Source organism: Apiospora kogelbergensis (genome assembly GCF_038363985.1).
Source record: "Apiospora kogelbergensis strain CBS 113332 chromosome Unknown utg000003l_segment0_segment0, whole genome shotgun sequence".
In the NCBI taxonomy this organism is placed as follows: domain Eukaryota; kingdom Fungi; phylum Ascomycota; class Sordariomycetes; order Amphisphaeriales; family Apiosporaceae; genus Apiospora; species Apiospora kogelbergensis.
In genome coordinates this window covers 95,656-198,445 of record NW_027117420.1, presented here as the reverse complement: position 1 = coordinate 198,445, position 102,790 = coordinate 95,656, and the positions used below count along the sequence as shown (strand labels likewise).

Below are 102,790 nucleotides of genomic sequence, written 5' to 3'. Positions count from 1 at the left end.
GCATATTGGCTCGGCGCAGGCTCGTCCTTTCAGACCTGGAAAAATTTCCTTGACGGTAGGATTCCGGACTATAGCGCGAGTACATACTTTTTTCTATCCTTCCTTTTGCAAGCACAGATTAACTACTGTACGGGAGGATGCATACAGCGACAAGCCATTTTTCTTGGCTAGTAAACAAGTGCTTCATAGTCAATATACTTGGGCTGCTGCTGTCACGTGGCACGCACTTGCAGAGAGAGAACGCTCTGTTCATTCATCATTCATCGGGAGAAAACGGGCGAATAAGCTTAGCGGACTCGAGCACGACAAGGGTCAGCTGGAATTGGCCAGCAGTTTTTTTCTTGCAGCTAAGAGGAGAGAGAAAAAACGGGCCTGTTTTAGCCTGGCAGCGCCCAGCGCGCCCAGCGTCCAGCGCCCCGGGCTTTGCAGCAGCTCCAGGTGCCAGGCGGTGGTGGTGCAGTCCCAATTGACGTTGCGCTGGCTCTGCTCTCGCTCGCTCTGGGGGAAAAAGTAGCAGCAGCCACAGCCAGCAAGCAGGTGATAGAGCCAAATTGAAATTGAAGCTACTCGCAACCTCTTATCCAAATCCAGCTACGAGATATCCCTCCTTCACCACACCATCCCTCCATCAAAAGTCGCCTGCTCTCCGCAACTGGTGATTTCTGCATCTTTGTCCTGGTAGACACACCGCCAGCTTCTCCTCTCCTTTCCTCCCTCCCCATATCAACAAAAAAGATGCAGGCTATCTCGAGACAGATTCGAGGGCCCGGCGCGGCTCTCCTGCGCCAGGCCGCTCGCCGCACATACAGCTCCGGCTCCTCGCCCTACTCCAAGACCATTGACAACCTGCGCATCGGCGGCGATACCAAGGTCCTCTTCCAGGGTTTCACCGGAAAGCAGGGAACGTACGTGCTTTATTCTGCCTTGCTACTTCTTCGCCCCTCAATCTCGACCTCAACCTCAATCGTCTCGGCATTGCGTAAAGCTAACTTGAAGTCTCTTTTCTCTGCAGCTTCCACGCCCAGCAGGCTATCGAATACGGTAATTTCTAGCTTCTTCCCGTCCCGATTGGTTACCCGATACGCAAGAACGAGAGAGATATACAGACGTCTAATACGATTTCGCGCAATCACACAGGTACCAAGGTTGTTGGAGGCACAAACCCCAAGAAGGCCGGCTCCGAGCATCTCGGTCTCCCCGTCTTCGGCAATGTTGGTGAGGCCGTCAAGCAGACTGGCGCAAACGCCACCGCCATCTTCGTCCCGTAAGCGTACCCCAGGACCCGAGGAAGAAGAAGAGAAGAAGGGACAAGGCAGAGAAAAGGACAAATGACGATGGAACATAAGTTCAACAAGCTGACATTCTGGTGGTACAGCCCCCGCTGGCCGCTGCCGGCATCGAGGAGGCCATTGCTGCCGAGATTCCCCTCGTTGTGTGTATCACTGAGGGTATTCCCCAGCACGGTATGTCGTTGACTTTGCTTCAGAACGTTCCCGGCTTGGGGGAACGGTTAGACCGCGGCGGACTTGCTAACGTAGATATATAGACATGGTCCGGATAACGAGCATGCTCAAGTCGCAGTCCAAGACCCGCCTCGTCGGCCCCAACTGCCCCGGCATCATCGCCCCCGGCCTGTGCAAGATCGGCATCATGCCCGGCTTCATCCACAAGCGCGGCCGCATCGGTATCGTCTCGCGCTCCGGTACCCTGACCTACGAGGCCGTCAACCAGACTACTCAGGAGGGTCTGGGCCAGTCCCTCGTTGTCGGCATTGGTGGTGACCCCTTCAGCGGCACCAACTTCATCGACTGCCTCAACGTCTTCCTCAAGGACGAGGAGACTGACGGCATCATCATGATCGGCGAGATCGGCGGTTCCGCCGAGGAGGACGCCGCCGACTTCCTCAAGGCCAACAACACCAGCGGTGCCGACGGCAAGGGCAAGCCCGTCGTCTCCTTCATCGCCGGTATCTCGGCTCCCCCGGACGCCGCATGGGCCACGCCGGTGCCATCGTCAGCGGTGGCAAGGGCGGTGCCGACAGCAAGATCAAGGCCCTGGAGGCTGCCGGTGTTGTTGTCGAGCGCAGCCCCGCTGGTCTCGGCCGCGCCATGCGCGGCGAGTTCGTCCGTCGCGACTTGCTGTAAATTTGGTTAATGACTTAGGGGCAAACTCACTCTTCGTATATTGAATACCCTAATGTTTGACAACTACTGAAACCCTGTACGTTTTTTGGTATGGCAGAGAAGAGGACATTGGTTTCGGGTAGAGAAGCCTCTGGGGGTAACAAGGCGCGGTGAGGGAGAAGAAGCAGCAGTAGCAGCACCATGAGGTGGGAGCACTGCTCTCTCTAAACATGTTTCTATCAAAGTGTGAACTCTATCATAGACGAAAGGAGAAGAAAAGCCACGGTGGCTTTGCCATGTACCCTTATCTTGTTGTATTTTGACTGTCTGTCCCCATTTTCGCAGAGCCCAAACCCTTTTCAAGCTTCGTGCGGGAGAGCTGGATTGATACGTTCTCTAACACCTGAGGCTTTTTCACCCAGTGGGAAGGACCCTAATACTAACCGCTGGGGTCGTCATCAATAATCTGATGGCCAACTTGGACCAGCACAACTTCAAGCTTGGGGGTGCCGGTTATTAGTCGACAACTTCAGTATCACCTATATTGTGCGATGGAGTTCAGCATAGACATTGAGCCCATGGCTACAGGCAAGTATCCGATGTCCTCGTCGGTCGTCATACTCGCTTGCCCTCTTGAAGTTTCTCAATAATGATGTCGTAGGACTCTATAGATGCGAGAGTAATCAACTCACTAAGGGATACATACTCAATCGTTCCCTTGAGCGACCAATACGTGCTCGACGTTTTCTAAGGGGCATTGCATTACATACATGTTCTGTGAGACCTAAACACGCGAAAGAAAAAAAAGGTCATGTTCCTGCGCGCCACCTCAGCCCCTACACCTTATAATCGCCGCATTCTTCGCGACCCTCGGAATACACCTAACTGGTTGAGCCTGATGCGGCGTTACAGTTATATTGGGTCGCGACCTATAGACGCTCTCGACACCAAGACTACACTACACGTACGAAGTAGCTTAGACCACCGTCAAGGATATTGCCTTTGCGACTGAGATACAGGACCAGGCCACTGTCGCCCACTTGCTTACTGTTGGCATCTCGTCTCCGTATGTGCTCTATCTGGGTTGGGTCGTTGCTGGCCGGAACTCCATGAGCGCCGGCATTGGCTCTGCTGGTACTTATTGTGTCCGTTGGTACTGTGGCCTGACTCGATTCTTTGCAGAATACCACCGCCGGGGCCAACAGGCGTGCTCCGCGCTGAATCACGGGCCTCGTTCGGCCGCACATGTCTAAGGACTTCCCACTTCATTGGCCCCAAGGCCCAGCCCTTTCCCATGTGGCAGAACCTGATGCGGAGCATCCAACTGTCAAAGACACCGCCAGACCTACTGACAGTACTATGATCGTTACCACTCGGAGGGGGTCTAGCTATGGTAAACCGAGTACGAACAAGTCACCAACCCGGCCATCGCATAGTAATCCCACCCAGCTCGCTGTTACTCGGTAGAAACGGTCGTGCTGGCGTTGAGTGTCCTGCGCCTGCTGAAGTCAAGTATGTCTACTGCCCCTTGGCTGCCAATGTCAGCGGTGAGCCAAGCCACAAGACCGAAACGGCTTCCTATCTGAGCATGTATCGACGATCCGGGGGAATTCTGGAGCTATGTCGCACCTAAGTGTCCTTCTACGCCTAGATCGCGTCTCACCGCGCCCTGGGTTGTTACGATGACCACTTCGTGTTGTAGCAGAGTACAGATCGACGTCAGCCTATTCCAGGAAGGCCAGGCGATGCCTAAATGCTACTACGTCCTTGGCGGCGACGATGAGGATTATAACCACTACAAGGAGAAGATGCCTTGTTGGTGGCGGCGGCAGCGACGTTGGCGAAGACCTCAGCCGCCGGCACTCGCCTCTGCCGTAACAGCAACACAATCTTAAGAAACCGGCAATGGACTCGGCCAGCATTTATCTCGCGGAAGAGCCGCAACAGATGAAAATGTTGATGAGGTGAAGGAGACAGATAAAGATTTATTCGATTTATCTTTTCATATTAATGCATTAGACTAACTGAAAATATATCGCAAAGCACCTTGGACCCTTAATGAAAATAGATGAGAGCTCCATAAGACAGCTGAAATTGCGATCCACGAAATGGGTGACGCTTCATTACTGGACTTTGACGATGCACCTTAGGAAGCCCATAATTGGATGATGTACTGAAGTTTCAAGTTAGCGAGTTTGTTCATACTCATATGCTAGCAACAACGATGATAGTAGAGATTTGCCAAAGTTCAGGGTGTCTTGTATCCGCAGCGTATGCTAGGCAGTCGAACATTTGATAATTAAAGATTGTGTTCATCAGGAAAGGCGTTTGTATGGGCTGGAGCCGTGTTTGGGGGCCGTGGGAAAAGGAAGAACGGTCGCTTACCATTAGTGTTGGAGTCACTAGCTACTGCAAGCAGTAGCTGGTGACTATCTACCGGAGCCTCAAACTCCCAGCGCGACACGCACATGGCGAGGTCACCACCTGGGAAAGGGATAAAGAAGGAGATTAAAAGAGGAATTGGAAAGCATCATGAGAGTCAAGCAAGAAATTATTTTAGAGCAGCTCCGTCCCCCACATGAGCTCAAGCCACAGTACGATAAGATAAGAAAGGTTCGGGTAGCCAAATGGAGCCGGACTGTGGCTGGCAAGTATTATCTAAGCCACCGACGACAACAACATATCCATGCTCTGAGAGGTCACGGATCATGGCCCAAAATCATTGATGAAGCCGCACACTCTAAAGTATCAGCCGAAGAACAACAATACTCATCCAGCTGGTTTGGCCTACCATGCAAAACTCGACAACAGGAAAAGAGCATTCAGGTGGAAGAAGCCTTGTTCAGCCTACGTAAGAGTGAGCATAGCGCGCCATGTGTGACTTTGCTCATGATGCCTATGCCACCCGCAGGTATTGAATCATGCCTTCCAATTCTTCCAACTGCGTCCTTGAAGCCTACAGCATCATCTAAGTGCTTTGTCGAGATTCACGGTGTTGCTTTGCTGTTAGACTAGCTATAAGTGTCACTGGAGCCTTCAAACTTCGCCCTTCTGCTCTTTATAAGTTTTATTGCACAAGTCACAGCGAACTTCACTCTGTGTGTATCCTCGCTGTTCGGGCTGCAAAACTCGACATAGGAGGCACTTGTGTATATAAGTAAATGTTGATTTATATACAGAGTACGTGGGACTTAAAGTTGACAATCATATATTCTTTATGCTAATTCTATGCTAATCAACGAGGTCCCTCTAAGGATTTGGGGTTGCTCCCGATCTGTAAGGCGTGAGGCACTTTCGACATCGGTTGGAGTTGAAAAGATAACAGACCTGCATCAATGTGAGCTGCGGCAGTGAGTGATATCCTGAAGTCAAAATGTACACTGACTTGTGAATATCACGCCACACTACCTGGCCAGCCACTCTTCCGTTAAGGTGGGGTTGGATTTAGTGCATGTGGTGGAAAATCAAATTACGCTGTGTTTTAACGAGCAGGCGATGCCCGGCCATCTGTTTGATTTTAGGTCGCCTTTCCCGTCATGCCGTCTGGTCAAAAGGGGTTTGTTGACGGCGGCGCGTCGTTTCTGAGTTTCACCATCTGCAACGTAGTTGCCGCACATTTTGGCATTTGCAAAACATCATTCCCGAGCCTCTTGACTCATTCGCCGAGATAACAGCTCGGACGCGCGGTTCACCAGAGAGGGACGTAGCTCAAATGGTAGGGGTAGAGGCTGGGTAGTCCAGGCTATGCACTCCAGGCGTTCGTATCTAGGTCCTGTGTTGGGCATCAAAAGCCCGGGAAACCCATGGCAGTGTAGGACACGGGCCCAAACGCCATTGAAACGACCAGCCGCCTTCCGATTGCATGGGAAAAGATGATATGGACCAACGCAAGAATCGAATACTATGAATGGACTTAAGGGACTCCTGCGTGTCGAAAGTGCCTGCAACCGTGGTACTCAGTGTTACTCACAACTTACAGCTGAGATTCCAAACTGGTGGTGTGCTAGTTTACCGGAGATAAGACCCGGCAGTCCGCGGCATGTAAATTGTAACCCGTGCCACAAGCCTTCTTTTAACTGCTGTTCTGGAAGGAGAGAGCATGCGGTTGCAAGGGACGCAAAGTTGACCGCTTTTCGGGAGATGAAGGAATTGAATTGAATCATGCTCTGGTTCTTGGGCCTTCCATTTCCCCATCATCGGATAAATAAATCATTTGCAGTAGTCCCAAAGGCGGGTGCGGCCGGATATAGCAGCTTGGTGGTTGGCAGCGAGGCAGGTCAGGCATATCATTCGCGTGGTTTTGCACGGATCTAAGACACGCAGGATTCTGTCAGGCATCAGATCAGGGTGAGACATCTTTGCGAGGTTATGGTATGGACAGCTTGGGGGAATTGCCGGGTACGTGATGGCTTTGCACCCTGCATGTACTTGCATGCAATACATATCTGGATATAGTAGACACGAAGAAGCTGGGCGATGAATCACAAGTTGCGGTCAGGTTCGCGGCGACGGTGATTCGTTGTAAGAATCCTCCAAAATATTAAATATTGGAGCTAGAAAAAGAGATCGAGAGATGCAATGTGCTTCCTAGACGGGTGACGGGCTTTGCGGCAAGGTATGCGCGCGAATACCAGATTAGAGGATGGAGTTGTTCCTCTGTGGATGGAGGACGAGTGGTGGGGCGACACAGCCCAACCCAGTCGGGATTTGATGGTGGTGAGGCCTGTCCAGAAGCCAAAAGCCAGAGGCCTGTCCAGAAGAACGGGAGGCGGGATCGAGACATGACATTACACATCGGAAATCGCTCAGTGGCTGCGCTCCCAAGACTTCCCCCTGACCTGACAGCAGGTCAAGGATTGTTGCATTCGGCCAGATCAAATCAGTCACGGATCCTCCGTCACCCTGCTGGTCCTAGAGGCTAGAGGGTGGCCCAGTACGTACTCCCTACAGAAAGAAGGCCAAAGTACCCCCGGGTACTGCCCCGGGGCCTCTCCGGATGTACCGTGGCATTCCCTCCCCGCCATCGCCATCAGTTGGAAACGGAGGGAGGAAAGAAGAAAAGACCATTGAAGCGAAAGGCCTTCCCTTCTGGCAAATAGAATCAGAAAGCCGCACGTCGTCGAATCCGTAGCGGCGACGGTAGCAACCGAACGCATTATTGACCTAGTCTCCAGTCCAAGTCAGAAGTGTACTTGCAAGTTGGATGTTTCCAAGTTGGAGTTCCAACGTCATCACATGCCCCAGATATTTTTCCCGATTTTCCACCTCTTTTTTTCTCCCCACTATCGAGAAAGCGGCAAGGTCGAGTTTGGGTTTTGGTGTTTTCTGGCACATTTTCCACAATTAAATGCAACTCGCGCTTCAGCCCACCATCGAGAAAAAAACCACTAAAACCAAAGCCAACTAGGACCAGGGCGACGACGACACCAGAGTCCTTTTTATTCTTAAATCCCTCTCCTCTTCTTCCCTTTCCCCCTCCCCCTTTCCCACTCACACTCCTCGTTTCCCATCACCTCGGTATCCAACAAATCCCTCTCATCGGACAAGCGATTGTCACCTCTCGTCTCGCCTCGTCTCGTTTATGCAAGTCATCCAACGCCGCTAGAAACAAATCGACACTTCGTCCACCCGTACCTGCGGACTCCCCTCCGACTGCCTTTGGTCTACACAAAGGCAACTCCGCGACTACGGCTTCCTCGGCCGTCAACTTCGTCTCAGATCAAGATTTCAGCCTGCGAAAGACCTTCCACATCATCAACTCCCGCCCACCTCCTCCGCCTGCTGAAGTTTCTTGAGCAAGCAAACCTGCCGTTTTCGTTCGATCCTCGTCCGAACCCGAACCCCGATTTCCACCCCAACCGCCAGCTGCCGCATAGGACGAGTTCTGCGGTTCTTCCTCTTGTAGAGGAAGAGTCGAGGAGGCCTCGTCAGATCGCTTCGGGATCAGAAAGCTACCGTTTTCGACCCCCTTAACATCCAGAGATACCCTGTGGTTCTCCCTTCTATATACAACACTGTCTTGTGTGTCTCTGTGTATCTCGTAACAAGAGATATACATATACCCGAGATAGTCAACCAACCACTAGAGTGACCTCTGAAGTCCACACCCGAACTCAGAAACGACTCCTCTCCCGCCCGTCAACATCATCCTGAAATCAAGGGATATGGTTATGGCAACAGCTACCATTGAGCAATTTGCACCGGTTACGTTTTCAAACAATAACCATACTTTGACTCATGTCAAGAAAGACTTCTTCCTTGACAATCATCAGAATGGCGCTGTTCTAGGCAAACACCTGATCGGCGATGCTCTTCGCCGTCGCGTCGAGAGCATCGACCACGAATCATGCGAGCCCGGAGACGAGGACACCTTCTTTGTGGGCGATCTTGGCGAGGTCTATCGCCAGCACATGCGATGGAAGAAGAACCTTCCTCGCGTCAAGCCTTTCTACGCTGTCAAATGCAACCCCGATCCCCAGGTTCTCCAGCTTCTCGCTGCACTGGGAACTGGATTTGACTGCGCTTCCAAGGCCGAAATTGAGCAAGTCTTGAACATGGGCGTTGATGCTGAGCGCGTCATCTACGCACAGCCCTGTAAGACTAACTCCTACGTACGATACGTCGCCAGCAAGGGCGTCAAGCAGATGACCTTCGACAACGCCGATGAGTTGCGCAAGATTGCCAAGCTTTACCCCGAAGCCGAGCTCTTCCTCCGCATCCTGACCGACGACTCGTCCAGTCTGTGCCGCCTGAGCCTCAAGTTCGGCGCTTCCCTGGACGACACCGACAATCTCCTGTCGCTTGCCAAGGATCTCGGCCTCAATGTTGTGGGCGTGAGCTTCCATGTCGGATCAGGCGCATCTGACCCTCTGTGCTTTCTCAAGGCTGTCCAGGATGCCGACACCGTCTTCAAGCAAGCCTACGCTCATGGCTTCGACCTGAAGACACTGGATGTTGGCGGTGGCTTCAGTGGCGATAGCTTTGAAGCTATGGCTACTGTCCTTAGAGGAGCTCTCGACGAGTACTTTCCTCCCTCGATCAACATCATCGCAGAGCCCGGCCGCTACTACGTTTCCTCGGCCTTCACCATTGCCTGCAACGTCATTGCTCGTCGCACCATGCACGACCCCGCCACTGGCGAATCCAGCTACATGGCTTACGTGAACGATGGACTGTATGGCAACTTCAGCAGCATCATGTTCGACCATCAGCAGCCAGTTGCCAAGATTCTGCGCGCAGGCCAGACGTTCTTGTTTGACTCTCCCACGGCCGACGGCCTCCCCACCGGAATCGGCGGTGGCATCGAGTATTCCATCTGGGGCCCTACGTGCGACGGTATCGATCGTATCACCGAGAGCATCCGCTTCGATCATGAGCTCGACGTCGGTGACTGGTTCTACTTTGAGGACATGGGCGCTTACACCAAGTGCTCTGCCACCAAGTTCAATGGCTTCTCGGATGCCCACGATGTCGTCTATGTTTGCAGCGAGCCCGGCGCTCGTGCCGTTCTTGGCTTGTAATCCGTGTACCTGCCTAATTAATGCAGGCAGTGGTTCTTGTCTCTGGGCATGCTTTCGCATTATGGTTTAGAGCTGCAATGGCCGTTGTCGTTGTCCCGTAAGGATTAGATATCGGCTATCGGTCTTGCACGATATAGAAACATTTTCTTCCGTCATTTATTCATATATATACACCAAAACAAACACCAGACAGCACATAATAGACATTAGTCTGGACAAGTTTTATTTTACTTACCACGGTGGGATGCGCCCCCTTTTTGATTAATCGTCTATTGGCTATTCACCCCAACCTAGAGTATCTGCCCTGCACATACTGACCCGGTAATCAGCTATCCGTGCTCCTCAAATCTCCCACCTCTTACACTCATTTGGCAGGCGTTGATGGCCACATTCATAGTACTGCCTGCAAGCTTAGAGACTAAGTGGTCCATTACACTTGAGTTGAGAAACTAGCTGATCGTCAAAAAGGTTGGCTTCAAAAGAGCTGATATGTTCCCAGAATGATATTAGCTTGGTTATCATACATTGCCCCTCATGCATCTTGCAAGCCTTGATGTGTCCGAAGAGCCACAACACGACAATGAATCGCTAACAACCTCCCACAACCAGACCGCTTCCCCCCTTTTCACAGACCAGTGTCCGCCGCCATCCAAGAACGCCAAAATGTCAAGATGATCATGTACTGGAGCTTCTCGTACACGGTGCCGGTGGGGATGGACATGTAGCCGTATGGCCCGCCCTGTGCGAACTGGGCGCGGCTGTTGGGGTCGGCAGCCGGCCGATTGGCATTGGGGCCCGTTGTATCATACTTCAGGGAGCCGAGGATGGGCCCGTTCATCTTGATGCGGTACGCCGGGGGGCCTCTGTCAGAGTACCGGGCTGCTGCTGCTCATTTTGATCCACCTCCATCTCTTCTCCCATTTCCTTCAACTTCTGCTCGTAATCTCGCCAGATCGCGTCCTCCGCCTCTCTCAGCGATTGCTCCAGATGCGGCGCCAGCCGAATATCCACATGCGGCGGAGCGTTCAAGGCGCGTTGTCTGTAACTCTCCTCGTCGTCGTCGTTGACGTCGTCGACCAGGTAATGGCCCTGTTTCAGGAAGCCTTCCCACTCGCTAACGTTCTCCTGACGGGCCTTGATGCGCTCGCAGGCCTCGCGCTTTGCGGGTTCGCTTCTGAGCAGATTGTCGATGGCGTACTCATCCGTGGCGATCCAGGCCATCTCGTTCTCGATCCAATCCTCGAGGCGGCGGTCGTAGACCATATCGAACTCGTTATCCTCGACGGTGGCGCCAGTCATGGCCATGAGCGCGAGCTGGAGACTGCGCAGGTACCGCATGCGCCACGCCGAGATGCACCATTGCTTGAGATGGGCCGGGTCGTTTTCGGCCTCGTCGTGGGCGGCCTTGAGCGTCCGCTCCTCCTTGACTAGGTCATGTTGGAGCTGGGCCAGGTGCATCGCCATGACGGGGTCGGTGGCGAGTGTCGGCTCCTCGCTCACCTCGTCGTACTGGAGGTCCTGCAGGTAGCGGAAGGGGGCGTCGTACTGGTTTGCGGACGCGGCTAGCTCCGGTTGGTATTGCGTTTTGAAGGGCTCCGGGATGCGCACCGTGGGCGTCACGAACAAGGTCCCTTTGGGCATAGGCGGCTCAAGATCGCAGTCAACACGCAGGTGCATGACGTCGTTGATCGCGTCATCGAGCGTGTAAACTGTATCGTCATAACATTCATCGATTTCATCAACACCATCATCTTCTTCTTCACTCTCTCCTTCTGTGTATACTGTACTGTCTGCGTCTGCTTCCGTTTTTGGTCTCTTCGCCGCGGGTGTACTGGCAGTAACGCCACCGAAAAGTATACGCTGGTCGTGCGGTGCGCTTCTCTTGCTGCTGCTGCTGCTGTTGTTGTTGTTGACTTCAGACACGACCTTTTCGTTTACCGCGCCCTGCTCCGGCCCCCGTCGACTCAGGCATTCGCGCGCATCTCCATCGCAGCCGAGGCTGTCCATAAGCCACCGAGCTCCGTCATTACCGGCGCCCGCCCAGAACGCTTCGGTCCAGGGTGGCTGTGTCAGGTAGGACGGGACGTCGGCTCTGTCGCCCTGCAGGTCCTCCCATTCGACCTCCATCTCGTCCGGGTTCAGGAGCAGGGCGTCGAAGGCGTCGCGTAGGATGTTCTGCGAGTTCTCGACGAGCTTGCGGTTCTCCAGGTCTGTGGATCTCTCCTCTTGTGGTCTGTGGCTGGCCCCGGCCCCCCAGGACACGAACTCTTGCCAGAGCTCTTCGAAGTCCCGGTGGCTCTGCAGGTCGCCGCCCTGCCACAGGGACTCCTTGACCGGCAAGCAATCGTTGATGAACTCTTGCATCCACTGGAAATGCGGCGCGAGTCTGGACGCGTACATCTCCAGGCCCGACGCATTCTGAAGCCAGCGGAAGTCGCGCATGAGTGTACGCAGGTGGGCGGTGTTCTCCTCATTTCTGGGGTCAAACGCCCCTTCGGCATCAGCGGCGGCGAAGAAGGGGCCCCGGAGCATTCGATTCAGGTCGTAGATGATATTGGTCTCGATCTGGCGTAGCGCATTCCGGTGGCGCCGAGGTGCTCCGGCGTCGCTCTCGGCGCGGGCAGCGTGAACGTCCTCGAGCAGGGCCACGACGCGCCCGTATAGGCAGTTGACCAGGAAATCGAGGTGACTGCGCCCTGCAGCTTCAGCCTCGGTCTGGTGGTTGGAAATCTGCTGGCGCTGAGTTTGCCACCGCTGGTCCAGGTCATCTGTAGTCCATGTTGGCCGCTCCGGGTGGTGTTCCGATCGTTTTCCTGCCATGACTTTGGCTTATTTCAACTATTGAGTTTCCTTATGCTCTTCCCTCTTCGTAAGTGGCAATGACATATGCTCAGGACAGGGAAACGTAGAAACATAGAACCTGGAAATGTGGGATGCAGCCACGTCCTGTATAGGATTACTCTTCTGGGAATCTTCATGTCAGTCTTCTCCCTCTTGATACAAAGAGTATTTAAATGGCTGTTTTCGGGCTTCATTGTGGAACGTCCATTTAATAATGGTTCTTTGATCCATCATGGCTGAATCTCTGGCGTGTTCAGTCTTTTAACAAAGACATCTGCATTGAGTAGCTTGCTTACCGCTTGGGGAAAAGGGAGGGAGGTTTCTGGACTGTTCGCTATTATCCCGCGTGTCAACATTATCTAGAGAGCTACACTGTCTAAGACGACATCACTCTTGGCGAGAGACAGGAGATGCAAATTCTTTCGTGAGTTGTGTCAAAAGTGGACAGATTCTAGATGCTAGATACTCCTATGTCCTGAATCGAGTGAGACATGCCTTACCATCAAGCTAAACGAGCCCTGGGTAACTTCATAGTGGCCTACATGTCCATGTTTTCAATATCTAAGTTTATGTTGCCTTGCAGGATCATCACTAAGCGAGAATCAGGAATAACTCTTATATTCAGTAAGCCATACACTCTTCAAAAATGAACAACATCTAAGAAACTTATGTGACTGTCTTGTTTCTCCGGTAATTAGACTGTCCTCGTCCATCAAGATCCATCCCCGCACACACGTCCTCCCTCCTCAAATATTATTCAACTGCGCCTGCAGAACCCGCCAGAAGGTGAGGATGATGATGTACTGCAGCTGCTCGTAGGTGCTGTCCTGGGGCAGTTGCTGGTACTCAGGGGGGCCGCCGGCGTTGAAGACGGTGAACTCGGGCTTCTCCACTCGTCGCCTCTTCCTGCTCGAGAATGTGCTCCCGCGCATGCGCCCGTCGTACCGGAAGGGGTCCAGCACCCGGGCGGGAGGGTCCGTGGTATCCTCGCCGTCGACGACAGGCTGGCTTGCCCCCTCCCTGTTCTCGTTCTCGTCCTGGGCGGCGGTCTGGACTGGTTCCTCTTCCTCTCCCTCAGCGTCTTCCTCTCCCTCAGCGTCTTCCTCTCCCTCTGTGTCTTCCTCTACCTCTGCGTCTTCCTCTCCAGACGTGTCCTCCATTTCAGCGTCGGCGCCTTGGCCCTGCCCATTCTTCTCAGCGATGGCCTGGCGGAGCGCTGCGATCTGCGCCTCCCAGTCGGCTATATTGTTGTTGCGGCCTCGGTTCTCGTTTTGCCACAGGCCACGGCTTGGGGAGTTGGGCTTGGAGCGGTCCAGCGAGTAGCTGGTCCCGTCGATCCAGACCTGTTCGTGGAGGATCCAGTCCTCCAAGCGGTCGATGCGGGCCTGCAGGAGATCATCGTTGGGTCGCGCGGCCTGGATCAGGCGGATCTGCACAGAGCGGGCGTAGCGGAGGACGAAAGCGGTGCACTTGAGCTTCTTAAGCTTGGTGTAGCTTTGCTTAGCCGGAAGGCGCTCGGTGCGGATGGTCTGGCGGCAGTCTTCGATGGTGGTGTCCAGCTCGTCCAAGTACTGGTTAATCCTCTCAGGCTCCTCGGGAACGCCGTCACTTGCCACCTGGGCCCATTGGTAGTCCTCTAGCCAAAAGATCAGCGTGTCGCGGTACTTCGCGAGGATGTCGGGCGGGAGGGGCCAGACCGGGGTCACTCCGTCATCCAGGCGAGCGAGCCTCCTGCCTTGAGTCATGATGCGGATGTTTTCAATGTCTCTGTCCGCGTCGGCCGTGGTGTAGTTGTAGTAAGCACCACCATTGTCCTGGGCTGCATCACCGACACTATCAACTTCATCAGCGGTACTTTCCGCCCTCTCGATGACGTACTCAATTTCTGACTCTTCGCTGTCCACAGCCTGCCGTTTGGCATCGTTGTTTTCTTGGGTCGGTTCGGGATCTGCGGACGCGACTAGATCCCTCTTTACTCCAGAGTAGCTGCGATCGCCATCAAGGGGGAACTGGCTATCAGCCGTATCAACCACGGCACCGAGATAAGCCTGCATAGCAATAGCTCCAGGCCGCGTTTCCGTGCCTGACGCAAATAAGGGGTCGCTTATAGGACGGTCCACCACGGTTGGGCGTGTCTCCTCGTTGATCAGGGTCTCGAGGGGTATGTTGATGGGGTTCAGGTCTATGAGTAAGGATCGAGCGGCCTGGAGAGCCAGGTTAACCGAGCTGCGGACAAGGCTCCGACCATCCTGCCTGTCCTGCGGCAGCGGGCGCTCGCCAAGCCTGAGGAAGTCGGCGTAGGTGCGGTCAAAGTCAGGGTTCCCGATGAGCCTCCTGTTCCTCCATGCCGCCTCGTTCAACGGCCAGTTATTCTGGCAGAAGGTACTCATCAGCCTGAGGTGGTCCACGAAGGCGTTGTTCCCGCGCCACCGAATCCAGGGAGCCCTGCTGTATTCGTCCAACTGCCTCACCAGGGCCGGCATCCACTGTCGCTTCTCTGATTGGGTGTTGGTTCTGTCGCGAAACAAAACTTCCGGCGTCACGTTCATAGCCTCGACCAGGCTGTCAAACAGTTCATTCGCCCTCTCATTACCCCTTCCATCCCCGTTATCTGTGCTTTCATAGAACTGGAAGATGTCGCGTATGAGTTGCGCCGACTTGGGGTATATGTCGGTGATGATGTAACGCGTGAGGCTGAAGGCCTCATTCAGCGCCCTGCTCGGCGCTTGCATCGTTTCATTTTTGTAATTAACGATTTGGTCCTCAATTGCTCGGTCGGGTGGTGAGTTCACTACACCTCCCATTTCAGCGTCGAAGTCTGCCATTGTGTTGAAAGGCCGAGATGGTTTTCTCAACTAGTGGTGGCCTGTGTGTGTAGTTCTTGAACGCTGCAAGTTATGAAGAGAGAGACGAGTTTGGAACTTGATAAGTGAGAATCCCAGGGTTGTTGATGCTGGGAAATTGAGTCAAAATGAACAATGGCTGACCTGACCAAACTGCGCCGGCCAGTCCATTGTCCAATATTGACGGTTGCGTTGAACGTCCTTTCTTTGTACAAATCTTCATGTCAAAACACAACATGACGGATTCGGGATACGGTTCCGGTCCCTCGAATGACTTCCTTGTTGACCGTAGACCCCGTAGAGATTCCAGTAACCTCCTTTGATAGATTTCGCCCCTATCCATGGTGCTTCACGGGGCAGCAAACACAAGTATTCTAATCCTCTTAATTCCTTCACTCTAATTGTCACCCTTCTTCAATTATTGTGCACAATATACTGGCTGGTTTGCTGTAGATCGTTAACCCCTTTTTGATTACCTTACGATGTCGGGCTCCGAAGAAATCCCAGACATCCGGCTGAACCCTCTATGTACTGCGAGGTATCTCGGCGAAAATAAAGGATATGGAGTGGTTGCCACCCGGGATATTCAAGAAGGAGCTGTCATCCTCAGAGATATAGCAGCCGTGGTGGTTGATAACGAAGACACATTGGCTATGTCGGCGCAGCGAGACATCAATCGTCAGTATACGGAGATGAGTGAAGGAGACAAAGCCAGGTTCGACAGTCTGCACTTCTTCATGTCCCCCCAGAACCGAGTCTGGTTGGACGAGCAGGCCCTCCTTAAGCCCACCGAAGCGTTGCGTGCCGAATTTGTCACCAACTTCGAGCATGCACTCACGTTTGCGACCAACTGTTTTGACGTGGGTACAAGCGTAACGCAAGCCTGCCTCTTCTTCAATGCGTCGCGCTTCAACCACGCCTGCCTGCCCTCGGCCGAGTACAACGTCTTCCAGGGCCCGCCCGTAGGGAACCGGCCGGCGCCAGTCCGGTGGGAGGCGTATGCGCGGCGGGACATCAAAGAAGGCGAAGAGATCACTATCGCGTACAACTACCGCCAGTATGAGCGGGAACGCCGGCAGAGGGACCTGCTGGCTGTCTGGGGTTTCCCCTGCGACTGCGAGGTCTGCGACCTGGAGGGCGACGACCAGGGAGCCAAATCCCGCGAGTTCGACGCAAACCTGCAAAACCTCTACTCGGATGAGGCTTTTTGGGGACGAACGCTTTGGGTGAGCCGGAACTGGGACAGGGAACAGCTAGACAACCATATCGAAAGACTCGAGGAGCGAGCAGGTCTTTCCCGCGCGGTTGGAAATCAAGAAATACTGTTCAAGACGTGAGTTCAGTTTGGTTTGTTTCGATTTGACTTGTCATACATTTACTGTTTCCTATTGTGGATGAGACGAACGGCCCAAAAGTAGACCCAAAGGAAAGAGGCTAACGAACAACTCGACCCTGTGTTTGGGGTTGATTATGATTAATGAACAGACTCGAGATGCTATCCAAGTTCTGCGCTGCCTCGTGGTTCAACACCAATGAGGACGCATACCTCGTCAAGTGGACGGAGTACACAAACGAGGCAAGATATGGTATGGCTCATCGGGGGATGGACCCGAGCGACATTGGTGGCGACTGGGACAGGATGGCGGCCGAGGATCTGGTAAGGGGTGAGCCAAACGCGGACCAGGTCTGGACCGAATCCGAATCCGGAGAACCCGAGTCCGATAGAGAAAGCGACGAGTGGGTGGTCGATTGATTGCATTGGATAGCTGTTTAAGATGTCTACCTTGGGTGGTGGGTGGTGGGTAGTGTTTGTAATTTATTGAACTCGGTTTTATCTAGATATTGAATACTAACTTCGAGATGGTGGACGTTCAACTAGAACAGGCTGCGTGAAGAGAGATGGGGGGATATGACGGCTTGTTACAAATCAGCCTAGATAATAATATTTCAGATTAATTGCGCTTATTATGTTTTCAACTTGCAAATTACTTCTATCCCAGACCAACGAAATTCTTTGCTGTACAGTTGCCACGCACTGACTTCCTTTCACACCGCGGAGACGAAGTTCAGCGGCGACCAAAAATATCCATGTTCTTGATCATGTCCGTAAATGAACCTTGTTTCCCAATACACTTCTTGTTCCAAAGCGCCTTACACCTGGCCGATTCTCGTATGTTGTTTGTGGTACCAACGATTTTCTTGGCAACGTCGAACTGCGGTTGTCCAGACGTGCCGCTGACATGAGGACTGCCCTTGTCGTTGTTGGTGTCGTGTTGAATCTTTTCCTCGCCGCCCCAGTTCTGCTTGTCGACCTCGCTGGTCTGGCCAAACTTCTTGTCGGGCTGGAAGTGGCGGAAGAGCTCGGGGTTGACCGAGATGCAATTCAGCGACCCGGAGCGGCAGCCGTGGAACAGCTTGGTGTCAAAAGCCTGCTCCTGGCCCTGGGACACGTACTCGAGGACTTTGCGGATTCCCTGCTTGTTGACGGCGTAGGCGTAGGAGCAGATGGCGCCCTGGGAGCGGTAGACGGCGCGCTGGCCCTCGGGGAAGTGATCGCCGACGTAGCCGGCGGCGAATCCTTCGTACTGGGAGTGGCGTATGACGGTGGGGTCCGAGAAGAAGGTGAAGGTCTCGTTGTCGCGCGGGATGTCCCCGCAGTGGCCGAGCCACAGGACGTCCCAGAGACTGGAATAGGGGTTGCCCTCCTCGAAGGAGGCCTTGGTATGCTTGCGCACTGTCTCAGCAGCGCGGCTCAATTGGTCCTTGATATTGACATCCCAATCGACGTCGTCTTCGACAATCAGGGCCGAGTTGAAGTTGCCCTGGATGACGTACTTGAGCAAGTCGATGTGGGCAAGCCAAGCGGTGGCGCTACCGACGCCGGGCTTTTGGACACCCTCAGGCCCCAAAGCGGCAAAGGCTTCGACCATCTCCTTGGACCATGACGGCTGTGGTGGGATGGTGACTTGGACACCGGTCAGAGCCCCAGCGGCTTGCAAGCCCTGGACTCGCCAAGTTTGACCTCCCTTGGACAAGGCAAGGATGACATCAAACTACGCAATCATGGTGTGAGCAACGAAGTTCACGAAGGGAAGCGGAAAGACAACGTACCCCTAATGTTGAGTTCCTAGGACCCAAGCCCGGGTTGTGGACTTGAGCGGCATTGCCAGTCTGCGATGGTGTTGCTGCTGCTCCAGGTGGCGTGACGGCCGCGGTAGTGTTTGGCGGGTTTGCGGCCGTGTTTGGCGGATGGCCGATGGCACTTGAAATTACATGGGGAAGCTTTGCTTGGTCGGCGGCCAGATGCCAGAAGGAGAAAAGGGAGTAGGAGGCCACCAGAGCAACGAGGAGAAAAGCAAGTCGCACAATCAGCGGCCTCGCAAGACCAGCGCCGCACCGCATGGCTTCTGTCAAAGATACATAGGTATAGTAATAGGTGGTCGGCAAGGGCAAGGCACGGGCAAGACAAGGAGGAAGAGGAATGTCGAGTGCCATGCCATGTTGGCGGTGCAGGCAGCGAGAGATCCATTGAAAAGTCCAAATTAGACGGTAGTAAGCAGTAATTACGGGCCTGGTCGCTAGTGCGCTTGGCCGACGCTGAACTATCGTGAGCGCTAACCTGATGCGAGGGCGGGCTTCTGGGCGGACAGGGTCTAGTTGGTGGCTGGCCCGCGGGCTGGAAGCTTCTGAACGGCATTGCATCCACTATTCAGGAGCAGCAGCAGGCAGGCAGCAAGCATCATTTGCTTCTTCTCCCCGGGCACTCGGTTTCAATTGATTACTCATCCTTTGGGATCGCGTCCGCCTATTGAAAACACACTGCACGAAAGACAGGACCATCAATCGTTGCAGCTGTCGGCTCTCCAGATCAAGAGCAAAGCTCTTGAGCTGCCGCGGCCTTCAATCGAGATAATACGTAATATACTGCATAAGGAGCTCTAATGAAAGAGAGAAAAAGAAGGCATGGATTCCAGCTATTCTAGCTATGGCTGCACAGCAGCTGAAAAGAGGCTTTGTACCCATCAGATGCACGTGACTCTGTGACACTATAGTCGCCGCACTGGCCCTGCTACACTATGTATTATATCAAGCCCGACTGCGTATGCAAGGGAAACGTTTCTCATTGGTGACGAGATTACCCCCACGCCGGAACCAAATGATTGTGTAACCAACGGAAAAAATATTACTGGCTAGGCTCAACATCATTGCTTATACACATATTATTTTCGCCTTTTGTAGCAACCCTGCGCAGCTGCCAGATCGTGCTCGCCGGCGGGTCCATTGCAGACCCCGAGGCCGACCCGGAGCTCCTCGTCGCCCTCCGTGTCCAAGTCCCGTCATGAGCCTGTTCCGGTATTGCAGCACCATGCGCCAACCGGAGAGCGGATGCAAAAGCCCCAGGAAGGCAAAAAGACAAAAACATACAACACCGAGGATTCCCAGGTCGTCACCGACCCTAGTACTAATTCGGCTCTCTGCTGCTTATATATGGGAGAGCGGACGGGATCCCTAGTATTCAGCAGGATGTGGTCGTATGTGACAGTTCAGTCGTTTTTGAGAGAATATATTAGACAAAACAGCGGCAGAGTATCTCGTGCCTTCGCAACTACTCAGACAGACATTCCCACTTTACATAAGGATACAGTGGGTCTCAGCTGAGACTACCAGGCAGCAGTTCGAGACTAAGTACTCTTCTAGGCTTGTCTAGTGGTATATATAATATTCTGATCCTCTACAAGAGGCCACCATATGTGTGGCTCGATCGGCTCCTCCATAGGGTATCGCTGGATTCGACTCGAAAGGAAAAGTGCGATAGCCACTCGGTACTCAACTATCACCCCCCTATTTATACACACTTGCCATGGCGACAGTTCCAGAGTCACTGTCTGGGTGCGATGCTTGCCAAGGCATCTGGAATGTACTCGCAAATCCTACCTTCCCCGGTACAGTCAACCTCGGGCCGCGTACAGACGCGTTTTCGACTTCCTGCGCAGCCCACCGCCCCCTCGTGGATTATTTCGCTGCCACCCTTCGCTCAAATAACCTGTGGAAATCTCCGAACGCATACGACATAGGTGTCCAAAATAGGAAAGCCAGATCCCGATATGGCCCATGTATCATGGAGTTCAACCCCAACGGAGGGATGCTGGTGCCACTACGGCTCGTCCACCCAGAAGATAGGCCGGACCATCCCGGCACGACGCGAGCCCTAGACCCCGCATGGGTCAACTTGGATCTGCTCAAGCGATGGAAGGACGACTGCTTGTCCTCGCATGGCGCGAGGTGCGAGAGCCCTACACAGATCCTGCTCGTGCGGCCGGCCTGGCTCATCGATGTGGAGAGACAGTGTCTGGTGCCCGGCTCGGCCGCGGACACCCCCTATCTGGCGTTGAGCTACCTCTACGACGGATACGTGCGGACCCGAATGAATGTATTAACTCCCGGCGTGGACCCCATTGTCGTATATGGGACAAAGGTAGCGCCTCATGTCGACTCCAAGACGCTGTTGGCGCTTCAGCAGGATGGCGCGCTGGAGCGACCAGAATACCTAAAATACGTAGCGCCTATCGTCAAGCACAGCATGGGCGTGACTTTGGCCATGGGTGAGCGCTACTTGTGGGTCGACTCGCTGTGTATCCCCCACAGCGACCCGGCCGGCGCCAGGGAGCAACTCATGCAAATGGCCATGATCTACGGGAACGCGGTCGTGACCATCGTTGCGGTAGATGATGACGCGCAGAAGGGACTGCCTGGCCTCAAAGGCATCTCAGAGGCGCGCGAACTCAAGCAGGAACTCATTCCATTTGGGGAGGAGAGGCTCGTCGTGGATAAATCGGACGTCTTTAACTTCCCTTCGCCCCGATTACGCTCGTCTCCTGATGTTGATCGTTACTACCACCGGGGATGGACCTATCAGGAGTGGCTCGTGTCACCTCGAAAAATATACTTCCAGACAGACGGGCTGCACTGGGAGTGCTCCTGCTGCCTGTACCACGAGAATAAGGTGCGCTCAACCGCGCCGGAACGCCATGAGTATGCCCGCCCCAACATGTCCAGCCTGCTTGCCGGGTTCCCCGACCTGGCCGAGCTGGGCCGCGTCATCTTCGTTTACAACAACAGGCAGTTCCGGTTCGAGGAGGACGCCTTGCCCGCCGTCTCTGGACTATTGACGGTGCTGAGCCACACCTTCACCGGCGGCTTCCTCTACGGCCTACCCGAGATGCTCTTCGAGCGCGGCTTGGGGTGGAAGCCGTGGACCTCGCGTGAGAACCTCCGGCGTCGCACCCCGTCTGGGCGCGGCGACGGCGAACAAGGCCCGTCGCCGTGGGAATCTATGTCTGCCCTCCCGTCCTGGTCGTGGGTTGGCTGGGAGGGCCCGATCACCATGGGCGACGGCGAGGCGGCCCGCATCGACAGCCGACACTTCAAGATCGAGGAGACGTTGCCCATCACGAAGTGGTACACCGCTCGCTTCCCCGACAGCGACGCTACCCAGCGACGCGAGATTTGCTCTACGTGGTTTCGGGACCGAGAGAGCCGCAAGGACTTCAGCCGGCCCCTGCCGCCCGGCTGGACGCGCCACGCGCTTCCGGAAAGCCCTTGGACCGAGCAGCAGCGCAAGGACCTCCTCCACCTGCTCCCGCCGCCCGAGTCTGACGCCGAAGGCTCCCGGAGCGACGATTTGAAGTTTCTGTACCCGGACGGGTGCGGCGAGTACATCTTTCGCCACGAAGCCATGCCCGAGGCGGATCCGGACGGATATCGCCCCGACCAGGGATGGTACTACCCATTCCCCGTACCCGAGGCCAGCCCGGCGGCCGCGCTGGTGGAGGCCATGCCGGAGCAGACCCCGTACCTCTTCTGCGACACTACCCGGGCCTGGCTACGGGGCTTCAGAACAAATAACAATAACGAGGTCGCACTTCATCGCAACGGGCTAGGGGCTAAGGTGGGCAAGCTCTACCTTCACAATCGGTCGTACCTCGGCGCGTTCCCGACTGGTCCCGTCGAGGTGGAGGACGGCGTCAATGCAGAGGATGCAGGCTTGCGGGTGGAGTTGGTGGCCATCTACAAGTCCCGGGTGTACAAACGGCCTTGGGCTGGGAACCGCATATCCTTTACTCTGCCGGTCAGGCGGTCGGAACGGTATACTGTGTTGTGGGTAGAGTGGAAAGAAGGGGTTGCGTATCGCCTCGCAAGCGGGTACGTGGAAGCAGAGGCATGGGATACGATAGAGCCTGAGAAGGTGCCTTTAGTTCTCGGGTGAGTCAGCAGCAGGGTGGGTGACTGGCCCCCGCGGGAAGTAAGTATAGTGATTTTAGCCGATGGGGTACATATAACACCGCTGAAAAATTAATTAGCGCGTACCTGCATGTGTAGTGTTACTTCTTGCCCACTCAAGGATTCAAGATCGTCCCAGCAAGTCGCCCATTAGGATGTTGGATCACCCCGCGGGTGCTGTTTTGTGCGAGGACTTTCACTCAGGAGAGGTAGATGACCTCCAGGATGGATAGGTGCATGCAGGGAAGGGAAGCTCGTCTGTCGAGACCAGCGAAGAGTCGATAGATGTGGCGAAAAGGACAATGGTGTGGAACGAGACGGTGAAGCTGATTGAATTGGGAGATGGAGAGACTGTTCTGAGCAATTGGAAATGCGCAGCAGAGTAAACTTCGTGAGCCCCTGACCTGTTTGGACCGGTTTTATAACTTCTGGTAGTACAACGTATCTCAGTTTCTTCGTTACATGAGTTTCTTAGCATCTTCTCTGTAGCCTTGTGCCCCCTTCAGATTCAAGTTTGGCCTTTGCAGGAAATCAATGAAGGGGAACTGCTATGTAGCATCGGCGGTAGTCAGCTGCAACACCGCCTCCGATACAATGTCCCGACTGCTTCTGCCTAGCTGAGCGGTGTAGGTCCCTCCCTCAACCTTCCATTTCTGGGCCACGGTATCCCAGATGCTCACGTCCCGCCGCTGTAGTTCGAAGGTGACGGTCTGGGTTTCCCCCGTGTCCAGGAAGACCTTCTTGAAGCCCCGTAACTGCTTCAACGGGCTCTTGGCACTCTCGGGGAAGACGAGGTAGAGCTGGGCTACTTCGGCGCCCGCCACAGGGCCGCTGTTGGTGACGGTGGTAGTCAAGGTTATGATCTCGTCAAAGAGACCGGCAGGGCCACCGTCGACGCGGTCACCGCTTGCGTATGATGCCATTGGGGCATCTTCGTTCGCTATCTTGGCCACGGAAAGATTGCCGTACGTGAATTCTGTGTACGCTGGTTGACGGAGACATGTCGTTAGCAAGAACTTCCCCAACAGATATGGAGCACCTACATAGTCCATAACCAAATTCGTATCGTGGCTTGATACCCATCTGGTCAAAGTGGCGGTAGTCAGTGTACAGGCCTTCGGTATAGTCACAGTCGCAGCACCCGCAGATCTCGCCATTGTAGTCCTCGAGCGTCTTGGCGACGGTGTAGACGAGCTTTCCCGACGGGTTGACGTCGCCGAAGATGACGTCCATAATGGCGTTGCCGCTTTCTTGCCCGAGAGCGCCGGCATTTAGAACGGCCTATGAAACAAAAGGTATATGCGTTAGCTGACTGACGTCTCTTAAAAACTGATGGCCTTTACGTTAGGATTGGGAAGATTACTGTTACGTTCGGATGCTCGATCCAAGCGTCGACAAGTCTGATGCCGGCATTATTGATGACCATAATGGTATTGGCGCAATACCGCGCCACGTCTTTGACCAGCTGGTCGCCCGTTGCGTCGGCCAAGGTGCGCCTGTCAGCGCCTTCTTTGGAAAAGGCGTTGAGGAAGACCATGCAGTACTGCGACCCAGAGGCGTAGCCCGAGACGGATGGGGGAGGACCACCGCCGATCCAAATTCCGCCCGTGGAGGGTAGCACAGTGTAGTTGTCGGCGACGATGTGGCGAACTTCGAACCCCGTCCCTGCCGCGGCCCGGGCGTTGAGGGCGGCCAAGGGGTCCACGAGATAGGGCACCGGCGTAGCGGCGCTGCCGCCGCCCGACGCGAGGTGGCCATCATAAACTTCACCCTGGTAGTCGTAAACATTGGGTACCATGGCGGGGCCGGTAGTTCCCGGGCCGGCGTCGGCGCCGAAGACACTGACAGACGTTACGTTTTTCAGGGGCAGCACGCGTCCCGTGTTCTTCAAAAGGACGATGGACTGCCCCCCGCGGCGCGGATCAAGGGGCCGCTCTCGGCCTCGCGTACGTTGAGGTCAGCAACCGAGGCGACGTCGGGGTATTCATTTTGAGGTGCATTGTAGTTAAGCTGCGTAGCCACGATGCGGATGGCGTGCTCCCTCATGATCTCCTCGGTAATCGTGCCGTTTTCCATCAGGGCCAAGATGGCGGCCTGGCTCAGGCCGGAGTTCCAGTCCAAGCCATGTAGTAGAGACGCCGTGCTGTTGAGAACTGCCGTGGCGTCGGGGACAACGAGCCCTTCACACGTTGATCAGTTAGCCGTTAGGGTAGATGAATTTCAGGTAAGACTCGAATATCCTGCACTTGCCTCGGAACCCCACCTCTTTCTTGAGCACCCGGTTCAGTGTATAGTCGTTCTCGCAACCGAGAGTGCCATTTATTCGGTTCATGACACACATGACCGAGCCCAGACCATTGACGATACCATCGACCCAGGGCCACAAGTACAGCTCGTGCAAAGTACGGTCATCCATGTTGCTTGAGCTTCTGCCAGAGCTTTTCTGTGCGGCTGTTGATACGAGTTAGCGCAACTAGGTCTTCTCTATTTTCGCTTTCCAACCAGGTGTGACCGTACATCCGAACTCATTAGTGCGGTTTGTCTCCTGTTCGTTGCCTGAAGCACGATTATTAGATTTAGGTGTTTCATACTTCACGAGTAACCTCCAAACAAGATATGTGCATACCAATAAGATGTTTGCCACAGGCGATGACGCCCTGACTCTGGATGCCTTTGACAGCATCCCCAAATCTAAGCAACATTGGTGAGTACGGCCTGCTAGCAGTGCTTCCTGGGTGTAGAGAAATATTACAATTTGCCGCCTAGGTATGGATCGGAGCCCTGGGGAAGAAGTTAGTATGAACCGCGTACCAGGAAGATTATGGACTGCAATTGCTGGACTTACGAAGGACTCAAAGTTCCGACCACCCAGTGGGCTTCTTCCCATGGGCCCGGTAACAGGCCCCAGCTGCATGCTGTAACCCTTGCTTCGAAACTCGCGAGCCATAGCCGCATACTGTTTCCCGATCAGGTCGTTATCCCAGGAAGCGGCCAGAGTCTGGGCAGCGACCCAGCCTGAGACGCCACGGCCTCCATTCACACCCATGGGACCTATTGGGGTCAGCTAAGGTTACAAGTCTGCAGGTTATGGGTGATTCCGCGTACCGTCTTTAGCCGTAAAGGGGACATGGCCGGGCGCAATGCCATTATATACTGAGATATTGGCGATTTCGTCGCGCGTCCAAGTCCTGGCCAACTCTCCCGCTGCTGCATACGCCTTGGCCCAGTCATGATATGGCTGTTGGCCAAAGATGTGGGCGGGAAGTACTAGCAGCACGCAATATAAGATAGCACAGCGGAACTCCATGACCTCGTTTATATAGAAACGGCGGCCTTATCGCAAGCAATAGTAATGTTAGAGAAGGGAAGGTAGTAGAACTTATGACTCCCCGGTGCAGAGGACCCATAGCCTACCCAAAGAAGCACTCGGGAAGTGCCATGGTGGCTTATTATACATAAATTTTGGCAGTACCTAAAATGGTCTTCGCCTGATGTAGGAGGCAGGGTCACATAGATCTTTGCGGAGAAATCTGCAATTCGGCAGATTCTGCACGCGTGTACTGCAATTCTAGCTCAGAGGGCTGGTGCTCGTGAATTAATCTGCCGAAAGATGCGGAGAATGTTCGGCGTATGATGCATTACTACACTGGCTAGTGTTTACATCATGGACTCCAAGAAATCGAGAGAATGTTGGAGAGCTGATTGTCGACGAGGTGCGCTATAGCGAAATCGTGCATAGCCTGATGGAATGGATGCACATGCTTGGCCGCCACTTGCCGACAGTAGTGAGATCACGCGAGAAAGACAAGCTTATTCCCCAGAAACATGGGGTAAAGTGGACCTCGGCTGCCGTCATATGGCACGAGCAGGGGCATGGGAGTCGACACTTTTCGTCATACATCAGAGGCTCTTGCTGGTCGACTATCAAGTGCCCCTTTTCTGGAGACGTTGGTCACCTATCCTAGGTACCTGGTCCAGCATTTCGTTCCATATGCTGTGCGGACTGGACCCAGTCGGACCAATTCATGTTCAGATCCAGGTCCATCCCGGTATCCCCGAGACACCCCTCCGAATTGCCAAATACGTCAGTTTGGGGGTCTATGTCTGCCCATAGCCACGAAGGGCTGAAAGCTTGGGGGTCGTAGCCTTGAGTCGGGTTCATGCTGAAGCCCGAAGAGACCTGCCCGACGGGAACAGATGAAGGAGCAATCACGAATGCCGCGCTACCGTTCGGGTCGGATATGACTTGGCCGTCAGCTGTACCCGCGTTTGGCCCAATGTAGCTCTGTGCCGTAGCATCGCCGTTGTTCACACATCGTGTATCATACCCCATACTCGAGAGTGCACCTGGTGAAGTCAAGTTTCCCGTGAATCCTCCTGGGTCGTCGTTATGAAAGTCCGCGTGGGGACTGGCCTTTTGGTGGTCCGCGTCGGCTGCAGCCAGAGTCCGGTGCCAAAGTCCACGATAAGCCTCCGCAGCATTGACGCCAGGTGGACAAGACCCCGTACTAGCCGGTACCGCCAGACTCCTGATATCTTCCTCTTCGAGACTTTTAGAGGCCGCCATGTCTGTCTGTAGTCGTTCCAACTCGGCTATGCGATGTCTCTGGGCTCTCGTAAGCAGCTTTTTCAAAGGCATGCTAATCTCCTTGTTCTTGTCCATCTTGAATGCATTGAGCGGAATGAGCCATTTGCTATGAAGAGCCACCCAGGCCCTCTCGACCAGGGGTGACCACGGACGTCGTGTGATTTCCATCAGCATGTACACGATGGAATGCCAGTGGGTGTATGTCTGGAATATCCAGCGATAGGGGATGAACGCCGTATTTTCGTTCATCGAATGGTTGTACTCGGCCACCTCGATCGCCGCTACAAATAACGTGGTTCGAATGTCGTCGGAGAAGTAGTCGGGAATTGATGACGAGGAGGAGAATAGCACTGGCACGAAGGTGAGGAGTTTCATCTTCGCCATGACAAGCCGAGTGACGGCAATACCCAGCTCACTCCTGACTTCCCCCACTTGGGAGACATGCTGAAAACAAAGTTGGTTTACCTTTTCATACATCTCGTTCAAGATTCGGCTGAGGTGATCTATGTCTGGTAGGCCGTGCTTAAATTCAAGACCCATCATCTTCCGCGCCGTGTTGGTGTACTCGATCGAGACATACAAATACGTGGTATCAGTGATGCCGATACGGGCCTTTGGCAGCTCTTTCATCTCCGGTAGGATGTCGGTGTCGTTGATGTTCAGGGGTATATTTGTATCACAGCTGTCGTTTGCGATGGTGAGGTCTGTCCCCTGATCCTCTGAAGATCGCAAATCGAGCATGTAGAGCGCCCACCAAACTCTTCGTCGTACTTCGACCTCAAAGGGGCTCAGACTCGGAAAGTGGGATCCGTCTCGGTGCAGCCCGATGGACTGGGCCATCCTGATAACAATTCCAACCATCATCCAGACGTATCGAGGGCTATCGTGGCGGCGGGCGAGGCAAAGGAACGCCGTGAACGCTTGGACTAGGGTCAAATTTGGAGAGTTAAGGAAATCCGCCCTGGCAACAGCAGTCTCAAAGCCCATCCGAAACCTGTGATTTAGATCAGATTTGGACGCGCCAAAGTTCGCTTTGACCTATAGTAATATTGGTTGTCAGTAGTTGTTTAGTGAGATGTGTAGGTACTGGATAAATCGCAACCAGATCTGCTTACATCATCTTCCTCCATGGACGTGACTGCAGCATAGTATATGGCAAAGAGCAATGCTTCGTTGGATGGCGTCAGACTTATAGCACCCTTCGAACGCATTTCCCTAGCCAATTTCAAAGCGGAAGGCATATGGACGATTTGTGACATGAAGTTGACATTTTCAGCAAACACATCAAGCAGGTAAGAGACCTGTGACGCTAGAGGGTGGAGGTCTGCAGTAACATCAGAGGAAATGTTTTTGTTGTGGCCGAAAATGAAAGCGTTGCGGTCTGAAGGCGTTTTTTGGAGCTCGTCGGTCGGCTGACTATTCTCTGGGGACATGTCTTCGTCCTCCGAGCTTTCTGAGTCCTCGCCCGGGAGATGGGTAGTGTCCATCCGCAACGCAGTGAGCTGCAAGGGTCTGTTAGCACCAGACAAAAACCAATTCCAGAGACAGGAGCAGTAAAGGGGGGCCAAGTGACCTCATCATTGATCTTGGACCAGAAGTCGCTGCTGATGTAACGACTTCGGCCGGCGTCCTGTATGACAAGTTGTCCGGACCGTTTGTTTGCAGCGGATCCCGGTTGCGCAGGAGGCGAGTCGCCCCAATCGCCCCTTTCCCTCCGCGTTGAGCTTGCAGTGGAGTTGGCGGAGGGAGAGCCCGAGGTGGCCGGAACAGCGGCCTGTGCTTGCTCCAGTTGACTGCTCAAATCTTTGACCAGACCTTCTAGCTTCTGAAGCCGATCCATAACCTGGACGGCGGCAGCACCGCTTTCGTGGGCAGGAGGGGGTTGGGACGATGGCTGAGCAGCCGGATTAGAGGCAGCGAGATTGGCGCGGTCCAGACGGCGGGCCCACCTCGGCGGTCGGTCGGCCGAGGGGAGAACGCAGGGGATATTGGCACGGCGACAGTTGGAGCATGGCGAGAGCTTGTCGCACCGGACTTTGCGAGAACGACAGACGACGCAGCTGCGTGGCTTGGCGGCCGAGCGCGGTGCGTCGCTCGCGCTTTTCTCGGACCCGGCCGCGGCCGACGAAGGGGCGGATGGCGGTTGAGACATCTGCAGAGAGACGGACGGCCCGGACCAGCTGTAAGGCTATGTATGATGCACGGCACATCAGGTTCATGCACGTCTGTTTCATCCAAGCAGGCGTATGCCGGGAAATGGTAGGTAAGCTGCGCTGTCTTGGGGCTTTCTTGTCATCACCATGGCGTAGTAAGCATGATGCCAATCTAGTCAGACCCGAAAAGAAGTCGAGCGCCACAGAGCCCCAGCCGAGATGTGGCTGGTGACGGAACCGAGTCCAGCCCGAAAAAGGACGCGAGAAATGAGCGAAGCTCCAAGGCACCGACTTATTAGAGTCTCTTATGGACCAACATGCTGGCGCTCAAGAGGCGCATATATACCAGGGAGATCACTGTACTCGAGTAGAATATAGAAAATCCATCATCAACACATTCTCTGAACCCCCCAACTTCACCACTACCCAACAACATGAGCAGCGGAACAAAGACGATTGCCTTCTTCGGCGCCAGCGGTGGAACCGGCCTGTCGGCGCTGAGGCACAGCGTAAAAGCGGGACACCAGTGTATCGCCCTCTGCCGCTACCCGGCCAAGCTCACCTCCATCTTCCCGCCATCGACCACCCCGAACCTGCGCGTGGTCGAGGGCAACGCCAAGAACCCCTCCGACGTCGCCAAGTGCCTGCTGAAAGCCGGTGGCGGGTCGTCGCTCGTGGACGAGATTCTCTTCACCATCGGCGGCAAGCCGATCCTGCACAAGATGACTCTTGATGACCCCGCGGTGTGCCGCACCGCCATGGCCTGCGTCTTGCAGACCGTTGCGGACCTGCGCGCCACCAGCGGCGCCACCGGACGTCCACACATCATCGCCTGCAGCACCACCGGTCTCTCCAAGTACGGGCGCGACTACCCCATCGCCCTGTACCCCATCTACGGCTGGATGTTGAAGGTGGCGCACGCCGACAAGGAGGTCATGGAGGATTCGCTACGGAACAGCGGCGAGACTTACACGGTCGTGCGACCCAGCCTGCTAACCAACGGCGAGACGGACAAGCCCATCCGCGTCGGCGTCGAGGACTTTCAGGAGGGGCGCCTGTCCGAGGCGGTCGGGTACACCATCTCGCGGGAAGATACAGGGAAATGGATCGCGCAGCGTCTTCTGTTGCAGAAAGACGCGAACTACCTCAACAAGGCTGTCATGATTACCTACTGATGTTGATTATCTTTTGGTCGGGAATGTGGGAGTGCTGGGCGTTTTGGTTTTCGGTTATGTCAGGATTGGATGGAGGTGACCCCTATCGTGTTTGTTTGGCTCTACAGACTGTATTTTCGTCGAAATTCGATTGTGTTTCTACCTATCCTATGCTGGACTTCGAGCCATACATGCATACTTGGGCTGGGCCGCATGACAGACTCAGCCACGCAACTAAGCTTGGCGAGCCAATCGGAAATTGGGAAGATGAAGCGTTTGGTGTAACCGCGCGGGTATCACAGACCAACAACCCATTCTTCGACCGGTCGGGCCCGTCACATCCTCGACGACCGGATGCTCTTTTGATGTCGAAAGTCGCAACGCTTCTATAAAAAGCTCGGGCCGTACTCACAAGTATCTATCGCTTTTCGGTATCGTCACAAGGAGGGTGGACGAATGGCTTGTAGAATCTGTAGCCGAGCTGAGGTCACCCCTTCCCGGGCCCGACAGACTGGCTATCCAATCAGAAACGGTTACTTGTCAGGCAAGCAGTCACGAACTCTGGGTGCTTCCTCTCACCCCCTGTCCGCCACTCCTTGAAGCAAAGACGAGACACTCTCATGCAGGAGCCTCTGGGCACACAGCCCCGAAATTGGCAGCGAAACCGGCCAGGGGGCGGGGTGGCCAGCACGACGAATATTGGCCAGCTGAAATGATGTTGGTTCGATGTTGGTTCCGCCACACCCTTTCGAGTGAGGGGAATCCTGGAACAATTTCAAAGAGTCGATTCCAGCTTACCCCCGAAGGGTCTCTTCTTTTGAAAATATATTGATTCCCTTACATACATGACCAAGATCCCCAGTCCAATCCACCTTGTTGCGTACCATCGCGTATAGGTGAAATTACCGGAAAATCAACCCATCTCACCTGTATATACTCAATCGATTGCACATCCATTGACTCGGTCCACGCAATGACTCAACTTGATGTGAGCGACACAAGATCCCTCGCACCACAAAGGCTAATCCGGTGCAGACTTCGAACTATAGTTTCACTTTCACTGTACCCCGACGTGGGGCGTCTGAGTCATCGGATGGTGTCTTAACTCCCAGAAGCGAAAATACGCTGGCTACAAGCGTCGTTGATGATAGAGAAGCTCGGGAGTCACACGGGGAGCCGCAAATATTCTCGGGTAACATTCTTCCCTCGGTTGAGCCCATAGGCCAGGATGCAGCAAGAGTGCCATCTTCCGAGACCGCGAGCTCGCATGCTCGCACGCCTTCTGTATCACTGACTCCACCAACGTCATCTGATAGCTCTCATGGCGGTGCCCAAGTTCTGCCTAGATCATGCGCCGCAAGAGACGATGGCGACCTTGGTAGCATCGACGCACGACTCCAGGGCCTGAGGATCGACAACCCCACGGCCAAGCCCATGGGAATGTCCGAGCTTGCCAAAGCTTTAAACAGCCTAAGCAGTGAAGCGAACAGGCAGACCCCAAGACTCCTCACGCCCCAGGATCAGCGGTCAACAGATGGCACACCACTACCCCGAAGTGCCCGTCGACGACGGTCGAGCTCAAAGGTGCACGCAGAAGTTTATAATGCCAGGGACGAGAAGGCCCCGAATGACCGATTCAATGAACCCAACTTCCAATCTGCTTTTCGCAATGCCCGGAAACTCATGTCCGAGCTGCAGAACACTTTGGCGAGTAGCTCACTTCATACTGACCCGGACTCAACCATGAAGGGTCTACATCTTGAAGCGGAGAAGCTGTCGAACTTCCACTGCCCACCCAGCCGTACTGTTGGGTTTGTGGGCGACTCGGGCGTCGGTAAGTACAACTCTCCAACAACCGAACATTGCACTGAACATTGAAAAATAGGTAAAAGTAGTCTTCTGAACTCGTTGTTAGACTCCAAAGGCCTTGCACGTGCTGTAAGCGAACACTGAAACCTCCATTCTTACCCTAAAGACTGAACTGACGTTTGGTGGTAGAGCAACGGCGGCGCAGCTTGCACTTGCGTGGCGACTGAGTATCATTTCCACGATCGAGACGATTTTCGCATTGAAGTACACCGCTTCACGAAGGACGAGATCCAAGACCAATTGACCCGGCTGCTTCAAGCCTACCGGAACTTCCACTTGAACGAACTAACCCTGCAAGGAGAGGAACGGGACCACTACGAACAAATGGCCAAGGTTGCCAAGCACACCTTCGAGGTAATGTTCGGCGATCGCTTCCGAGACGCTTCATGTATAACAAGAGTGACCGAAGCGGAAGGTCTCAATATGCTCTACGGTTGGCTCGACGAGGTATCGCCATCTTTCGATGATGTGTCAAACACCACAAGCAACATTGAAGATTGTTCCAACCTTCTGGCGCAACTCACCTCGGAACAAGTGCAGGTGGATGGTCCTGCCGAGTGGCCCTACATCAGAAAGATCGGGTAAGTAATCCCGGGGGCTTCGCATGATACTGATTGACTAATTATATTAGTGTATATCTTAAAGCACAAATCTTGAGTAAGGGGCTGGTATTGGTGGACCTACCTGGTAAGTAAACTCGCTCAGCCACCATAAGTGATTAGGCCCTTCCTATCGAGCGTATACTAAGTATTGCCTTCTTAGGCCTGCGTGACCTCAACGCTGCACGACGTCATATTACCGAGAGATATCTCATCGAATGCAACGAAATATTCGCGGTGTGCATCGAGGGACGTGCAATTACCGACGAGGGCGTCATGAATGTGATCGAGCTCGCTAAGAAGGCAAAGCTCAGTCATGTCGGGATAGTTTGTACCAAGTCAGATGTAAGTGCACTACCGGATACCGTTTCTTCAAGCCAAAGAGACACCAACATAATGTAGGATATCAGGGCAGAAGAAGCCATGAAAGATTGGAAAGGGGAAAAGGCACGTATGATTCGCCAGAAGTCGAATGCTGCCGAGGAATCTCGCCAAATAATCAGGGACATCACCAGAGACCTGGAGGAATATGGCGAGTCCGATGATGAGATGAGCGATGGAGAGAAAGATGAACAAATCTGGCTCATACGAGAACAGAAGAAAGCCAAGTTTGTGAACAACTCATCCTATCACTATGGTTCCATAACTAACATCAAGACTCAAGAGCAAAGTATAACGATAGGGAATTTGAGTACGTACTTGTTCAACAACAGCACAGCCTCCACGAGCCATAGTCCAAAAACTGACCTAATCTTCTAGGTTGAAACGCTGCTTGATGACTTGCCGCAATGATATTACCAAGAGCGAGCTCAGGAAGAATTACCAGGATAAGGTACCGGGGCGCATGTTAGAAGTGTTTTGCGTCAGCAACACTAAGTATTGGGAGTATCGAAACGAACCGATAACAGACGCTCTCCGTCAACTTCAGCTGAGCGGAATCCTCGCTGTCAGGGAGCACTGCATGGAGATGGTCTCCGAAAGCCAACGCCGGATGGCCGAGCACTACATGAAGCACAACATCCCAGCGCTTCTTCGTAATGTCGATTTGTGGGTGCAATCCGGGCTCGGGACCATGACTGCGGAACGAAAGCAGAATATCAGAGACACTCTGAATACTCTCGAGGGGAGACTGAAGCGTGTATGAGAATGAATGCTGCCTATACCCATTTACGGAATATCCCCTGACTTTCAGACCAAAATTAGGACTTGCGGGGAAGCTCAAGCGAGGTCAATGGAATCTCTTCATCGACAAGAAACCGCTTCAAGACTCAAATATACAACCCTAGCAGTACGTCAATCTTGATTCTATAGGTGTCCTCGGACTGACCTGTGTTGTACTTATAGGGAATAGGTTTGCTTCATGGAGTAATCATGCGATAGAAGCCAGTTTTCATTGGTCTGGTGTAAGTTGTTTGTCCCAAAACGGCCATCGTTACGTATATGTCGACTGAAGCAAACAATTTTATGGATAGTGGCACCATTGTAAGTATAGTCCTGAGCCTTCTAACCATTATGTTGTCGCAATTTACTGATTGGACTAGCAACTTACTCGGCCTTCTGCCGAAACTATGGCGACTACTGCACCCCAAAAGTTGGGAGCCATGACTGGAACCAGGAAGCTATCGAGGCCATGGTTGAGGAGTTAACACCACTATGGTCGCAACTCTGTAAATCTCTCGAACAGAGCCATGGTCAACTCATATCTCAAGTTCAGGAGCTTATGGCCTGGGCCACACAGTACCTAGGTAAGTGGATGGGCCATGACATGTACCTAGATACCTCTAACTGACCTACCCAGATACCGAGCTGGATGTCTCTTCCCCTTCTATGGATGCTCTCATTCAAGCCATCGAGACACGGCAATGTCTCCTAGAACGAGACATGGAAACTGTGTGCGAGGAATCTATCAATGCTTTGGAGTATGCTCCCCGTGGTGGAGATGGCGCCGTATTGACCTTGCACCAAATAACCTGATGTAGTGCTTTGAGGATCGATGCACTTTCGGGCATAAGGTCTTCCTTCATGGGACAATCAATGGAGGCGGCATATAGAAGCTGCATTGCCGAAAGCGGTAGGCAAACACCAGTTCCTAAACTATGCAGCAGGCTGACCAAAGACGACAACATGGCAGGAACGGGCAGCGATTCTCGCCGGAAGGACATTATCAACCGCGTTGTGAGACGTGACACTCTATTCAAAGACTTGTTGAGCCAGTTCAAAAGGGGGTTTACCACTGTTGCTGATAAGCTCCAGGAGGATCTTCAGAATACGATCGAGTTGCATCTCGAGAACGTCCGTGTCACGCTGGACATGGTCCGCAGTGAGAACGTGGCCCTGGAGAGCGAAAGAGACCCGGAGTACAGAGCTCGAGTACAGGTTAGAGTTGAGGTGGCGAATGAGGAGATCAAGCGGGTGCACGAGCTGGTTGGCATTTGATGTTCTGGATAGGGCTAGTGGTGCGTTCTGTTGATCATCTCTTTTTTTCTTCATATTCTGGAAGCAATCACTCTTCTGTTAATCTCCAAGAGCCTTCCCCAATATTACAAATTGGTGCTTCCAACTCATGTCATCAAGAATAAGTTCGCCTATTGGACTTATATCGCTCAGTTGAATCTGATGTTACACAATGAGCTAGTTGGAGGGCCTCTATCTTCGCAGTTTTCTCAAATCCTTAGCTAAGATGTGTAACTATTTGCTCAGAATAGTCTCTCCTTCTATTCAAACGTTGATAAGTCAGATTGGCTCCTCCCAACCCTTTCGTCATTTTGATCCAAGCAGCCGAAATCATTAGGCAGACGAAAATGACCGTCGTAGGTAGATAAGAAGCCATTTCGGCTACTGATATTGTTCAGCAACTCGGCCACCAGGGAGAGATACCAGGCGGAGAGTCGTTCAAATTCCAACCAGCACCGATCGTTGGCATGGAGGAGATCGCAGCTAATATGTCTGCCGACAGCCACTCGTTATTGGCGTCAGCCGTTGCCCCGACTGGTGACGCAAGGGTAGCTTGGCAGGCAGGCGGCTGGTCCTCTTGGGACGACACTACTACTCCGCTGCCAGCCACAGTACCCTGTCCAACGCTAGGCGTCGGTATTGGCGCGGGCGTTGACGATGTTGAAACTGCTAGCAAAATGCGGGCCAACTCCTGGATCTCGCGTACATACTTAGCCGCCCGGGGCCACGTCTCGGCCAGGGCCTTGAGACACCCGATAATGAGACGCAGCTGGTTCCGGCCGACGGTAAGCTCCTTGCCCGAGAAGATAGTGCGGCAAGCCGAGAGCAACGGAATCGCCCCTGTCGTCACCATGCAGACGATGAAGGGCGTATGGCTGAAGCGCTCGGCGGGCAGTGCCAGGAGCCGGACCTGAGCCTCGATGGCCCGTAGGCATCGCGTCGTGTGAACTATCAGAGACTCCTTGGCGATGTGCTCATCGGAAGGGTAGGTGGTGCAGCTGGACATGGTCTCGAGCGGGTGGAAAAGCAGTTTGGAGAAGGGGCGATGCGCGGTGAGTGTGGCGCTAGTTGGGTTGTACTTGGATTAGCAAAAGCAAAAAGGGTAATACGCACGGAGTTATGGGATCTACAGAAGAGACTTACGTGTGAACAAGCATATGTGCCTGAAACATGAGCTCGTCTATCTCCCCGTTCTCGGACATGACTTCTCTCTTCGACTCAGGCAGGAGGTGAAGCCAGCCGTCTATGACAGTGTCGACCTCCTGTATTATCAATGCGGATCCGTGGGATTTCGTTAGTGGCGGGATGGCTTTGAGCGCGTCAGTAATACTGCGGTACGCGCCAACGAGATGAGCAAAAGAGGAGTAGCCCGGGCCATCCGTCTCGAGCTCTCGGGCGCAGTATTCCTCCCATGTGCGTGGGGTTGGTATGGCCTGTTATGGGATTAAGTATCTTCAACTACGCGGAGGGTGGACAAGACTTGGAGTAGTTAAGGAATGAATAAAGGGGTCAGAGGTACTGCAAAAAGGGAGAATATTTACCCCAGCTAAATACTCGTTTTCCTCGCAAGGGAGGTCCACCGTCGTTTCTATTTCGCAGACACGGAAAACAAAGCTTCTATCGGTTGCTGATGTCGAAGCCTCAACACTGAGCAACTGCCACCACGTCCTGCGGAAGCTTTCTGCTAAAACCGCATCCTCTGCAGCGTGTTCAGCAGAGAACGACCTGTTTTGCATACCTAACGCCACTGCCATGTCTATAGCTGAGTTGAGCTGCTCATAGGCCCGGGGCTTCTCGTCGGTCCAGTATAATGCCACGGAATAGAGGAGGTGGCATTGTACCATGAAAGGGCATGGGGCGGGCCTCCTGGGCAGGACAGGTGGAGGAAGGACCCCGTTCTCTCTCGATCGTGATCTAGCATCATATATAGATCCAATGTACTTCATCACAGAGAGTAGAGGCTCTATCTTCTCCAATAGCCTTGGGTCTTTGACCAGACGCTCCAAAGCGGGTTTAGGGACCACACATGGGTGGAATTTGTGAAAGTGAAGATAGTAATTGTCGAGATTTGCGTCTGGGAAAACACTTTTGGTGTCTGGACGGTAGCCCGTACCCGGTGGATCATAAACCGCGGATATCCCGAATAGGGTGTTGTCGTTGTGCTCGTGTTGCGACTGCTGATTGGAAGGGGTCTCGACAAACATGCCCAGCCAATCGGGTTCATCACTCCGATCTTGGCGAGGAGCAGCAGCAACCCCATTACGTGACTGATCCGAGCCGCCAGTCGACGATGGCGACGAGGAGGATATTGCCTCTCTAGAAGACTCTGCTTCGAGACGCCTGCGCCGCGCTTCGAGTGCAGCCCGGTCGAGTCCCCTCTCTCCGGGATTTGGCATAGCGACACGGCTTCCCACTGGCAAGGCATCGACGGCATTGCGGTTGTTCGGCGCTGCAGCGCACATGCCGCTCGCGACAGGGAACGCAGGCCAAAACAACACGAGGCCCGGTGGCTTTCCGCAAAGGGTCTGACTCTCCTGTAGCAGCAGTAGTCATGTTGGGAACTCGTTATTGTGGCCGAAGGAATCGGATGTGAGTTAGGGGTTTCGGGGACCCGTATCAATCGCCAGCCCGCAGCCAGTTTTAGTGCTTGCTAGGTGGTGAGTCAGCACATCGCGGGTACTCGGGGATCCGTTTAGCGGGTAGCCGACAATTTCCAGCGGAACCTCTCGAGTTGACGAGTCCCCGAATGCAGCCATCCGTGGAACTTCACCCCCAAGTTGCTACATGTCCATCACATCATGGCCCAAGACATTAAAAGGCGGCTGCGACGCCGCCTTGCCATGACAGGACTAATCGGCAGACACTACACAGCAACTATACTACAAGATACCAAGCATAACTTCAAAACAACAACATGACCAAAAGAATCATCGTGGTTGGAGCCGGTTTCGCCGGCATGATGAGCGCCCTTGCCGCCAAGCGTCTCATCAACATGACTCTTAAGCAAAACTCGGGCCGTGCAGAAGACATCGAAGTAGCCGTCATTGCACCCGAAGCCCAGCTGGTGGTCCGCCCACGACTCTACGAAGAAGATGCCGCCGGCATGTGCGCGCCCCTCGGCGGGCTTTTCCAACTCACAGGAGTGCGGTTCGTTCAGGGCAGCGTGGAGACCATCGATGTCGAGACCCAACGCGTGACAAGCGTGGATAAGACAGGGCGGCGGTCGACTCTCTCTTACGACCGTCTTGTTCTCGCCGCCGGAAGCGACGTGGTATTACCGACAGCCGTCGCCGGGTTGAGCGAGCATTCCTTTGCGGTCGATCAGCTGCACAGCGCTGTCCGATTGGAAGAGCACCTCAAGAAGCTGCCATCGGTCCCCGCGACCCCTGGCCGCAACACCGTGGTCGTCTGCGGCGGTGGCTTCACTGGCCTTGAACTAGCCGCTGAGCTACCCGGGCGCTTGGCGAAGATCGCCGGCCTCGAGAGTGACAGCACTCGGGTCATCGTCGTGGAGCGCGCCGATGTCATTGGGCCGGATCTTTTGGCCTGTATGCGGCCCTTCGTCGGCCAAACACTGGAGCGTCTGGGCGTCGAGGTCAAGCTGGGTACCGCCGTCGCCGGCATCGACGCAGGCGGCGTAACGACCAGCACCGGCGAACGCATCGAGACACTGACTCCAATTTGGACGGCCGGCGTCGCCGCCGCGCCCCTTACGCGGCAGATCCCCGGGGATAAAGACGCATCCGGCCGCCTCCGGGTCGACACCCATCTACGCTGCCCCCTGGCCAAGGCCGTCTTTGCCGCGGGAGACACAGCGTGCGCGCGCACCGATGAGAATGATGAGGGTGCCGGATCCCAACATCAATACAGCAGGATGTCGTGTCAGCACGCCTTGCCCATGGGTCGCTACGCCGGCCACAACGCCGCCGCGGACCTGCTAGGGCTGCCGACCTTGCGGTACAGCCAGGTCATGCTGGGAACCATCCTAGACCTCGGGCTTGACGGGGCCATCTTCGCGGCCGGCGATGGCGACGAGGCCGTGGTGGCACTTGCGGGCGCCGAGGCTAAACCCCTTAAGCGCTGGATTAACGAGACTCTGATCTACCCTCCACGGGCTGACGATCTCGCGGGCGCCTTGGCGTCGGGAGATCCTGTAAATCGGACGACCGTTCCGGCGGGCTTGGGGTGCTGAGCGATTATCGAAGACGTGGCTGGTACATGTAATGTTTTGGTAACTGGTCTTGTAGCATCGACAGTAAATCCTTCCCTCTTTTTGGGGGCCAGTTCTCGAAACTCACTACTTATGAAACGGATACATTAATAACAAAGATCTATGTGTGTCCTCTATTCGTCTTTGAAGAATGAATTTCATTTCATTTCTTGCCCTTCTTCTTCTTCTTCTGCTTCCGCATCAATTCAAGCATAGCCTTTACCTTCTCCTCGTTGACAGAATCACTGTCATCCGACTGATTTCCTTCTGCCTGCTCCGTGCTATCACTATCCTTGTCTTCGCCCTCGCCTTCGTCCCCTTCATCGTCGTCGGATGGGGAAAGTTCGTCATCCTCGTCCTCACTGCTAGTCACCATGGGCTCGCTAGCGCTGCCTTTACCCTTCTTCCGTGTTGTTGGGTCGCTGCGCGCAAGAGACGACGACATCCCGTACCCGGTGGCACGCTGCTTTGCTTTGGGTTCGGTGTTTGCCGAGAACTGGTCCGCGCGTGCCTGCTCTTCGTACGCCATATCTCCCTCGTCCTTTCCGAGCACCTCGATCAGGTACTGCTCGAACTCCTTGGACCGGTCCGCGATTGCGGTCAACTGCGCGCGGCCCAGTTCAGGGAGCGGTTTCTTCGCCGGGTACCGCCCGTCGACCAGTTTCTTCAGGTACTCATGCTCGGCCAGCGAGATAGCAGCCTGGAAGGCGTTTCGGATTTGCCTAGCATACACAATCACGTCACCCACAATGGATGGTGTCATTTCTTCATCGTTTCGGGCAATTGTCTTGTCCTCCTCTTCCGGGTCTGTTTTGCCGTCTTCGAAGTGCAAGGGAGGACGTTGAGTAAATGGGGGTTGGCTCACCGTCCGTTCCAGACAGCCATTCGTTCCCTTTTCATCCCTCGGTAGTTCTCTTTGGCAAACGCAATGATCTCTTCGCCGTTGATCTTAAAGTGTGGAGGGCCGCGCTTCTTCTGCTCCCCCTGGTGCGATCAATGAATGCCTTGTAGAGGCGCACGGTGGACTTGAGGTTGAAGGGATGGTATAGCAGGCTCAGATTGATGCGGGATTTGAACGCTGGGTCCATATGGCCCACACGGTTCGTGGTGAGAAAGAGGATTCCCGCATAGTACTCGAGGCTGCGCAGAAAGACACTGGTGACGGCGTTGTGGCGGATGTCGTTCCGGCTCCGTTTTGCGAGGAACACGTCGGCCTCGTCCAGGAGTAACACACACCCCCATTTGTGCGCCAGCAGGAAGTTTTGCTGCAGTTGCCGTTCAACCTCGTGGGCAGTCTCGCCAATGTCGCCGCAGGTCACGGGGAATAAGGGTCGCCGTGTCGTGTCGGCTACACATTCGGCTGTCGACGTCTTGCCCACGCCGGGCGCGCCGTGGAGTAGCAGGATCAGGCCAGTGCCTTTTCCTTGGACGAGGTCAATACCACCGCCCACAGATCCAGATGTTGACGATGGCAATGAGCCGCCCCGGGAGTTTTCGTGCGTCTCGACCAGGGCCTGGATGTTGGCCTTGGTTTCTTCGGGCAGCATCAGGTTCTTGAAGTCATTCTCGAACTTGACTTCAGAGAGGTCGGCTAGCCCGATCGTAGCCCACCGACGAGTCCTCAACACAAACCCGTGTATCCATGTGGGTAGCAGCATGAGCTCATCTCCAGCCAGCTCTTTGGCACCGCGACCCGTCAAGAGATGCCCGTGTTCCCGGACGAACGCGTCCAGTTGAATTTGGTCCATCTCCCAATCTTTGAAAGCGTGGTCAGAGCCACAGCATCCTTCCAAGTACCGAGCACTACTACTGTTGTGGTAGCAAAAAGGGGCAACCTTGGTCTCACGTTGATCAAATTGGGTCAAGTTTTCCAAGGTGATCTTCGTCTTCGGTCTCCAGTCCGGGTTGGAATGAATCGCCAGAGTCATGTCTATGATGACTTGTGCGTCGAGGTCGTGAGATGGTTCGTCCAATGTCTTCCCCACGACGCTCTTGTGCGCATAGGATTGCATAGTAAGTTCCAGATATCGGCGGCCCTGTTCTGTAAACCTCTCTCGTTTTGCAGCTTCGTCCGGATCGGACCTCATGGGATAAACCGCGAGCGACCTGATCGGCACGCGACCGAGGTAAGGTGGGATTGATACCGTCGTCAATTCGGGCACGTAGCTAGAACCATTAGACTGCACACTCAGGCAGTCCACGCTGAAGCCCTCTACGGGCTTGGCCTTCGCATCGTCCTCGTTGATTCGGTCGATGAGTGGCTCGCGGCCGCCAGTGAATTGCAAGACTTTATAGGCGTGGGTCGGGTCCGATTGCAGCAGTACGAACTCGCCCCTGTGGAACAGATGCCACAGATCCGCGTAAGCGATGAGATCGGCGGTGCCCTCTTCGATGTGCTGTCTCAAGTCAAAAGTCGGCTTCAGATCTTCATCCATGAATTTGATCAGTAGTTTGAGATCCTCCAGCAGATCTTGGTTGTCAAACTCGGGTTCCTCTACTAATAGCCTTCTTGGTGGCAGGGGAACGCCTGCATTTGGCCTTTCTTGTTTTTGCTTTTCTTGTCTCTGATTTTGTAGTGCAGCTTCCACGTTATTGATGCTTTGCCGGATTTCCTTCTCAAACGCCACAATGAACTTGAAAGGTCGTAAGAAAACCAAGCTGGTCTCTCTCTCATCCTTTTCAGGGACAGAAAGGTTGTCAGATATCCGAGTTGCCGACACGCATTGGAGGTGCGAAATCAACGGGCGAGATCGAATCCTCAGCCGCTCCGGGGACCAATGAACATTCACCTGGTCACTTTTGACGCTGATAGGCATACGACTAAGTTCGGGCTGTGCTGACTGCTGTTTTCTTTCGGGGTGTTCCACGATCAACACTTCGAGTGCTGCGCGCTCTTCCCGCGGCACGTCAAATGACGATCTGCCCAAGCGGAATTGGCTAGGGCTCGAGCGTTTCAGCAAGTGCTGATAGACAGGATAGACACGTCGTCTCTTTCGCAGCTCCAACTCGTCAGGGAGGTCGTATAGTGTTTGCTTGACTTTTTGCAGCTCCTTTTCAAGCTCTTCAATCCTCTTATCAGCAAACGTCAAACACAAAGCAGCCTGCTTTGCCCTGGTTGGTAGAGTGCCGTTTTCTCTCTCGTGTTCCATGAGTATCCTGAAATCTGCGCCAGGGTAGTAAAGGTGGTTTACTCTGAAAGCCATATCGATGGTTTCGTCGTCTTCTTCACGAAACATGGCGGAATCTCCAAGAATGGCATCTGCTTTGCTGCCATCAGAGAGTGTTGTGGCCTGCTTGCTATCCATGGTCGCGGAGTTGGCCCCTTTGCCGGGGTGTTCCGAGTTGGAGGGCGGATCTCGCTGTGCTGGTTCAGGTGCCATAGCTCAAAGCAGAAATGCTGGATGGGCCAGAAAGGAAGAACGAAGACGGTCCTCGGGAGCCTGGGGAGAAATCTATCATGTTTTGATGGATCAGCTCCCCGGCACAAAATTTGGGGGACACAACGAACTGTTCCTCTTTCGGGCTCTTAGTTCCGTGATTGCGGTCAGTGGCTAGCCAATTAACTGGTAGGTCTTATCGTGGTGGTTGCTTCAGCGTCGGGTGCCAGATGCAAGGTCAGCAGTGTGAGTCAATGAATGCAGGAGGTGGAAGAAGAGGGGAAAGGGCGCACAGCCGAGGCAACGAGTGACAGCCTGGGTTCAGAGGACGAAATCATGCCCGTACCGAGTTTTGGCACTTCTAAATAGACTAAGATTGTAGCTTTCGCCTACCTCATCAACGATTCTCGCCGTTATTTGCTATCTGGAGCGGATATCGTACTAGGATCAGGCTGAACTCGGTACTCGCCCACGTACGTACGTTGCATGACCAGCCAGGGCGCTGTCTAACACAACCAGGCCGCTCTTTTGACCAACCTTCTCTCGTCCACAGTTCGATCTTTGTCATAGTTTCAACCATGGAAGAGAATTCGAGGCTGAACTACTTGCAATCGAGACCACGGCACCCCCGAGATGAGGCAGCGAGGTTCATCGAGACCCGAATTGCACCTGCTAGCGAGGCAACGCCAGTATATCATGAACGCCTCAATGGGTTTGTCCTTCTTGACAAGGCAGAAAGTGAGGATCGGATAAGGTTTTGGCCAGCCCCTATCTTCGAGTCACAGAACCAAGCAGCTCTAATATTGGATGCAGCGCGGAGATGTGGAAAGAAGCTGACAAGGATATTCAAGAGCTTTTGCGGATGACGGAAGACTTGCGCAAGAAGCTGACAAAAGAGAAGGCTACAGGCAATGTCACGACCCTCGCTAAGGAAGACTTGCGAAACTGTACATGGGAGGAGGTGATGGGCGAGGTGGAGGCGACGAGCACCCTGTGGAGAACGTCGACCATCAAGTCGACTAAGACGATGCAGTACATTGACAAAGTTGGGCAGAACTCTGAGGCGTTCCAGAGCTGGCTGGAGCTACTTCCCGCTGGTGATTATGGATCAAGGTGAGGCCCTCCTTTTCCCGAGTAGGTAACGCACTTCGAAGAATCATGGGTGGCTCATTTGAGGTATAGCATAGCCGGAGTCTTCAAAGTCGTCATCGGTGTAAGTTGTTAGTCGTTGGTAACAAGGCATGATCCGGCACAGCCCTATAAGGCAGAGTATCACCCCATCGCTGACATGCACTTTTCCCGGCGAGGGCAAGTCAGAAGGACCAAAGCTGACGCAATTGGGTCATAGGCAGCCGGCCGCTACACTAAGATCGAGGAGACTGTGTTCAAAGCCCTCTCAGACATACCCGAGGCCATGGAAAGCGCCCGCAGATACGTGCAGATTTACGACGAGAACCAGGATCGATCACTTGAGAAGAAAACATTTAATCTTTTTCGAACCATATTAAGAGCTCTGATTCAAATTATGAAGTTCTTCACAGACAGTAAAACTCGTGAGTTTATCATCTATACTGCTTTTATCTTGCTTTTCCTCGTCCCCTCTGTGCTCACTTATATCGTGGTCTCTTATCCAGGCAAAGTCTTTCAGACGCTTCTGCAACAAAATACCTACAAGACCGACCTTATGGACAGCATCGAAGATGTAAAGGAATACACGGCGCGGGTCCTAGAAGAGGCCCATCGGTGTCATCAAGAGCGCTCAAGAAATCATGAACGCATATCATTGCAGACCAATCAGAATTCCGAAAAGCATCTTCAACACCAGGAGGCTACTATACGTATTTTGAGCGACATGCACCGCGTGTTCAAAGAAAGTCTGGTCCTCAAGCATAAGAGTATGTCTGTAGCCTCTCCCCAGAGACAGATAGACTGTTTGCCCCCTTTCCCTGTGTCTTCTTGAGTTGCTAGGGGCGATAAAGCTAGTCCATGTACAACTAACTATCAGCCTTTGGTCAGATGAGTTACTCCAGCCGGACGCTGCCTTTCTGATTAACAATGCTATAGCAGCTGCAGCATCTCGAATACCAAGTCAGTCACTACCAACGCAGCCATCGGAGATCACGGCGTCCCGAGTGCTAGAAGCGATACGCTATGACCCCAAAGTCGTCGCAAAAGATATCCAAGCCACTATTCAGCGCGGTCTTGCCCTCGAAGAGCAGCCTAAAGCTGTCGCGGCGTCCCTAGTCACCCATCCGCGCTTCGACGCCTATTTCGGCCCGGCGGCCGGCAGCGGCGTGGGCCAGCCGGCCTCTTCCGCGCTGCTTGTGAATGGGCGCATGGACCCGACTACCAGCGAAGGAGTTTCACCCCTCGGGTTGGTAGTGGCGGAGGTAACGCGGGTCTCGACGGGCCGCCCCGGTGCCTACGTCGTCAGCTATTTCTGCGACAGGCACCGCCCGGGGTTTCGCGGCCCTTCAACGGAGGAAGCAAACCCGGTCACCGCCATGGTAGCCAGCTTCATCGGACAGTTACTCACGCAGATTAAGGAACAGCAGCAGGAGCTTGACTTTACATTCCTCAAGGAAGAGGATTGGCCCCGGCTGCGTCGGGGCCGGCTTAACACGCTGTGCGTCGTTTTCCTCGCCCTCGTGACGCAATTACCTCCTGGCAGCGTGCTGCTGTGCATGATTGATGGAGCCAGCCAGTACGAGACGGTAGCGCTGAGTACGAGCATGGAGGCACTGACCCGGCGACTGGTACGGCTGGTAAGTAATAGCCAACGGGGAGATGAAGAGCAGGAGCAGCGACCAGTCTACAAGCTGCTGGTGACGTGCCAGACACGCGCTAGGGGGATATCACAGTACTTCGACCAGGATGGTGACCATGACGGCGGTGGTATCCTGAACCTGGACGGGGACATTGAGGCGACTGACTCGTCGAGTCGGCGGATCGCATCTCTGAGAAATGTTGGTTAACGAGAAACACGAGGATGGGAATATTAGACAAGCAGTAAACCAATGTATTGACATGATGCGGTGAAAACCAAGTAGACACAAGGCTATGGCCGAAGAGACATACTTCATGCTTCTGTGGTAATGGAGGTCGCCGTAAGTGAATAAGTAGGTAATCAACTAACTGGCTAAGCTACTAAACGTTCCGTTCTCTTTTTCTCAAAGCTCGCACTTGCTGTCCTCCTCGGCGTCACCACTGCAGCCAGCAGTCGCCATACCCATAGGCATGCCCTTGCCCGTCATCAACCTCTTCCCGTCCCGGACGAGGCGGCCTACGACATCCTTGCGGAGCCAGCTCTTGAGCTGCGCGGGGCCCGTCCGGCGCGCGTAGACCCAGTGCTCGGCGGTCCAGCCGCCCAGGGAGAAGGTGTGCAGGCGGGCGGCGAGGGCGGCGGCGCCGATGCCGTAGGGCGCGCAGGCCATCATCTCGGTGCCGGGGATGATCTCCGGGTCGAGCGGGCGCGCGGCGAAGGCGCAGACGACGTTGACGGCCAGGCCGGAGCCCAGGGCGTACATGGTGGTGGCCAGCACGTCCTTCTCGTAGATGCTGACGCGGTTGGCCGCGTTGCTGCCCTCATTGTGGCTTTGGGCCTCCTCCAGCTCCTGGAGCATGCTGCGCAGATTGTAGATTGCTGCGGAGCAGAGGATGGTGAAGAGGATGGATAAAATGCGCATCTTGGTGATATTGGTGCGGGGGCTGGAGTGGTCCCCTCGTTAATTAGGCGCGGGTTGATCTGAATGTCTTTCTTCAAGGGGAGGGGGAAGATGGAGAGATGGGTTTGCCGCGCGGGGTTATGGATTGATGGGATGAATGCAAGACAGAGGGAAGTTGCTTAATGCGACCTGGAGATTCCGACTTGGGATGTTATCTTGCAGAGATTTCAGGAAAACGGGAGAGCAGCCGTTGGAAGCTATTCGCGCGCGCGTTGACAGCCGACGTGCAACGCCTCCGAGTCAAAGTGTGGTTTCAGGGTCGCAGACCAGGGGCTGATTTGTGGATAGGGCGGTCGAAATACCGAGTTTCAAGGGTCATTTCAGATGAACATCCTTCTCCAGAGTCCCTGTCGGCTCACCAACCGGCATCTACGATTATTCTTGTTCGTACACAGAAGACTACGAGCGCCAGGGCTTATTTGCTGCAAGATAGGCACTGCTTGCGATGAGAAAGGGCACCGGTAGAGGGAACGTAAGGGAGTGAATCGGACAGAACCACAGCCACGGTGGCTGAGAATAAGGGCTAATCAACTGGCCTGCCAAATAACTGCGGCTCCGCGTCTTCAACCCCCGGCCTCGATCCATCCTCTCCTCTACACGAGATCGGGTGCTAGATAAAGACTTCTAGAAGCTTAGTGTTCTCCATCGAGTTGTTCATCGTTTCGGGGGTTGCTGTCGATCAGGAAGGACACTTGTTCAGTTGTTTCATGGCCGACCCCAAGCTGCGAAAACTGCTTTCAGGGCCTTGCCGCGAATGAATGCCTTATCCACGCAAGCCAGATTCGCCTTGCTCATGAGATGTGGTGCCTAAAGCCAATGCCACCATAATGGAAGTGACGATAGCTACATGAATTATGCAACCCCCAAGCGTACAGGCACCGCAAAAGATGGGGGCTGTGGACGGGGCTGGCTGCCTACCGCTCGACTTTGAGGGGACCAATGTATGCAACCCACCAAAAAGGAGCCCCGTCGCCCCCCGTCGGGAAATGATTAGAGGGGGATGCCAAATGATGATGCCCAGGCTTCCAGGCTGCGACGGTCATGATGGCAGGCATGCTCGTTTTGGCAATTGCTTATTTGGCGACTGACGTATCCGTCTAGAGTGACTAAGTGAAGTGAGCAGCCGGAAAACAGATCATCGGACTCGATCCCGCGGCACTGCTGAGCGGTTTCCGGCACAGTTGATGGCAGGACATGTACCTCCAGGCCCCCCAATCTCGTGGGGCTGATGTCATTGCGCAGGCTTGGCCTCTGGAGCGGCGATGCTTCTAATTGGCCTCGTACGCAAACGAGCTTGCGTATCCTGCGAAGTCTAAGACCAGCCAATCTGCCAATCTGCATGTCGTCCATTGGCAGCCTATGCACGCCGCTTTTCATAACACAAAGAAAAAGACGTGCGACAAGGAAATAGGCATACCGCTCGGAATACGGATTGGACGAAATGAAATGAAGGCAAGAATGAGATGATAGATGGGGAACCTCGGCCCTCTCCTATCCTCGTGTCTACCAACGGCCCCCAAGCTCTGCAACCCTTCGAAACACCAGTGGTTTTCCATGAGGACACAGTGAACACTGAACACTGCTACTTTACTTTCGACGACGCCCCCTTTCAGACAGCATCAATACTATCGCTATTGCTACTGCTACCACGACTACAAGTACACAACCCTCTCGCCCCTTCTAGCCTGCGGGTCAAGCCGCATGTCCTCCTCCACCTGCTGGGATACCTTCGTCAGCCCGGATCAAGACAGACATCTTTTGACTCAGGCTCGTCTGTCCACGACTTGACTCGATTTCCCCCATCACAAGCAACCACAAGCGGATCGTCCCCCGAGCATCTGTTCAGCGTCGAGTGCAATCAATTCTCCGGAGCCAAACTTTATATACTTGCGTCTTCTATTATATTCTATTGTTCCTGCGTTTTTAACTTCGCCCATCTGTCACTGCTAAGGTCTGGCGGGAGAGGCTTTGGCACACCCACCACCACATTGCATACCAGCCAGAACTCGACATGGCCGCAACCGGCGCAGAGGCGTCCGCCGCCATGAACGGCGACCATGACCACGTCCTCCGACCTCGACCTCGCAAACCTGTTAACCCACAACTGGCCGAGCTCACACGGCAGGCCAGTAACGTGTCGGTGACATCGAGCAATGGCTATCTCACCATGCCCGAGAACGGCACCGTGTCGGGCCTGACAAGGTACGCAACTCCCGCAACCACAGCCACAACTTGGGCAGAGGCGACGAGAATCAATGACGGATGATGCTGACTAGTTCCTGTCTGCAAATTATAGTGGCCGCTCGACGCCCGTTCCCGAAGACGCCCCCAGTCCGCCAAAGCCCTCTCGTACGCGCGCAAGCAAGTTAGAGCCGAGCAGCGGCGCCGTCTCTTCCCGACCATTGACTACACGGCACGCGTGTCGCATTTCGACCCGGAGTCCGACTACCGCGACTTTCACGGCTTCTTCAACCTGTTCTGGATCGGCCTGGCCATCATGGCTATCACCTCGATGCTGCGCAACATCAAGGACACGGGCTCCCCGCTGCGCGTGCAGATTTGGACCCTGTTCACGGTGAAACTGTGGCATCTGGCCATTGCCGACTTCCTGATGGTCGCCACCACCGCCATTAGCCTGCCCTTGGCCCGGCTTTCACGGAAGACCCAGGGGGGCATGGGCTGGGACCAGGGCGCCATGGCGGTCCAGAGCGTCTACCAGGTCGCTTGGCTCGCCTTCTGGGTCTTCGTGCCCTTCGCGCTGCACTGGACCTGGACGGCCCAGGTATTCTTCCTGTTGCATACTATGGTGCTGCTCATGAAGATGCACTCGTACGCCTTCTACAACGGCCACCTGTCCGAGACGGAGAAGCGTCTGCGCGCCCTCGACGACCCCATGACCACGGCGTCCAAGGCCCCCGCCTACGTGTACCCGACGGTCGAGAACCCGATGGGCGAATTCGCGCACAAGAGCAAGGTGGCACCGAGCGAGAACGGCGAGAACGGAAACGACAGCGACGGCGGCAGCCACAGCGACGCCGAGATCGAGCGCCTGGCCCAGCTCCGCGCCGACCTCGCTCGCGAGCTGACGAGCCCCATCGGTAACATCACCTACCCGCGCAACCTGACCTGGCCCAACTACGCCGACTACCTGCTCTGCCCGACGCTGTGCTACGAGCTTGAGTACCCGCGCAACGATCACATCAACTGGATCCCGCTCGTGTCCAAGATCGTCGCCACCTTCGGCTGCATTTTCCTACTGACCATCATCTCCGAGGAGTTCATCCTGCCCGTCCTGCAAGAGTCGCACCAGGGCCTGATCGACACCCACAACAACAAGAGCATGCTGGACACGATGCTGATCCTGGCCGAGACCATCTCGTGGCTCCTGTTCCCCTTCATGCTGACCTTCCTATTGGTATTCCTGGTCATCTTCGAATACGTTCTCGGCGCCTTCGCCGAGATCACCCGCTTCGCCGACCGCCACTTCTACGCCGATTGGTGGAACAGTACCGACTGGATGGAGTTCTCGCGCGAGTGGAACGTGCCCGTCTACTCGTTCCTGCGGCGCCACGTCTACGCCACGTCCAAGCAGCGCATCGGCCGGCCCATGGCCACCCTCATTACGTTCTTGGTCTCGGCCCTCGGCCACGAGATTGTCATGGCCTGCATCACGAAGAAGATCCGCGGTTACGGGTTCATCTGTCAGATGCTCCAGCTGCCCATCGTCATGCTCCAGCGCACCCGTTGGGTCCGCGGCAAGAAGACGCTCAACAACGTCTGCTTTTGGTGCAGTATGGTTTTGGGGCTTAGTCTGGTAAGTCGAATTTTCCCCCACGGAGTTGGCCCTTCCTCCTTCTGCGTTGGTGCTTTTTCGTCGTATCGAAGTAAAATACTAACAGTTGGAATAGATCTGTTCATTGTACGTTCTCGTTTAGTGGCAATGTGCCGCCGTAACCGGTTGGGGAAGAGGAAGCTTTGGATAGATTGGCATGAGCGTGGGCGGAATGTCCAAGTACAACTAGGCATGTAAGATCAGGGAAACAAGTAAGTGGAGGCTGGGACATGGCCAAATATAGGAGAAAATCCGAGCATATGTTCGCCTGGTCGGTGGAAGTTGGCACATTGGTTGCATGATGCGCACATGGGTAGTGCGACTCGGCGTGCGGTTGTTATCGTGTTGTGTTTTACATATTATACCCCCTTTAGTTTTATTAAACAGTTTCTATGTCACATTTCACATTGTCGTCATAAATCCCCTGCCGGACGCCACGTTGAGTGTCTGGCCGGCCCAAGCTGTTTGTGGGTGGTGCAGCAGTTTGGTACTGCTCTCTTGATTGTGCGGAGCCCCTGGTTGCACGTTGCCAGAAAGAGTCTGAGAAGAACACGCCATGCCAGAGCCCGCTTCTCAATGCGAACCCGTGCCGACTCGCTAACAGGGTAACGATCATCTTCGATAGACCATACAGCCTCTGTAGCGCTGTCCACTGGGGACAAAACGGAAGCAATGTAACGGATCTCCGAGAGAGTTTGTGGTGCCACGGAATCCCGACCTATGAGATATCGTCAACGGTATGTTGAGGTCCAGTCCACCATGCGCTCAATCAAACGATCCCACAAGTCCAGATCTTCACACAAAAGCTTCAGGAGGTGGTTGGCAGCAATGTATCCAACATGCTGAACCCAATCGCCACATATATAGTCATCTGCCGCAGTCTCGGCTATAATCATCTTGGGGGACTCAAGAAAGACGAGATTCGGAATATATACTAGATAGTCGCAGAATGCTTCAGTGGGCATTTTCAGAACCTGAAGATACATTGATAGATTGGAGTTGGATTTGAGTGGCCATACAAACTTGGACAGCCATTTTTCGGGCCTTATCAATCATTGCTGAATGCCATTGGATTCGACAACGGTTAGTGTCAGCCCATCCCAGCCCGAACGACGACACAGCACAGATGCGAGGCGGAACAGAAGGCTCTAGGAGAACTCGGAAGCAATATACCTTGCCATATCGGTATAAACTTGTTTTCCTGGCATGGTATAATTGGGTATGATAGCTCGGCCGGCCGTATGTAAAAAAAGGGCCAAGCAAGGCGTACATCCTGTCCCTGGGGTCTTGCCAGCTCGCGAGCCACTTGGATCGTAAGTGAGCCTCATATAGCAAGCAGCCAACATGCATAATGTGCCAAGATGCCGCAGGCAACAGCCACTTATAAAGTTTTGCTACCAGCACAGAAATGCAACGTCGGAATTTGATATCACCGCGCCCCAACGATACTTAGCACTCAGAGCAATTGGGCAAGGGGCAGGTGAGAATCGGGACTGCCTGTGATCTCGGTATATCATGCGTGTATGTCACAGTTCACTGACATAGCATAAGAAAGAACTCGGAAGTGATTTTGGAGAGTAGGAAGAAACCCGATGCTCAACGCAACGCAAATCGTCAATTTCATAGCCACGAAGGCAGCAGGCAGCGACGATGCGTATTCCAACGAACATCGTCTTCTTCTGCTGCAGCTGCCTTCGTCGGTCACACTCATGCACCCTGACCAATTAGGAGACTGCATTCCCGTACAAGTCGACTTCGCCTCCGAGCACTCTTGAGGTTACCCTGAGGCGTCCGTCTTGTCATCATGCCTCTTTGCCGTGCCACTATTAGGCGAACACCGACACCAACTCCCTCTCGTACTCGGCGAGGAATGAATGTAAACAAGCGAAACGCATTGTTGTAAATAGCGAATGTTGGGATGAACTCGAAGATCGTCAATCCCGTAAAAAAAGAAACGAATGGCGCCCGTTTCCTTTGCCCCAAAAGCGAACTTTGTACAACCCAGCCCAGTGAGTGAAACCCTTTCCCACAACCCCCCAATCCCCCATACGGATGATGCAATTGGTGTGTATAGATAGATATGTATAATGATATGGTATGGTATGATATGACGTAGCGTGCGTGAGTGTGGTGTCGAGTTACGACTTGAGGAAAAACGTAAATAGCAAAGTTAGAAGACCCTCCCCCAGAATATTCCCAAAAGTACACGTGAAAAGCCAGAAACGGCATGATTTCTCCGGTGAGACTCGTCAAAAAGCTGGCTGGCGGAGGAAAGAGGCGTAAGCTCATAGCAGGTAGGTGAGCATGACCGATGAGGCGTTCGATGTTGTGGTTGGATCGAAATCGAGAAACCGCTCCTCTCAGCCCATCCCCATTCATGGAAAACGTCTCTGGTCCCGCCAGCCTTTCATCCAAGACATCAAATCGTTACTGCATCTCATTGAATTTCAGATCGGTGTGATAGATTGTTGTGAAAACCCTCCGCCCGATAAAGCGTCTCCCAAACTCCAAATGGCCCTTCCTGGCCAGGATATTTCCCTCGTAGCAGTGCACGCCAGTGAAAATGCGATGAAAAAAAACAATAAACAGCAAAGAAAAAAAAATAAAAAAAATACAGCCAACTTCAACGTTGTCATAAGACTTCCAGGAGTATAGCAGCGGTAGGACCCCGCAAGAACCCGAGAAGAGGTAATAGCAACCGAGAAAAAAATGGTGAAGCATCTCAGTACACGTATGGAGTAGGCTCCGTCACACGATAACCGGATTCCGAAGGAGCGTATGCTACGTCGTCAACGTCATATCTCGGAGCGTACTTGACTTTGGAAAAGTAGGCAGCTTGTTGCGGCTCATAAGCCTCATAAGAAGCCACTGGGCGTCCCGTGCTTGCCTCATGACCGTAGTAGGGGGCGGCCTTGTACCCGCGTCTCCCGGGTGACTCAGCACGAGGGCGGACGGGGATGGCTTTGCTACCCTCAACCGTGTAGCGGAACTTGTTTTTGGGCGCTTCGGGGGATTGGTGCCTTGTGGGCCGGCGCGAGAAACGTTCGTCTTCGGAGTAGTTATCGTAGTCCTCGTCACTGTGGTAACGGGCATGATGTCTGGATCTACTCCTATCGCGGTAGTCCTCCTCTGCTGTCGCCGGGTACCACGTCTGGGCGCGAGAGAGACCAGGGTGGCCCCCAGGAAGCGGCCGCGAGTAAGATTCAGTCTGAGAGCGGTGTAAAGTCCTGGGAGGGGATTCGGGGACCTCGGGGGGTGAATGGCGCTGGGTAGGCATTGATTGGAATTTCTTCAACCCGGGTACCGTCCGCGGTGCTTCCTTTCTGTGAGATGAGGAGAGCTTGGAACGGGGCGTGTCGTTTGACGAACGGCGCGCCGAGGACCGCTTTACCGGCTCATCCTCTTCATGGATAGGAGGCGGCGGCGGCGCCATAGCATTCACCGCAGGAGGGGGCGTAGGGACCGGTGGCGCATAGCGTGCGTCAGTTGATGGATGATAGGTTTTCGACCTAGCAAGTCCAGGAGCCACTTTACTACGCGAGGTCGCCAGATAATGCGCCGCAAACTCCAAATGGGCATCTTGCTTCGAGCGGTGCCGGTCCTCGGACGGCTCCGCGGGTCTGATGGCTTCCCGTACAGGCGCGGCCTGAACCTTGGCATGAGTGTTGGCTTTGGTCTTGGAGGGTTTCTCTGACTTGTGTAAGGCATCCACAATGATGGGTTGTTCCTCCTCACGGTAGGGTGATCGGTGACGGGTTCGCTTCTCGTCACTGTCGCGCTTCCGTTCCTTTTGCTGACTCTTCTCATCCTTCTTACGGCGATCCTTCTCCTTCTCCTTCTCCTTCTCCTTGCGATCCCGCTCCTTCTCCTCAGCTTTGCGTCTGTCTTTCTCGGCCTTTTCCCGCTGCTTGTCCCAGGCCTTGTCCGCCTCTCTCCTTGTCCGCTTCTCGTCTTCTGCGCGTCTCGAAGAAGGCACCTCCCTCTCATAAGTAGTATGCGCGGCTTTCCGCGAACTCCTGGGTTCCCGTTCGTCGTAGCTGCTGTAGATGTTCTCTTCGTATGACCGCGGCGGAGTTCGTGTTGAATAGACCGGGGTGCCTTTAGGCGAGGAGGCATAGCCGGACGCCGAGCGATCGAAGCGTGGCTCAGCCATTCTCACGTTGTAGTGATGCGATTCGGTGGCGGCGGATTCGCGACGAGGAGGCGAGCGGCTGGAGAAAGCTGCGGCCTCAGCGCGCCTGCGGGCATTCTCCTTCTCCATCTCGTTGGCGTGGACCATGTCGTCGTACTTTTGTCGCTCCTTGCTATCGGAGAGCATCTCGTATGCTCGCTGCACCTTCTGGAACTCTTCCTGCTTGATGGCCTTCTGTTCCGGGTCTGACACCTTGTCCGGGTGACACCTGAGGACCAGCTTCCGGTGCGCCGACCGGATGTCGGGGATCTGAGCATCTTTGGAAACACCTAAGCGTGCGTAGGGATCATCAGGCAGGGTGAACATGATGACGGGCGGTTGTGACGGAGGCTAGCTCCACCGTTCCGGGCTCTGCTGGCGAGGCTGACTGAATTGCTTCTGCCTTGGCTCTGCAACTGGCTGGATCCTGGTGTGGATATGTCGCTTGGGGTCTTGGGCAAGAAGACGGAAAAGCAACAACTTGGCGGGTTATAGATGGTGAAGAAGTCTATCGCATGGGGAATTGCGAAAATGGTAGCAACCAGGTCTTGAAGCGTTTGACCAGCAGTGAAACAAGAGTAGGTGTCGGTAGCCGAGGGAATGATGTAAAAGCCGGGGGAACGTGTCGGTAGAGTGCAGTTCACGAGGCAACCTCAAAAGGGGATAGGCTCAGATTCAATTAAGAACTGGGCTCCAGAGAAAACAAGATGGGATCGGGATCGGATTGACGTTCCCAGTAGTGTATGTGAGTGTGTGTGAGTGTTGGTGGGAGGATTGGGTTGGGGGGGGGATGGATTGATGGGAAAACCGGGTGGTTGAAAATGAAGGAAGTTGTTTGGCGATGAGGTCACGGCGTGACTTGAGGAAGGAAGGGGAAAGGAAACGAGGCCAAAAATGATGGAGGGTGAGCCTGGTTCTTGAGGCTTGAGTGCCAAGCTGGGAGCGAGTTTGTACAGTCGTAGCTGGCAGCGTAGCGACGCAAGTGAACTGCGTGAGAAAGGCACAAATGGGGCCGAGAGAGTCGCAAGAGCGGCGCTGAATGGTCGAGCGTGTGCTGTGGTGGTCCACCGACCGTGCCACTTGCTGCTGTTCTAGTTTCCGACTTGGAAGGATTCTGTCAATCAATCAGTCAGTCATGTCCAATCCCGATGGAATAGACCAGACCATCGCAGAAGGCTGACTTGACTGGTCACTGGAGACCTGCGATGGGGGGGGATGCTGGGTGGTCGGTTGGGGTACATGGGAGAGGATAAGGATGTACCTACTGAAGCAGGCCTTGGTGCCGGGTGAGGCCAGGTACCCAAGTACTGCTGGGCTAGCTGGGAGGCGCACTAACTCACAGTGGCAGGAAGTCCTGGACAAGCGATCGTCCCTTTTGGCAGCGGGCCAAAGTAGCGCCAGTCCAAGGCAAAGCGGGCAACTGACGGGCGGAGGGCTTGGGACGGTGCGCTGAGCTGAGCAGGGATTGCCGCTGGCTTTTCGCTCTTTCGCCCTGGCCGATGCTTTTCTTCAGCTTAAAGCGGTACAAGACCGTAAATGCACTGCTGCACAACTGGCCAATGTACCTTTCGTGCTTCTCTCGCTTTCGTAATGCAAATGCAATGCTCGCTCGCTCTCGCTAGAAGAGGACCGAAGGGATAGGATCTAGAGTAATCCAAATACACTGCCTGGCACACAGTGTCTTCTTTAGTCGCTCGGAGCTGAATGATAGTTGCCTTCCCCGTCCGATGCGTCGTGTCGTATCTTGGGGGGGCAGGTACGGGGTACCCTCGATCCAAAGGGCGAAGGAGGATCTGAACTCTGCGATCCAGTCCCGCTAGGCCGCCCGAAGGGTTGCAAATCAGATGGTGTTGCGTGTTTGATTTGAGCCGGTTGGCGAAGAGGTTGACCTAGGAAGAAGCCGGCAAAGCTATGAATTGGATGACGACGAAGACGAATATAAACCTGCTTATTTTCGCACTTCTTCTCTGCTCAGGTCAGAAGAATGAAACAAAAAAAACACTCTGTCCCTTCCGATCCTATGGGAAGGAAAGGAGTATTCGGCGACGGCGATGATGACCAACCCTGGAAGTCCGGGGTATGTATGGCGGTGGTAAGATAGCTAGGTACCAGCTCGCAGTGTGTGGTTGATATGTGTGTGTTACGGCCAAGATGCAACGACCTTGTGATCTTAGATAATCAGACCCCTGGTCTCGGGTGCGTGAGCAATATCAGTCGGTGAGTGCGCGCGACAAACGGCCAGCCGGTTACAAATAACGTCCAATCCTATCAAGCATGTATGAGTGGGTGTGTACATGCAGGCAGATGTGCAACAGAGCAACGAACGGAGTCAAACGGCCAGAAGGCGAGCCGTGGGAGGAAACCCGAACTGTCGATGATTTCCTGATGCAGGTAGAGAGAGATCCCAGCCTGCCGGATGAAAATGGGCCTCCCTTAAGAAGAGTCCCCAATGTAAGTAAGTACCGGAGCGGTCCTTATCGATTTGTTTGGAAGGCGAATTCCGCGACGGCGAAATGATATGAATCAATATGAGCCAAGCTGTAATGTAAAAGCCTCCCAGATTGATTCACGTTCCTGACAGGGCTGGTAGCGGTGGCAAGAATGGGCGGTGCAGCTGGGTATGGGTTGCTCGGTGTTTCAACCTCAACCTCTCGGGTAAGAGAAGACTCGATGGACGATGATGATGATGATGATGATGATGAATTCTTTTGCCTCAGCAGAACGAGCGTGCGGCCGGTGGCAAGCTATATGCTATACTCCTATTTCCACCACCAGCCTTGCTTTGATGCCAGTCTCCTATTATCAAGCAACCCCACGATGCCCGACTGGATTGTTGTTTTCTCCTCCCTTCGCAGTTGCGGTCTGTTGTTGACCTGGTGAATTGCGAGGCGGCCTGGGTCAAGACCGTCTCGATTTGGCAATGTCTGGTGGGGATGTATCCGCAGGGCCAGAGGAAGCTACTGCTGCTGAAACCTGGAAGTCGGGTTGTTGCTGTGAGTGTTATTCCGTCGGTAAGTCAGTGAAGTACTTGAGCGTGCAATGGCGGTGAGCATGGTGACTGGCCAAGTCGCTCGACTATATCCCCATTGCCTCCACCTTTGTTTTATCGCCGTCTCGTAGCCTCATTGTTCTCGAAGATGGAATGTTACGCATGGCGTGTAGCAGCAGGAGGAGTCATCTCTGGGTTTGCATGGCGGTAATTCATTTACAAAGCTCGACAAGAGGCCCAACCGTGGATCACCAGCGGCCACGAGGCCGACCCCTATGATGTAAGTTTTCCCCAGTTTCCTTTGTCCACGCATCTCAGATGATCTGCGGACGCGTCCAACGGCCGGGCGGTGGGCGGTGGGCGGCCTCGGGAGGGGGGAGCCTATTGGCGAGGACGGGCCAACAGCTGGCACCAGGGGCAAGCAAAGCACGACGGCGATCGTTGACAGCCTCTGCTTGCCAGCTGCGCCGGTTCAACTACGTATGTATGTAGGTGGTAGGGGTAGGGGAAGGGGGCTTGGGGGAACGAACGACCCGCCTAGCTTATCGATTGCATGTTTATCCAGAAGATCCAGTGTGTCCAAGCCCGGGAACATCCACCCCGTCCAATCGCAATAGCCTATGTGCTATGTGTGTATTTGATTCGTGGATGGGAGCGTCTGACTGGTTCGGACGAGAGTGCAAACCCAAAGCATCGTGACAATTCTGCGGCCTTCGAAACATGGGACGTTGTATGCAGGCCCGGCGTCCTTCCGACCTCGTGCCGATTGGATTGGCATGGCCAGCAACAAGACCGTGTGGATTTAGTGCATCATCACATTACATACAATCAATACAATCATTTCCAGCGCATCTCTGGATTGGCAGCCTCATTCCGGTTGTCTTGCTATAAATGGCTGCCGCGACCCTCCGAAACCTCGCTGGCAGCCGGGCCTCTCCTCTCGTGATGGTGGTTCATTCCCAGAAGAATGCACACACAACCTGCTTCGTCGTCGCCGATAGTCCCATGTTGTGAGGATCATTTCATCATCACTCTGGCAAAAGACGCTGTCCACGTGTTGCACGCATCAGGCCACGACGCAAAAGCAGAGTAATGGAATGCGGGCTTGTTGGGCCACGACTCGATAAGAGTGCCGCCGTGCTAGGCCATTTTGGCTCTCATATGCAGCCAGCAAAGCAGCTGATTGCTTGCTTGCTTGATTGATTGATTGATTGCTTCGTTTCTGATCGCGGCGATGGTCGAGGTGCTGCCATAGCTGCTGCATCGTCCGACTAGTAGTGGCTAGCTCTACCTTTTAGCAGGAGCCTTGCTCCTTTCCTCTGCACCCTCTCTAGAGATTTTTTTCCCTCTGTCTTTCTTTGGGTCTATGATGACGACGATGGAGTTGAATGTACTTGGCTGGCACACATGATAAGTACGGTTCATGTGCGTGCTTCCTCTCGTTGCAGCTGGGTCTGACAAGTGCACCCACCCCGTCAGAGAAGCGCAACCTTCATCAGTCAAGCCGAGTCCTAGCTGCATGGAACGATTGGAAGCTGTTGGACCCTGGCTGCCGATGTAGTAAGACGGCGCCGGTCACACACACTTAAAAGGCCGCACCCAGAGGTCAGATTCTCCTGTGCCGACTGGCCAATCGCGACGCCGGAGAAGCAGGTACATCGAGCCTGCGTAGGGCGTAGGCAAAGCCAGAGAGGGTGTGATACACAATCACAACAAGGCACCCGCCATCACGATCAGGGCGCTCTCGCGCACTATACACCATGGCATATGGTGGGGGCCTCATGGTTTGGCAATCGTACGCGGGAGTAGTGGGATGTGCTGAAATCGTCTCGTGTGTGATGCTTCGCGCTGCGAGGGGTGGGCGCCAAGCGGAGTCACATCGTTTCTTTTCCGTCCAGTAAAATCCCGCCCGGCAATATAGACTATGGCTATGGACGTAGGTACTAACCTACGGATAAGCCACGCTCAAGATAGAAAGAAAGAAAAACTCACGGCCTATACCTAACTGAACAATTCGGCATGCTCGTCGCCAGTCGTTACCGGCAAACTTCCATCTCTGCCGCCTCCTGTCTCCAAGGGCAAAGAGCAAAGAGCAAAGAGCTTGGCCTCGAGAGAGAATTAACCGACTGGATGAACGGCAGATGGACCATTCTGACTCGCTACAGAGGACATCCACCCGCTTGCCTGTTTCGGCGGTCAACGGTCACGACCAAGGATCATCCTACGAAATAGGATAGTATAGCAATAGCGCGTGTGCATCTCCCGCTTCTTTTTCCGACCGATGGAACAAAAGAAAACCGGTTGTGACTTCCTATAGTAACGTGCTTCTATGTACAACATCGTGATTCTAGATATCCAAGCCGAGCTCCGAATGTATGGCGCCTTGTGGATGCCGCCGGCCTTACCTGGCCAAGGTCCCAGGTGCCAGTAGCCAGGTGCCTTACATCGGACACCCGATCAAGTTTTCCCTCTCACGGATTCCGATCCCAACTTCAACGGGGGGTGGCTTGATGGCTAGATCAAACCAGCCTCTCTTAGTGGCCTCCATCGACACCCCGTTATCGAAGACACATGACCTGTATACCAGGACACGGCCAAATACCAAACTCATGACTTGAAACCCGCGTTCGGTTTCTCGTTCTGCAGAGCTCAGGAGGATGCGACTACGACGGACTATCGCTGTAGGTACATGACGCTATAGGTCTTAAGGGGATCCGATTTAAAGGTCGCAAGCCGACGTATCAGTCGCCTGCCCTCCCAGATTGCCCCGCCATACTCGCATTTTACCCCTCAGTCCCTGATTCCTTTGGACAGGAGCTGCATGCTGCCAATGTGATTAAGGATTCGTACAGTACGGTAGTTCAGAGGCGGTGCTCCTCTCGAATACAGTATGAATTGGGTTGCTATCGTCGAGCTTCAAATAGAAAGAATCATTCAGATATCCATGATACATAACCCCGTCGGACTAGCAACTAGCATGCGCAGGGAGTGAAGGGGAAGAAGAAAAAACACGCTGTCCCTCGAAATCCCGAAGCAGCTGACGTTATGTATACACTGCATGGCATAGCATTAGGACCGCCGCTGCTGGCTACATGGGCGGTGAGCGCGACTTGGTAAAGGAGAGAGAGCAGAGAATGTGTTGGACGCACGCGTACGGAGCATCACCCTTCTTTCAACTGCCAACGGCTCCAAGGTTGGCTTGCTTTTTTGTTCAACCTTCCCGGGTCTCTGAAAGCGAAGGAAACAGAATAGATACGATACGAGGGCCTGCGTCGGACCCCTCGCTGCAGTATGTATGTATGTATATACGGGCAAAATAAGGATAAAAGTCGGCCAGGTAACCCGGCCTGCATCCCATCCACCATCCCATGCTTCCCCTCCCTTTCTTCCCCCATGCTTACACCATTCACGAGACGAGACAAGACAATGAGGCTGCATCAGAGGCCCGCAAATCACATTTTCGATGCAGACAGGACAGAATCTTGACGATTCAGCAGTGCATTACCCCGCCATTTATCAGGTGTCATTGGTCGACCTGGGCCCATTCGAAGCGCCCGTAGGTCTTTCTGCCCACCATCACCACGATCAGCGACAAACAGATCGCGGCATTCTCCTGCATGTCTCACTTTCTAGTCTGCTGTGCTCGGGATACTGCATACTAGATACATGCGTACGTGAGAATCTCAGCCTTCTTGGCTGTATATGGGGAAAGACCCTGCGGCCGGTGTGAGGGCCCCCCAAGAGGCAATGCTGTCGCCATACTGTACGTACAGCATAGCTCAAACTTCACTTTGAATTTGGCCCGAACAAAAGAAAATATATAGAAGACAAGACTCCCCTATCAAGTGATGGGATTTACGCCATGCACCGCAATCGGCCATGGCATTCCTGCATGCATGTCATATCAACTCAACCCTATTCTTCAGTGCTACTGTACTCTCCCCCGTCCCAAGTTCAAGCCAGGACCCGTCCCCCCAGAGTCGAACAGCGCGCTGCTGTGCCTGGGTCGATGATTGAGGGCTAAGGCAACTCTTAACCCTGTTGATCAGGGTCAGCCATCAGTCGCATATTGAGTCTTACCATGCGAAGTTGGAGACCGGTGCAAAGTTAGGCAATATTCATCTGTCAGGCATGTCCGAAAGACTGTGGAGTCATCTCTGCGTGAGATGCGCAATGCATGGCTGGTGTCAAGAAAAGAAAGGAAGAAAGAAAAAAAACCCCCAAGCAAGCTACTACCTGTACTAAAGATGCCATCAAGTCCGAGAGTTGCCGCCACAAGAGTCAGAAAGTCTCACACGGGCAGAAAAGCTTGACGCTTCTGACTAGTGACGCTGCTTGTCTTTCGCCATGCAAGACATCCGGGGCGAAAGTGCATCTTGGACTGAGAGCCTCTTCGCGGTCGGCTTCCCAGCCGACGAGAGACTCAGTAGAGGGACTGTTCGGGCGTTCGTCGCCGGCCTAGCACTCGCGTAGATTTGTTTCTTTCTACCCAACGGCGACATGGAGGGCATGTTGAGCCGCATGAAACCCCATATTGGTCATCAAGCTCAATCGCCCAGAAATGAAGCTGTCGTGAGCTAAAAGAAGAGCGGAGGAGTCAGCGAAGAGGAGCAAAACATCAGACGGCCCACGGTGATGCCCAACATATATCCGAAAAAACGACAAGGCTGAAGGGATCGATGTCCCAGGACTCCGGCAGTTCGAGAGGCACGTGGTGCACATTGTCGTTCTCATTCGTAAAGACTCACACTCGTGAATCGGGGCATTTGTTTCCCCGCGGCTCTAAGCTGAGTCCAGAAATAGGTCTGTCGTAGTAGTCGTATTTGTCTGTGTATGTACCGGTTAATTCTATCTAAACAAGTGCTTATCCTTAGCTCGTCGATCCGTCCATCAACGCCATTGCTCTGCCATGGCAATGGGTAGAGACTAACGAGCTGTGTAAGGAGGAGCCATGACAATTTCATGGGGATCATCCAAGTAAAAAGGGGCCCGTCCAACACATACATAGCCACGCCAGCCGCACCACGCGAGGGGGAAAATAGAAACCCCAAAAAGGGGGCCGCACCGGAATATATCGCATGTGTATGACTCTGATGGAACGGATTTCTCGGAAACGGGGCGTCGCACGTTGCTGATCAATTGAACAGGCTGTGCGTGTCTGTGTCTGTGTCTGTGTCTGTGCCTGTGTCCAATGCATTGCCCATCTCGAATCAGAGTCTCACAACTAGCGTTATGGAGGTGATGGCACCGACCGTGCCGTAGAGAGTCCCCCCGTCCCCAGTTACAACTCACACCGTCTTTTCGTAAAAACCGGTTCTTTTTCCGAGAAGCCCCCCTACTGCTCCTCCCAGACAGGCAAATCCAAGTCGACCACGATGGCCTTGTTCAACCTGCGCGGCCCTACGTGGGGATAGCTCGACGCCTGGATCGCCGCGTTGACAATGCAGGTTTCCCTCCGTCCCATCCGGCCGGCCAGCGCCGCCTGGTCGCTCCGGGCAGACTCCGGGTCCCTGCCCAAGCCGCGAGTACCGATTCCCGGCTCTGCCGCCGCCGTGACATCTCCGCTCGACGCTGGTGCTGGTGGCACTACTTGTTCGTCGGGCTTCGTGGCTTTCCCGCCGTCATTGTCCAGTGCCCGCCCGTTCTTCTTCGCCGTCAAGTCTACCAGACAGAGCTTGTCCCCATCCGGCGCCGGATCGACCCACGCCTCGACGCCCCCGTCCGTCGCTTCCTTGTAGCGCACCCCACGATCCTCCAAGTCCCAGCGCACGCGCTCGACGCCGCGGGCCTCGTGGATGTGCCCGCAGACGGCGAGCCGGGGCCGCACGCGCCACATGGCCCTCCGTAGCCCTTCGCACCCGACCGCCTCGCGCCCGACCGTCTCGTCGCGGTGTCCAAAGGACGGGCCGTGCGTGATGAGCACGTCCGTGTCGAGCGGTATGTCCTTCCAGACCCTGCTCGCGGCGACCCCGTCGTCTTCTTGGTGCCGCTTGTATTGGAAGGCCCAGCTCTCGAACTGGGGCGTCCAGGGAGACCCGAACACGGTGAACTCCGTCCGCGGGCCCTCGGGAGACCTGAGGCGGACCTTGGAAGCTTCATGCTCTAGATAGATCCACTGCTGGTTTTGCTGGCTGTGGTTCTGCTTATGTGACGGTAACGACGGCGGCTGCAGAAGCAGACCCCGACACGCCTGCACGTCCTGCAGCTGGCCGTGATGGAAATACCCCCGTGCTCCCTGTAGAAGGCCGCGTCGACCGTCGTGTCATGGTTCCCGACCACGAGGATCTTCACCTCGTGCGGCTGGCGCGCTAGCCATTCGATCTGCTTCTGCAACTCCTTGTGGGAGCCAGTGTTGGTTAGGTCCCCGCTGTGGATTAGAACGTCGCCGGCCGGGATCTTGACAGTGCAGTTGTGCGTGTCCGAGATGCAGACGATGCGGGTCCTGCGCGTAGTAGCCATGATTGTTGTTCTTGACGATATCAAGATATCCTTAGGTGTATGATATGATGATGAGATGTGCCGCTTCTAGGTAAGGTAGGCAGTCTCAAGCTCTCTCTCTCTCTCTCTCGCCTATGCCTCCTGGGAGACCGGGACCAGCAAGAGTAAAAATACGAAGTTGGAACGAAAGGAAAGGCGCGATGAACCACGTTGATGGGTTTCAAAGGCCCTTAAGAAGTCCCACGGTCAAATGGACTACCTAGTGTCTAGCTCCAAGGTAGCCTGTCTGCCTGTCAGCTGAGTCACCACATATCGTCACCAATCGGAGAAAAGGTATTCTCTTCGGATAATCAAGATAATGAACAATGACAATAAAACTGTTATACAGAAAACCAATGCATACGCTCTGACTAGGCAAGAGTGAAAGCAAGCAGATGGGATGACGATAGCAAAACAAGTCCAAATCTGCGAGGCGAGGTGTTCGAGCAACGGACGGCAGCTGAATTAAGCAGTTAAGCCCACCTCAAGTGCCGATCAGTGGGATGGGATGGGATAACTGGATCTCCCATGACATAACCCCGCATAAGTAAGCACCCTGACATCAGACAGTCCCGAGAAACACTTACATGTGTTGGTCTTGATCTCATCTGCGCTGGGGTCTATGTTATCTTCACAAGAAACAAGGGAGCGAATACATCCTGGGAAAACCCATGACGAACAAATCCAGAAGATCCTTGTCAGGAGCAGTTCAAACATAGCTTCGAATATTGGTAATATGTCTCTCTTCGCACTGCTACTTTCTCCAAACTATATGTACTGGTTTCTGAAGATTCGCCCGGGGGGTATTTGTAGTCAGCTACCGGGTCAATGGGCTTTTTCAGCTCCTCTCTCTCTTCCTCTCCCTCTCTCGCCCTCTCCTTTTCGCCCTCTCTTTCGCACACATTCTGTCTCATGTCTGAGAACATCTGCCCTACTTCTCGACTGAACCCCCTCAACTCCTTCTTCAAAGGGCCTCCCTCACCTCCTCTCCGCCGGATTTGAATGCATGATGCCAGAAAAAATAGCAACCAGTAGTGTAATGAATAGACAGCCCAAGGAATGGGAAAATAGATGATTATACACACAAAAACGCTTCCATGTATGTTGCCAGGCCAGAGCTTAGGCATACGAAGGGATCATCGACATGCCCAGAGGGAGATGAAGATGGAAAACTGTATGTGCGCCAACAAACTCCGGGAAAGGATCTTGTCCATCCTGTAAACGCCGTCGATTTTGGTGGGTGTGAAAAAATTCGATAAGTGCGCGGGTAAAGGGAATTTCAATTGCTGAAAGCAAAGTGATGACACCCAGAATGGCTTCGTTTGAGAAGCCACCTGAATGTCGGTCGGGAAGTGGTCGGGAGGTCGTATGATGGTGGTACGAATTGCGAAGGCGGTGATATAGTAGTGAGCAATTAAAAGGACGCGGCGAGTGATGACAATCTTGGTGACGAAAGACTGGGTGGGTAGAGAGTACCATCGCTAGATCGAATGAAGAAAAAGAAGAGTCGTAAAGTCGTAAAGTCCCGGAGAAATCCGTTGTCGAAGCAGCTGCGTCGAGTGAACAGTAAATCCAGAGCGTGTCTACATGATAACGCAGCAGCCACAACCGCCATCTTTCTTTTCCTCCTCCTTCTCTTGCATCGGAGGTTGTTCTGGCTGGGTTGGTATCCGCGTGATCTGGCTGGGGTTGCTGGGCATCTGGGTGAGCTGGGGACCTTGCGATAACCGGGGACTGGAAACCGGGGGATGTGCGCCTGATTTGCTGTTTAGTCTAGGCATAGTTGAGTATGAACTGGTTCCGGGCCGGCTCGGGGTCGGGCTCTTAGCCTCCGCGCGGCCTTCCGAAGGACGGAGTGGCCATTCGTCTACTTTCCCCTCGGTTTCGGCTTCAGGCTGGGGAGATTTCGGCCCCTCGGGCGGTCGCAAGTGCTCCTGCTCGTTAAGCGGTCTGAATTCCTTGTCGTACGTATTGCCAAACTTGCCCTCCTTTTCCCATTTCTCTTGTTGCAAGCGACGCGCAACCGTGGGCAACAGTTGCTGGTCAGGCGGTAACCTGGGATCGGGCTTGTAGGCTGACACCATCCACGGGGGCTCACCCTCGGGAGACTTGGCGACTGGAGATAGCTCGCCAGACCGTGTGCCTGGCCTGGCTGTGGACCCGTTATCCCGACCAGGACCGGAACGCGTCTTGGGCCGGGTGGTGGCGCCTCGACCATTGGCAGAGGCAGAGCGTGCCGAAGCCGCAACGGGCTTCTTGCCAGCCGCAGCAGGTTTCTTTGGCGAATTTTCGCTGGTGGAACGCGGCTGCGCCGCAGCCATCTTGATGGCTTCATCAAGGACGGCACTATTACTCCTTGATCGGGGCTTTAGGGTGGTAAGCGAGAATTCGTCGTCGGGGAGGGCCAATGTTCCGCTCATCTTGCGGGGGACTGGGGCATCACGTTCGAGATAATCTGAGGGAATGGGTGCTGGACTGACTTTGGCAATCGGTATACGGGATCCTTTGGGTCCTAGCGACTCACTGGTGATCCAATACTCGTTCGGATCCTCTGCTATTTCGTCTGGCCGACGGAAGTCCCAACTGGCACCTTGATCGGGGTCAGAACCCTTGTCCATGGAGCCAATTGTCAGTGTCGAGTTTTTCCTAGACCTCGGCATGGCTTGGTGCTCTGGATTTTCCGTCGCGCGTCGCGACCCGTTTGCCTTGTCGGTGCTCCGGTCTCTGCGGGGACGACTTTGCGAGCGAGGCTTGGGCAAGATGATGCCAGCGGCTTGCAGCTCTTCACTCTCGATCTTGGCAAGTTTATCACGGTGAATCCATCCGGTTTCCTCGTCACCCAGTGGAACTGAACCATCCGTGTGAGACCGTTTGTTTTCAGGACGTGATGCTCGGCCGCCATTGGCTTCTGTGTGGTGTTAGCCCAAGGTTACATATGCTCTAACCGCGTTCCATCTCAAGGCACGTTCCAATGCTCTGCATTCCCAACGTATATCTAAAAGTGCGTACCTTTGGTTGCCGGGAATGGCTCGTTCGGATCTCGTTTCGCAAAGGGATCTTTCGTCGCGGGGAACGGCTCGTTCGGGTCTCGTTTCGCAAAAGGGTCTCGGGTGGCGGGGAAGGGTTCATTTGGGTCTCGCTTCGCAAAGGGGTCGCGGTGGGTGTTGACATCTTGTGCGGACAACGGGTCTCTCGAGGAAGCATATGGCGAGTCTAGATCCTGATCCTGCGCGTATTCCTGAAACAGTTTAGGTTAGCTACAGCTTCCAAGGTCTTCACTTTAAGTTTCCAGCGCGGCTGCAAGGGGCAATCCCCAATGTCTCAGGGGAACATGGCAGGGACGTGGGATGTCTCCATGCGGGACAGCCCGAGCAGAGCATAGCGTGGGCGACGACAGACTCACGTCATGATGATCCGGATGTGACTCCCAGCGCGCGTGGTTCCCCTGGGCGGTATTTGAGTGGGCAAAGGTGGTTGCTCCCGGCGCGGCGGACATGGCTGCCATATCGATCCCGAGCACCGGGTGCAAAGGCGACGACACCGATGCTGGGCGACTGGTCGGCAGAAGGCGACAAGTTGTGTGTGATAATGTTTAGCAACGAAAGTGGTCAAGAATTGCTCTGCTCCGCAGAAGAGCGTGAGGCGATGGAATGCAGCAGTCTGGGGCCCCTTCCAAAACGCTAATCGGACCTAGCAGGCGAGTGGTGATGTGTGACAGGACACAAGAATCTGGAGGAGATGAGTGGTTCGCGATCGCTGGAGCCGGATAGCAGAGCCAGAACAACACAGGCGGATTCGGGGGGTTTGACGGGAAGCGGGGAGCCTGTTGAAGAACGGCCAATGATGCTAAAGGAGACGAGAGCCAAGTCGAAGTAAAAGAGTGTTGAGTGAATGGGCCTAAGATCGAGCTGGTCTAAAAAGCCCGGGTGCTCCTTAGCGTTGGCGGTAGTTGAGGCGACGTGCAGCAAAAAAGTGGCCGGCGGGTTGCGTGGTGGGAAAGCTGACTATCGTGACCCGCGGTGGTTACGTCTCTGCGGCGAAAGCTGAGAGGGCGTAGCGGGTAGCTGCTGGCGCAGATGTTGAGGCTGGGAGGCACCACGGATACCGTCTTGTGATGTGCTCAGACTGAGTCGCTCGATGTCAGTACAGCCGAGCTCATGGGGACCGGGGCCGAAGCAGGGCTGAGGCAGTTTGCGAACGTACGGAGAGAAAGAAAGTTGACTAGTAAAAGAGTGGTGGTTGTATCGCAATGAGCTCGAACGAGCTGTCGTCATTGGGGGATATATTTTGGCAACGGTCGAGAAGGGAGGAGAGAAAGCCAGGAGTTTGGTTGTAAGGAGTGTGGGAGGAGTGTCGGGTCCGGACTGAACTGATGAATTGCAAATGCAAACGGCTAGACGGGTTGTCTTTCCTCCAGCAGAAACAATAGACGAACACTCGATCGCTGATTTGCTCTTTGACAGCCGACCGACTCGTTGCCTCTGGTGAGCGAACGAAACGATCGAAGCAGGCCAAGGCGAAAGAGGAAGGGGGAAAAAATTATGGCGAGAAGGCCCAAGACCAAGACCGAGACCGAAACCACACACATACACACGCAGGCAAACACCAGCCAACACAACACAGCCTGCCTACACGGGGCAGGAGTAGGAGGTTCGACCGTGTCGTTGGAATTGGTAGGAGATCATGGACCCCCCATGCAGCCGGCAGGTCTTTCTGCGGTTGCTTTTGCGGTAAAGTGACATGGCGGTGCAAATGGACGAGGCGATTGGCCCAAAACACCCCCGGCACCCATCCCTGCCCGGAACCCACTGTAGCCTCCGGACTAGGGGAGGAAGCCTGTCCACTAAACCCCATCTCTATTTGCTGCAAATTGACTTTCATCTTCCCTTAAATGCAACCCTAGACACTCGAGCAAGCCATTGCTGAGCCATCGTCGGCCTTCATCGACCGTCGTGCACTGCGTCGTGGGCCTCTTTCCCTCCAAAGCAATGAATGCTTTAACCTCATAAAAGCTTGGACCGCGGCCCTCAATGCGCACGCCTCCCAACCTAAAGTTCTTTGTCCATCCGAGACAGCGCACTGACAGGAGCAAGATGACAGTTGTCAACGGCTACGATGAGAGACAAGACCCCTGGCGGCGGAGCGCTACACGCAACGGCTGGTGTCGTCTTGCTGGAAGAAGCCATCTACGTGCATCGCGATACTGATCGATCAATCTGCAAGACCGGGCAAGCCGAGGCTCTCATTCCTTTCCACTACGAGCTTGCATTGCTTTTGGTTGGCGTGTGTCTGTCCAATGTCAATAAGGGGCTCCATCCCCATTTGCCAATTTCATTGTGGTGACCCGCACTGTGTTGATTAGATAACGGGGATGTCACCCTGCACCCTCCATCCACTCTACACCCTACAAACCCAGCCACCGACGTGTGCCAGCAGTCCTGTCTTCAGCACTCTTCAGTGCCCTAGCAGTACCCTAGGCCCCAAACTGCCCAGGTTACAGGCCAGTGCCCAGAAGCCCAGCTGTTTTTCGGCAATCTTCTCTCCCCCTGCAAACCGGGTCGCGCGACCGTTGAACAACACTTTTTTATTGGGGCGGATTCTTCTATTGGCCTTCCGTCAGGCACGACTCCGGCCTACCGCAACCTGAGTTGACCACAACCACCTTCTATCATATATGTGTAGTATATATCCCTTGTATTATATGTATGCACATACTGCTCAGATCTGGATCTGCGTTGCGATTCCGGCTCAGCCATTGTTGCTTGGAATTGCACGAGCCAACCATGCAATGCATCTCGGTCCGTTCGGAAACTAACCGCATTCCTTGTCCATTGCCAATGCCCAAAAGATAATCTCCAACGAATAAACATTGGTCAGTTGGCTGCCGACGTCTCTGCGACGTCCGGCTGGTGTTCGAGGACGGAGCCGTTCACGATCTGAAATCGCAGTGGGTGCTTACGGTCCTTGACGGCCCAGATCGCAAAGTGAGATTGGCGAGAAGGACTGACCAGGCAGCGGTGTCTGCGAAGTCGAGCAAGCCACGTGTCGCCGCTGCTGCCGCTGCTCCAGCAATATCCATCTGCTTATATTGGATGTTCTTCCTTTTTTACGGGGGGCGAAGAAAGGCATGGCGACCTTGTTGATCAGGCTGGGTCCTTCTTGAACTGATGGACCTTCGTGGCACCCAAAGCCCTTCGCTGTAGGCAACAGACTGCGCGCATAGCCATGTTTTTCGATGCTTTCGCTTAGAGGATCTCTGTCCCTATAATTCTCGAAATATGCTTTTCCATCTGCAGTCATGCGCTCCTATCACCGCCGTCTTCCACCTCGATAGCCCTCCCCCACTGGTAACACGTTTGCCATTGGCAAGAACGGGGGCTCGCTCAGGTTGACGCGCATGTCATCGATTGACGATGATTCTGACTGCCCATGACACACAAAAGACTTAGAAGTGTTCATTGGTCAATGGATTATATATGCAATTAGTTCGCCCTGGTGTGCTGATATCATTAAGCAGGCATGCAGGTAATCTACAAGGTTGGATTTCCGTTGATGCAGAAATGTCTTTCTCCCTCCCTCTCTTCTCATTCTTGCGTCCTCGCGGCCACGAAGTCTACCACATCAAAAAAGCTCTTCTTGTACCGGCGCTCCATGGTGGTCCGGTTGACCGTCTGGATGCCAAAGTGCTGGTCGTAGTCGCCAAACTCCCAGTTGTCCGCGAAGCTCCAGGCGAAGGCGCCCGCCACGTGCACGCCATCCTCCCAGATGGCCTTCAGGGTTTCCGAGAGGAACTGCACGTAGTAATCGCTGCGGGGCTGGTCGAACAGCTGGTCCGACAGGTTCGTGGCATCCGCCTCTCGGGCGACGGGGAACCCGAACTCGGTAATGACCACGGGCTTCCGGAACGTGTTCCACAGATACCCCAAGTAGGTGCGCAGGTAGGTGGGCGTCATGTACACGTACGATTCGGACCGGTACCCAATATTCCAGCCCGTCGTCGTGTTGGTCATTTGGTTCACGCAGTAGGGGAACAAGGGGTCCGACGTGTTGGCGGCGCAGGCAGCAATGCCGTGGGCTGGCGGCGTGACCACCGTCGCCGTGTACGGGTCGATCCCCAAGAAGTCGGCTGTGCCGTTGACGTAGGCGAGGTCCGCCTCGGTCAGCGGCACGTAGTCCGGGATGGTCATCTTGAAGGCCTCCGGGTAATCCTTGCCCAAAAAGATGGGGTTCGCGAAGGTGGCGAGCTGGAACTCGTTGAAGTGGTTCGCGGCGGCCACGTCCTCGGCCTTGGCGGGGTCCTGCGGCACCCCGAAGTTGTCGTTGAACTTGATGGCAACGCGGCCGCTGCCCTTGATCTCGTCGTGGTAGAAGTGGTACAGGCGCGCGTGGGACTTGACGACCGTGTCGACGGCTTTGCCGTTGTCGCAGTACAGCAACGGCTCGTTGAAGGTGAAGAAAACGGGCACGCGGTCGGCGAAGTGCGTCATGACCACCTTACCGTAGTGCACGAAGGCGTCCTGGAAGGTTTCGTTGCTGTAGCCGCCGTTGCCGTACCCAATCATCACCGGGCCGCGGTTGTACGGGTCGGCGTAAAACTGCAGCGGGGTGTCGAAGTGAATGAGGGTTACGTGCGGCTCCATGCCTTTTGCTATGGCGAAATTGATGAGATCGTCGTAGTGGTCTAGTCCCTGCTTGTTCACGGGCGTGCCCTCGAGCGCGAAGGGCAAGATTCGCGTCCAAGGGATCGAGAAGGAGTAGTACTTGACGCCCATGGCGGCCAGTCGCTCGATGTCCTGCTTGTACAGGTAGTAGTTTTCGTTGGTTATGTAGTCCTTGGGGTCACCGTCTCCGCGCCCAATGGTTAAGACCTCCATGAGGGTAGGGGTGCGGCCTTCGTCGGCGATAGCCCCCTCGATCTGGGACGCCGAACCAGCCACGCCGAACTCGAAGCCCTTGGGAAAATAGTAAGAGTCTTGGGGTTGGAAATAGCTCGGCGGCGGGAGCACAAGCTCGCTGGTGGGAACCGGTGTGGGAGACACTGTAGTTGAGTAGATTCCCCGGTCCGTAAAGTTGGCCAGGTTGGCGCGTTCCCAAATAGCTGACCAGGCAGCTTGTCCATAGGGGTCAGCGCCATCTGTCGCAGCCGCAGTGGCATTGGGCTCCCAATTTCCCCAGGTCGTGGTGGCCAGGTTCGGGACCAGGTGGCTGAGTGACTCGTAGGGCGCCGCGTAGGTAGTGGCCGGCCCCGGGGTAACAGATGTGGCCGTACGCACCGTCTCGGTCTGGGTGAAGGAGAACTGGCTGAATGAGTAGACTGGGGTTGCTGTGGCATACGAGCCATTTAGTGAGCATTTTGTCGGTCGCAACACAGGGCCGTCTGCAGGAGCGTACACCTGCTGTGCCAATACGGCGGACACCCAGGTGCTAGCGAGGACCACGTCTCTTATCATAGTGACTTATCTTGGCCTTGATCCCCGTGACGATGATGGAACTTGGAGTGGGCTCTCTATCCAACCGAAGGGTGGCAAGAAGGCCATATTTATCACTGACGCATGGTACGAGAGCTGGCGGACTGGCTCACCGCCATCATAACAACATTGTGAAGACCCGACGACGTAATGCTCACATCGGCAGACTCCTCACATCACAAGGTCGGGGTAGCGAGTGAGGGGAATGCGGAGCAACACGAGATGTTCAAAGAACGATCTCCGCCTTGCCCCAGCTGTTTGCCGGACTAGCCTGTTGGCCAAGACGGGGATTCTTTACCAGGGCTGAAAGTATGGTGAGGATGGTTCGGCATATGTAAGATTCCGATGGCACCACCTCTGTACCTGCTTACCGTATTCGCCGGGTCGGCCCGGTTCGGCACCGGAGTTGAGATTTCCCTATTTACGTCATGTTATAAACGCGCCCTTAACCAACGTCCCCAACCCTGTTTCCCAACACCGCATCGGCAATCAGGTCATTGCTGATCTCTACCATATTCGGTAACCAAAAGGCAGCAAGCTGGAGATAACTGGGAGGTTTGATTCAGGTTTACCCCAGACTGTTACCCCGCTCTCCAGGAAACGCGTGGGAACCAGGAACGTCCCCGAAATGGATCCTTGGCCTTCTAGTGATGCACCTCTCGCTCATCATCCGCATGGAATCTTCTCAACGGGCTCAGAGATAGCTCGTATCAAAATTTCTCGCTGAAATTTGTAGGCAAGATGGTCTGCCGTATCACGTAGGATCTTCATCAACCATGATCTTAGATGTCTACACTGATCCTCTAAGAGCAAACAAGGGAAGGGATCGTCGCAGGTATCGATCCGGTGTACTTCCTAGCTTCTTATCATTGCTCCTCATTGGCGATACCAAAACTTCGGATGATCAGTTGCGTGCGTAGACGAAAGTATTGTTCCCCTGCAGGTTGCTTTCGGATTCTTGTTTTTTTCTTTTTGCTCTTCTGTTCAATGTCAAGGTATGACCCCCAGGGGGTGGAGTATTGGAATCAACTCGCTGTACGACCGTAGCCTGAATCGCACAAATTCCTGCCAATGTATACCACGCAACCTTGAGCTTCGCAGCCTAAGATTCCTCAAGGGGGCGAGAGAAGTTCGGTAAACAAGATCGATTATTAAATAAAAGCTCACACAGCACCACCCTCCCCTTCTTGATTTGGAGGTATCAATGTGATAGAGCAGGCTGACTATATCGAATCAGATATGATGATTGTCGTCGGGTCCATGTGCGCCTTTTCAAAATTTATAAGGGCCTATGTGCTCGAGTCCAGCGAATTCCAGACTCTGTAGTCTAAACTCAGAGCCTTCAGTCCAAGTGGTGAACATAGACATGTTTGGGCGACATGATACTGCAGTCTCCAACTCAGCAATGCCTCCGTCTAATCAGAGCACATGTGCCCGTAACGTCGCTGGCGTTACCCGAGTTTGTATGTAGTATAATGACAAGGTGTACAGTGTTAGTGAAGGTCAATAGTAGAATCAGGTCGTCGCATGCGCATGATATCACCAGCGGAGTCTATAAGATTTCTGAGCTCTACTAGCAATAGGTTGCCGACTAGTAGCGTCGAGCTCTCCAGTATTCGCGAGGTTAGAATAAGCTTATTTCGTTAGCCGTAACTTTAGGTTGCGGTTATTCAGACGAAAGCGGAAGTAAAGAAATATTGACAACGAATGAAACTGCCATATCATGGCATATTTGGGTTAATTCAGGAGCGGCCCAATTTTGTTGACGCAGCACTTGAGCTCACCGTAACGACATTAAAGGTGGTCGACCGAACTATTGGCTTCTATACGAACAACAAGTATATGATCAGCACAAACCCATCCCCAATTAATGACACGAAGCTGACATATGTAGCTCGTCGAGGTTTTAACACCGTCACGAGGGGAGACGACGATGAGGCAGACTTGGTGGAAAGCCTCAATGACATTAGCACGAAAAGTACAAGGCTCCTAGAGAAAGAAAGTATGGATTCACACTTTTCAGTCATCTATCAGGTTTCAATTTCTAACGTCTTGCAGAGCAACTGGCAGTGGCCCAGGAAAGACAGAAGCACCTGATGTTTTGACATGTGGGCATTGTCACAAAGCTTCGACCTGCCGGCCCTGGTGCAATCGCAGAACAGCGAAGGGTTTATATCGCTACTCGAGTGGTTGGTGCGGGCTCTACCACAGACGCCTGTAACAGGCCACCTCAGGCTCAGGGGTAGTGATGGGAATCTCCATTAAACCCATCGATAGGAGGGCTCTACAAGGAGATGGAGCACTATAAGTAACGCTTGTTGTTTCATCAATAAAACGGCCGGAGCTTGAACTCCGGGTCCTCCTCCGGCGTACCCTCGACGGGCACATCCAAGAACCTCGGCTCCAGATACCACGACGGATCGCCCTGAAGCTCCTCTGTCCCATGCTCCTCCTTCTTTAGCTGCGTGACGCTCCACCCGTTGCCCAACCACTTCATACTGTTGACCCTGCTACCTTCCACACTCTCAAAGTCGAAGTCCTCCCAGCGGGGCGCACGCATGGCCTCGAGCGCATGCAGCGTGCTCCCCGGCCACAAGCCAGTGATGCGGTCTCCACTGCGGTACCATGAGTTACACGCGTCCGTGTAGACTGTGTTCTGGAAGTAAGCTCCGCAGTAAGCGGACCAGTCGGCCACGCGGTCCGGCTTGACCTCCATGCAGGCGTAGTCATCGCGCTGCAGCTTGCGCAGGCACTTGACGATATAGTCGCCCTCGGACTCGAGGATGCGAGTAAGCGAGCCGGACCCGATGGCCGAGTTGGGACCCAGCATGAAGAAGAAGTTGGGGAACCCGTCGACGGCGACCGACAAGTACGCCTCCGGGTGCGGGTCGAAGCGGTCTTTGAGCGTCTGCCCGCCGCGTCCCTGAACCAGGAAGGGCGGGGCCGAAGCCGTCTTAAAGCCCGTCGCGCACACCAGGACATCGAGGTCGACCTGTTTCCCGCCGCTGCCGTCGTTTTTGCTGCCAGCACGCAACTTTACCCCCGGGTGTTAATGGACTCGATGCCGTCCGTGACAAAGTCGACGTTGGGCTCCACCAGCGCCTCCAGGTAGCCCGGCCCGGGCGTCGTGCGCCGGCAGCCGACGGCAAAGCTCGGGATAAGGAAGTCGGCGATCTCGGGCTTGGCGGCAAGGCGCTCGCGCATGGCGGCGCGGAACAGCTCGAGGCCTTCGCGTTGCATAGCTGAGTCGCGGAAAGAGACTTCGTGTACTTTTTGCCTGGTGTTAGTCGACAAGGCACCCACTCCGGCATTTCAAGGGTAGCTACTCACTCGTGTTGCCATCATCTTCTATGACTTTCCTGAAGGCGTAGAACTTATCGGGATTGTTCGCGAATTCTTCTCTTTGCTTCTTGGAGACTGTATACCGGTTAGTGTGCAAGACGGTCGGGCGTGGGTTGGATAATCACTTACATCCTAATTGCTTTGGATCCAGACCAAGCTTTATCATTGCGGCTACTCACTTATCAGCTTCACGGCTTCTACATGTCAGGCATGATCAGGGGTATGGCTCACCATCGCCAAATGGATTCGTGATCCATGTCTTGCTCCTCACGAAACAGGACAGATGCGTGCCTTCTATCTTCTGCAGATTCGGGACAATCTGGATGGCGCTCGACCCGTTTCCGATTACCCCTATTCGCTTATTCTTGAAATCGTAACTGAAAAGGCCGTTAGCTTCTGGGTTTGAAATGAGGCTTGGAGAAATTACTTACTCTTCTTTCCAACGCGCCGAGTGCATCACCTCACCCTCGAAATCTTTCAGTCCGGGAATATCAGGCCAGGCAGGGTCGCTCAGGTTCCCCTTGGCGGCTATGACCACATCGGCATCATCATCTATAACGTTGCCGGTTGCCAAGTCTCGCACTTTCAGATACCTGCGTGGAATTGGCCGGGTCAGTCCAGGTGCGTTTGTGATAAGAGTGTCGGTATGGAAACGTACCATTTCTTGGCCTCTTCATCCCACAGGCAACTCTCCACTTCGTGCGAGAGCTTCACAAAACGCGTGACGCCGTACTTGGTAGCCATGCGCTGGAGGTAGGCGCAAATCTCTCGCTGCGGGGCGTACAGGTTGGACCAGTCTGGGTTCGGGTCGAAAGAGTATTGGTAGCTATGTGAAGGAATATCGCAGGCGCACCCTACAAGTCCACGGAGTTCCGATATCAGTACTGAAGCACTTCTCCCGTCTCGTCTCATGGGAAACATGGATCCTTTTGACATACCTGGGTACCGGTTCACGAACCAGGTGCCTCCGACTCCCTCATTCTTGTCATAGATCTTGAAATCGATATTGCGCAGACGTTGGGGTATCCGAATGCCCAGGTAAATGCCCGAGTAGCCCGCACCAATGACGCGGACCTTCATAGGCCGTTGATTTTCTATCGGGACATCTTTCAGCGTTATTGGCCGCGGTTGAGCCCTTGGTTGTTGGTTGTTGGGGAGTACTGAGCCCATCGCGGCCTTCCTCTCGCACCTGATCAAGTGATCTTGTTTACAGAATGCAGCGGGTGACGGTAGATTGGAGGTCAGGCGGGTGCCCCCTATCTACTTTATGGCGGTTAACTATCTACTGCCGGCGTTAGATTTGGCCCCTACTTTCGTACTGCAGTCCACGACGTCGCGCTATTTCCCCGCTTCCCCACGATTATGGAGGTGCTCTCCAAGGTAGCCGGTTTCGCAGGCGGGGGGCTAGCAGCAGGTCCTGCAACGGGAGCCCAGCTTGGATGTCGTTGTTAAACCTATCAACATGTCTCTTTGTCCCTGGGTGTCGTTCGCTGCATCCTGATGCGGGGGTGGTCACTTGGCTGATCCCAGCCTTCGGGGGTTCCAATCCACTTGATCGCCTCCGGGTCTTGTTTTCGGCTTGGCGGCCGCTTGTATCCCCGCCCTTGTCTCCAGTTACGCCATCAGGAGCGCGATTTCTCATCCATCAGTCATCCATTCGTTGTCAGGTCCCCGTGACCTTCATTGGCTACCTCACCAGGATATGCTATAATCACGGACCAAAACTACAGGACTTCTGGTTCTGAAATAGTGCTCGAGAAGGACAGTGACCACATGATATCATGGAAATGTTCTTTGTTACTAAGCTTACACTAAGCCATCAGTCATCATGTTGATCATGTGACTGGTGATTCTGATCATGCTGAAGTCCTGGGTAGACATGAAGAAGAAATGCATCCGCACTATGAAAATAGGATCGATGTCAAGTCGTCGCCGATATACCACAGAACACCGAGAGAATAGGTTACAAGATCGCAAATCGTCCAAGCCCAGCCTGCCCCCGTGCTTTGTTGGAGTTCTCACAGGTAGCCGTTGTTAGCGATCAGACCTGTCGTGCTTCCAACATTCTGCTTGACCTAACCACATAGTGTCAGTTATAATATCGAGCAAGGATAGATAGGTCATAGGATGGGTAAATCCATGTATTTCAATGGAAAACTACTCACCAGAGCTCCAGTAGAAGACGCCAGCTGAATAAGGCGAGCCCGCACCGCCGCAGGGGTTCTCAAGCCTTCTTTGGCCATAAGGTACGCTGCTATTCCAGCGACGTGAGGTGTAGCTATGATGATGGCGTGGCTATTAGTATACGCCCATTCTGGAGCCAGAGTTGAAAACGGGATAAATAGGTAGACAGATGAGGAAGGCCGTTGCCGGGCCCCTGAGAAGTCCCTTACCTTGACTGGTTCCATTGTTCTGTTCCGTAGGAAACGAGTTATCTGCCCCTGTTTGATTATACGAGGGTCCGAGGATATCCACTCCAGGGGCGAATATGTCCACGCCCGCACCATAGTTGGAGAAACTCGCTTTGGAGTCATTGAAGGCGCTGATGGCGCCGACGGTAATGGCGTTGGGCGCCGAGGCCGGAGAGTGGTTCGCTACGTCATCCTGTTTTTCGAGGCATTGTATTAGGTGGCTGCTTACAAAAGTTGTGAGTTAGAGCAACGGGGATACTCACATTGTCATTTCCTGCTGCTACGAACATTGCGATTCCAGAGGCCACGAGCGACTCCACCATGTCGTTGAGGGATTGGTCATATATCCAGCCAACTGACAAGTTGACGACAGACGTGGACACTCGACCGTTCGCGGAAGCATCCTGCACGTGGTCAGCTCGATATCTTGGGGCTGATGTCAAAGTCGTTGAACGGCAATGGCTTACATCATGTGTCCACTGCATGCTATCTAGGAGCGCTGAGACAGGACATCCTCGAAAGTCACAGGCTTTAACGGCCACTAGTTGTGCCTTCTTGGCCACCCCGAAGGTTTCACCAGCCAATATACCAGCGACATTGCTCCTGGATAACAAATGATTGGTCAGCCTATTGATTCCGGACTTGAGCTTGCGGTGACAGGCCGTGACACGGAGACTCACCCATGGCCGAGATTGTCCTCGGGGTCATCCTATGCAAATCGTCAGCCACTTGAACTGCTCGTATTCATGGACAGCAAGTTCTCACATTGGGGTAGTACGAGTTGTGACCGTATCGCGCGCGGCCCGTAAAGTCCGGGTGGTTGATGAAGATACCAGTGTCGATGATCTGGACGAACGGGTTAGCAGACCTGGCTCTTTGATAACGCCCAGTTCCGGGGGCAAGTCTCTCACATAAGCGGTGATCCCTTTCCCAGCAGATTCGTCGTAAACATATTGGTAATGAGGCTTGGAAGGCGGCTTTGCATGCGATATGCGGTGGAGGCCGGGTTGCGCATTCTTCTGAGTCACCTTGGCCGCAAGCGGCGCAACTCCTGTCATAGAGAATTAGTTATTACTTTGAATTGTTGTCGGTTCTAGCTTACCATCCGGCGAGATGTAGTCGACCGCAGGGTCGGCCGCGAGCTCGTGGACCGCGGCCTCGTCGCCGTAGACATGGGTGCCGAAAAAGCCCGACACGTTGAAGTATCGAGGCTCGATCCCATCAGAACCCGCCCGGGTTCGGACGTTCCTTTTTCCTGAGTAGGCTCGCCGTCTTGGCCTGGCTGGCTTTAATGGCCTTGTCTCCGACTTCGCTCCTGTATCTGATGATCCAGCTGTTTGGGACGGTCTCCCCTGCCACAGCACGGATCTTCAGAGAGGCTGGCTCTCGGGAGGGGAAAGCATCCGTACCAGAGGATGTCAGGAGAAGTACGAAGAGAAAAGCCTTGGTCAGAGACGGCATAACTGCGGATGTGGTCAATTACTGTCGAGGTTGAACTAATAGGGGATAGGTAAGATGCGCTGCAGAGGACATAAAGTCTGGTCTCTGAGGCGAGCATGACAGCGTATCCCACGGGATACATATATCCTTCACAGGCAGCTTGCTGACATGTTCTAATCCAAAGACATCGGGATGCCGGCCTGTCGGTCCGCATCGTATCGACCGCATTTTCGCTTCTTAATAAGCAGAGCGAGCGATTAGACGGCATCGTGACCCGACTCTCCGCGCCACAAGTCAAACAAGCAAGAACTGGGTGGTGGTCCATGACCTGCTTCGAGATCCCAACAGCATGGACTTGGTATAACACAGCGTAGTATTATCGTCGCCACCCCCCACGTGGTAGGTTCATGCCATCCAATGTGGACCAATAGGGATCGATACCACCCTTTTCGAGAAGCCATGAGCTTATGAAGAGCTCAGGCCAATGTGACCCTCCCCTGCTTGACATGGGCTGTTCTTTCGTGAATGTAGTCAGCCTCATGCGGGCTTGGTTTATTGTGCAGGGGTTAAGTATTCGCTTTTCCTGGTAAGATGGACCGATTAGCGTAGTGAACGAGCTTCTAGACTTGTAGGATGCATGTTCAGTCGAGATGTATATGCATGGTGTTTCTTTGGCCGTGTGTCTTGCAGGAGCGCATGCAATGTTCGATAGTCATGCATCATGCAATCTCCTGCACGAGCAAGCCTATCAAGAAAACGTTGCGGAAGTCCGGAGATAGAAGGATGCACAGTGAATTCAGTGGCTGATTCCCCGTCCATCAACCCATATCCTTATCAGTGCCACGATTGTATATCGAGGGCTGGCTGATTCCCAGGATGTGCAGTTACCGCCTGCTGCCAGTGGCTGAACTCAGCTTACGCGAGAGCCATGACAAACAGGATTGAAAACCCACGCAAGGCGTGAAAGCAGAAGAAACCAATCACCAGATGCACTTTTCTCACGTGAGCCGCCATGAACGAAGCACGCTCGTACAGGCACGCCAAAAACAACAACTCGGGTCCGACCGAAATTCGACAAACGAACCATGCACATGCATCGTAGCGACTTTTTCCAAATGAACGGATGCAGGCCTGCGCACTACGGGTTTTCCGCAGTCTCCACCTATGCCGGTTAAGTCGCATTGCATTCCGAAGCGACGCTCACCGGTTCAGGGGTCGTGATCCGTCAACACTTTCGCTGACGGGAACCCCCAACCCCAACGGAATCCTTGCCCAATCCACAACGACATCGACTAGCACCAACGTAGTGAGGCTTGGAAAAGGAATTTCTGACTGTTGTACATTAACTATGTGTTATGGTTTCTTAATGGTTGACTCATGTGTGAAGGTCGCGCTCTCATTCGCTTACATGGCTTGCAAGATAGATTATGCATCTTGCCTTCTATTTGCCGCAGAGTTCGCCGTCGAAAGGCCGAAAGACTTCTCGCTCGCACTTCTGCTATCCAGACGGACATAGTTGGATACAAAGTCTTCGCCATATTCTTCCCCAAGAGGCACCTGGGAATCTCACCGCGGCTAAGGATATTTATATTGAAGTCCGGTCTTCGTGGGCAGCCTTGCAGTCTGGGGACAGCCCTATGGCCATGATAGCCCAAGCCTCTCTCGTGTGGAACGGAAACAAGGCCGCTATAAGAGCGCGCTGGCACATGGCCTTCCCGCTTTTTGAATCGGCAGAGGGTCTTCGATGAGAAGAGCACCCTGACGTTTGATTCGGTTATCAACCTCTTTCTCATCTTCTGCGAGACGAAGGAGTTCGATCAGGCGAGTGCCAGACCGGACCTCGCCCGAAGTCTCGAGCAGGGGCACCAAGACCAAGTGAGGGTGTGCCAGTTGGAGTAGCATACGGCGCATCTCCTTGGAGCTGACCAGACCCGGGGAGGCCAAATTCACTTTGACGAATCTTCTCCGTAGGGCCGTAGAAGAAAACTGGCACCCGAACCGAGAGCTCTTGTCTGCGCGTCTCGACCTGGCCAAGCTGTTATGTTAACAGGACTGAGAAGCAGAGGCTCTCTTTCTCTTCGGTGGGCCGGCCGAACCAGTGCTCGCCGGCATGTCCAACGGTAGTGAGAAAACGCGGAGGGTATCTCGGAGGGCTGCCGAGCTCATGGTTGCTAATCAACTTGATCTAGCAACAGACCTATTACGTCATAACGTTATGTCTGGACCACACCGAGATTCTGCTGGGTCCCATCTGGTGGTCCGTTCATGGGCGTATAGGGTGGCTTGGTTCAATAACCTAAAAGGGGTTGGGCGTTTGGGGGCTGAGGGTTGCTTTGTAATATTATGGTCTACCCGGTTGGTAAGTCCGAGACATTGGAGGCTTGTTTGCAATTCAATATTTTCGCTGTTTATTTTTGAGTCGCTCTTTATGCACAACGACACGGGTATATCCTAAGCCCCCAAATTGGCTCTCTCCAGTATTAGTACACTCTCCCAATTCAGCCATGCTGTGTATTTACTCCTCGCTGAAGTCTTGAGATGTACTCATCATTCCATCTCATGGTAAGCGCCCTGTACCCTCCCGTTGCCCATTTCGTGCCGTGTTGGGTTGTTGTTGGGCAGCTCGTTCCGCTCCACCCCGCCAAGCTCCGAAGCGTTGTCTTGCGTTCCATAGGCCTGCGGCGGGCTCTTGTCGGCCTGTTCATGGTAGGCACTGTGGTAATCGGATCCGTCCAGCTGTTGAGGCGGCGGCGGCTGCTCCATCTCGGCCGGAGGCGAGGCGTTATTCCTCGCGCGTTTCTTCCGGTAGCACGCCAGTCCGAATATCCCGGCGACCAGGGCCACGCCGCACATGGCGCCGACCACAATGCCGGCGATAGCGCCGCCCGACAGGGACGGCGACGAGTTGTTGTCGGGTTCGGTAGCCCCTACCGATGTGGGCGTTTGGCTGGCGCTATCTGTCGCGGTTGACGTGGCGGACGACGTGGGCGAGACGCAAGGGGTGGTTGCGACGGTCGATGCGAAAGAGTAACCGGTCGGCAGGTTCCGGATGCCGGCAGCTGTGCAGCCCACGGCTTCCATTTTGCCCCTATAGAAGCCGTTGTTTCCCGGTTGGCAACACCACCCGCCGTCTTTCAGAGTGCCGTTTCCTCCCCATAAGGTCCAAGTCGGGTCCGGACACTGTGGAGTGGCAAATCTTGTTAGTTTCCTCATGAGTTCGTTTGACGACGGACGGTGGGCTGAGTGATTCTTACCTTGGGGGACTCTACAGAAGACTTTTGCAGTCTACGCCCTCCTTGCAACACCAACTCCCCCAAAATCTCCTTCTCCGGCGCACGTCAGGCCTTCCGGGCAGCAGCGCAGTTGTATGCCGGGACCGCAGTTGATGGGCGCGTTGAGCGGACATGTGCTCGCGGCAATTCGCAGCGACCATCCTCCCTCGTAGGTGCACACATTGGCGGACTCGACGACGTGCGCGACCGCGCCGAGCAGAAGGAGGACGGAGGGTATGCGGGGCATGGTGAAGGCGGTTGTTGTCGTGATAGTACGAGGCGGACCAGTTGCTGCGCCCACAGCAGTCGTACAATGCTGCTCTCTTCTGCTGGTCCGGAAGAGAATTGTACGACCAACAAAAAAAGAGAGAGAAAACGGGGGGTTTAGAGGCAGGAAAAGGGACCATGCCACGCGCCCATAATAAGTTGACGGCTAAAAGAAGAAAGAGGAGCGACGATGGAGTGAGGCAATGCATCCCGGCGACTCTGGCGACTGGCCCACACTCTGGGTGGACTCCGACAGGCCGCCAAATGGTTGCAAATCGTGCTATATTCAGCTTGCACGCCTGGCCGGGCTTGGCTGCATGGGTCGCTGCAATCTGCCCACGAGCTAAGACGAAGCCGTCCCGTGCCTTTCATCTCCAGGCTGATTGCCGTTCATTTGCTCACTTGCTCGTTGCTTTCTTTCTTCCGTCGCCCGCTCCAGCTCTTGCATTTGAAACGGCTCTCCAACGGCAAGGGCAAGGAATTGGGATCTGCGGCTGAGGTCCGTCGCTGACATGCAGTGTTAGTGCTTACTCTTTCTTGCGACCTCTTTTCTTGGCCAATGAGAACATCGGGTTCGAGGCCGAGAACGACCCGCCCGTATTTATAGCTCGGAATACGGCGCAGTGTGCGACACCGCCACATCCGTCACGCTTAACCGGCCGGCATAGCTTATTGAATAGTGAATGTATTAGAATATGTAGTTGTCATCCGAGTGGCAGCCATCTCCGCTCGCGTTATTATAAGATCTAGATATATTTTGTGCATAGAAAGCTTTGGCCCGAACCGTAGCGGTAGCCAGAATGAACAGACTCTCGCCAAGCCTACATCTTGGGACTGATAACAGGAGGGAGAACTCATGAACTATCCGACTCCACCGACACGCAGGGCCCCAGCTCCCGCTGCGAGCTGCCCTGGCTCGTCCGCCGGCCGTCCTCCTCGCCGGCCTTGGAGTGCACCACCTCGACGGCGACGGTCTTCTGGATGCCGTTGATGACGCCGAGGTCGGGAGGCGAGGTCGCGTTGGACTCACCGCGGCCGTGGTGCGCGTCCTCGCAGCGGCTCTCGAGCTCAAAGTGCGACCGGCACTCGGCGCCGTACGCGCCCCGCAGCCCCGTCCGGATGCCGCCCATGTAGCTCTTGTTCTTGCTCTTGCTCTTGTGTCCGCTCGACGTGCCCTTGGCGTAGCCCGCGGCGTCTTTGCCGCTCGTGCCCCGGCCGCTGCTCTGGCCGTCGGTGCCGCGCACCACCTTGCGGATCAGGTCCGCCATGGTCATCTCGATGTAGAGCTTGCAGAGGTAGGCGAAGGACTGGAAGTTGAGGTATCTGCAACGAAAGAATGAGGTCAGCTTTCCTGCCTCCAGCGGGCGATGGGTGCGAGAACCGAGAGACCTACACTGAAGCATTCGGGAGCCACATGAGACCAATGAAAATCACCTGCAGCATGTTTTGTCAGCCAAAAGTCCACGTTGGACGCACACGTGCACGCGCACACGAGTACTGGTTGGGACAACGTACATCAAGGGAGATGTTGATCACCACCAAGGCGAGGTTGCCCGACAAGAGCCTGTCGTACTTGGTGAGGCCGTTGGCAATTAGTCGGTTCTTGACCAGACGGATGAAGGCGATGTTGAGTCCCAAGTCGATGATTAGGAACAGACACTTTTCTATAGGATCCCAAACACGGTTGACTGCCGAGAGCGTCGTCCGCATTAGTTTTACCATCCTCAAAGTAGTCATGGGACGAGGAAAAGGGGGTTGGGGTGACATCTTACTGCTAATGAATGTTTCGTTGATCTGCAGTCTAGCCGGGATCCAGATGATGAAAACGCTGACGTTGATGGCAGTCATTATAGCAGCAACCCCCCATTTCAACCTGGTTATGATTAGCTGTTGGTCAAGCTTGGTGAACACATTGCTACCAGCCGGGAAATCGGCCGGCGGCTTTCAGCATCTGAGGGGTATTGGAACCTGTAAGGAGCAGACGTACTTCGTGGCATTCCATCTTACCAACATTAGCAGGGCCAGTCGGTTGATGATAATCTGAACGAGAAGTTGTGTCTGCGGTACTAGTTAGCATCGAACGTGCCTCGAATGCCTAAATGAACAGCATACCTGAGCAACCCAGACGATTACTAGATCCCGTATGTTAGTAACTATCGTGTACAACTGGTCGGGGGGTGGCGAATGTTACTTACAGATCCCAAAGAATAGCCAGAAGCTGTCAAAGACAGAGTCGTCAGTTTCGTTTCAGACAACACATTTCGTCCTACTCGTCGGAGGATCAGGGAACACCATACCTTGGCATGACCGACCCCCACAGATAGAACCAGTTGATGACACCCAGAGCTATGCTGGCGGCAAAATGTAGCCAGATCACTGTCAAAAAGAAAAGCGGTCAGCATTACGTTGCGAACATCCGCATATAGCCATGACCCTTCGAATGTTCGTGGGTGTAGGACGGGACAGTGCTGCACATACTGATGGCATAGGCAGTAATGGTCCCGTGGCGCTTCCACATCCTAGTCGTCTGCTGCATGGCCTTGGAGGCGGCAAACATGGCGCCTCCGAGCGACAACCCCAAGAAGACGGACGCCGTGTTCATCGTCGTCGGGTAAACCTGTTGGGCACAATGGACTCAGTATTTGTCGGATAAGATTGGTCTCAGACTGCGCTCGCTTGCTCGTACCGGCTGCTCCACAAACCATTCGGGCACGAGGAACCCCCGGCCGGTTTGGTTGTACTCTGCCATGTTGACGGTCGAATCGGGTCCCCAGTATTCCTCGATATGGGGAACAAGGGAAGGGGTGGTGTTCGTGTACCGTTCCGGGTTGACAAATGCCTCGATATCGTCCTGCTATAACCCGGGATTTCCAATGACAAAGTATGGCGGAAGCTGAGGTGAAAGCCGGAGGAGAGACAGATGGGGGAATAGAGTTCAGATATAGTCGTATCCCGCAGTATGCGGAAACTCTAATGTGGGTATAACGTTGTTAACATAACGCCCCATCCTCATCGTGCCTGACCTTGCCAAGCCCGTATATAGCCAATAGGGAGAGGCCCATTGAAAGGGATCTGCACGACTAGGTGGTCGAATTTTTGTTAGTGGACAACGGGAATAAGCACCCCTGATAGAAAACCATAACCAAGGATGAGAGACATGGATGGCTGGCCCCTCGCATGTAGACCTCCGCGACTTAGCATGTATACTAGCGGCACACCATCAATACCTCAGCCATAAGGCTAGAACGATAATCTAATAAGTTGTAATCTCAATCACGACGAAGTGGCATTGCTTGTATGACTCTACTCAGCCTCCCGGCTGCTGGGATAGTCTGCCAAAGATGATGCGATTCGCCGGTTTCCAATTGCCCGGCACCACGCCTCGAATAGCTCGCATAAGTAGACCGCTGTCCGCTGCATTTGCTGCATACACACGAGAAACACCCAATATGGCCACTATCTGCGGGGTCGTTCACCATCAGCAGCATGATATGTCCATCCATTACCGCGGCGCTGGGTCAGGCACGACGAAACTAACAAGGTAGTGTGCTGGTCCGTCTACCCTCATCCAGCGCCAAGCAGAATATTTCCTTCCTGCCGGGCACAGCCTAGCCAACCGGCCCGGCTGCCAGTCATCCGGTTACATTTAGCTGAGTCCCGATCGTCACGCATGACTAGGACGGGTATCTGATGGGGGATAGCCGGGTTATTGATCGACAGGTCCGGGGATATCAGGGGCAGCGCCAACGTTCTTGTGGACGTAACGTGAGTCTAGACGACATCCAATAACAATAAAGGATTCGAATACGTCAGCCTGCACTGATCAGAACAGAGCTAGGCCAGCATAATCTCTCACTGGATCCGATAACCCTTGCAGGCGTCAGTGCCGGGATTGTATACTGGCATTGAGAACAATAGAAATCCAAATTTCACATCAGTCTACTTGCATGTATGTTGGTGTCGTGGTTGACCAGTCATCAGCCCAGATAGCGGAAGCGCCTAGTAATTATAATGCGCTTGCAAGGGGCTAAGAAACAACGGCGCCATGGTTAGAGCAGCACCGCGTAAACCTTACATCCTCTGATTTTTGCTTGGTGCAACAATTGAGTCGACATTGCATACGGGCCACGAATAAGGTGCACCGTCATCAGCGCGACAACAGCATCTTCCCCTCTGCTCTCGCTCTCGCTTGTATTTCCCCGCAAGCACACCACATACCTCTTTGGTATCGCGCTCTCAATCACAGTGGGACAAAACCACCTCTACCAATATGCTGGGGACTTGCAGGTTTCCTGCCATCTCGACCTTTGCTCGACCTTTAAGCGGGCTGGTCGAGAGCCGGACACCCGAGCGTCATTGACGGACAAAAGGGGTAGCTGAACTAGCCTTTGATCTGACGCACTTGGCACGCTATTGATTCTGGGACTGGCCTTGAATCATTTGCAATTAGACAGCCTATTTTGACCTGTCCGCCACGGTATACGAAATCGAGATCCGGTGGTCCGCCATCAGCTGTATCAAGAACCGGCGCCAGTATAGCTCGCCACCGGGGATACAGTAATAGCCCGCCTTCTCGCAAGGTGGACTGCGAAGGTGGAAATTTCCCCTTTCTCGGTGCACGGGCCGGCTCTCCCTCGTATATGCCATTCACCTTCCAGCCCGACTTTAGGGCTGTAATAAGGTATAGCGGGTTGTTCAAGGGTTCCCCGCCCCAGGATCCCCCAGTCTCAGCTTGCCACTATCGACTCTCCTTCCGTTTAGATCCGCCTTGGCTACCTCTTTGATCCTATGGGCATGCGACGTTCTCGACCATTCGGTACAATGTTGCTGATCTTAAACACATACAACTATGCTTTTTGACTGCGTCTCCAAGTGGCTCTCTGCCAGACTGACTACCGGCATATTGATGCATGCAAGTTTAGCAAGTGGCAAGAAAAGATGAAGGGTTGGTTCATCACTCCGCCAAGGCCCCTTGAGGGCATACTGCTATTCCAACTCTCCTTTTTTCCACCTCGCCTCGGTATAGCTATCTGTACTATCCCTACTGGATGGGTGTATCTATTGCAACCTATCAGATGGCGATATTGATAACCATGCATACGGGAAGGTGTCTCCTGACTACTAAATTCACTATCTCTCTGTGAGAGGTTAGCCCCGTCCGGGAAGAAGACTTGAGAGGTAATAAGGCCTGGCAATACTTATCACGAATCGTACCATTCTATATGAGATGCATGAAGCCTAGCAATGACAGAGCAGAGGCTTGCTACATAGGCTCACGTTAAGGTTGTCAGTGCTGTTAGTGCAGTAGCTCCCGAACCCTTCCGCTAGTGGCATTCTGACAGTGCTGGTTTGGTATGCGAACGTCGCTCCTGCGTAAAACATCCTCAGCTCCGAGGTGACGGACTTTGGCCGAAGTATGTGGAACAAAAAATACTGAGACGTTGACTGGAACTCTAAGAAGGTTAGGTTTTGTGCTAGGTAGAAGCCATCTTCTCTCATCACTCCACCTCCAGCTTTGCATACCACGCTTATTATCCCGAGGATATACCAAAAATACAAAAACATACAACACCGAGGATTCCCAGGTCGTCACCGACCCTAGTACTAATTCGGCTCTCTGCTGCTTATATATGGGAGAGCGGACGGGATCCCTAGTATTCAGCAGGATGTGGTCGTATGTGAAAGAGCAGTGCTTTTCATTGGTTTATATCGGAAGGTTGTATCTACTGATTTCATGCTCTTTGTGTCAATGGGGTGCCCATTATTACTTTCTTCCCTTCCTGGCCAGCGGCGATGGGAGCGTAAATATGGCATATTAAAATTTAAGAAGAGGCCGGAGCGCTGTCTTGGCATTCTCTTGTCACTTATGAGAGACGACACCAAAAGACTCGGCCAGCTTTCCACCGTTGACAACAGGCGCCTGGGCGTCGAGTGCGATATAGAAGACGCGGGCGAACTCGGTTTGACTCGGATTGCTCCAGGCGTGGTTGGTGCCACGCTGCACCACAGTATCCCCCTTTTTGACTAAGTAGTGACAATGAGTCAACAATGCTGTAGTGAGAGAGCATGAATCCAGAAGACCACGGCAACGATAATAGTGAACTATAACTTACGAACCCTCTTCTCGCCCCCTTCCAGCTCCAGCAGCACCTCGCCCTCTATCACGACCCCAAAGTCAATAGTCCGCGTGCGGTGCCAGAACGGCGCGCAGCCCGGGTGAAAGTCGATGTAGCTGGCCTGAAACCCGCCGGGCGCCGTACTGAACGATGCGGGCTTATTGGTGGGCTCCAAGCCAGCCCGGTAGCCGTCGAGGTCGACGTCGCGGGCGAGGGCCGCTGGGAACGCCGTGGCGCTCCAGGCGAGGAACATGTCGCCGCCCATGGGATTCCGCTCGAAGTCGACGGCCTCCGGGATCCCCGTCTCGAAGGTGGACACTCCCTCCGAGCTGTGGGTCGTTATGTAGCGGTACACGGTGGGGAGGGTCTTCTCCGGGATGACAGGGGGTTGCTGCTGTTGGTCGGCCATTGTTGCTTTTCTTCTTTACACATGATAGACAATATGAGTTAAGGGAATTATTTAGGGCTTTTACAGAATTGGAGTTCTCTATAACCTGGGGAGAAGACTCTAGGATGATCTTTTGTATTAATTTTGGGGCGGCAAATATTGCTTTTATACAGTTGTTGCTTACTACATCTGCATTATTCTCCTACTTCTTCAACCGCATCATGATTCATTATGTGCGGAAAGTCTCCAGTCAGCTTGGCTGGGTAGAAGGACCCCGGTGGCTGTGAGCTTCCAAATGATTCTACAGCGCAACTCGCTTCCTCTCTATACCTCTTCTTCCGGTTAGCTGCTAATCAATCCCACCCGCTCCGCGGTTCTCAGCAACGTGGGTCGCCGATAGTGTCGTTGATTTGGCACAGACGGGGAAAAGAGCGGGCCTGGCCAGCTTCCAACTGATCAGTCTGATCCTTTAGCCGTGGGCTATATCCGTGTCCACGATGGGCAGGGTCCATTGCCCCTTGCATCAGTGCAACTTGAAGCTGCATCATGTGCGGAACTTACCTGCACGATGCTCGTCGTGCCGAAACCGTAGAGTCCATACCCCTCAAGCGGCGCGGACGGGTATGATAACTTGTACGTCCGGACGTGGTTCATGTGGATGATCGAGACTCACGGCGGCAAAATAGATCTGAAGCAGCGGTGGTGCCATGATGATCGTAATCGGATGGCCCCCGGCAGCAGACCTGCTCAGATGCACCTCGAGCTCCCAACCAAACGCCCACAAGATCTGTACGATATTCGTAGAAGGCGCCCATGTGGAAATGGGGTATGTTCTTAGTTTTCGCGTACTGCTGCAACGAACTACACGATCGACGTGTACGGGCCCGTCCCCAACAACGCAGCCGGCACCAGCACTTAAGTGACAGTTCTTTCGGCGCCGTTGTCAACCCTCCTCTGCGCCCTACGCGTACCACAAGATACCGACCCCGGCCATGTTCTTTCGGTCTTGGTGCGTCCGTCGTGATCAGAAAGCTACGTTAGCATAGATCAGGTTGGACGCGTAGAAGCCATCATCAAGAAAGAAAGAATGCACGCTTCTTCTCTCATTAGACAGGCATACTCGACTAGTCAAGCGCCGTTACCAGGATGAGAAGAAGCGTTATAAAGCACAGTGCTTCCGAGATTCTGATCCATACAACCCCTGGTCGGGTTTGAACAGCGTGAGTGACAGCCTCACCAAGATCCTGCGATATATCAGCTGGAGGCAAAGTAGCTTGTCGTTTGTCAGGTGTAAGGGAATATCAAGTAGAATGTACCTCAAAGTATACTTGGTGCTACGAATGAGGAGTCACCTATAGGTCAGCCATACGAGTCAAAGCAGTTATCCCAGGTTGTAATGCTCGATAGGAAAGAGGCATTTCTCCTGGAACGGTCAAACAGACCTTCGATTCTGACGTCAAAAGGCTTCCTTGGAGACGAATGTGGTTGTGGTGCCTGCCGCCTGGAACCGTTCGTCAGCCGATTGAAACGCTGTGGCTGCATGTGAATTTCGGCCACACCGCGAGGGTTACAGTGAAAAATGCATGGAACTCCCCCTTTTTGGAGGCACGTAGGATCGGCCGGCAACATTGGAAAGCGCCTCCTTTTCCCCGACGTGTGGTAGAACAACGTTTCAGCTGCGGTGGTAAAGGGTTTGCCACAAGGGGAAGCTGCTGGCAGCGTGGTATTGCAGCAGTCCAAGTCAATAATTACAACACGCGGGTTTCTCAAGCGAAAGTTGTCAATGCCCGCTCGTATGACAGACGGCCAGTATGGGCGTAGCCATGCAGCGGCCGTAGCCTAGTCAACATGGGCAGGTAAATCCGTGGCACGAAAGTGTCTATAATGCCCTTGTTTTCCCTCGTACTGTTTTTAATTTTGCTTCAGCTCCATCGGGTTGAAAAAGCAATGATGTGAAAAGCAGAAACGGTTCCGCGTCCCAAGACAAGCATTTCGCCAAGTAGATTGAATGGAATCTTCGTGGGGGTCAACTTTGTCTGCGCCAATGTCCCATGTCTACCCGTTGCGCCAATGAAAGTCGTTGCCGAACAAAGCAACGCAACGGGCAAAGGGGGCAAGGGGGTAGGGGGTGGTCGGGCATTCTGGAACTCGCGGCAAATTGCTCTCCAAGACAGCCAAGTCGTCGGGTCTTGGAATGGCAGCCCCAAGCAAGATAAGAAGACGTAAATGAGCATGCTAATGAGAAACAGCCGGGAAAAGATAGAAATCAACTCAATCCACAGAACGAGTGATGTCTTGAGTTTCTGAAATAGTCGGTGATGTCGTCCGTTGTCAAAGATAGCACTAGAAACAGGCCAGCCTCGAGGCGGCAGCCATTGGCCCGGTTAGCACGGAAATCGGAGCGCCATTGTGTATCGCGTGTGTAGATTCAACCATTCATGCGGGAAGTAGGTGTTACAAGTTGTTCACTAGCAGCGCCATGGATTCCCACCACGGGAAGAGAGAAACAAAGAAACCTGCGGTCAGCCACGCCATCAGCAGGCGGTAGCAGCCAGAAGCGCCGCTAGCTAGGTCAGCCCTTGGGCCTCAGCTAGTCTTATCTTTCTCGATCTCTTTGCCCCAGCCGGTGGCCACGATTAGAGCCGAGGTGGGCGGGAGCTTGCTGTTAGCCGTCGGAGTCGGGGCTGATACTGATACAGGCTGATGGCATCTTCGCTTTCGGGAGTCTTCCCGACAAAGTTCAAGAGGCGCGCGTACGGGGGTCGGATACCCGAACGCTGCGAGGGAGCCTTGGGAGCTTCCTCTCCCGTCAACCGTCCGATCTTGCTGACTACGTGGGTGTCAAGAAAGTTCAATGGCGAGGGCAGCTAGGGAAGCAACAGGGTGGTGGTCGAGTAAGGATGGTCTGATTGATGCGATGCGACGAACGCATTCTGGAACGCACTCTCTACCCTCTCGCCCAGAACTCGCCCTGTCCCTTATCAAGGCCAGGGTGCGACTTCCCAGGGTTCTGGAACCATAGCACATGTCCCCCACTCTCATTGGCCCCATTGATTTTCTTATCTCTGGGCGTGGAGCTTGGCAACTACGACGCTAGCACTGTCCAGGTCCCTCCTTCTCAGTAACAAGTCCACGATCGGGACGTTTCTAATTGGGGAAACGGGGTATGCGATGCGATGTGCAACTACGCACATCTGGACGACAGCAGGACCAGAGACGACATGATCGCAGTCTCCCTTCGAGCAATGCGGGGTTAATATGAGTTTTGGCCAGGCAGGTGCCACGAACGCAATACAACAAGGTACAAATACTCTGGTCCCGAAGAAACAGAGATTCTCAGCCAAAGCCCACGCAGCTGAAAATTGCAAGGCTGATTCTCTCTGCAGTACTCTCTGATCCCTTCCACCAGAGTCTGTGTGCAACGACACCTGCCACCAGAAAAGAGAGTGTCTCCCCTAACGACTGGGAGAAATTACAGAGTCTATTATGCTGTCCGCCCCCTTACCTTCGCGACGTAAGTTGACGACGTTGTCTGTTCGCAGAGCTGATTGGCTTTTTGGAGATGGGCCAGCCATGCCTGTAGTTCCCCGTAGCATCCCTGTGGGTGCAACCAGACCCCGTCTAGCGCAGAAGGACCCCTGCCAGCGCTTTAATGACCGCCCGGGACGACGCCTTCTGGACGCCTTACAACCCAAACAGTCTCTCCGACACTGCAGCTGCGGTAGGATTTAGAAGTAGAAGTAAAGTGACTGATCAATTTGGAGCCCTTGGGTTCTGCTTGGGATCATGCAGCTACCAATTCCGCCTGTTTACAGGCCTTTTCTCGAACGATTTGTCCGTTTCGGCAAAGCGGACTGGAGGTCTTGGCCGTCTTTGGATCATACCACTTTGCTGAAGTCTTTTGCTTTTTTCCCGCCATGATTTGATCCCTCCGGCATGCCAGGTTCCAATGGCTGCTGACTTGGTTTCTGCCTCGTCTCGGCGTTGCTCGCCTCTTTCGTCTGGTCTTATCTCTTGCTCGCCGAGCAGGAGGAGGAAGCAGGAGGGGCGTGTCCCCACATGGCCAAGGGCGCGCGGATGCTGGCGGCCAATTCCATGATTAGCGAAGATGGCAACCGTTGGTTATCAGTCATCCGTCGACTTATTCAGCTATCTGCATTACATAGGACGATGAGTTATCTTTTTTGGAAGCCAAGGTGCAAGCTGAGTAGCCACTGAATCAGGGCCATCAGGTCCTAGGGGGGTAGCCTCTTTCTGCAGCTACCCATCAAATCTACTCGGGCATATCGAGTGCAACACACTCTCTCACCACTCACCACTCACCACCACTCACACCCCAAGAGTAGGCCCAGCCCAGCCCAGCCCAGCCCGCCCGCTTACGGGAAGTACCTGTACCCTGCATCGTCAATGTCTCAATAAGATTCGGGTTATTTAGCCTGTGCCACTCCCCCGGGCAGGCCTCGGTTTGGAACGCCCTGCTTTACTTTTCTTTCCTCTTTCCCGTGTGCAAATCCTGGATCCATTTTGGTTCTGTTTGGAAACCCCAAGTGTGTCTCTTATTCCCTTTAAACACGGTGCGACGCGTGTGACGAGATCTTTGTTCTTGTATAGCCGCAACACAAACCACCATCGCATCTCGACTCGCCTTCGGAACACGCTATCATGTCGTCCAACGGTACCGTCGTGTACGACGGAACCATCCCCACGGGTGGTGACTCTATGACCGAGGACTTGAACCGATTCTATGGAGTAAGACAACTCACTCATCGCCAACCGAAGCTTTTACTGATGGCGGTTACAGAGTGGTGATATCGCTTGGATCTTGACTTCTTCGGCTCTCGTGCTGCTCATGATCCCCGGTGTCGGTTTCTTCTATTCGGGTCTGGCCCGCCGCAAGTCGGCCCTCTCCCTCATCTTCCTATCGATGCTGTCCATCGCTGTCGTCAGCTTCCAATGGTTTTTCTGGGGATACAGTTTGGCTTTCTCCCACACCAGCACCAACCCCTTCATCGGTGATCTCTCCAACTTTGGCTTGAAGGAGGTTCTCGGTGCCCCTTCCGTTGGCAGCACCAAGATGCCCGACCTATTATTTTGCCTGTATCAAGGGATGTTCGCGGCTATCACGTAAGTGCAGTGACGAGATTCATGTGACGATGTATAACAAAGACGCTAACCACACGTCTAATCAGGCCCGCTCTCGCCATTGGTGCTGCCGTCGACCGAGCTCGTATGCTCCCTATCATCGTTTTTATCTTTGTCTGGGCCACTATCGTATACGACCCCATCGCCTACTGGACTTGGAACCCTAATGGCTGGTCCTTCGTCATGGGTGGTTTGGACTTTGCTGGAGGTACCCCGGTCCACATCTCCTCCGGTGCTGCCGCTCTGGCCTACTCCCTGATGCTCGGCAAGCGCACCGGCTACTCCAACTCCAACGGCCTGCCTTACCGACCCCACAACGTAACTCACGTCATCCTCGGCACCGTGTTCCTCTGGGTCGGCTGGTTCGGCTTCAACGGCGGCTCTGCCTTGGCCGGCAACATGCGCGCTGTCATGGCTTGCCTCGTTACCCACATTGCCGCGTCTTGTGCCGCCATTACTTGGTGCCTTCTCGATTACCGTCTGGAGAAGAAGTTTTCCGTGGTGGGCTTCTGCTCCGGTGCTATCGCCGGGCTTGTTGCCATCACCCCTGGTTCCGGTTTCGTGACTCCTTGGGCTGCCGTCATCTTCGGTGTTGTTGGTGGCGCCGCCTGCAACTTTGCCACCAAGATCAAGTTCCTGGTCGGTGTTGACGATGCCCTCGATATCTTCGCTGAGCATGGTGTCGGCGGTATTGTTGGCAACCTTCTGACTGGCCTGTTCGCTGCGTGAGTTCACCTATTCTGACAAATTAAGTCTCTTAACCGCTTTGCTGACCATATGACAATCATATAGCAACTATATTGCAGCTTTGGACGGCTCCACTCAGATTGAAGGTGGATGGATCAACCAGCACTACGTCCAGTTAGGCTATCAGCTGGCTGACTCTGTCGCCGGATTCTCTTACTCCTTTGTCCTCACCTGTATCATCTTATTCTTGATGAACTTAGTGCCCGGCCTCAGCTTGCGCGTCAGCCCAGCTGAGGAGGAGCTCGGTCTCGACGACGGCCAGCTCGGCGAGTTTGCCTACGACTACGTCGAGCTCCGCCGCCACACCACTGATACTATTGCTCAGGACATCAGCATCGGTCACAGCCCGTCCACCAGTACCCCAAAGGGGATTCATGAGGTTGAGAAGGGCCCTGTCACGTTCCATTAGAATCGGGCACTTCCACATACGAAAGCAATATTTGTGAGGGAGGGATTAAATGAGTAGCAATGCCACTTGCAAAGTGTGTTAATAACAGTACATATGGGAACGATGGATCTAGTGTGGACGGAGACAAGTAACCTGTATGGTTGTAAATAATTTGTCATGGCTTTCCTGCTGTGTTGGTTGTCATGCAGACAAGTCAAAAATATACCCCTTTGAGCGCTCTATAGTCTATATTAATGAACCCGCGTATGCAAGCGCTGGCATGCATAGCCACAGCTCGTCCCTCTTGCACGTTGGTTGCCATATCGTGGTCGGCTGAAGCTTTTGGGAGATCGACTACCTTCGTCCTCTTGCAAATCAACATCAAGAGGGTCTTTCTCTATTGCTGGTAGCATCTTCGAAGATCCATGGCTGCTTGGTTAACAATGGGAATGGGCCAAATCCTTTGTCGCCTAAGCGAACAAATACGTCAAACAAAATCAGCAGCGGATTTAATTGAGCTGCAAGTCATGGCGCGCCATAGCAACAATATGTCTTTATCGACAAAGAAAGGATGTCTCTCTAACAAATAGAACAATGGGCTTGTTCAGCCATAAAAGTCAGCAATGTCCGTCCCATGAGTTGCAAACGGCAGCACTAAGGAAAAGCCAAGGTCTACATTTTCCAACCTTGTGCACGCCGTTTATGACCTCGGTTCTTTTCTTATTTCTTGTTGCTGCGAGGCAGTAGGCTTCGAGGCCTGGGTCTCGTCGGGAAGACAGAGGAGATGCAGGGGCTGTCTGCCATGGTTATCCCAAGCCTTTCACCAGGGGAGAACCTCGATATGATGCAGGACATGCATATCGAAGGCGGGTCACTAGCCGACTACTATCTCGAAGCTTACAATATGACCGCACAGATTCATGATGACGATGTGTCTGGGACGGAACAATACCATTCTTTCTTTGGGCGTGCTAACAACGACATCAACAGTGGTGTCTCGGACGCGGCTGAAGAGGACTCGGCGGCTTCGTCTTCGTCATCACACAGCTCCTGCACCGAGTGGTTCAAAACGGTAAGTCTGAGTTCAATTTGGGAAGTGTCGCCGCCCTCCCAAGATGACGACGACGACGACAACGATGACGACGAGTTATTCGGTCCCGATCCAGCAATGCAGCTAATACCGGTGGACTACTCGAAAGATCGTGAGAATCACAGGAAACGGGCCGCCGGCCACACCAACCCGACCAACTCGACCAACCCGTGGGTCTTCGCGGAGTACAGCAAGCAGCAGTGTCTCTTACCCAACACCGAATCGTTATCAAATGAGTCAGATGCCAGAGTCGAGGCGTACCGAGGGCTATTGGGAAAAGAACCGCCGCCACCACCACGAGCCCCAATTACGCCGCCGGAATTCCAGTATTATCAGTACCATGCTCCTCCAAGATTGATAAACGGGAGGTGGTGGCGTCCCCCACCAACATGGCACCTGGTAACACCGAGACCATCGCGGCGGGAGCCACCCAAGGAAACGACACCAGAAACGCCCAGCGATGATTCGATATGGGCCAAGATCCCGTGCGAGTGTTGGCACTGCGTGGCACATGCGTACCAGGAGGTAAAGACGTTCAAGCCTCTCTTTGACTGGCGAAAGAGATATGTCGGGGAGGTACATGGATTTTCCCTACCCAGATAGCTTTAGAAAAACATCTATATAGTTGAACTCGCCTACTAAGGTAGTTGGTGCTTATCTTGTGGGCCAGCTAGTTGATGTCGAGTGAACATGTGAGTGAATGATCGACCTGGATAGCTCACCCCGTATAATTATACGAAGCCTGCAGGCATGTAAGCGGTGCGCCCTTCCGGCGGGGGAGCCGGCCCATCAGACCTCAGAATAATAGAAAAACAGGATAAATACCATGACCAGCTTGAGTTTTGTGACATCCATACCCCCAGAGACATTATCACACAAGAGGGGACACAGGTGATCATAGCTGCAATCGCATAATAGCTGGGTATACCCAAACACAGTCCCCCTTGATACGATGCCCCCCCTTGCCACCGCCCGTTGCTGACACGCACGGCGTCGAGCTGCCACCTCGCTACCGCATCTGTTTGTTGACAGAAGAGTACACCGACTGGATCAAAGCCCTCTACAGCGATGGGTTTCTGCTCCGATGCACGCCCTGGGTGGCTTTCAGTCGCGCCGTACCCCCAGGTTCATCACGACGGCGGCTCGCCCTGCGCGCCTTCACGGAGCTCGACGCGTTCCACCGATACCTCGTGACCAGCGGTCTGAGCTACGCCATCTTCGACACCGAGTACATGTTCGAGCGGCCCGGGTCCGCCGCGGCGGGCGGTCATCTGTACTGGGAGGATGACGGCCTGGCTACTATCGGAGAGGAGGTAGAGGACGAAGACGCGGAAGTCAAGCGCATGATAGATGGAATGGACTTTCCACTTGTCTGCCACGCCCTGTCGTACGACGGGTTCGCGCCGCCGCCCGCCGAGGTCCAGGAGGCGGTCGCCGAGTTCTACCCGCTACGGGGGCCGGTCTTCACATACATCAGCCAACATCTGGACACGCGGCCAGCAGACCACCCGGACCGGCAGGCGCCGACGGAGCCCAACCAGGTCCTCATGCGCCACGGGTGCATCACCAAGCGCGGGTACGAGGGGCGCGGCCTCATGACGGCGCTGAACCGGTTCGTGGCGCTCGAGGCGCGGGCGCGCGAGTTCCGTGGGCTGAGCGTGGGCACCAACTCGCCCACCGTCATGCGCAGCTACTTTTTCGACAACGAGGACGAAGGCGAGAAACGGCGAAACCCGATGGCCGCGGCGGGGATGCGCAGTTTCGTCTTCGCCCACGTCGAGGACTTGTGCAAGTATAGTCTGAAGGACATCGGCGTCGAGGCGGAGGACGGCAAAGAGGGAGCGGAGGTCTACCCACTACGGGGCCACAATCTCCAACGGCAGGTCTGGCTGATCTGGTGTGATCTGGCACCGCCGGCACTACTGCTTTTGTAACAGTAGTTGCAGTACAGTAGTACGGCAGTTTCGTGTTGACCGAGCTTTCCAGTGGCACAAGATGCAGGTGAAGGGTCCATGTGCACTTCTCGAACCAACACGGCGGGCGACACATGCGGCTTTCCGTGGCTCGCCTGAGGAAACAAGCCTCTCTTAGGCAGGGGCGAACACCCACCAGATGTGCTTTCCATGACTCACCGTGACCTTTCTCTGACCCTTCTCTGCCCCTCCCACTTGAGCAAGTTGGCCCAACCAACTCATCACCCACGTTGCCATCGAGTCAACCCACCAAAATGGTCGTGGCTTGTCCCCAGCGAATACTGGCATGGAAGCCCGAGTCAGACGAGGCTCTGGAGTACTTCTGTTCCATTGACTGGTGCCGTGATATCCTTGTCACGCCCGGGCTCGACCTGTTCAAGTGCGACTACGTGCACCGCAAGCATCTCGGCTGGGACCCTGTCGTCAGCGGCATCCTCGCCCGCCGCGATGTCGCCGGCGTTCGCCACTTCCTGAGCTCCATCGTGCGTCCGGGCGTCCTCCCACCGCTCAACCAGTCGAGAAACATGAGTTCCCATCACCCTTCTCCCGGCAATCCCTTCCCCCAACACATCAACTTCTACACAATCGGCGCCGACCTTGCTGGCATTCCAAACACGGCCCACGGCGGCATCATCGCGCTGCTCATCGACAGCGTCTTCGCACAGCTGGGTTTCTTGCACTCGAACCTGCAAAAACAGTTCTACTCGAGCTTCACCAACGTTCGCTTCCTGCGGCCCCTCATCTTACCGAAGTCACCTGCCGTGGCCTTGAGGAAAACCACCATGTTCGGCAGCGAGAGCAACACTAGTGACGCAAAGCCTTCCTCCTCAGATACGAGGCACCTTGGCGGGGTGGCTACCGTGATTGTGCGTGCCCAGATCGACAGCATCAAAACGAAGGAGGGAGACGACAAGATGCACGTATTCGCGCAGGTCGAGACGGGCGGCGGCATGGTATGCGCTGTTGGAGAGGGCTTGATTGTGGAGAAGATATGGAAAAGTAGACTCTAAAGGTGACTACAGCCTGAATCACTGGGTTGTATGCCATAAATGTATGTTCGTTACATCAACCTCTTCCATGCGCAAAAACTGGGGTCTCATAAAAGTCCGCCCGATCGTTGTATTCCCGGAATTTTGTGCATTCTCCTGGCGTAGGATATTTAGAACTCTCGTGTCAGGTTTCCCAAGTGGACGGAAAATTCTCTTGCGAGGGAATATCGCTTCGAGATTGCCTCGTTATGATTAATGTGTCGCTTATTACTACCGTTTGTGTCAGGCCTTAGATGGCTGCTAGCTTATCCAATTTTAAGGTTGAAAGGCACCTTGAGTACTACTAACGAGCTGATGGAGTCATGACCGGCGTCGATGTCTCACGCAAGGTATAGTGTGTAGTTACCTATCTATTCATCTGTCTAAAAATAGCACAGTAGTTCTTCTTTGTTGCCTTATATTCCTATGAGAACGCGCATAAGGCCCCTAGAAAATGTCAGCTACCCTTATTCGAGATTTGGGGACGTCAAAATAGGGACAATTTGTCCGGCACTGTGCCGCAAGTATTCGTCCGGTATTCTATATACGACTATAATTAAAACCTATTCGTTCTCGCTTTGCAACATGTCTTTTTCAACAAAGCCGTACCAGTACAAGAAGTCAACCACTCGGTCTTCAACACCGAAATCCAACGTCTTTAACAAGTTGCTCTTGGCCCAAATAGTGTCTTCTTTCTTTGCCGTTCTCACCCCCTCTTTTCCAGCCGTATCCTGTTTTCTACTGTTGGCATCAGTCCAGATCTTGGCTCTCTCCAACACCTTCCGCGCCACCCATCGCTCCAGCACCACAAAGAACCCGAGGACAGCAAGGTATAGCTGCGGGGCCAAAGTGACACCGCCGTCATGCATGGAGAGTATGGCGCTTAGAAAAATGGAGAAAGTGTAAATATCGCTATAGCGCCTGCCCATGGGTCCGATGCTGCCGAGGCGTTTTAACGTCCAGACCAGTAGGCGTGGGTAGATGAAGGACACGTTGATCATGACACTGGCGCGATAGAGCCGTTCGGGGCTATGCCATGTGGCCGAGACTTGTAGTATCTCGAGGAACTGGGGAAAAGGTGAAGGAGATAAGGGCAAGGAGTCTGAGCAGGAATGCGACAGAAAGAATGAACCCGCTGTAAGTAGGAACCGCATGAGCGCCTGGGCGTGGTACACTGGGCGCAGGATCGACTTGTGGCCGGCCCATGAGCGGTCTCGGGCCAACACCAATGAGGTGTGACATTGGATGAGCATCAAAACTAGATCCAAAAGGTCCGCAGTGGGGAGCATGACCCTATGGTTCCCCTGGTTATGAGTGGCGTCGGTGTTGTTGAGTACATCTTGCTTATTATAGGTCAATAAGGGCCCTGCTGTGGTGATGTTGTAGACGTCCATCAATTTGTTGTTTCTGGTGTTGCTATAAGGCAGATAATATTCGTAATAGTAGCGCCGGACATAGTATCGGGCCACCTCCAAGATGCTGATAAAGATGTGCAGGAGTAGCGTGGCGTTTTGCCGCTGGTGTAGAGCTTTCCAGCATCGCTTAATGGTTTTGTTAATCTGATGCCGAAACACCACAGTGCCAATGGTGACCACGGCAAATAGTTCGAGATGGATCATTATGATCACAAAGGATTAAAATGATGCGATGCGGTCAACGCTGAGTATATTTGAAGGGGGGTATAGGCCTGGGGGCGTTTCTTGACTCCCGTCTCTATGGGTAAAGAGAAAAACGTATCGGGCTAATCCAAGGAGTTGGTACGGTAGGTTTCTAAGCGGCTGCTGTACAGAAAGATGATCAGAATGGATCAAGGAACAATAAAAGGGGAAGTAGTGGCGTCCTCGAGCATCGTGCAGAAGTTGCCGGTACATCAAGACTTGGCTTGCGCAGGGAGGGGAAAGGCGATTGCCGCTGAAATGCTCGGCCCGAGAGGAATGCGACAAGACAACATTTCCTCCATAGACATATAGAACATTATGCGGAGAGTAGAAAGGGGGTAAGTCTTACTGTTACTGGGGGCTGGATAATGCTGATGAGGCTGTATCGAATTCTGGTTCTCCCTCGGCTATCAGTCTAGGTGAGTCGCGCCATCCAAGTATAGAATAAAACAAACTAACCGGAGATATACGATAAGCACATACCTGCTTAAATGTACGGCACTGATTGCTGGGTGGTTAACGAGGTCGGTTGTGCTACCCAACATACATCGCGATCTCCTTGATCTGGCCCAACGTCGAATTTACCACCAATGAACTCCCCCTGGATCTGCACAGCCAACGGTAAATTCCAAAAGCAGTAGGCCAAGTAAAGCATAAAAACGCTGTGAATTCAAACGCCATTGGTCCAGAGAGGCCACTAGAGAGCCGGGTAGAGAGTCCCGTATACAGATACGCTGGCTTTACTGACAGGCGCTCCAACCACCCTTGCCCCCTACAGTAGCAAGAGTAGTTCCCGTCCACTAGGATCGGGCTGGGTGTCCAAGCGAAACTGTATGAGGTGGCCTTTGAAGCAG

At 54.0% G+C, this 102,790-nt stretch overlaps 32 protein-coding genes across 32 annotated transcripts; 14 read left to right on the top strand and 18 right to left on the bottom strand.

Annotated features, from left to right (window-relative positions):
- Nucleotides 1-735: 735 nt before the first annotated feature.
- PG998_004729 (succinate-CoA ligase) lies at nt 736-2,154 on the top strand (the record flags this gene model as incomplete). The annotated part of the gene is made up of 5 exons (XM_066871547.1): nt 736-905; nt 1,013-1,041; nt 1,138-1,259; nt 1,376-1,463; nt 1,547-2,154. 5 exons carry the CDS (start codon nt 736-738, stop codon nt 2,152-2,154), a joined length of 1,017 nt encoding a protein of 338 aa, XP_066731644.1.
- Nucleotides 2,155-2,934: 780 nt separating this feature from the next.
- PG998_004728 (uncharacterized protein) lies at nt 2,935-4,018 on the top strand (the record flags this gene model as incomplete). The annotated part of the gene is made up of 4 exons (XM_066871546.1): nt 2,935-3,087; nt 3,143-3,276; nt 3,591-3,635; nt 3,826-4,018. Coding segments are annotated over 3 exons (288 nt in total). The 3' UTR covers nt 3,592-3,635; nt 3,826-4,018.
- Nucleotides 4,019-8,287: 4,269 nt separating this feature from the next.
- Nucleotides 8,288-9,643, top strand: PG998_004727 (ornithine decarboxylase; the record flags this gene model as incomplete). Its single annotated transcript, XM_066871545.1, has 1 exon — nt 8,288-9,643. The coding sequence occupies one exon, from the start codon at nt 8,288-8,290 to the stop codon at nt 9,641-9,643; it is 1,356 nt and encodes a 451-aa protein (XP_066731642.1).
- Nucleotides 9,644-10,268: 625 nt separating this feature from the next.
- On the bottom strand, nt 10,269-12,463 carry PG998_004726 (uncharacterized protein; the record flags this gene model as incomplete). Its single annotated transcript, XM_066871544.1, has 2 exons — nt 10,269-10,506; nt 10,575-12,463. 2 exons carry the CDS (start codon nt 12,461-12,463, stop codon nt 10,269-10,271), a joined length of 2,127 nt encoding a protein of 708 aa, XP_066731641.1.
- A 767-nt stretch (nt 12,464-13,230) lies between these two features.
- On the bottom strand, nt 13,231-15,309 carry PG998_004725 (uncharacterized protein; the record flags this gene model as incomplete). Its single annotated transcript, XM_066871543.1, has 1 exon — nt 13,231-15,309. The coding sequence occupies one exon, from the start codon at nt 15,307-15,309 to the stop codon at nt 13,231-13,233; it is 2,079 nt and encodes a 692-aa protein (XP_066731640.1).
- Nucleotides 15,310-15,809: 500 nt separating this feature from the next.
- PG998_004724 (set domain-containing protein 5 protein) lies at nt 15,810-16,664 on the top strand (the record flags this gene model as incomplete). Its single annotated transcript, XM_066871542.1, has 1 exon — nt 15,810-16,664. One exon carries the CDS (start codon nt 15,810-15,812, stop codon nt 16,662-16,664), a length of 855 nt encoding a protein of 284 aa, XP_066731639.1.
- Nucleotides 16,665-16,819: 155 nt separating this feature from the next.
- Nucleotides 16,820-17,080, top strand: PG998_004723 (uncharacterized protein; the record flags this gene model as incomplete). The annotated part of the gene is made up of 1 exon (XM_066871541.1): nt 16,820-17,080. The coding sequence occupies one exon, from the start codon at nt 16,820-16,822 to the stop codon at nt 17,078-17,080; it is 261 nt and encodes an 86-aa protein (XP_066731638.1).
- A 313-nt stretch (nt 17,081-17,393) lies between these two features.
- On the bottom strand, nt 17,394-18,729 carry PG998_004722 (glycosyltransferase family 25 protein; the record flags this gene model as incomplete). The annotated part of the gene is made up of 2 exons (XM_066871540.1): nt 17,394-18,380; nt 18,439-18,729. The coding sequence occupies 2 exons, from the start codon at nt 18,727-18,729 to the stop codon at nt 17,394-17,396; spliced, it is 1,278 nt and encodes a 425-aa protein (XP_066731637.1).
- Nucleotides 18,730-20,188: 1,459 nt separating this feature from the next.
- PG998_004721 (het-E-1 heterokaryon incompatibility protein) lies at nt 20,189-22,594 on the top strand (the record flags this gene model as incomplete). Its single annotated transcript, XM_066871539.1, has 1 exon — nt 20,189-22,594. One exon carries the CDS (start codon nt 20,189-20,191, stop codon nt 22,592-22,594), a length of 2,406 nt encoding a protein of 801 aa, XP_066731636.1.
- Nucleotides 22,595-23,066: 472 nt separating this feature from the next.
- On the bottom strand, nt 23,067-25,915 carry PG998_004720 (glycoside hydrolase family 3 protein; the record flags this gene model as incomplete). Its single annotated transcript, XM_066871538.1, has 11 exons — nt 23,067-23,156; nt 23,253-23,593; nt 23,652-23,889; nt 23,978-24,449; nt 24,506-24,788; nt 24,859-25,059; nt 25,126-25,164; nt 25,235-25,299; nt 25,361-25,389; nt 25,454-25,659; nt 25,714-25,915. 11 exons carry the CDS (start codon nt 25,913-25,915, stop codon nt 23,067-23,069), a joined length of 2,166 nt encoding a protein of 721 aa, XP_066731635.1.
- A 654-nt stretch (nt 25,916-26,569) lies between these two features.
- PG998_004719 (uncharacterized protein) lies at nt 26,570-29,348 on the bottom strand (the record flags this gene model as incomplete). The annotated part of the gene is made up of 3 exons (XM_066871537.1): nt 26,570-28,234; nt 28,312-28,698; nt 28,770-29,348. The coding sequence occupies 3 exons, from the start codon at nt 29,346-29,348 to the stop codon at nt 26,570-26,572; spliced, it is 2,631 nt and encodes an 876-aa protein (XP_066731634.1).
- Nucleotides 29,349-29,783: 435 nt separating this feature from the next.
- PG998_004718 (uncharacterized protein) lies at nt 29,784-30,524 on the top strand (the record flags this gene model as incomplete). The annotated part of the gene is made up of 1 exon (XM_066871536.1): nt 29,784-30,524. The coding sequence occupies one exon, from the start codon at nt 29,784-29,786 to the stop codon at nt 30,522-30,524; it is 741 nt and encodes a 246-aa protein (XP_066731633.1).
- A 952-nt stretch (nt 30,525-31,476) lies between these two features.
- Nucleotides 31,477-35,407, top strand: PG998_004717 (uncharacterized protein; the record flags this gene model as incomplete). The annotated part of the gene is made up of 14 exons (XM_066871535.1): nt 31,477-31,491; nt 31,539-32,337; nt 32,389-32,441; nt 32,502-32,953; nt 33,004-33,059; nt 33,135-33,316; nt 33,374-33,666; nt 33,731-34,109; nt 34,175-34,259; nt 34,316-34,374; nt 34,444-34,453; nt 34,513-34,716; nt 34,770-34,890; nt 34,951-35,407. The coding sequence occupies 14 exons, from the start codon at nt 31,477-31,479 to the stop codon at nt 35,405-35,407; spliced, it is 3,165 nt and encodes a 1,054-aa protein (XP_066731632.1).
- Nucleotides 35,408-35,819: 412 nt separating this feature from the next.
- Nucleotides 35,820-37,959, bottom strand: PG998_004716 (uncharacterized protein; the record flags this gene model as incomplete). Its single annotated transcript, XM_066871534.1, has 3 exons — nt 35,820-36,489; nt 36,569-36,858; nt 36,967-37,959. Coding segments are annotated over 3 exons (1,953 nt in total), but the record flags the coding sequence as incomplete, so codon positions are not given.
- A 380-nt stretch (nt 37,960-38,339) lies between these two features.
- PG998_004715 (pyridine nucleotide-disulfide oxidoreductase family protein) lies at nt 38,340-39,617 on the top strand (the record flags this gene model as incomplete). Its single annotated transcript, XM_066871533.1, has 1 exon — nt 38,340-39,617. The coding sequence occupies one exon, from the start codon at nt 38,340-38,342 to the stop codon at nt 39,615-39,617; it is 1,278 nt and encodes a 425-aa protein (XP_066731630.1).
- Nucleotides 39,618-39,798: 181 nt separating this feature from the next.
- Nucleotides 39,799-42,994, bottom strand: PG998_004714 (uncharacterized protein; the record flags this gene model as incomplete). Its single annotated transcript, XM_066871532.1, has 2 exons — nt 39,799-40,454; nt 40,561-42,994. Coding segments are annotated over 2 exons (3,090 nt in total), but the record flags the coding sequence as incomplete, so codon positions are not given.
- Nucleotides 42,995-43,590: 596 nt separating this feature from the next.
- PG998_004713 (uncharacterized protein) lies at nt 43,591-45,987 on the top strand (the record flags this gene model as incomplete). The annotated part of the gene is made up of 5 exons (XM_066871531.1): nt 43,591-43,750; nt 43,798-44,125; nt 44,195-44,225; nt 44,361-44,907; nt 45,077-45,987. 5 exons carry the CDS (start codon nt 43,591-43,593, stop codon nt 45,985-45,987), a joined length of 1,977 nt encoding a protein of 658 aa, XP_066731628.1.
- A 195-nt stretch (nt 45,988-46,182) lies between these two features.
- PG998_004712 (uncharacterized protein) lies at nt 46,183-46,698 on the bottom strand (the record flags this gene model as incomplete). Its single annotated transcript, XM_066871530.1, has 1 exon — nt 46,183-46,698. The coding sequence occupies one exon, from the start codon at nt 46,696-46,698 to the stop codon at nt 46,183-46,185; it is 516 nt and encodes a 171-aa protein (XP_066731627.1).
- Nucleotides 46,699-48,748: 2,050 nt separating this feature from the next.
- Nucleotides 48,749-50,672, top strand: PG998_004711 (uncharacterized protein; the record flags this gene model as incomplete). The annotated part of the gene is made up of 3 exons (XM_066871529.1): nt 48,749-48,939; nt 49,060-50,551; nt 50,646-50,672. The coding sequence occupies 3 exons, from the start codon at nt 48,749-48,751 to the stop codon at nt 50,670-50,672; spliced, it is 1,710 nt and encodes a 569-aa protein (XP_066731626.1).
- A 2,619-nt stretch (nt 50,673-53,291) lies between these two features.
- On the bottom strand, nt 53,292-55,067 carry PG998_004710 (molecular chaperone DnaJ; the record flags this gene model as incomplete). Its single annotated transcript, XM_066871528.1, has 1 exon — nt 53,292-55,067. One exon carries the CDS (start codon nt 55,065-55,067, stop codon nt 53,292-53,294), a length of 1,776 nt encoding a protein of 591 aa, XP_066731625.1.
- A 7,997-nt stretch (nt 55,068-63,064) lies between these two features.
- PG998_004709 (Metallo-dependent phosphatase-like protein) lies at nt 63,065-64,188 on the bottom strand (the record flags this gene model as incomplete). Its single annotated transcript, XM_066871527.1, is given in 2 exon segments — nt 63,065-63,895; nt 63,910-64,188. 2 exon segments carry the CDS (start codon nt 64,186-64,188, stop codon nt 63,065-63,067), a joined length of 1,110 nt encoding a protein of 369 aa, XP_066731624.1.
- A 1,601-nt stretch (nt 64,189-65,789) lies between these two features.
- On the bottom strand, nt 65,790-67,702 carry PG998_004708 (uncharacterized protein; the record flags this gene model as incomplete). Its single annotated transcript, XM_066871526.1, has 3 exons — nt 65,790-67,114; nt 67,216-67,444; nt 67,610-67,702. The coding sequence occupies 3 exons, from the start codon at nt 67,700-67,702 to the stop codon at nt 65,790-65,792; spliced, it is 1,647 nt and encodes a 548-aa protein (XP_066731623.1).
- Nucleotides 67,703-70,790: 3,088 nt separating this feature from the next.
- PG998_004707 (family 1 glycoside hydrolase) lies at nt 70,791-72,656 on the bottom strand (the record flags this gene model as incomplete). The annotated part of the gene is made up of 1 exon (XM_066871525.1): nt 70,791-72,656. One exon carries the CDS (start codon nt 72,654-72,656, stop codon nt 70,791-70,793), a length of 1,866 nt encoding a protein of 621 aa, XP_066731622.1.
- A 2,344-nt stretch (nt 72,657-75,000) lies between these two features.
- PG998_004706 (uncharacterized protein) lies at nt 75,001-77,186 on the bottom strand (the record flags this gene model as incomplete). Its single annotated transcript, XM_066871524.1, has 8 exons — nt 75,001-75,679; nt 75,715-75,943; nt 76,005-76,091; nt 76,146-76,187; nt 76,248-76,393; nt 76,448-76,609; nt 76,675-76,870; nt 76,955-77,186. 8 exons carry the CDS (start codon nt 77,184-77,186, stop codon nt 75,001-75,003), a joined length of 1,773 nt encoding a protein of 590 aa, XP_066731621.1.
- An 848-nt stretch (nt 77,187-78,034) lies between these two features.
- PG998_004705 (putative alkaline protease (oryzin)) lies at nt 78,035-79,985 on the bottom strand (the record flags this gene model as incomplete). Its single annotated transcript, XM_066871523.1, has 10 exons — nt 78,035-78,091; nt 78,182-78,330; nt 78,410-78,610; nt 78,657-78,831; nt 78,895-79,030; nt 79,108-79,136; nt 79,193-79,273; nt 79,339-79,478; nt 79,530-79,675; nt 79,837-79,985. 10 exons carry the CDS (start codon nt 79,983-79,985, stop codon nt 78,035-78,037), a joined length of 1,263 nt encoding a protein of 420 aa, XP_066731620.1.
- Nucleotides 79,986-82,414: 2,429 nt separating this feature from the next.
- PG998_004704 (uncharacterized protein) lies at nt 82,415-83,386 on the bottom strand (the record flags this gene model as incomplete). The annotated part of the gene is made up of 2 exons (XM_066871522.1): nt 82,415-83,047; nt 83,177-83,386. 2 exons carry the CDS (start codon nt 83,384-83,386, stop codon nt 82,415-82,417), a joined length of 843 nt encoding a protein of 280 aa, XP_066731619.1.
- Nucleotides 83,387-84,260: 874 nt separating this feature from the next.
- Nucleotides 84,261-86,155, bottom strand: PG998_004703 (uncharacterized protein; the record flags this gene model as incomplete). Its single annotated transcript, XM_066871521.1, has 9 exons — nt 84,261-84,729; nt 84,800-84,840; nt 84,922-85,279; nt 85,394-85,464; nt 85,519-85,538; nt 85,602-85,624; nt 85,704-85,757; nt 85,812-86,023; nt 86,093-86,155. The coding sequence occupies 9 exons, from the start codon at nt 86,153-86,155 to the stop codon at nt 84,261-84,263; spliced, it is 1,311 nt and encodes a 436-aa protein (XP_066731618.1).
- A 3,111-nt stretch (nt 86,156-89,266) lies between these two features.
- On the bottom strand, nt 89,267-89,931 carry PG998_004702 (uncharacterized protein; the record flags this gene model as incomplete). Its single annotated transcript, XM_066871520.1, has 2 exons — nt 89,267-89,430; nt 89,520-89,931. The coding sequence occupies 2 exons, from the start codon at nt 89,929-89,931 to the stop codon at nt 89,267-89,269; spliced, it is 576 nt and encodes a 191-aa protein (XP_066731617.1).
- Nucleotides 89,932-94,572: 4,641 nt separating this feature from the next.
- Nucleotides 94,573-96,208, top strand: PG998_004701 (ammonium transporter; the record flags this gene model as incomplete). The annotated part of the gene is made up of 4 exons (XM_066871519.1): nt 94,573-94,659; nt 94,712-95,034; nt 95,100-95,777; nt 95,845-96,208. 4 exons carry the CDS (start codon nt 94,573-94,575, stop codon nt 96,206-96,208), a joined length of 1,452 nt encoding a protein of 483 aa, XP_066731616.1.
- Nucleotides 96,209-97,028: 820 nt separating this feature from the next.
- Nucleotides 97,029-99,211, top strand: PG998_004700 (uncharacterized protein; the record flags this gene model as incomplete). The annotated part of the gene is made up of 2 exons (XM_066871518.1): nt 97,029-97,259; nt 98,216-99,211. The coding sequence occupies 2 exons, from the start codon at nt 97,029-97,031 to the stop codon at nt 99,209-99,211; spliced, it is 1,227 nt and encodes a 408-aa protein (XP_066731615.1).
- A 293-nt stretch (nt 99,212-99,504) lies between these two features.
- Nucleotides 99,505-100,260, top strand: PG998_004699 (uncharacterized protein; the record flags this gene model as incomplete). The annotated part of the gene is made up of 1 exon (XM_066871517.1): nt 99,505-100,260. One exon carries the CDS (start codon nt 99,505-99,507, stop codon nt 100,258-100,260), a length of 756 nt encoding a protein of 251 aa, XP_066731614.1.
- Nucleotides 100,261-100,841: 581 nt separating this feature from the next.
- On the bottom strand, nt 100,842-101,897 carry PG998_004698 (uncharacterized protein; the record flags this gene model as incomplete). The annotated part of the gene is made up of 1 exon (XM_066871516.1): nt 100,842-101,897. The coding sequence occupies one exon, from the start codon at nt 101,895-101,897 to the stop codon at nt 100,842-100,844; it is 1,056 nt and encodes a 351-aa protein (XP_066731613.1).
- Nucleotides 101,898-102,790: the final 893 nt, after the last annotated feature.